The 130,117-nt window shown below is 39.8% G+C and overlaps 1 protein-coding gene across 1 annotated transcript; it reads right to left on the minus strand.

The window, feature by feature from the left end:
* Positions 1 to 947: 947 nt before the first annotated feature.
* Positions 948 to 101,538, minus strand: KLHL14 (kelch like family member 14). Its single transcript, XM_022586918.3, has 8 exons — positions 100,548 to 101,538; positions 73,510 to 73,631; positions 25,094 to 25,183; positions 16,718 to 16,796; positions 9,320 to 9,510; positions 9,080 to 9,238; positions 5,909 to 6,066; positions 948 to 3,410 (listed from the first exon to the last, which is right to left on the minus strand). The coding sequence occupies exons 1-8, from the start codon at positions 101,474 to 101,476 to the stop codon at positions 3,270 to 3,272; spliced, it is 1,869 nt and encodes a 622-aa protein (XP_022442626.1). The 5' UTR covers positions 101,477 to 101,538; the 3' UTR covers positions 948 to 3,269.
* Positions 101,539 to 130,117: the final 28,579 nt, after the last annotated feature.

Genomic DNA, 130,117 nt, shown 5'->3' on the forward strand with positions numbered 1-130,117 from the left:
TCCTACCTCATCTACGGGAACTCAGTCTGTTAAGATACCCAGCAGTGTGTATTAATTGGCTTTGGTATGCTTTACCAACCTTATTTTAGCTGGTTTGCTTGTTCATTTAAAAATATTTTAACCTAGAGAACCAGGTTTAATCAGAAGCCTGGCATTTACAGTGATGCCTTTTGGGATATGTTCAATAAATACTTGGTATTACAATGTTGATAATGATGAGTTTGTTAAGTGATGCAAGTGTCAAGCAGCTAGGAAAATAGAAATTTGGCCCTTACAGGGAAGAACAAACACAGGTCCTAATTTTAAGACCACAGACACAGCCTAAGTAATTAAAAAATCTGGTCCTATACTCACTCCTCCAAGTTTAGCAAGTTTTAGTTTAGTTATGAACTTAAAATAGGTGATTCCTTGGGATTAGGAAAAGGCCAAGTATATTTGCTTAACTGATCTTGATAACTGGTCAGCACTATAGCTTTTGGGGCTTCACAGTATATGAAAGAAGTTCTGCAACAACTAGCCATTGGTTCAGGATAAGAAGCTACTAGAGAGAAGGGCCTTTTCTGCCATGCTACACTAGCATGGAGAGCTGAAGATTCAGTGGGCAAAAGAAACTCCATTACTCTTGCTTCTGTAGAATACTACAGAGGGTCAAATGACCCTCTAATTATCAGTTTAATCATTAATAATGGAATATTTGGCTGGGAAGCATTAACTTCTTTCTAGCTTTCAGGCTCTTTACCTGGAAGCTTGCCCAAACCTGCAGCCACGTGCCTCAGTTACTCCTATTGTCTTCCATAGCCCAGTCCTTTCCTTGCCCTGCACAGCTTCTTTTCCAGATTTCTAAAAAGAAAGTAAAATGGAACACTATATATTTAGATAATTGACCTAATTAAATATGTGATTCATTTATCCTAAGTGTGCAAGTATTGTTTAATGCATATGGTGCTTCTAACAATTTCTATAAATACTTGGTTATCAGATCTTAAGTATGCCTCACTGCAACACTCTTACAGTGGAAAAACCAGATTCAATTCATGATTTTTAACTCACAACACTTTTCTCTGAAACATTCCATAATTTTTCACATTGTTCGTACTACATACATACTACATACTGCCAGGAAGCTAAATAAACTTGTAAAGTATATCTGCAGAATAAAAATATTTATGCATTTACCTATTACAAACCTTCAAACAAGTTAATGTGTAGATTTATACACATGCTTTATAAGTCAGAATAGGAGAGACAGTTGAATTAGTACATAAAGTTTTTATTTAAAGTTTTCCCCTTCCAAGCAAGCTTCATTTACACATTCTAATACTGTACAAAATTTACATTCTCTGTGACTTATTTATTCACTTTTCACTTTCTAATAGTTTGTGCCTTTCTGAAATACAGAAAGCTTTACTTATAGTTCTCATAAATGCTTTTATTTATTTTGGCTAGAAATAAAAATTAAATGAACAAGTCCAAGGAAAGCAAATACCCTTGTATAAATGGTGACTTTCAGAAGAAATGGGGACCGTTGACGATAAAAGGTTTTGAAGGAGACCTTGTATTCCTCATGACGTCAGATGGGATTTTCTCACAAAGTACTGTAACTTTTCTTTTTTTCTATATACTCATAAGTGATCAAGGAAAAAGAAATGAAAGTTGATTGCACTGGATATATATATATATTTATATGTATATTTTTACAACGGATCCTTTGGATCTGAACATACAAATAAATACAAAAACAACAAAGATTGCACTTTACTGTAGAAACGGCATTGGATTCTAGTACACCCATCCATCTGGACATGCTCCACGGTGAAAACTTATCACCAAGACATTTTTAATCTGTGGCTTCCCTGTGAGGTTGTTTTTGAAAGACACACTTGTTGAGGGATTCAACAACATCTCTGGGTGATTCACAAAATATTTTAGGCTTTGATTTATTCCTAACTATTGTTGTGCCAGCTCTGAAGAGCTTGAAAAGCAAATCCGTGTTCCTGCTAGTTTTTCTCTTTTGATGGGCCGCATGGACACTGTCTCATGCTCTCCTGACATTCTGCTCTTAAATTCCTCATGCTTCTCAAGACAGCTAGCTATTGTTCGCTTAACTGAGCCCAGGTGTCTCTGGTGATAACAAAGAAATGTGATGAGTTGCGGGAAAGAAGGAGGGTCCGTCATGGGCTTTTCTAGAGCCACATCTAGAGCTTTTTTTTAGAGCCGAAGGTGAGGAAGAGGGGGAGGTATTTTGTTAGGAGCTACGGTTTGCTCCTGAGGCTCTTCAAGTTGTGTGTTTTAGGGACAGAGAGAAAAGGGGACAGTTCTTAAGAGAAATCTGTCTTTTCATCCCTGAATTTCCGAAAGCAATCTCTCAGTTTTCATTAGGGGTTAAGTTTGGGCCAGATGTGCTATTTACAGAATATTCAATATTGCATGACTGTCTTTGTCAGTCCTATATTTTCGAAGCAAAGACCAGGTGTATTCATGACTTAATATGCTGCTCCACATGAGAAAGCGTGAGCCTCTATAAACTGAATGGTGACACACCGTATTTTGTCTTAATCTTTCAGATAAAACTGAGGACACAGAAATTATGACTCTGGCTAGCCTGGAACCTACAGGGCAGAAAGCAATTGCTACAAGAGCCAATATCTTTCTCTTCTACATTCCCACGAGGTGCTGTAAGGGGCAAAAGGTATATGAAATGAAGTTATATGGAAACAAAAATGTTCCTCTTTAATCTTTTATGATTTTCTATAACTGTGTTGCCTACGGAATCTGTGAAGTCGCCACAGGTTAGGAACACAGAATCAAGTGGCAATTTTTGTAATGCAGTGTGAGTATTTTGGTGGGTCAAATTTTGAATCATTCATGAACACAATATCCCCAAAACTTCAACATAGATCACATGCAGGTAGACTACAATGCACAATACTGATCTTAGGTCTCTCTGGGGGGCACTCTCCTGTATTTTATCTTTCTCCTTTTGAAAGTTGAGATCCATGTGAGGAGTTTTTATAAAGCTGGGACAAGTTAAAACCAGTCTGAAATGGAAGAGTCTATCACCACAGGAAGTTCGGTGTAATCCGAGTTACAGACAGAGTACCTGTTCAAGGACAGGTCTTTTTCTTTTGTAGCTTCTTGTAAATCATCAGAAACCAAGAATGGAGTTTCGGCAGTTGTACCATTAGGATGTATTGTTCCTATTATAATAGCGATGTCACCTGTCATTGCTTCCTAGAATGCGATACTGTTCATTCCAGGGTTTCCTGGTGTTATTTGTTGTAAGGTACACAGGCAGGCAGGATAACTGTTGCACAGGCTGGGCCTGCCAGTGGTTCTGCTACGTCTCCTTCAAGTTCTGTCCAGCTGCCTTTTTCTGGACAATAGCATATTGTAGATGACTTGTAGGCTCCCTGGAATGGCAGAGCAGAGAGCCTTTAGAGAATTGCCACAGCAAGCTTATTTATCACATTTACATTAAGAAGACAATATTTTTTCTCTGCTCTTGCTAAAAAAATTCCAAATGAAAGCAATGGATCTTAAACCATTGTACTCTAAGGAAAAATTTGGGATTGGCAAGATTTCAAAATCTGGGTTTTTATATGTGTATGTGACTAATAATAAAAGTCAAGCACCTACAACACCCTAGATGATTTATAAATCCCTTATGATAACTTACCTCAACTTGGAAATTATCCCTCTGGTTTAAGTTTAAAAAAAAATTTATCTTTTATATTCTGTGGTTTTTTTTTTTTTTTTTTTTTGCGGTACGTGGGCCTCTCACTGTTGTGGAGCACAGGCTCCGGACGCACAGGCTCAGTGGCCATGACTCACGGGCCCAGCCGATCCACGGCATGTGGGATCTTCCCGGACCGGGGCACGAACCCGTGTCCCCTGCATCAGCAGGCGGACTCTCAACCACTGCGCCACCAGGGAAGCCCTATCCTAAATATTCAAATAAAAGAAGTAAATTGGATTTTAGATTGTCACCTCACTTTTCCATTTTTATCTTACTACTATAGAGAATCAGAGATGGGGTTCAAAGCCAGTTTAAAATAAACTGGAAATGAAGACGTGCCAACTTCTTCACACATTGACTTATTTATTTTGAAAAGGCCACATGAGAAATAAAAAATGTCTTTAATCTTGTCTCCTTTGTCAACCTCTGAGGCTAGTGCTTGTATAATATTTCCCTTCCTAAACCAAAGCAGCTTTGTTTTTACCATAGGCAAGAAACAAACAAAAATCCCAACCAACATAATCGTTTTCTGAAAGTGTATTCCTGGTGTCTGGATCTAAACATACATACTCTTGCAGCTATCAATTTCCACTAGCGAAAGAGCACATGTACCAATATCTAGTGATATATGTCAATACACATTCACTTCCAAATAACTAATAGCTTTTTAAAGCTCCTCCAAACTTTATATAACAATCTTGTTGGATGCAAAAGAAATAAAACTAATTAATATTATTAAAATCCCAAATTAATCTTATAAAACCAACACACATAAATAGGAAAATATAGGAATGGTCATCATTTAAAAAGTGATTGTGTAGACCATTAGACCCTATGTGTCTTCTGATGTGATGTTTGAATTACACAGCCACCTCCTTACGTGTTCTCACTAAAATAAATAAATAGACAAATAAATAAATAGATAAATAAATAAATGGTACATAAATAACAAAAAAATTTAAAACAGAGAAAAGCTGAACTTAAGTCCTTATCTCTAGCTTCCAGTCTATAGGAAATAGGGAGACAGAGGACTATTTTTAAATGACAACATAGGAAATCATTAGGCCATTCGAGAGTATCAGATATTCTATAAGATAACTGACCTGGCTTTTTCAACAAGACAATGGCATGGGACAGGAAGAGGGGCAGGAGTAATCCTCCAGATTGTAAGAGATATAATAACCAAATACAAGCGAGACTTTTTTTTTTTTTTTTTTTTGCGGTACGCGGGCCTCTCATTGTTGTGGCCTCTCCCGTTGCGGAGCGCAGGCTCCGGACGCGCAGGCCCAGCGGCCATGGCTCACGGGCCCAGCCGCTCCACGGCACGTGGGATCTTCCCGGACCGGGGCACGAACCCGTGTCCCCTGCATCGGCAGGCGGACTCTCAACCACTGCACCACCAGGGAAGCCCCCAAGTGAGACTTCTTGGATCCTGATTTGAACATATCAATTTGAAAAATACATTTTTATTCAAGTCAATGGGATAAACTTGAAAATGGATTGCATGTAAAGGAATTATTGTTAATTTTACTGAGTGTGATAATGATAGTGTGTTTACATAAACAAGTGATTTTTTATTTTTAGAGGAATACTGAAGCATTTAGGGTGAATTAACATGTCTAGAATGTGCTTCAACCAAAATTTTTCAAAGGGAGGATAGATGAAGTCAGTACTGCAAAGCACTGATGGATGTCAAAGTTGGATGGTGCGTTAACAAGGGCCCATTGAGCCCTCAGTTTCTGTGTATGTTTAGAAATTTTCATCATAAAGCGAGGGGAAAGTGGAAAGCAATGGCAAGTTACATAATCCTAAATAGAATTTGTGGGTAACTGAACAATTAATTTCCATTTCTTATGCTTAGCTGGTCAGAAACTTTTCACTCTCCCAGTCAAACAGTTTTAATAGAACATTTGTAAAAACCACTTCGGTCTGACTTTTAGTTGGAGAGCATGGGGGTGGGAGGGAAGCAGAGAGCTACTGGATACAATTGACCAGATAGCAAGACAGCTCTACAGCGACTGCACTGAGTTTATTTTACAGCTTAAAGCAATTTACTGCGTGCATATAAACATGTTACTCTTAAAAGGTACTTGTGTGGGTGGTAACACATTTGGAGAGAAACAAAAAGGAAGCACAAATAAAAAGGAGGAGGAGGTGAATGTGGACACTTACCATACTCCAGCTGTAGCCTCCCACAAGGTAAATGCTGTCATCTAGCACTGCACAGCCAGGACCACTGCGACCCTCCAAAATGGGAGTCTGGAGAATATTCCACTGGTCACCTTTTGGGTCATAGCATTCCACGAGCATTACATCGAGGTGGGAGAAACCTAAGTGACAGAGCAAAATGGAATCACCAAAGAATAAACTCTCAGGGTCCCAATTTAAGGCTAGGGCTTCTTTTTGCAAAAGGACTAGGGCCAAGAAGTAGATAATTGTGTCTTTGAAGACACATGTTATAAGCTGACTGGTGAAATTGCGAGACATGTCAGAAAGACCTAAGAAACAAACAGACAAACGAACAACCCTCCCCCCCCCACCCCCCGACTCCACCTGGCCACCGACACTCCAACCCTGAATGCTTTGGATTACTTTAAAGCAAAAATGCCTGGCTAGATGTCATCGGTAAAAGCTGATTTACCTTGGAGTATCAATAAAGGTTTATTTAAACCTTATTTAAAAAGATTTAAAATGGTAATAGCTAAAGCAAGCATTTTATAGACTGCTTACAATAAGCTGGTTGTTTTCTAAGTGCTTTGTATAAAGGAGTTCATTTAACCCCCTTAAGCATCCTATAGATACCATTATATTCATTTTATAGAGGAGAAACTGAGGAACAGAGGGAGTTAATGACCTGAGTTAGTCATACAGCCATTAGATAGGCTGAGATTTGAATCCGGGTGAACAGGCTTCAAAGGTCACACTTTTACAGACTAAACTTTATTGCTTTTCTTAAGTGAATATTCAGTTCTCTCAAAATCTTTTACTTTTTTCTTTTCTTTACAGTCTGACTATATGTATAAACAGCTGTGATGATGTGAATGGTTTCCAGCATCTACTAAGGATCCAGGTTTAGAGTAGGGGGCTATCGTCCTCTGAAAGACTTTTCCCACTTTTGATAAAATTTCTCAGTGGCTGGAGCAGTAACTAGGTTGCAGAGAACAACTCATTTCCCCAGACTCCACTGAAGCCCTGCCTTTCATTTAGGGAGTGAAAAATCCTTAATGGGAGCCAGGGTCACCGAGCAGACCAAACCCTTAAGGATTTTTTTTTTTTTTTTAATGGTTAAACACATGCTATGGATGTTTGCTAGCTGACAATCACAACACATATGGTAAATTAGTCAACATACCGGTCTCTTCAAAGTAATTAAAGAGATAGACCAAAAATCAGAAAAATTTTCACTCTTGAAGTGGTGGACAGACTATTTCAGGCCACTAACTTTTTTTTTTTTAACATCTTTATTGGAGTATAATTGCTTTACAATGGTGTGCTAGCTTGTGCTTTACAACAAAATGAATCAGTTATATATATACATATGTTCCCATATCACTTCCCTCTTGCGTCTCCCTCCCTCCCACCCTCCCTATCCCACCCCTCCAGGCGGTCACAAAGCACCCAGCTGATCTCCCTGTGCTATGTGCAGGCCACTAACTTTTTACATAAAATAAATCACATAAGGGAGCAACAGAGCAATGTGCTTACTGCGACCCTGTGATGTAATCCTTTCCTTTACCATTAAGAGTTCGATGATAATTGTGGAAGCATTTATACGAAATGGGGATTTGGGCAAGTTTCCCTAGTGGCATCTATGAGGATATGTGTGCCTTCTCTGTACCGAGTACATACGTTGACTATAACCCTCACAATTACCAAGGAAAGGATAATTACCCCTTTTTTACAGACATGAGGTAAATGTCTAGAGTAAGATCACACAACTCTAAGTACATAACTGGGATTCAGACCCAGGCTTAGATGCAAAATCCATACTCTTTCCCCCTTTCACAATGTCTTCCTGAGCTAACCTAATTCTGATGTGCATGTGCTATTTTTCATTTAGGTTGTCACTACGTAAGTCTTTTCTGTCCAAGTATAACCTTAAATACTGAAAGTTCCTAAAATATTAGGCATTCTTGTGCAAAAGGAATTAGTAGAAGTCATATTTTAATGCAGAAAGCTACAAAGTTAATATAAAATACGTTGATGTAAAGGAATGAATGGAGTATGGATTGAAGTGAAAGAGCACCAGTGAAAGCAAAAAAGAATGAAATGGGAAGAGTCTGAAGCAGTAAAGATAAATTCCCTTCCACTGAGGAGACCTCTAAGGTGAGAAGCAGATCTAGACCAGAATATTGTCATTTCTGATTGAATATGAACTTGGAAATACTTATTTAAAAATTATACTTGTCCAGTATTTATTACATTTAGGGGTAAATATGTATTATGAAAAAGAGAAAAAATGTCTATATCTAACTCATGGTTTAAGATGGGTATATGATTGGAAAATAAATGCACAGAATCGCCTTATGTGCCATACCCAGATGGCCTGTTTCTCATTTTGTTCAATTTCAAAGATCATGGACAGTCAGAGCTGGAAGAGATTTTAGAGAACAACTTGACCACCTTCTTCATTTTCAGATGAGAAAACGGAAGCTCAAAGCAGTTCAATAACGTTCTCAGTATCACAGGTCTCTCCACTTTCCTGTCAAATTCAGTGTTACACACATGCACACAAACTACAAAAAAGTTGCAGTCACATACATACACGAGGAGGGAAACAAGCCAAAATATGGCTCTAAAAAGACTCTGCTTTAAATGTTACTGATTAAAAAAGCAAATGGAAAGAATTGAGAATCATAGATGGCTTGATATTCAACTCTTCAAAGAAATAATTCTAAATTTAGACATGAAATTCTACTGTTTTCTTTAAGAAAAATCACATACACGCTTCTTTGTGCTTCTCTGACTAAAGTTCTTTATGATTATTACAAAAACAATTTTCTGGAAAAAATCCATTACTATAATTTTGGTGATAAGGAATAATTTATTTTACTGAATTCATTGTTACAACAAATTGTTTGTGCTTTTCAGTTATTAATGCTCTAGTTTTTTTAATTTTCTGTAGACATCATTATTCATTTCTTTAATGTATGTGGTAACTTCAAAATAATCCTATCTGCAGGAGAGCCAAAATAAGTGCTTGCCCAAGGGTACTGCTAATTTGCAAAGAGTAGATTTTATTTGGTCAACCTTTTTACTTGGTTAACTATGATTATCTAACGAGAAACCCCCTTAGCAAGAAACATGAGATGCAAATGTTATTGTGATTAAAAAAAAAAAGACCTTTCAAATGATTTCCTCCAATTGCATACAAGCGATCATTCATTACAGCCAAAGTGTGGATGGCCCGTTTTGTGTTCATATCTTGTTTTCGAGCCCAGACATCCATGACGGGGTCATAGCAATATAGCCATGGGACATATTCTCCATTGTGTACACCCCCTGTGAATTAAGCATAGACAAACAAGTCAAGAAAATGCCTTGGAACTGAACTTTGTAACACAAAGTGGATGAATGACTTGCCTGAAATGTATATTTTCCCATTGTGCACTGCTCCCGCATGAGCTGCCAGAGGCTGTGGCAAAGGGGACACATAACGCCATTCATTTGTTTCTAGGTTATAGCACTCCACGCTGGACAAGTAGCCAGTTTCATTCCGTCCACCAATAACGTATAAATGTTTGTCCAACCGACATGCATAGAAACTGGCTCTTCTACAATGAAAAAAACCAAAAAACAAAACAACCCAATGTAAATCACAAAAGGAGCCCAGTCAGTCACGGGAAGTGAGGACAGCCTGCTTCAGAAAGGGGTGCAGACCTTTGGAAATTACACGTATAGCTCCCTTCTAAATCTGAGACCTTGTACAGCAACCATCTTCAGTGCCCATGCTGGTTAAGATTATGGATACTAAAGTCACAGTAGAGGAGACATTCACGAACTCTTTGTTTCAGCTCTTTTATGTTGCTTTTTATACACTGTTAAAGTGTTCACTAATGTTTGGGATATTTGGTACCTTGTAAGGATATCACAGCTCAGTAAGACAAAGTGAAAAATGAGGTAGATAATGCAACAATAATAAATTATCTTGACATTCACTTTCTTTATGGTCCTTCAAGGGTCATTGTTCCCAATTTATAAGAGAACTACATCATCAAAATTTTTCTTCAATTATCATTTTTTTCTTTTTTCCTCCTAGTACGACTGCAAATAGAGAAACTTTTTCAACTGAATATAGTGTTGAAATCTTGCTCTTATATAACCCATATTAGGAACTTCATCTGTGTAGCTTTTGGTGTTGATTCTCAGGAACCTATAAGGGTATTTTAAAGTCTCTTTTCAAGACAGACTATTTATTAAGTTATCCCACCTGCCATCAAAGGCAAAAGACATGCAAGCTGTGTTGAAAGGACTGGAGACAGGGAGGCCAGTTCTGAGGGAGAATATAATCTAGGAGTGAGAGATTGAGGACCTGAATTAGAATTTTAGTAGAAGACATGAAAAGAGGTGATGCAGGATATTTTAAAGGAGGATGTAAGGCTTAGTTACTAATAATATATGAGAGCTGAGGGAGAAAAGAGGTTGGAAGAGGACTCAAAGATTTGGAGTTAGGATGACTAGGATGAAATCTTAAGCAAGTCCTTGACCTTTTGCTTCTTTTTTTCTCATTCATGTTACTGGAATAATATACTTCATAAGGATAACATATGGTTCAATACTGAAAAAAGTACAATCGTAAAGTGCCAAGCCCCTCAGAGAACATAATTTATGTTTATTGAATTAATGGTCTTTATAAAAATTGATACCAAGACTCTTGGGCAATGTCAACAGCAAAATGAGGAGCCCTAGAGGTTTTAAATCAGGTAAACCTATATTGTTTGGAGATTTTCCAAGTTGTGTTTACTAAGTGTCAAAACCTCTGGGAAGCAGTATATAGCATCTTGATGAACAGTTTGTTCTCTGGAATCAGATTGTCTGGCTATATGACTTATTGGGTGTGTGGGCTTTGACATGTTACTTAACCCCCTCAGCCTCAGATTGCTCATCTGTAACATACAGATTATGATGGTACCTTCCTCATGGGGTTATTTGTGAACACACGCGTAAAGTGTTTGTCATAGTGTCCAACGTTTTGTTCATGCTCAGGAGCTATCGGTTGATATTATTTGGATAAAAAGGTTTTAAAAATCAGCTATCAAGATGTTTGCATATAAACTTTTCCGAATAGTATTTTAAGTGATGACTAAATTCTTTAGTGTTTTTATATAATTTATACCATAAATGTATGGCATATGTTATGGATGGTGATATATGCAGTTTTATTTTATTTTTTCCAGCTTTCCTGAGGCATAATTGACAAAACTGTAATACCCGTAAAGGGTACAATGTGATGATTTGATTTGTGCATACACTGTAAAATGATTTTCACAATCAAATTAATTAACACATCCACCAGCTCATGTAGTAACTTTTTTTCTTGTGAGAACACTTAAGATCTACTCTCTCAGCAAATTTAAAGTAAACAATACAGTATTATTAACTATAGTTACCATGCTGTACATTAGATCCTCAGAATTTACTTATAATTGGAAGTTTGTACCCTTTGACCAATCTCTCCCCATTTTCCCCACCCTTATCCCCTGGCAACCACCATTCTAATCTGTTCTTTAAGTCTGACTTTTAAAATAAGATTCCACATATGAGTGATATCATACAGTGTTTGTCTTTCTCAGTCTGGCATTTCACTTAGCATGATCGCCTTCAGTTTCATCCATGTTTGTCATGCAAACGGCAGGATTTCCTTCTTTTCTATGGCAGAATAATATTCCATTCTATATATTCACCACATTTTCTTTATCTATTTATCTGTCAGCAGACACTTAGGTTGTTTCCATATCTTGGCTCTTGTGAATAATGCTGCAGTGAACATGGGAGTGCAGATATCTCTTCACGTTACTGATTTTGGTTCCTTTGGATCCAGTATATGCGAAAGTGGGATTGCTAGATCGTAAGGTTCAGTTTTTCTGGATAGTCCTAGAATTGTTAGCATCATTGATAGTTTGAGAGTAATATTTTGGCTATGGTTTTTTTTTCCTATATTTTATTGATGGTTTTGAAAGAAATATGTGCTGTGCAAAACACAGAAAGATGATGAAAGGAAAAAGACAGAAGGATAAAAGTAGGAAGGAGAATAAAGAGCAAGTGAGATAGATTTCATTAAATAAGCGTTGTTGTTATCCTGGGCCCATGTCTTCTGAGGGATATATGAAGCTCTGAAATTGTAAAAAGAATTTTTTAATAAAATGTCATATATTATATATATGTATATGTATATATGTGCATTTTTTGGAATATGTTTGGAGAAAGATTTTGGGGGGAAGTTTTTAATCATATTATCAAGGGGATTAATAACCTAAAAAATTTGGGATTTCCTGGTGTAAAGAAGTAAAAACTCATCTAAATATAAAATTAGGTTTAATAACAATAGCAAAATTAAGTGCACACAGATGGACCACTGGTTCCTTCCATTTCTCTAACCAGATTTCAATTGCTCTCTTATTGAATATGATAGGTCAAGGTTATTTTACTAGCGCTTTTACCTTCTCAAGTTAAAAATATTTGATTGAAAAGACCGACTCATGTCTACAAAAATCTGTCCTAAAGTAACACAGATATTTCTTTGCATCATTGACACCAGGGTAGGTCAGTATCCCTCTTCCATATGATTCTATGACAGGTTTTGGAGCGTCTGAAATAATTAATTTACTAACTTTACTAATAGGCTATCTTTAGTGGGCCAATCCCATAGTTTGGACCATGTGGGTAACATACTATATTCTGAGCTCTTCTATGTATTGTGTACTATATTCTGGTTTAGAAGAGAAAAATGTTAGTCATGACAAGTATGAAAATCCTCTATTTAATGAAGTTTAGATAGTGGAGAATAAGAGAAAGATCTTCTTTTGGCAGTGTGAACTCCTTTTATCTTGTCTAAAGTTCAGTTTTCTCACTCTTTCTGTTCTGGTTCCTTCCTTCCTCTCTTAACCCGAGGGAGCCTGTCGGAACTCTCAATTTTTAGCCCAGGCGTTCTTAATCTGATGCTCCGTGTACTCCTAGCTTTATCCACACAGTGTCACTGTTAGGTTCTGAACGGGGGGAAAAAAAATCAGTAGGTTTCACTTCCTGACTAAAAGTGCATTTTTATGCAGAAATTTTAATAGCGAAGGTTCTGAGTCTCTGACTTATTCCCTTGCATGCCCAAAGTGAGAATTCACGAAATGCATTATAGAAACACTGGATAGTTAATGGTCTATCAGCAACTGTGAACATTTGCTGGAGGCTAAAATTTTACAGTACCAGGTCTCTCCTGGGAATGCTCCCTGCCCCACCTACCCACATGAAGAGCACACCTGATTAGGCTGTTTTATTTTGGGGGAAAAAGGAAGCTCAAGATTATTGAAGATTTTTAAATGGAATTACACTATTTGTATTACAAATTGTTCTTCTCTCCCTCCTCCACCCCTCCATCCCCTGTCCCAATGCCAGAGAGGATATTCAATGAATTGAGATAAGTTTAAAAAGACTACCATTGACCTCTACAAATATACTTTAAACCTGTGTATTGTACAGATCTTTAAAACTTCTTTCTGACCCTTAGGTCAGAAAACTGAGATTGTATCTCAGTTTCAACTTTTGACTTCTACCAGCACGTTAAAAACAACAGATTTTTTAAAACACAATATTGTCTCCCATTGTTTCTTGTAAGGCTGCTAGAAACATAGTATTTAAATTTGGAAACATCTTTGTTGTATTTGCTTCCAGCTTTTCACCTAGTCTGTGAAACTTAAACTTTGTTACTGGTGCTCTCCAAATGGCTTTTTCTCTCCCTCCCTCCCTTCTTTTTCTTTTCTGTTTCCAAGACTAGCCAGGGGGTAACATCTCCACAAGAATAATACCTAAAATGTCTACTTTTTTTGAAAACAACATTAAAGTCACCAAAGCATTTTTATTGATCCAAGTGTTCATTTTTGCCCTCTTCTTACTGAAGAATCAAATCCTAAATCTGAGACCAAAACAACTCATCAGCTTTACATTTATCTTTGTATTTTTGTCTAATCACTTCTGTCAGTAACCTCATAGGCAGCAGGCATACAATTCATGAGTTGACCTATGGTTGAGTGAGCCTAGAGGTCACATGCCCATTTCTCTGCTGAACTGGGAGGGCGTTCTGCACTTTTATTATATTCTTTTGGAAGCTCTGGTTAGGTAAGATAATCCTAGGAATTTGCCCAGCCAGCTCTGTGAGAGTGGGTGATCCCAGAGGTGGCTTTCAATGTGTTTCTATTATTCTCAATCAGTTTGGTAACTTCTCAGCAGTTAGGCAACAGCTAATGGAAGGAGGGAGGTGGGAAACTTCTGGTGAGTTTGACTCATGATCTATACAATGCAAAATTAACTCAATTAAATGTCTCAAGAAACCTCTTTTCTGATCTGAAGGATATTTCATGTATTTTAGTATTTTTTCCCTTCTTTGTTTAATCACCAATTAAACCATGCTGGTAGCTAACTGTACTTGCTATGTTGAATGGAAGCTCGGCGATGACAGAAAAATTTCATTTTCAGTTATGGATTGCTGCCTAGGTCAACCAACCCATAGGAGATATGGAGCTAGAAGATTGACTGGGCATTTGTGAGATCTGCCTTTTCCCATTCAGCTCTGGAAGGAGCTCTTTATTTGGTCTATCGAGTTGATTGTTCTAAATCTAAAAAAAAACTTCTTTTACTAGGGACCTGACATGATATACCATAATGACTTCGAAAGAAACGTTAAACAGTCCATCCTGTCAACGGTGGCTGCCAGGCGCCGACAGACCATGGCAGGTCTTTTTATCAGGTCAATGAGCTGCTAAAAATTGTCTAAGTAGGACCCTGCCATGATAGGCCATAATGCCTCAGAGGAAGTCATTATAGAATATCAAGTAAACAATACACATTTTTAAAAATTACTAATTAGGTTTTGCAGCAATACTTCTCATCCTTAGGGGCTCTACAGTGAGATAATTGACCGTGACGTGAGTTATGCCTCCCAAACCCAAGGCGTGAAGGTTAATTATCGTGGTGAACAGCCCCCAGCAAAGGCGACCATAGTGATGAGATGCTGACATTTCAAACATGTTATTGATGTGTATTTTTAAAATGTTTTTTTAACAAAATTTTTTGGAATGGTTTTGATTAAAGGGTAAAGTGATGCAGCTACAATAACAGCAACTAGAAAATAACCCCAAAAGGAGAGAAACAAGGTACTTTGGAGAAAGACATCAGGAGAGGCTTTTATATATACGTGTATACACAACAGGAGGATTGAGAAGTTTGTCAGGATATTAATTGACTCAGGATAATTTCTTGAGGTACCTTGCAACTAGACATTCCTAACAGTGTCTATGGTGCCTCATCATTTTCAAGTATAGCTTTTAGTCTCCTGAAAGAGAGTTTTAATATGCTTATATGGAATGGGAAGTTAGGTATTGTTTCTTTATAGCAGAGATTCGTACTCTCTTTCTGTAGTAATGTACCTTTTTGAGGAATGGTATGATTTGAAAATTTCTTTTTCACTTTGAATTTATGATTAAGGATTTAACTTGATCTCAGTGTAATCTGATTAAATGTTTAAAGAAGGAGATGTTAAGGTTAGGAAGGAAATAAGAAAGAAAATTATTTCTTAGTCCAACCGAGAAGAGGAAACAGGTTGCAGCTTATCCTTACTATTATATTGGAAAGTTTGCTCAAGAGGATGTTGAGATATTATTTGAAAAGAACCAAGTGTTCAAACTTTAGTATGTGAATTTACATGTGCATATTAAGACATGGTGTCCTGCCTAAGTAACAGTCAGGAGAACTGAATATGTATAAACATAGTTGCCTTATTGTCCTTTGATACTAGGAGAACTGGGTGAGATAAACACTGCATACATTAAAAATGAGAGGACACTTTGCAAAACTCTTTTATTTGTAAGCTAACAAATCAACTGTTTTTGAATGTATGATGGGGAGATATTTGAGGAGGTAAATGCAATGAATTTGAGATTGTGAGACCTAAAAACTTCAATATTGAAATTTCTGCATCAAAGTATACACATATCATTGTGAGAATGGTGTTTTATATTTCAATGATAAGATTTAAATATATTATAACTAAGAAGAGTGGAATAGCCAGTGAAATTGTGGCTCTGTTTGTCAAAAACAAAAAACAAGAAACAAAAACCAATTCAACGTGGAAAAGGAAGACAAGTCACGGAGAGCATTATGCTAAGTGAAATAAGTCAGACAGAGAAAGACAAATACTGTATGATATCACGTATATGTGGAATCCAAAAAATACAACAAACTATTGAATATAACAAAAAAGCAGCAGACTCACAGATATAGAGAACCAACTAGTGGTTACCAATTGGGAGAGGGAGGGGGGAGGGGCAAGACAGGGTTACGGGATTAAGAGGTACAAACTATTAGGTATAAAATAAGTTACAAGAATATATTGTACAACACAGGGAATATAGCCAATATTTTATAACTATACATGGAGTATAACCTTTAAAAATTGTGAATCATTATATTGTACACTTATATTGTATAGAAACTATACTTCAGTAAAAAAGTGAACTTTAACTAGTAACAAAAAAAGGAAGACAAGTCATATGAATTTTTTCTTCCTCCATTGGGACAAATAATTGACTTATTTGATTATTTTTTCCATTGAGTTAATAAGGCAGTTAGTCTAAGTTGGCCAGGCCAGGTTTTGTATTTGACTCCTGTGACTTTCACTGGCTCTGTTTAGCGTACCTTATCACGGAAAACCATTCAGCATCCTTGCTTCCAGTAAAGCAGCCACAAATGTTTCAGACCTAAGAAATAGACACTTACCTTTCTTGCATGGGCGGAAGTTGTATCCAGCTATTAAATCGGGGATCATATCTGCTGACAAAATTTGTACTGTGTTTTCCTGTAAAAATACATTTGAGACACTTAAAACTTAAATTCCTTTGTTGTTTTGCACATTTAAAAGTATTTTATAAGATGCCTCTGTTCTCAGGTTTAAGAAACAGATGAATTAAGTAGAGGGACTATCTAACACAGTATGAGGAGTGATAAGTCAGAAGAAAAATTTATGTGCCCCTTCAAACGTTTTTCCTTTTTTTCTTCTTTTCTCCTCCACTTTTTCTGTGGGGTGGGGATGAGTTGGAATAAAAATAAATCAACCATAATAATAAAAGCAAGTATGCTTATCAGACTACCAAAGTTAGGGTAAAATTTCTGTATTTTGGTGTTTATAGGTTTTAAAAACATGAAGTTATTGTCTATACATAATCAGTTCCAGAGACTAACTTGTGTGATATCTCTGGATAGAACCCTTTTCTAAATGATCCAAGAATTCTAGCAGTGGAAGAGTCCACTCTGTCTCCAGGGAAACAATAGCAATCACTACCATAAGAGTTTGCATTAGGAAATCAGTTGTAGGCTATGACTGTCATGCAAGTTCTGTTTGTGCATTTGGGGAAAGCACAGTTGCTGTGATGTATCACAAGTACATTTACTGAAATGGGAAACATGCGTCCTCAGAGCTGGTTAACCAGCTTATCTCCTCTGTTGAGCCTAAGAAACACAGTAATGCCTCCAAGGTATGAAAATGAATCTTGTTTTACATACAGATTGACACCAAAGCAAGAAATAGGAGCAAAAGTGTGTATTCCATTTTCTGTGTAGCAACTGAGATGACAGTCATCTAAAGCGCCTGAGGTCTTAACTCTAAAAGTCTGTTTTTCATTAATGTATGTGTAACTAACCATTGAAATATAGGTACCAAACTTCACCACGGGAATAAACAGATAGGATTGTGTGTGTGTGTGTGTGTGTGTGTACACGCACTCACACGGGCATGTACACACAACACAATTATTAATTGCAAGAATATATATTGAGCGCTCACTATGTGTCTTATGTGTTCTAGGTTCTGGGAATATGCTGGTAAATGAGAAAGACAAACTCCTCGTTCTTGTAAATAAATAAACACAGACTTGTAAATAAATACATATATAATAATGCTATATTTTCTTTACCGAATGCCAGAAAGAAAAATAAAGCAGGGATTGATAGAGGCGAAGCCAGTTTCAGTAGGGTGGTCACCGGCTCCCAGGTATCTTCTGCAAGCCACGCAAGTATCTGCAGAATTAGCGTCTCAGGCAGTGGGGAGGGTGAGTATAAAGTCCCTGGGCTGGCCATGCATTCAAAACCAGCAAGAATGCTGGGGTGACTTGGACAGAAGTCGAAGTATATCAAGGTCCAGACACGGTGTGTCTTGTGGACTGGTCAAATTTCGTCTTTTGTCATAAGAACATTAGGAAGTCACTGGAAAGTTTTGAGTAAATGAGAAACATGGCCTAATTTACCTCTTATCATGATCACTCTGGCTGTTGTGTAAAAAACTAGACCGTACAAGGGCTGCTCTGGAAGTGGGGGACCTGTCACGAGGCCATCGCAACAGTCAAGGCAAGGGCTGGCTTGAGTGGAGGTGGAGGCGAGATATGGTCGAGTTTGGGATCTATTCTGTGGGCACAGCCAATAAAATTTTCTGATAGATTGAGCATTGGTATAAGAAAAAGTGAGTAATTAAAGACGACTGCTAGGTTTTTAGTCAGCGGAACTGGATGGAAGGTCATGCAATTTGCCGAGGTGGGGAAGACCAGGCAGGGGTAGTTGGGGGGTTAGGGAGAGAAGCCATGAGTACTGTTTTGGATTTAACCTTGAGAGGACTATCGGATCTCAAAGCATAAGTGGCTGGTAGGCCACTGGCTAAATGAGGCTGCAGGTGCAAATTTTGGGGTCATTAGTCAAGAGATATTGTTTAAAATCAAAGAACAAGATGAAACTCTTTAGGGAAAGGGTATGGAAATGCAAGATAATGAATGCTGGAAATGAGCCCTGGGGGAGAAGAAGAAAAACTAGCAAAGAAAAGGAATTGTCAGAAGCAGGAGGAAAAGTATGGTGGTATTTTAGAAGCCAAGTCAAATAGTGTTTCAAAAAGAGGAGTGAGCAACGGAGAACTGACCATAGGATTTGGAAACATGGGGGTTGGTGGTGACCATGACAAGCATTGTTTCAGGGGACAGGAGGGCATGAAAGCCTGCGTGGGGACTCCTCAGGAGAGACTAAGATGTAAGAAAGCAGAGGCAAGAGGATAAGCAATGCTTCTTAGGACTTTTGACATAAAAAGAAGAAGATTATAGCAGGAAGATGCAGCCTCGAGAGAAAATTTTATTTAGTTCTTGGTTGTGTTTTTCAATTCAGAAGTACTCCAAAGTCCTTGAGTAGGCAAAAGGGAATGAGGAATAGGCTTTACGTTGGAGCAGAAACAGTAATAAGAGAGATATGTTTTATCTAAAATATACGGGTAGCAATGGATTTGGTAGTAGCAAGATGCAGATTTTATCTTTTGATTGCTTCTGTCCTCATTGGACTAAGAAGAAAGGCTATCAGCTGAGTGTGAGGAGGCAGGTTTTTGAGAAAGGTATTTGAGGAGAGAGAAGGTGTGAAATAATTAACTCAGAGGGTGGAAGAGTGCATTGACCAGGGAAACTTAGTGGAGTTGGCTAGTAGCCAGCATGGGTCATTAGTAGCCAGCATGGCCGTGTGGTTTTCTATGTCCACATTTAGTTGCTCAGGGGGAGGGAAGAGGTGGAAGAAAGTTGGGTTTAAACAGGACCAGGGCATTACCAGGCAAGTATCATAGGAGAGAAGGACACGAGGGCTGCAGGTGTATGCACTAATGTGATTATACGGATGGGCAACAGAATATAAGCTCAGTAAAGAGGGAAGTAAGGGCATGAGGGGATGATGGACAATGAAAAAGTGGTAGGGTAGAGTGAAGGAGGTGGCACTTCCAGGATAACAGTGGGTAGCTGCCACATAAAGGGGCAGCAGGTGGTAAAATCTGAAGACATCCTTTAAAATGGTGAGTTTTAAGGATGTGGGAGTGGCAATGAAGAAGAAGTAGAAAAGCTATCGGCCTCCAATAATGTGAAATATAAGGGCGGGGGTGGGGAACAGAACATAGTCCCCATTGAAGAGGGTGGCTGGGAAAACAGTCCTCTCAGAGAATAGCCAGGCTTTGATTAGAAAAGAAGCTGAAGGGACCATTTAGGGAAGAGTTTAAGGATTCTAGGGATCTTGTTGATGTGAGATCATGAGTTCCAAGGATTGCATGGGAGGGTTTGGATGGCCTGGTTGGGTGGTAAGTCAAGTTTTATTTGGGGATTACAGTAAGAGTTGGGGATTGCAGAAAGAGTTAAGAGTGCCAGGAGTGAGTATGACCCAAAAGACTTGGATCCCACAAAGGGAGGCTCCAACCCAAGGAAGGATTATGTCTAGAGTTGGTTTATAAGTAAGCTTTTGTAGAATTTGCAATCATCTCCCTGTAGAAAAAAGCCATTCTTGAGAGTCAGGTTTCAAGGTTAATTCCCAAATGTATCTGAAGATCAGTGTTGTTAAGAGGAATGTAGAATATACACGCCACGTATAAGAGTGTTTCTCTGTGAAGTTTGGTTTAGAATTTCCATTTGGAGGAAGACATATGCCTCCTTTCAGCAATGGGACAGATGCCTTCACATGCTGAGCACTGGTAGTGGAAATCAGCTATATGCTTTGCTTATTGGTGGTAATGTCAGTGGCCTTCACTAGAGAAAAGGCTAAGCAGGGACTGTTGTTGGGTTGGATGGAAGATGAAGAAAGGGTTTCCAGAGGCAGAGACAATGGTGTGAAAAAAGGGCAGGGTTGGAGGATGGGAAGATAAAAAGAAGAAAAATGTTCTAAAGTTGGCAAAGGATGTGCAGAGGGGATAATAAATCTCAGAAGGAATGAGTGTGGTGGAGTGAGGAAACTGAGATAAAATGGGGATATTCATTTCTTCCTTGTGGCTTTCATCGACACCAATTAGAGGCTTGAGAGGGGTAGCCACATGCAATAGAATTTTGGATTACTCTTCACTCCTTTAGTTTCTTCTCATCTTTTCCATTTTCTTCTAACCCTTCCTCCACTTCTTCCCTTTTTTTTTTTTTTTTTTTGCGCTATGCGGGCCTCTCACTGTTGCGGCCTCTCCCATTGCGGAGCGCAGGCTCCGGACGCACAGGCCCAGCGGCCATGGCTCACGGGCCCAGCCGCTCCGCGGCATGTGGGATCTTGCCGGACCGGGGGACGAACCCACGTCCCCTGCATCGGCAGGCGGACTCTCAACCACTGCGCCACCAGGGAAGCCCACTTCTTCCCTTTTTTGATGATGTCCTGTCACCAGACCCTGTTGTTGACTATCATTTGGGAGACAGGTAAAATGGGGCAGGGGCGGCAGTTTTCAGCCAATGGTGGAGGGGAAGGAAGCAAGAAGACAAGGAAATCCCCCGCAGGCAGTTTTTTTGGAAGTCAATCATCAGTAAGTGACAAATGTAAATTGGTTCTCTGTGAGTTGGAGCGCTGAAGGAATATATGCATGTATATTAGCATATTACAATGCAGTCTATCACTAATGACATGAAGGGAGTTAATAGGAGTTAATATCTATAGCTGAGTAGAAACAAAATGTATGTATCCTGCTTATATTTCCAGTAACTCATATGTTTTATGAGTTCAAATTTTGGTCCTGTAATCAAGATAATCAGTAAATAAAATTACATTTGTATTTTATGAGTACATATTTGTGTTTTATGAGCATGGGTTGAAATGTACATTTTTGTATTTCATTCAAAGGCATGCATCTCAGGCATCATTTTCATAAGAACTAAAGTTTAACTTAAGATTTCATCTTTGGAACTGATGTATACATAACATTTAAACTCATGGATTTTAAATTCTTCTTCCCTGTCAGTAGTGAAATTAAAGCATGTTGTATATTATTATAGGATTGCTCTTCTTTCTTTTTTTTTTTTGCGGTACGCGGGCCTCTCACCATTGTGGCCTCTCCCGTTGCGGAGCACAGGCTCTGGACGTGCAGCCTCAGTAGCCATGGCTCACGGGCCCAGCCGCTCCGCGGCATGTGGGATCTTCCCGGATTGGGGCACGAACCCATGTCCCCTGCATCGGCAGGCGGACTCTCAACCACTGCGCCACCACGGAAGCCCAGGATTGCTGTTCTTTATAAGCTTTGGTATTAACTGCTTCCTTTTTAGTTGTATGAGGTATTATAAAATGAAAATCCTATATTTTTGAGATGATGGTGTCCCTTCATGGTTTTCTAAATGGGGAATAATGAAGAGCTCTTTGGGAGCCAGTATGAGCCACTGTCCATGGTGATACAATACTGATTTAATTTCACAAGATCAAAGGCAAATGCACAATTGTTGTTTAGTATCTAATTAAATACATATGGTTATGTGAGGTGGGGAGTGTGATACACTGGTTAAAGGCTGAGGCTCTGGAGTCACACAGACCTACGTTGGAATCACTCATCTTCTTGCAAGCTGTGTGTCCTGGCAAGTTGTTTAAACTCTTAGGGCTTAGACTCCTCATAGTAAAACTAGAGCAATCATGCAACAGGCCTCATGGGATGGTTGTGAGGATTAAGTGAAATGATGCAGATGAGTGCTTAGCAAAGTTCCTGGGAAATAATGAGTACTCAGTAAATACTACGACTAATACCAAAACGGTCAGCTGTGGTTGACCAGATGGATGGAATATGAAAGTCCATGGGAACCATTTAAGGGATGGTGGTGGATGTGTGTTTTGGTACCTAGCTGAGATACTTTTACCAGATTGGTACACCTGTTCCCTAGCTGATGGTTGTTGGTTGTTCATGGTCACAGCTGCTCCCTCTCTAGAGAACTGCCCTCAGCTGAACAGGCCACTTCACTGCCCACCCTCACCCCCACCTGGGGGAAGGCCTCAGCCAATGACTGATTGGTTGACATGAGGTACAAAAGACTGGCCTGCTTGCCTCACAGTGTGACCGATTCTCCTGTGCTTAGGAGATGCTAATCAGTGGCTCATCAGCATTTACCCCGATCTGTACGAAATGACCTCAAAGGCGAAACAAGTCAGGGACGGAATGACTCAGATTTGCAGGTGGAACTCCCAAAGCTCTAAATAAGGGTCTTACAGAGAGAGAGAGTTGTGAGCTGCTAGGCCCATATGGAGGCCAAAAGTAAACAAAATATAGTAATTAAAGTTTCACTAAAGTTCAATTTTGAGCCTCCTGGCGGCTAAAGCAAAAGAGACACATTAAATCATACGATTGGCGTTAGAAGTAATTGTTCAAAGCACACCATGCCTCAGTACTTTGGTTTGACGAGGACTTGTCACGCAGGTCTTCACATAGAGCACGCCGAGTGGCGGCAGTGAAAGGTGCCCCCTCAGGAAATGCAATGCTGTGCTTTCTGTAGTCCTTTCTCACAGCATATTTGTTGAGGGCTTTAAACTGAATCACTGCTCCTCTCAGGAGTCGGGGGTGGGGGGGCAAATCAGTGAGGTCCAATGGCATGGCGTAGTTTTATAGGAATCTGAATTAGCTCAATGATAGAATCTCGATTCTCTAGACAAGAGGAAGGAATATGTCCCTTATACTCGCCCCTAATCCCCCCACCCGTCCTCTCGGTTGTGTGTCTGATAGAAGTTGAACAGTAAGCAGTGGCAGGCTATTTTGGGCAGGGGTGGGGGGCAGGGGTAAACCCAGGGAGCGGGTTTTCTGTGATGCTGATTAAGGTCTGTCTCACAGGAATGGGAGGTTCATAGTGATTTGTGAAAACTGAGTTGTCGCCCCAAGACTGGTCTTTTAGCAGAGGCTTATCCCACGTGGGAACGGAGGTGGGCTGAGAAAGCACCATCATTAGAAACAGGACTTTCCATGGGACTTTCCTGGCTGTGCAGTGGTTAAGACTCTGTGCTTCCACTGCAAGGGGTTCTATCCCTGGATGGGGAACTAAGATCCCATATGCCGCACAGTACGACCAAAAAAAAAAAAAAGGAAAGAAACAGGACTTTCCAGCCTCCTCTTGTCATGTGTTAGTTTTCATCTGGCCTTCAAGAAAACAAACAAACAAAACCCCAGAAACAAAGTTCTGCAGATTCTTTTCTAGATAAACCTGCTGGCTGTGTACTGTTTCCTCACAAACGCTCTATTCTGTTCAAATCACTTCCTCGGAAGAAGAGGTTAAACAGGAAATGGAGAGTTTACAGTGGGTTGTATATTGGCCAGCGTTTTTGTTTTGTTTTGTTTTAACATATCAAATCAGTCATTGCAAAGATAAGTTAGAGGAGAGATACTAAATATTTTAGTTCCTGATCCAAATCTGTTTCTCCCAAAGCCCCGGAACCATCTTTCCAAAACTGAAAGATATGAAGCAACAAAGCTGATCTGGAGAAAGAATGTCCCTTTCCCTTCAAAGACATGTTCTTGGAGGGTGGCCTTTAAGAGTTTCTGGAGTGAACAGATGTAACAATTTTCTATAATTTGCCTTTGTGAAGATGCTGAAAGAGAACATTCGCCGTAAAATATATGCAGTATACGTGATTTCAGCTGGCTGCTCTGGGGTTTTAAAGCAAAACTGTGTACCCGCAAGCTGTTTTATGGTTTCTCACTCATAATGATCTCTGTTACACAGAAGGCTACAAGGGCAACCCCTCCTTCACGTGCACGATTTCCAAAAATATCTTGATAATTTTGCGTGTTCTGCAAGGCGCAGTGTACTCCCTACATTAGACTTGGGAAGTGTATTCAGATGTTGACTTTCTCTTTGTGATACAGTTATGAAGTAATCGCATCAACAGGGAAGATGGTGGATAATCTGTGGACGAAGCCCTGGCAGAAGATGCAGCAGCCAGAACAGGTGTCAAGTAATGAACGCTGCAAAGGCACTTCAGCTCAGGTCATGTACAGCGTGACAGCAGATAACGCTTATTTATTGAAACTGCATATTATTATCCTGATAAAACGGGAGAAAAGTGGTGGAGAAGGTGGTGAGAATTCTTAATAGTTGCCGCTTGCTACCTCCCTTGAGGGAGTCTGGGCTTACACTGGTGGCACTCCTCAGGGGATGGATCAGGAGAGGGGCTGGGCATCACGGTGGAGCCAAATCCCCAGATAGTCCATGAGTGAATGCACTGCTGCGTGTGTCCTCTGCCAGCCCACTTCACCGACTACTTCGTTTGTCCCTGCTGCACAGAAATATGTTTTCCACGGTAATTACAAAGTGGACTGCCGCTGGCACCTCTCATCACACACAGACGTGTCGAGCACCTACTGTTAAGTGGTTCAATAGTTACCATTAGGGTTCCATTGGTCCTCTCCGCCCAACACAAACAGGAAGTTTTCCACCTCCACAACGCAGTGATGGGCACTGTTGTATGGCATAACTGGAATTGAGAAAAAAAAAAAAAAGACGTATAAAATTTTCCATCTTAGGACTTGATACCTTGGCTCACTAGTTATGTGCTTTCACCAAAATGTATAAAACGTGAGACTAAGTCAGAAGGAAGAAAAGCACATAGACAAGCAGAGTGGGGCACCCACCAATCCACAGTGGCTCAGCGGTGTGTTCCCAGCAATTGCCAACCCCACCCCTTTTGATTAATTTTACATAATGTTATTCTGCAAATTAGTCAAGAACAACCTGTCGGGCTGCTTTCAATTCTTACGTCCTCCTCACCTGCCTGATGATGGGGATCGTGCAGTCTACAACCATGACTGACACTCCCAAATGGTCAGGGCTGGGGCTTACTTCTTGGAAGAAATAACCCAGCATCCACTTGGAGCCATTAAGCTGCTCTGCCCAAACTTGGCTTGCTGGCAATCTTTCCATAAACAGACTCAGGGTGCTTGGTTGCTTTCTATTCCACAGCAACGAGCAAGCTGAATTTCCATACAGTGTTAAGTTTTTAAATTAAGGTCCTGCTGATTTAATGCCTTCTCCAAATGTATACGCTTAATTTCCTGTACAATGTCATTAGCAGCACAATCACACATTTTCTATCTATCTGCTTAAGAGCTCTTCTGGAACAAAGATAAAAACTGTCAGGAACATCATAAATACCCATTCCCCTCGTCCTGCCCTGCTCTGCCCCAAATGTGGTGGCTGTGAGGAGGGCGGAGTGATTCAGAAACCCACCAAAGGTTTCGCTGGATCTGTTCTCATTTACATTTTCTTTGGGGACACACACAACAAGAATAGGACACCCCCGTCACCCCGTGTGCAGTGCAGTGTCAGTCTCTGCTATTATTATATCATATGGTGAATGTAAACTTACACAGCGTTCGTTATCATATCACAGGCAGTGGTTTGGGCCCAGTGACACCAGTAGGAAAAATGATGTCCTTGTTCAGCTCATCATATGGGCACCTTAAATCTAGGTGAGGACAAATGGGGAGGTGATATGCATGTTCAGGCAGGGAACTTATTGCTTGACACGGATCAACAGAGCACTTAAGAAACCAGTGCAGTGGGAAATCAATATGAGTCAGGGCCAGCTTGTACTCTGTACTCTTTTGCCAATGGAGAGAGAGAGAGAGAGAGAGAGAGAGAGACAGAACGAGCCTATCTTATACCCAATTTACTTTGGATGATATATATCTCATTTCACTTTGTTTTTATTATCTTTTTTCTCAGAATGCGCTTATGCTGGCTAAGATATGTAAACAAAAATAAGGAGAAACAGGCATAGCTTTGAAACCTGTAACACAGCTTCTGAAAGAGCAAATCAGGTCGTTTAAGCTTCATATTAAAAGATTTTAGGAATTTTCATTATTTTATTATGTATTCACTTTTACTGTGAATATTCACTATTTTAGAACTTATAGCCACAAGGGAGAAGACATTGGTATGGAAACCCTGGATTTCTGGGATCATGTAGAAATTGGGTGTGCCATGGATTTGTGTGGACCATGAATGAGGTCAACTGATTTAGGGAGTCACCTCAGCAACGTCCTTCTGCCCCTCAACCCTTAGTTATCTCTTTGGAAAATGCTTTTAACCATATAGCTCCTGCAGGCATTACTTCTCAGAGTCCATTGGGGCAGAGTATATGTTGAGTTCACGCAGCAACTAAAATTGGGTGACTGGATATGTTTGGAACATCTTTTTCTCTTTTCTTAAATTAACTCATCATTGTTTGGATTATACCAAACACAAAACTACGCTACCCATATATTATGTATATTGTGCATTTTGTGAACAGCCTGGTGCTACTCTGGTTTATCACAATGCCATCTGGGCAGTAAACTTACAGCATTGTCACCTGTAAGCGTATACTCATATGAGACATGCGTGTAAGAACAGCGGCCACTGATACAACCAACTTACTTTATGACTACCAGTCTTCCAATATTTATTTAAAATTTTTGGTCAGTTCAATGCCCACATTTTATAAGTAATAAAAAATCGTATTATCTTCTTTTTAACCGGAAGTCCAGCTTTATAATAAAGCACAGACTCTGAGAATAGAACAACAGTTGTGTTTGTCCATTTACTTGCTCCCATTCAGGCAGAAATTAAGTGAAGGAAAGAATACATAATTTATTCTTAAGCCTCTTTCTCATTTGATTACCTCTATTGTTATGCTTTATGCAAACAAACGAAACTATTGCACTAAACTAACTACTGAAACCTTCAAAATACGAGAAGGTCTTTGAAATGCTAACATAAAGGCTGCTTGAAGATATTCTCATTTATCTACCCATTTTTACTCTTGTTTTAAAACCTTGTATGCTATATTTCTTGGCTCTTTCAGCATTTTCATTCCTGAATTGTTGTCTCTTCTGATTTATTATTTACTCAACTCTTCTGAATTGAGAGGCTACAAATACACACAGATAACTTTTGGGGATTATCCTGAATGTAAAACGCTCCAAATCTATTAGAAAAAAATCGATGTGAAATCAATGTTTGAGTTTTGCAAAAGACCTCATTTCTTTGACTTCTGATTAAACCTGAACGAAAGCAAAATAAAGAGGGCAGTGATCAAGAGAAAACATCTGCTTAAAATGGCACTGGGTACGGCAATTATTGATTATCTTTTAAATAACAAGGAAGACATGCCCTCTCCCTTCCAGATTTCTCTAGGGATGCTCGCCGGCCTCGCCCTCACAAGCAGGTACCGGAGGAGAAGTTTGTACTCCCTGTTCATATACAGCCCGGTGTGAGTTTTTAGCGTGTCAGTCAGTGAGTTAGAGGGAAAGGGTAAAGAGAAGCTAATCAGGATGAAATGAGATTAAAGGCTGTCTAATTTTACAGCAACTGTGATCCATCAGCCACTGTGAAAGTGACAGTGGAAATGAATGATGGAGACAGACAGGTGGGGCTGTACATTTCACTGATTTATCCTCAAATGCACTGGGCCTTATTTTATTGAGTGAACATGACCGCATTTATCATGACTGTCATCTAAACCCACTTCCCTCCATTTAAAAAGGTCACTTTACTCACAGGGAGGAGGAGAGAGGCACTTTCGAATCAGATTTAAAATCTAATAACACGTGTTCATAAGGCCCTTTGTGAAAATTCTCAACTTTATTAAACAAACTCGAAGTGCTAGAAGGAAAGGGGGAAAAAAGCCAGAAAACTGAAAAGGAAGAAACCTTTGATCATCCGAGGGAGCATGTTCATTTAGTCTCCGAGTTTGAAGCAATTTGTACCATTTTTGCCTTTCCCACTCCAAATACCTGCTATTCTATTCTAGTCTGGGAAATTCAATAAAACATTTACATTTAATATTTTTAATTAAGAAAGTAGGAAGCAGGCCATCCTTGGAGAGGATACTAAGTCACAGTATTTACTCTGCAGAATGACTGATCATCATACACTCAATAGATGTTAGCCATTTTACAAGTTGAATCTCTGCCACAATTCACTTACATACCCGTTAAATGTTTTCCCATAATGTTAAGGCCACAAAAATCTCAGTGACACAAATTCTTTTACCCCTCCCTGTACAGTGACATGAAATGTACTGGCATGTGGTACACAAAATTGGTCTTTGTGGATATGAAAATGAAGAGTCAAACTCTCAGAGTATTTTGTGTTACTTTTCACAATAGGAACCACCATTTACCAAACATTTACTATGTGCCAGGCACTGTGCAGGTGCTATATACATATGCGTATATGTAATTATATTTATATATAGTTACCTATATTATATCTCTGAAAATATAACAGCACTTATGATTCATTCTTACTTGCTCCTAATCAGGCAGAAATTACATGAAGGAAATAATATATGATATTATAATACATGATAAAATATATCTATATTTTATTTGCCTATATCTTTCATTTAATATAACTAACTATTAGGGAGGCATTGGTCATTCATTTTATTTCTGTAAGAAATACTGAGGCCTTGAGAGGTTAAGTCACTTGTTGAAGGTCAGACTCAGCTAATGAATGGCAGAGATAGAATCCAGACACAGGGATATCTGGATCCCAACCCATGCTCTCATCCATTTCACTCTACTGATTTTCAATAGGTATGTTCATCCAACCAGCAAGTAATTACCGAGTACCTGTGTGTTCAATGGTGGTGTTCCTGAAATTTCTGTATAATTTTTTGTTATTGAACCACATTTTAAATGTTTCTTATTTTCATATTTAAAAGAATCCGTAGTAACGCAAGTGGACATTCCTTTACATTTTTTTTCTATAAATCCACATATTCAAGTAGTGGATTTTCTTAAAGTAAGACACATTTACATGTATTTGATGGAGCCAGAAAAACACTGACCAAATCAGCTAGTTAAGGATGAGTAGAGTCTATTGGCAGAGGGTTTTTATTTATTTGTTGAACAGCGAGGGCATATTTCAACCTTGCAAGCAGATTCAAAGTATCTTGGGCACAGAGGCCCTTTTCCTGGCATATAAAATGTGCAGGGGTCTTGCTGCACTTACGAAGGCCTTGTTCTGCTTAAGATTCACACTCCTGTTTCTTCCCATATTTCATATCTGAGGAATATATATACCCCTTCCAACAGAAAGTATAGGTATCCTTTGCAACCACAGATTTGCATGAACATCCAAACGAGATCGCATAGGGCTATGACAAGTTTATAGGATTGTTAAATACATGGCTGTTGAACGTTTATCATTTCAAGTAACATTTATGAGGTCCTTGATTTCCTTTTGGCTTCAAATACATAAACTTACAAAACTGTCAAATATGACGTAATTTTTTGGAAAAAGTAATTAATGCCCATGTTTTGTAAAAATACAGTCTTATAAAAAATAATGATATACAGGAACAATAAGTTTTCCTCTTATGCCTCTCAGCCTTGCAGTTCCCTACTGCAGAAGCTACCCCTGTTATTGTGTTCTTGGATTTTTCTTCCAGAGAGATTATATATACGGGTCATTTTTTTAATACAATTGACACAGCATTCTATGGGCACACTGTTTAGTACCTTGCTTTTCTGCACTCAAGAATACATTCATTTATTCATTCCTCACCAATCAAAGTCCTGTTCAGCTGCTACTGTATGCCAGGCAAGGTCCTACCTGCTGGGGAGGTCATGACAGCATCAAGGAACGTTCTAGTCAGGGGAAGCATGTAATAAACATGGACACAAATAAATAGGCACTTTTGTTTCAAATGATAAGTGCAATGAAGAAAAGTAAAGCTGGGTCCAAGGAGGGGAAGGGACAGGGTGAGGAATTTTGAGAGTAGTCAGGAAGGGCTTTCTGAACAGATGACTTTTGAGCAGAGAATTGACAGAAGTGAGCAAGGGAGCCATGCAGGGGTAGTGGTAGGCATAGATGCAGGAATAGCAAGTGCCAAGGCCCTGGGGCACAGGTGTGGAGTGTAGCAAGAACAGCAAGAAGACCAAGAAAAGAAGGATCTGAGAGGAGGTCTCGGAGGGAGACCGAGGCCAGATCTGTGCGATGGTGCAGTCTTGGTCGGAGGACGACACTTGGATCGTCTACCGGCCCATTCTTTTCAACAGCCATACACTGTTTCATCCGATGGGTGTCCTATAATGTGTCCCAGCCCCTTCTGATGGCCATTTATTAATTCACTCAGCAAACATTTACTAAACACTCATTATGTGCAGACACTTTTCTGGTTGGTAATAAAGCAACGAATGAGGCTGACAGCGTCCCTGCTCTCCGAGACCTAAATGACAGGGAAAAGAAGAATGTAAACTAATACACAGTGGAATGCACAGGAACACAGCCAGGCGATGACAGACAATGTAAAAAGGAAAAAAAAACAGGACAGTGTGTTAGAGAGTGAGTGCCTGGCTAGCGCTCTAGCTGAGGTGGTCAGGGAGGCCTCTCTGGGGACTGGTGTTGAAGGTAAATTTTGAAGGTTGAGAAAGGGCCACTGCAAGAAAATAAGAGGAAGGGATCCATGCAGAGACCCTGAAGCACAAATGAGCTGGATGTGCCTGAGCAGCCCAGAGAAAGCCTCTGTGTCTAGAGCACCGAGGGTGAGGGCTAGAGAGGCATGAGAGAAGTCAGGAGGCAGGCAGAGGCTGGGTAGATGGGTCTTTAGAAGCCAGGAGAAGTGGTGTCGATTTTATTCTTAGCATGATGGAAAGGCATTGGAGGAGTTTCAGCAGCAGCAGGACATGATCTGATTTATGTTTTAAAAATATCACTCTGGCTCCTAGGGATGTTGTAGGAGTGAAAGGGGGAAAAGAGGAAGACCAAGCAGGGCGCCCCTCCTGTGGTCCAGATGAGGGATGATGGAGGCTGGATGAGGTAGGGGCGCTGGGGCTGGAGGGAAGGGGATGTGTTGAAGGTTGCTGCTATTACAAACAGTGCTCTGCCGAGTGTCCTCATGGGTCCACAACACGCATACACGTGCATTTATCTGTAGGATTAATTCCTCCAAGTGAAATTTCTGGGCCAAAGGATGGGTGCGTTTTACATTTTAATGGATGTCATCACATCGTACTCCTTTTTATATCTGTACCTTTGCCAACACGGTAGGTGAACAATTGGTGTCTAGTTAAAATTTAAATCTCCACTCATTTGTGATAGAGGTTGAGCATCTTTCCATATGTTTCAAATCCATTTGTATGGTATACATTTTTCTGTTGGTTTTTGACTTCTTGATATCATAAGTTGCCTATAGTTACGTGATTTCTGTTCTTAAAGTGTTCTTTTCTATAGAATTATCTAAACTGGCAAAATAAATGATATTTTGGAAGCATGGTATTGCTAGAATATATATTTGTGCAATATTTACTCATTAAAGCAAATTCAAATAGTAATTACATGCTGTTGAAAACAAATATAACCTGAAAGAAAGGTGCCTCAGTCTAATGACATTGAAAGAGTATTTCTTGCCATAGGATTGTAGAGAAATTTTTTTCTTACATTTTCTTCAATTTTATAGTAAGTATAATTGAGAAACATAAATGTTTAAAAATTTACTAGTTTAGGGCTTCCCTGGTGGCGCAGTGGTTGGGAGTCCGCCTGCCGATGCAGGGGACACGGGTTCGTGCCCCGGTCCGGGAAGATCCCACATGCCGCGGAGCAGCTAGGCCCGTGAGCCATGGCTGCTGAGCCTGCGCGTCCGGAGCCTGTGCTCCGCAACGGGAGGGGCCACAGCGGTGGAAGGCCCACGTACCGCAAAAAAAAAAAAAAAAAAAAAATTCACTAGTTTAATCCTACCATCCTGTCTTTCTGCAAAGATCTAGAAATCTGGCCACTGCTTCTCTGGAGGTAGAAACAGACACATAGTCAAACATCTTACATGAAGCACGTGCTTGATACATATTATCGAATAAATAATGCACAGAAAAGGCTCTGTTACTTTTTTTTCTGTTGTATATGGATGGTTACTATCCCTGTAAGCTGCAAATAAATGGAAATGTTTTGTGCATTTGGGAATGACTTGATCATTATGGACAGTGAGTCTGGAAAACCAAATCCAGTAAGAAATTCACATGGTCTGAATCCAGTGATGAGTTGGTGAAGGTTCTGAATTAACCCAAAGGTGGCCAACACTTTCTCCTCACTCCCAACTTATTCTGCACACACAGAGCTGGGTTCCCACAGTCCCACTGGAGACAAAGTTGTTGAAGTGAGTTCGAAATGTATAAATCTGAATAAAAGTGCCTATGTGTTAGGTTTTGGAGGCTATGCAAGAACAAGAGAGTTTGCTTCTCTTTCATAATACAAAATTGTATCTAAGGGAGAGTTTTCCTGACAATGAAAACTTGCTTTGTGACTCTCTCCTCTGTGCCACTATTGTAGTAAATGCATGCCTTTACCCTATACCTGCCAAGTCATGATACAGTGTATTAAAATCATCTGTCTTTTGTGTGTCCCGCCCTAAAGAATCTGTAAGCTCCTTGAGGCCAGACTGTGTCATTTCTATAGCTTTATGACCACCACAATGCCCAGTACATAGGATAGGAGAGCCTTAGGCATGGCTACATATTTTATGCCTAATACAGTAATTAGAAATATTAATGAATCAATAAATGTTAGTAGCATGAATGAGTGAATGCTAACTAAGAGAGACTGGCATTTACTTCTTTGGAAGGTGTAAAAAATGTATGGGTACCAGAAGATGTGAAGGAGGGAAGAAGTGAAAGAAAGGGAAGAAAGGGAGAAAGATATATGCCTTTGATCAGGATTCTATGGCATCTAGGATGGATATCACCCTATATGCAATACATGTGTTAAACAAAGGAGGTTTGTAAGTTCTTCAAAGACTGTGACATATTTCTTTAGGATCTATCATAGGCCTAATTGTGCCAAGGTCAAAGGTTTTCAATAAATCCTTGTTGATTTACAGTTTTAGCTCCAAGCACTTAAATGGAGGGAAATGATAACAAGCAGCGGAAGCTGAGGGGACTTAAAATAAGACTTCTATTAGCTGTTCAAGCAAAACTCACTTTTCAAATGATGACTCTATTATTACAATGCTGTGTGCCAACTATTTTATTTTGTTTAGTTCTTGATATTTTAGTTAGAATTTTAAAATCGTTTTATTTTCACTTTTGGAAAGTAAAACATCTTTGGGAATGAACACTGCAATTTCTTCCAAATGCTAGGTGTTTTTTTTGTTTTTTCCTGTTTTTTAAAGTGTGTTTTCAGAGACACATTGATGAAACATGCTAGTGCTTTGATGTTTGTCCTTTCCTAAGGGCCAGTACAGTGTCTTCCTGATCATGTCCTGGGGGAGTGAGAAATTGCACTTTTCATTGTTCTACACCTGAAAAGGCTCAGTAAAAAAAAATAGTCAACTCTGTAAATGAATTAAAGTAGTAGATCAACTCATATTATTTAAACGTGTGAAAATAAGATCCTTGACAAAGGTCAAAGGAGCCAGGACTATTTATACTGTGAATGATGTGGCAACAGGATAGCAAAAATGATTGTAAAACAGCTTAAATTCTCTTAGATGATGGCCCCATAATTACTGATGGCGGGAAGAAGGAAATGGATATGGTTCGTAGAATGAGGATGTGTAAAGAAGCATTTTCTGATGTAGATCACACATACTCAGTATTGGAAAGTGAACTCTAGTGGTTCACTTTAAAATCCAGGAGACAGCAAAAGAATCTACCAACCTCTTCATTCATTTTTTCATTCAAAAATTTGTATTGAGGAATTAGTTATTGTGCTAAACTCTGGGACACCATTCCTATATTTCAGAGCTCACAGTGCAGAGAGAATAAACAGAGAAAACGAATACACAGTGTTCTAGAAGAACAACAATGGAAGTACCAGGGAGGAAGCGACTGTAACTTCAGGGAGGAAGTGACTGTAACTTCAGGGAGGAAGCGACTGTAACTTCAGGGAGGAAGTGACTGTAACTTCAGGGAGGAAGCGACTGTAACTTCAGAGAAGAAGCAACTGTAACTTCAGGGAGGAAGCGACTGTAACTTCAGGGAGAAAGTGACACTTAAGATTAATCATAAAACCAAGACGGGATTTTCCAGGTTGTCACAGCAGCAAAAGTCATTATCAGTAAAAGGAACATGGATTCAACAAATACTTATTGAGCTCCTACTATGTGCCAGATCTTAGGCTAAGTTCTAGGGATATATTTTAATTGGATTATTTTTATAAAAATGATTATTAAAATTAGATCAATTTCCAAAATGTCCTTAATACTATGGTCACTATACTATATCAGCTATTATGTTGAGGCCAGAGAAAATGTGTTTGAGGAACATGAGAGCAAATAAAAAGGGTGGACTGTTACCTCCGCTGTTCTTTTGGGCAGCCTATTCCTCGACTCAAATTCCCTCTGGAGCACTCTCTCCTTAGACAACAAGCAGTCATGGCCTCTACCCTAATTGAATTTCTCCTGGTATGTGGAGCCACCTGATGGTTCTGGAAGCAGTTGGTAGGATTATCAGAACAGTGAACAATACCGTCGTTCCTTTCAGACCACCCCTCACGGCATTTGCGCTTGCAGTTTCAGTACGTCGTGCTATCGCACTTATTTGATTTCAAAGGACATTTCGTTGCAAAGATCCAGAAGGATTTCTTATATACTCCTCCATGGTCATTTCATGGTGTGTGCATGTGTGCCTTCCCATGAACCCATGTGTATGTGTTGGATCTGGGAAGCACGAGGGCAGGCGGGCTGGGCCATGAAGACTGTACTGAGTCAGTAGCTTATAACACACAGGGGAAATGAAAGTGCCATCATGATCTTAGGAGATGAGCCCCTGGTCTTGGCCATGACAAGGCCCCTAGAACCATCTCTTGAGAAACTTCTGAAACCTGTATTGCTGGAAAAAGTAGACAACTTTTTGGAGCTGTGCAGATGTAGGCAATATGATGAATAGTGAAGTTCCATTTTCTCTTTTTTGGGCACCATTTTTTACTGGTAAAGCTAGATAGTCATTGAATGTTAAGTGATATTTACTTATGAATATATTTATGAAGGTGCATGAGTATCTGGCACTTTTCTTGTCTTAGAATTTAGGTTGAGACCCTAAGGCTGAAGCTAATCTAAAGAGTTGTGTCGGGCCTTTTGGTGGGTAAGTGCTGCATGAACCAGCCTCTGGAAGACTGACCATCTAAGTTCTTGTTACTCAAAGTATGTTGCATGGACCTGAAGCATCAACCTCACCCGGGGGATAATTAGCAATGCAGAATCTCAAGGACCCCCCTGGACATCCTGAGTCAGACTGCATGTTACAGACCCCATGGGTACTCTAAAGTCTGAGCATCCCTGAGCTAGGACAGGCTGGTCCAGACCACCTGCACTGGAATCACCTGGGCCCCATCCCAGACTCCTGGGTCCTAGGCCTGACCTTCTGAATCTGAATTTCTAAGGTTAGGTCCAGGAACCTGAAATTTCAGTATGCTTCTGAGATTATTCTTAGGCACATCGACAGTCACACTAATCCCAAAACGACTTGGTCCAAACAGTCATGTTTAAATTGGGTCAGAAAAACTGAACTCCTTAAACTGTTTTGGTAAATTACTTCCTTCCGTTTCTATGGAAAGCAGCACTTTCGTAAGTCAATGTCTGGCAATAGTTGGTGCTCAATAAATGTAGCTTTGTTTAAAAAAAAAAAAAGGTCTGTGCCAGGCCACTGATGCCAGACTTTCTAAAAGTGGTTCCTAATCTGTGTCTCACTGGTCATGTGATTGTGCACATGCACGCACGCACGCACACGCACATTTTGTCTACATATACAATGATGTGGAAGACTATTAGTGGGTAGGGATTTTTTTTTTTTTTAAGAGAGTGGTTGTGGGAGACTGTGGAACAACTGGGCACTTTCCATCCACGGTGGAACAGAATTCTCCTCCTATCCTCCACCCCAAAAACAAAAGCAAAGGCTGGTGGAAGAATCCTGGGCCAGATGTCTCCGTGCTTCCTGGGGCTTGGCCAGCAAAAGGTGAAGTCTGAAGACAAGAGGCTGGTGGGAGCCGTCTGTGATGGGACTGTGAAGGGAGAGAGCGGGGGCAGACGTGGCCTGCATTTCTGGGTTTGGTGGAACAATATCACCCAGTACCACCCTGTGGGCTGAGCTGTGGGTCTGTTTGGTTACAACTGCCATGAAAGGACACCCCCCCCCCCACCCAAGAAGATTAATTGCTAGTTCAAGGTGACCTTAACAGAAGCTATGTGGTAGACAGTGGGAAGTCTTCAGAAAAAGGTTCACAGCAGAGCCCATAAAGACAGCTCATGAGAAAACAAAGTCAGCGTTACCGCATTTACCTCCTGAAAGCCAGGTTCTAAAAATACCAGGCAAATAAGAGCTTTTCTCCCTTTGCCTTCCCCTCCTCCAGCTCTATCTCTGGTTGAACCAGACTACTTGCATGGCTGATTTCCATCCAAGGGTGGGTCAGCCTTTCTCACCCTCATGTCAACGTCAGTGTGCAGGAAAGATTTAACACAGCAGGCCTGAAACCGCTATCCTTAGAAAGGCCTGGCCTTTCCTAGAAAGGTTGGACTTTGGCCGATGTTAGGGAACTTAGATTTCAAGAGTGCTCCCACAACCTTAACTAAGAGTGGCTGTCTGTGCCCAAGTTGTACAAAAAAATGGGATTTATGCTGAGCACCTGCTTTTCTTCTGGGAGTATGGAGTTTTGGTATGTGCTAGGCAGATGTCTACCTAACCAGCCCTCAATAAAATCTTTGGGTACTTAGCCTCTGATGAACTTCTCTGGTAGACAGCATTTCACAGGTGTTGTCACAGTCGGACACTGGAGGAAATAAAGGCATCCTGCGTGACGCCACTGGGAGAGGACCCTTGGAAGCTTGAGCCTGGTTTCCTCTGGACTTTGCTCCACGCACCCTTTCCCTTTGCTGATTTGCCTTATACTTCCCCCCTGTAATAACTCATAGCTGTGAGTATGACGACATGCTGGTCCTGCTGGTTCTCCTAGTAAATCACTGAACTTGGGGGTCAATAGGAGACAGAGAAACTTCAAGTGTATTTAGAGAACAAGGTTTCTATTGAACATCCCAAGACACCTGGGGCTGCTTTAAGAACTTCCTGAGGTGTAGCCACAGGGAGAGACGAGACATCCCATAGAGAGGTTTTGGAAAATCTGTGGTTGGAAAAAAAAGAAGTTGTTTTCGGTTGGGCCCATACGTGAAGTTCTTTCAGTAAACTGATTGTGGATATATGTACGCGTGACATGACTGCTTCTGGACTCTGGGTAAGCATGGGCTCCACATTTCCTCTGGTTGGAATCAATGCGCAAATCGCCTGCGAATCCGCTAATGCTCAACACTGTCTCATCATAGGTACTAGAGGCTTTATTGGATTATTTGACACCACGGCCCTTTTTATTTTCTTGGGAAATGTGCAGTCACTATATTACTTGAAACACTAATATAGACACATAGGAGACCATCTGTCAGGAGTATACAGTGGTCCAGGAGCTTTGTGGCAGAGAAATCCGGAGAAAGGAGCAGTCACCGGGCCTTGGCTCCGTGCGGTAGTGATGTACAATTTTCAGTCTCTCCCCAGCCATTACATCTTTCTGCTGTCTTCACAGGGTGCTTTGTCTTGTCTCTCTCTTTTTTTTTTTTTTTAAAAAAAACCAAAACACAGAAAATGCAAACTTCTTTATCCCACTGCTCCTTCCAGGTATCCTTAGAGCACCCCATCCCCTGGACCATAAATCTGGGCTCATAATCACAGTGCTGGGCACAGTGAGCGATTGGTCTTGAGATGGTCCCCTGACCCAGCCAGGCCCTTCAGCGGGGGTTGTGCCCTGGCGCTGACAAGAAGAAACCTTTCCTTTCTGACCACAGATCTGGAGCTGCTTGGGGCAATGGAGAAGCAGGTCTGAGCAAGGAGAAGTGAGGAGGAGTGAGGAGAAATGAGACCACAGTTTTTAAATTTTGTTTCTGCATCGTCCATAAGGCCAGTCCCTGCCCTCCTGGTTATGTGGCCCATGTATCCGTTTCCCCACTGGACTTTTATGAAAGCCCCCTAACAGTCTCCTTGCTTTCATTCTTGTCCCCTTTTGGCTTAATCTCCACAGAGCTCTCAGAATGATCCTTCAAAAACCAAATCAGATGAGGACATTCACTTCTTGTCAGTCCTTTCCTTACTTGCCATCTACCTTAAATAAACGTTAAAGTTTTCAGAATGGCCTGCGAGGACCATATGGCCTGGCTGCTGGCCACCTTTCCAGCTGCCTTTCCTACCACTGTCCCCTCCACAGTGGTGCTCCGGTCATATTCCTTCCTTGGGAATCTCCCCAACATCCCAAACACATTCCTGGTTGAGGGACTTTGCACCTGCTATCCTCTGCCTCATATGTTCTTCCTTTGTGTATTCCCATGGCTCACTCCTTCACTTTACTCAGTGTCTACTAGAAAGGGAGATCTTCTCTGACAATCCCACTTAAAAAGCATCCCTGTACAGCAAAGTAAATCAGTTATACGTATACATATATCCACTCTTTTTTAGATTTCCTTCCCATTTAGGTCACCACAGATCATGGAGTAGAGTTCGCTGTGCTATACAGTAGGTTCTCATTAGTTATCTATTTTATACATAGTAGTGTATATATGTCAATCCCAATCTCCCAATTCGTCCAACCGTCCCTTCCCCCCTTGGTAACCGTAAGTTTGTTCTTTACATCTGTGACTCTATTTCTGCTTTACCAGTAAGTTCATCTGTACCATTTTTTCTAGATTCCACATGTAAGCGAAATAGTTAAGCAAGTATACTCCAAATAAAAATTAATAAAAAAGAAAAATAAATAAATAACCCTCTAACTCAAAGACCAAGTTGGAGTGGATCTGAGATTTGTCTCCCACTCCCTTGCTTGGTGTCCTGCAAATAAATTCTGACTTTGCCACAAAAAAAATAAAAAGCCTGCCCTTTCATTCACCACTCCTTCACCCTGCTGTGTTATTCTTAACAGTTCTTAACTGTCCGACAGATCTTTTGTTTATAAAATATTTTCATACTAATATATTAGCTGCGTAGGTAGGCAATATACTAATATATTAGCTGCGTAGGTATGTAGGCAATATACTAATATATTAGCTGCGTAGGTAGGCAATATACTAATATATTAGCCATGTGGCTGCATGACTGTCTTGTTCACCACTGAACCCCTAGTGCCTAGAAGAATGTCTTGCACACAGAAGGCTCCCGATAAATATTTGTTAAGTTGATGACAAAATAGTTAAGTTAGATTGAATTGGATTTCTGTAACTTGCAACCAATACTTTTAAATTTCAGATGGAGAAAGTAAAGCAATTTAGTTAAGGTAGACTAACAATGTAATAAGCATGTGGCTTTAGTTCCTAGGTTCAATATTGGAGACTTACGTGCAATCTGCCTTTTAAAATGGAAGACGGTCGAGAGTCATACAGATCTAGGTTTGATATCATTTAACTGTGTGAGTTTAGAAGTCATGGTTTTCTTCATCAGTAAGATGTGGATAATAATATCTACCTCATAGGGCTATTGGAAGAATTCAATTAAATTGGATAACTTATGGAATGCACCAGGCTCATTACAGACAAACTATAATAGTTCTTTTATTGTTCCTTTTCCTTCATTCCTCCTTCAAATATTCTTACGTCGTTTTATTTTACAAAGAACAAAAACAATCTGCAAACAAGCAAAATTCCTTCACTTGCAATATTAACAAGTTGACAAAAGCATGAAATTGGTAAAGCATGGATTTGATATGGAATGGACTTTAAAACATAGTTTCGGCTTATTGGGGTAGAAATGTACGGTCCCCAAAAGATTCACATTTGGACTGTGGCTGGGATGAAGTGACACAGGTCCCCATATTATCAAGAGGTATGTTGATGATCCTTATGTGGTTTAAACTAACTTCCTAACAACACATGTTTTGTGAAGATAAGAGATTTCATTTAGTTTTTACTTAATATATATCAGACATCTACTGTGTGCTGTGTATAAAACAGGGAAGAATCCAGGGGCTCATGTCCAATGGAGGAAAAATTTATGTGCACATGAAAATATAATGCAAAGTAGACTGTAGTTAATGACATAAGTCCAAAGTACAGAGAAGGATGAGGCAAATGAAGAGTAATTTTTTTAGTTGTCTTGGAAAATAAGATCTAAAAGGAGATTTGTGATGGGTCCTTGAAGGAAGGATGGGAGATGGACTGATGGAGAGGGGCTCGGGGAATTCCAGTCAATGCCATCTGTGTGCACAGAGGCATGGTGGCTGTGGAACTGTTAGGGAGCTTTGTGGGGCTGGAGTGTAAAGTAAGATTTGAAAAGCAATGGGATGTAAAGTTGGGAAAGTAGTGCGAGACAAGGTCAGGGAGGTCCTTGAATACCAAACAGTAAATGACTCTCAGTAGAGAGGCTGTGACGGTTTCAGGAGGGCAGTAAAGCCTTAACCAAGTGAACAGGGGCTAGATCCTGTGCTTAGATGGTGCTAACATTCTTTCATCACCTGCGTATGTTTCTACTAAAATAAAGAAAAGCCATCATCTTAAAGATCATAAGCGCAACAAAAAAGAGAAAGGTCTAGAGGGAGAAAAAAGCAGAGTATAAGCACCTTTAAGTGTCGACCCAGAAAAGGTAAAACATAACCACATGTAAAGGCTAAGAGGTGAAGACAAGGAAAGAGGGAGACATCGAGAGCGGAAAAAAAGACCGTTAACTAAAACATGCCAATGGATATATGTATTATTTGTGGAGAAGAGCTAAGCAAGAACATTTTTATAATAACATAGGGGAAGAAGAGAGGGAGTAGTCTTAATAACTAAAAAATTAGATATTATTGTAAACAAGACTGTCCTTCAAACACAGCGTTCATGTCGATGTGGATTCTCCTTCCCTTCCAGTTGATAAAATGGGGAGTAGCGTTACGTCCACCCCACAGAGTGATAACTACTCTAAGCATTGTTACTCTATAATGTATGAACCACTGTTTAGCTCTTACTCTCCAATAAAATAGCCAATGAGCTGTTGTCTTCCCTCAGGAAAAGCATCTGAGCATCAAAGGCTAGTAGTGAGGCCTAGGTCCATTACCTTCCTCTTTTCCACTGTCCCTCATACCCCATAGCCCTCATGTCCTTACTTCTCTCCTGACTCAGCTTAGATTTCAATGTTCACCTTGTAATAATTTCCTGGCACACACTCTCAACTCTCTTGCTCTGTTCTCCGTTCTTCACACTTGTGTAGAAAAACCAAATCTTGGTTATATCCAGCCCCACACAACTGCACGTGGCTGGTGATATCTATACCATCATTTAAAATTCATGTTATTGTTGCCTGAAGTTCCTACTGTGTTCCCCTACACCATTTATTATCCCATCAAGGGTTAAGAAACTACTGTCTAAGGGCCAAATTGGGCCCGCCACATGTTTTTGTAAATAAAGTTTTATTGAAACACAGCCATGGCCGTCAGTTTACGTTTTATCTACTGCTGTTTCCTTGCTGCAATGGCAGATTTAAATAGTTGCGACAGAGACCTAAGGGCCTGCAAAGGATGAAATATTTACCACCTTGCCCTTTAAAGAAAAAGTTTTCTGACCTTTGCCCTAAATGACTACTCCAAACCTTGTTCTCTCTCCTCAGCTCTCTTAACATCTGCTCCCCGATTTACTTTTAGCTGATAACCTTGTTGTCTATTTCACTGAGAATATAGAACATTTAGAAAAGAACTCCCGCAGGCTCCCAGCATTGTACCAACCAAATTACCTGCATCAGGATTATCTATACTTGCCTTTCCTTTTGCTTCCTTTTGCTATTAAGTATGGATGGACCATCCACGCTTATTTCTAAAGTCAAGCCCTCCGTTTGTGTCCCACTCCCTCTTGACTATTCAACGATATTTTTCTGAGCAATTTTATCATGTCTTGTGTCTTTAATTTTTTCCTTCTTTATCAGGTCTCTCCTATCAGCAGAGAAACATGCTGATATGTTGCCACCTTAAAAAAAAGTTCTTGAATCAATATCCTTGTTTTCCTCCCTATCCCATTTCTCTGTTTTCCCTTACATAAATAATTCTCAGAAGAGTTGTCTTTACTCAAGGTTTCCAATTTTTCCCCTCCCATTTTCACTTAAGCTTTTTCAATTAGGTTTTTAGCTTCATCGCTGCATGGAAACAGCTGTTGTTAACGTCCATGTTGCTCAAACCAATGTCATTTCCCAGCCCTCATCTCATGAGATCTCTTCGCAGCATTTAGCACAGATCACTCTCTACCTGTGTCCTTCCGGGAGACCATTCTCTCTGGATCCTCCTCTACCTGACTGCTGTTCTCTAGTTTGACTCGTGGCTGGCTTCTTCTCATCAACTCAATCTGTAAACGTTGGCATGCCCCCAGAGCTTGGCCTTGAAATCTCTTATCACCTCCATCACTCACTGTCTCGGAGATCTTCCAGCCACATGACTTTAAAAACCTCAATACAGCTCCACTTGGGTACCAGATGGACTCTCCAACTCAACATGCCTCCAAACATTTCCACCTAAGTCAGTGTCAACTCTAACCTTCCACTTGCTCAGGACAAAAACTTTAGTAGAAGAATCCTTGACTCTTTTCTTTCTCTTATATTATGCTTGATAAAAATAAATTACTCATTTCTCATGAGATAAAAGATATCCTTTTAGACTTTTTCTTTGCCTACTCACAAATACATAAAAATGGTGTGCATATGATATATATGCTTTCCTAATCGCTTTTCACCTGTAAATGTATGGTATTTTCATTTTCAAAACAGTATAGATTTTCATTGGTCGTTTTTAATAGTGGTATGCTATATTTTTTGGTATGGATAAACTAAAACTTACTCAGCAACCCCTAACTGTCGAACACCTGAGTTTGGTTCTTATTAATTGTTCTTATAAACAATACTGATGTGAATATCTTTGAACATGTGAATGATTATTTCCTTAGAACAAATCTTAGAAGTAGCACTGCTGAAGTCAGAACCGTTCTGTTCCTTAAAAGTCTATCTTTTATGTAATTTACATATAACTGTATAAAAATAAATAAATGCATTTTCTGGATTCCTAGATGAGCACGATATGCTAATCTATATAGATGAAAATCACATAACAAATAAACTACTGATAATTTAGTAATGTTCTTTTACCAATTACATTTGAATTGCAGTTCTGAGTCCAGTGTATGTAAAAGACATTGTACATTTGATTTTTAGAAAATGTGCCTTGTGACTGTGGATTCAAGGTTCTTGTGGTAGTTGCATGGCTCCCCAGGAGTCCATAGACTGGCAACCACAGCTTTGGTTGATGATTTAGAGAAGCAATTCACTTAGCGTATGATCACAAATGGAACCTATTTCCTCTCCCATCCAAGTTGCTCACTTCTTGACATAACAGTTTTACAGTAGGAATATGAATTCTGGTACTAAACAGCCAAGTAAAAAGTTCTCATTAAAGCAGAGTGATTACAGATATGTAGTCAGAATAGAGTAGGATTTTAACTGTGGGCTATTTAAATTAACTTCCTTGATCGAATCTTTTTATGTGCTGTGAGGGCTTCCCTCTGGAATTCATGGCAACCCCTTCAGCGTTCCTCAGGCACTTGGAGAAATGTGGAAGTCAGTCTGCTGATTGTCATTGGCTGCACTCTGCTCAAAAGCCTTTTTTGCGCTGCTGCAATTTTGAACTAAGCCGCTAGATGGTGTACACTGTTCTTTGCTTGCCCCCCAGAAAAAACATCAAGAACTATGCTCAGATATGGCTCTAAGTAAGACCAACGAAACAAAGAGGAAAACTACAATGGTAAGACAAGATTTGGGGGATCTCTTTAAAACTCTGGTGTCCGTTTTTTTTTTTTCTGATGCAGACCATGCTGATTTAGAGAATAATACAAACGTTATTTCCTTTACTCCATTTCTCCTAAGTAATTCCAAATATCTGAGCTGGACAAAATCTCTCTCTCATTCTCTAGCTATTCATGGTAACCTACTTTTGAACTTCATACTTCAGTGCTGAAAGCAATCTAAATAGCTTATTTTCTCTTTTAGAGACTCATATGGACAAATACTTAGCAGAGACATCCTATGCTGATATTGTTAAAGACAGATTTTTTAAATAGGCCAGATTTTCCAATAACTTAAAAGATCTGCAGGTAAGTCCTTTAATACAGTAAGTTGCTTTCAGTTAAGAAGCAAACATTTTAGTGAAGAAGTTGAAAGAATAAAAAAGTCATCTTCCTTACCTTAAAGTAATCCCCCAGATTTTACAAATAACACATGCATTTAAACTATGGATGATCCTTTTTGGATTAAGTAGTTTCACCACATTTTCTACCCTTTCTTGTCATATTAAGCTAGGTCTTATGTGAATCACAGCCCCTCATCTCAAGTGGTAGTTAACTTTCTGAATCCTTAATAGTCAACGATGACTGTAGCAAATCAATATGATCATCCTTTGTGGGGAAATATCATTCAAACCAACTGGGGTCTTTGAGCTGACAAAAACTGTTCCAAGTTCATTTCCACTACACAATAATGAGATGCAAAAATGTCTGTATGCGCACCGTCAGTTGGAAAATCGAAAAAGTCAGTGAAATTACAAAAAGGCTTTAATGGTGCTTCTGAAAACAGACATAATTTTATGTTCTCATTTTTGAATTACATTTCACTTGACATTTAGAAGTAATTTTAATGGAAAATTTTTTATTAACTGAGAAACAAGAATTCTTGGACTCTAATGATAAATGATGACTCTATTTTAAAAATAGAGTCACTTCATGATTATTCAATGACCAGTGGTCTGGTTCCTATATTATTCTAATATTATTATTTCTTCTGTTACCTCCTTGCTGCCTGCTCTTTGGTTATTTAATTCTTCAGAGAGTAGGTAAAGCCAAAGGACAGTGGTAAATACAAATAAATCAATCATGTATCAGCTATGAAAAAACTTTGATTTTGTGTGTGTGTGCGTGTGTGTGGTAAGGAAAGGGGATGATAAGGTTAAAATTTTACAAATTGTGAGATTTGTAGTTTGCTTGAACTCTAACAATCAATTTTACCCCTTTACTGATACAATTAATATTTAGAAATTGGTTTTTTTACATTATGTTTTGTATCTAGTTTATATTTTTAGTATTTTTCAGATACTGCTTTTGTAGATATAAACCTTTTTCATTAGGACTCCTAAAAGCTTTAGGTTTAATTTCTTATTATTTACATATTCTTATTCACCCTGCTGTCCTCATCTGCTAGTCTAGGCTGGGCCTGTAAGAGTAAGGCCAACTCTGATTGAGACTGAAGTGCCCTCTCTCGCCAAACTGGCTTTCCTAATTAACGATGGTCAAGGTATGAGACCAATAGCTCCAAAACGTCTCATGCAACATGTTGTATATATGGGTCACGAATGCACCGAGTATTTTGGTTCTATTTGGCCCATTTTTAATACATGAAAAAGTGTTATCAGTTCCTGTCATTGTTGTATTATGGGCAGTCTTAAGGAAAGAATAATTGTTACAACTGCAGTTTGATGATAGATTTAAGTAAATACATTGAACTGGAAAGAAAATGTGTGGAGGTGAGAAGGACAAGAAGAAATTCCTCATGGTTGCCTGAAATTTAGGCTATAGAATTCACATTTCCTCATGGGAGCCAGATGATGAACTGTAGAATTAGTCTACAATTCAGACAAACACTTCAGGCAAAACAAAGGGCTACTACAAGACTCCCAGCTGTTCTTCCTTTATCTGCTCCTGAAAAGTTGGTATTCATTCTTTCCTTCATTCATGTACTCAACAAATATTTATTTATTGATCTCTATGCTATGCCAGGCGTTGGACATACATAATCCTATTTTCTTAGAGTCATTAGTTCTTTTTTTTTTTTTTTTTTTTTTGCGATACGCGGGCCTCTCCCCTTGCGGAGAACAGGCTCCGGACGCGCAGGCTCAGCAACCATGGCTCACGGGCCCAGCCGCTCCGCGGCATGTGGGATCTTCCCAGACCCGGGCACGAACCCGTGTCCCCTGCATCGGCAGGCGGACTCTCAACCACTGCGCCACCAGGGAAGCCTCATTAGCTCCTTTTTTTACTCCATCTCTTCTTCCTTTCAGATCTCAATTTGCTTACACGCTGACTTCAGAATTTGTATTGCCAGCCTTCTCTCCTCTGTCATATAGACCAATATTTTCCAGTCCTTCTTGGATAACTTCCCTTAAATCTCTCTCAGTCTTTAATTCTTCCTTCCTTCATTGATACTCACCAAATATTTATTGAAGAATTACAACGTACCAGGCACAAAGCTGAATATGATGGATAGGGACACCACAACTCAATGTTTAAGACTAAACTTATTCCATCCTTCTCTAAACTTGAATCTTCTTGGTTTCCTCTTTTGAGCAAAGGCATCAACTCAATTTAGCCCATCAAGCCAGACTGTCTCTTACCTCCTAGTGTCCAGCATTACCAAACGAAGTTTAACTCTACTTATGAAATGAGTTTTAATTTTGCCATTCTTTCATTGTTTTCATAGCCATTGCTGTAAATCAGGCCCTAATTACCCCTTGCCTGGGTTATGTAATAAATGGTTACCCTGTCTCCAACCTCTCCTTTTCTAATTTACCCTAAATTAACTTTTAAAACACAGATTTAATTATGTTATTACCCTGCTCAAAGAGATTTGGTGACTCCCCACTGACTATAGAATAAGATCTAAATGGTTTTCACCTGACCCTTTATACCTGCTCTCAACCCACTTTTCAGCAGTTCCCAACTCTTTGCAACTTCCTAAGTTTAAAATGCAATGTCACACTCTGCTTTTGTTTATGTTGTTCTCTCTCTGCCTGGAATAATAAGAACTCATCATATTTGTATGTCACTTTCCAGTTTATAAGGATTTTTCCCATGCACCTTCCATGAGGTAGGCAGGGATCATTTCCCAGAATTTAAAACCGAAAGAGCCCGGGCTCTGAACATATAAATAATTTACTGAGGGTCTTATGGTTAGTAGGAGAGCCCAGATACTAAACATCAATGGGCCCTAGCACCAAAAAGCAGACTAGATTGAGGTGTAGCATTTTTACTGAATAAAATGAATTTGAGGCATAGGTTTCCCTCTGTATATGGTGTCATATATTTTATCTAAGAGCAACTTTTACACATAGAGTCAATTCTTAAATTCCATATATCTTTGGACTTATTATACTTATCAGAGTTTAAAAAAAATAATTTCAACATTTTATAGTCACTATGGTAAGCGCCATCCTATTTTCAATCTTTGTGTATTTTTACAGTGATATAAAATATACTCACAGGGGCTTCCCCGGTGGCGCAGTGGTTGACAGTCCGCCTGCCGATGCAGGGGACATGGGTTCGTGTGCCCCGGTCCGGGGAGATCCCACATGCCGCGGAGCGGCTGGGCCCATGAGTCATGGCTGCTGGGCCTGCACGTCCGGAGCCTGTGCTCCGCAACGGGAGAGGCCACAACAGTGAGAGGCCCGTGTACCGCAAAAAAAAAAAAAAAAAAAATATATATATATATATATATATATATATATATATACTCACAATATTGGTACAGTCTAGCTTTCATGAACATTTTGTAAAAATAGCACCTGCAAGTTTCATCAAAATGTGCTACAATTTGGTGGAAACACACTATTTCAACAGATATTTAGCAGTACCTCTTTTAATAAACACTTCATAAGAAAGAATACATTTTCAAAGCTTGCCCACAATGTTTGAACTTGAACTATAAATAAGACATGTGTATAACCCATAAGTCCACTCTTCAAAGACCAGAATGAATTGGAATTTCTCTCATCATTAACAACTATAAGCACCTTGGGGCCTCACTGTATAACATGTTATGTATATCTCAAATAATTTGATCTAACTCTCATCCAAATTGATCACTGGAGGAATAAGATGCGAAGGTAAACTGGCTTTGATGTCTGTCAGTTTATTGATTTCCAGGGATGCTTAAGCTGCTGTTGTAGTTTAGGTACCACTCAGTCATTTCTTCAATGATTATTATATGTAGTTGACACAATGGCTATAAAGAAACATAAGGCACAGTAATTCTTGCTTTCAGCCTAGGAAGGTAGACATTTATTTTTTTTTGTTTCATATTTAGACCTTTTAATTTTGTCTCAAATATATTAATACAAATATTTCAAAAAGAGTCTAATGTATTTTACATCCCCCACTTTTATAGATATTGTTGACTTAACTTTTTTGCTTTTAGAAGGAACTTCATATTAAAATAAATATATTTGGAAGATTAGAAAACACGAAGTATATATATATATACCCTTTGTGTGTGTATATATATATATATATATATATATATATATATATGTATATATACCATGAGCTGTGTCTCATGACTGGGTTTTCTCTTTTTTTTTAATTTAATTTAATTTTATATTGGAGTATAGTTGATTTACAATGTTGTGTTAGTTTCAAGTGCACAGCAAAGTGATTCATTTATACATATACATATATATATTCTTTTTCAAATTCCTTTCCCATTTAGGTTATTACAGAATATTGAGTAGAGTTCCCTGTGCTATACAGTAGGTCCTTGTTGATTATCTATTCTATATATGGCAGTGTGTATATGTTAATCCCAAACTCCTAATTTATCTCCCCCTCCCCAAGAAGTTAGACATTTAAACAACTACAACACAAACAAACAATAAGCTCTCTAAGGTAGGTCTGGGCAGGGAACTGTGACAACACGGAGGAAAAATCAATTATTTATTAGAGGTGGGTCAGAAAGCACCTGCTCAGAAGGACATTTATGGCCAGGTTGGTGTACTGCTATGTGCTCCCTTAGCAACCTTTACCTACTTTTATTCTGACCTAGCACATTATATAGAACTGAGTCATGTATGTTTCCTGGGAAAACTGTGGCAACCTTAATAATATGGGCCATGTCCTATTTGTATCCCAAGTTCCAAGCACAAAGCTTGAAACAGAGCAAGAGCTGCACAATTTTATGTGCAATTAGAACTGAAGAGCATTCATGCAGAAGAAAGGGCATGAGCAATCGCCTAGGTGTCAGAAATGCTACATCTCAGGGATCTGCATGTAGTTTGGAAAAGCTGGAGGAAAGGTGTGGGACGGGACAATGGGCATAAAGTGAATCCAGGGAGGTGGGCTTTAGAAACCCTGCTGACGAGTCGGAGCTCATCTTTTGGGAAGCTACTTTTGGGAATTTGTGAAAGATTTTATGTTAGGGATCGACAAGGTGAATTGAGATGAAGAAATAGATTAAAGTGGATACAGAAGATAAAAATCACAACACTTGTTGACAAGATGAAGAAAGGACTGGAGGAGAGGGACAAGTCAGGGATGACACCTGGGTTTTCAGGTTGGGGAGATGAAGATGCCATTCACCGCAATAGAGACCAACAAAGACAATGGGTTCGAAGGCAAGATAACGATTTTAAGGCCAAGTGGAGATGTTCAGGAGGCAGTTGGAAATATAGCAGTTGCTTTCAAGAGAGAGCTCTGGGAAGAAAATACAGATTAGGGTTAGGGTTAGTGTTAAGATTAATGGCCCATCATGAACTGTTACAGATGCCATGCTGCAGGAAGGGTGTTCAGGATGAGAAGAGGGCTCAGGGTGATGTTCTGCCAAACACTAGTACTTACAGAGTAACTAAAAAAAGGAGCATCCAGGATTATTTAGAAAACACATTTTTCACAAAGTTACATTTTCGGAGTAAGAAGATGACTTAACCAGACAGACCCAATTTTCACCGAGGTGAAGGGCATATTACAAGTACTAGAAGTACAGAATGGATGCTCTCTGGACCAGAAGTCATTGCCAAATAAACACTCCCTGATTTCAACACCAGGCCCACCAAGCTTCCTCATGTACGAACAGCGTTAATAATTGTCATGACTCTCCTCTTCCTCAAGTTCTTCCTCTTCCCCTCCTTTGGAAGTGCATGTGTTTAAAGATCATCCCCTTCACGTTAGTCTTATTAACTGGAAATATGGGAGAATGGTGAGATGGCACAGTGGCAGGAGGAAAAGTACAGTTGTAGAGAACAAAGCATGCTCTCTAGAGAGAAGGCTCTTTACTCCCGTGTGGGCCAGGAGTGCGCTGCTGCTCTGAGGCTGGTGATTTCCAAGCCACTCTAAAAACTATACCCTCTGTTTCATGACTCTGGACACTTAGATGACATGAGGAGGCAGGGGACAACCAAAGTGGCAAAGTCACACTTAAAACCCTGCCGAGAGGAAAGCTGGGCATTTCTTAGTACAACTGACCCTTGAACAACGCAGCGCATTCATCCAAGTGTAATTTATAGTCGGCCCTTTGTATCCGCGATTCCTCTGCATCTGGGAATTCAACCAAACACTACAGTGTAGTACTGTAATATTTACTATTGAAAATTATCCGCATGTAAGTGGATCCACGCAGTTCAAATCCACGTTGTTCAAAGGTCAACTGTAGTCTGCAGAGTGACGCACCCCTTGGGCTTTTAGAGAGGCACAGGGATGTCCCAGTTGTCTGCCAGCCCTGAAGCCCTGGTACCATAAATCATAAGAAACTGTATAGGTAAGAGGTAAACCATATATTTAAGGGATAAAAGAGAGGAAAAAAATGGCTTTCAAACTAGATTTATATTGAAGTTAATAATACTCATTAAAAATGATGCGTTATTGACATCTACATTCCCTGAGCATTTGTTCAGGCTTGATGCCTTTAAAATTTACATTTTCACCTGTTTTCTATTCACTTCAGGAAAGGGAAGGGTTCCTCTCCCCCAACCCTGACACATTTCTTTTAAATGGATTTTTAATCAAACTCTTCTTTTTCACATGGCTGATCTTCCGCAGTCGCTGACCTGAAAATCTCTGTGTGATGAAAGTGTTAGAACGCTTAGTGCTCCAGTGGACACAAGTTTGGGGACACCTTCTCCAGAAGTCTCCTTCTGCTTTCAGATCTCAAGCACAGTGAACCCACTTGCCTGATTCACCCATTTTAAATCCACAAATACCCATCTGACCTTGAAAAACAGTGTGACTCTCCCACAGGACCCTCCCGACAATGGCTTTTCCTTCAGCATTTAGTGCCAATCGGAGGCCCCAGCTCAAATCTGTGCCATCCCTCAGATACGTAGGGCCTTTTTTTGATCAGAAACAAGGCTCAAGTCTAACGCAATATGACCAACAATGACAAAAAAGAGAGAGAAATGTAACCAAAAGGAACCTGGGACCATGGAGAGAAGCAGTAAGGTAGCAGGGCAGCGCTCTGTACACAAGGAACTCACAGAGCTCAACAGGGATCTACGCCATTGAAGACAGTGGTCTGAGTTCTCACCTCAAACACACTTGTGCTTTCTGCTAAAGGTGAGTCAAACCACAGATTTTCACTTCATCACATTAATGTGTGCAAAGCATAACACTGTACCATGGAGACTGTCTTCAACATGGCAAAGAGAGTCGCAAGAAAGAAGAAAAGTCATCCATCTTTGAAAAGTCAAACAAATATTCACGGTCATTCTTACTGTGGCGGATGGACTTAGGATAAACAGGCTTGACCTGTAACTGGTGTGCAGGCTTTGGTGGCACCATGTCACTATCTCCTTGCTACCTGCCTCCACTCCAATTTGTTTACTTGGTAGTGGGCCAGTTTGACCCAGAAGAAAATATAATACAGCTCAGGTTTTAAGGAACTCTGGTAAGCCACACTAAGTATTACAGTTCCAAAGAACTGAAAGTATCTGTATTTTGACATTGTCAATCGAAGGGTTTGGTGTCTAATAAAAGGTGGCTTATGAATAGCGAATGCTGGGGCTTCCCTGGTGGCGCAGTGGTTGAGAGTCCGCCTGCCGATGCAGGGGACATGGGTTTGTGCCCCGGTCCGGGAAGATCCCACATGCTGTGGAGCGCCTAGGCCCGTGAGCCATGGCCGCTGAGCCTGCGCGTCCGGAGCCTGTGCTCCGCAACGGGAGAGGCCACGGCAGTGAGAGGCCCGCATAACGCAAAAAAAAAAAAAAAAATAGTGAATGCTAAGCGTCTTCTGATTGCCCTGCAGATCCACTCTCCACCCCAATGAGCCTGCTTGGTTCTTCCAGGCGCTGATGCTACTGACCACATCTCAGGGCTCCCTTTTTTCTGGCTTCTGGCTGGATTTGGTTTCAGAAGACTGAGGGAAGGAGAAGAGAAAGGTTAGGGTATTTCTTTCCCTAGCTTCCTTCTTCTGGGTCAGTGTGGGCTGCCTTCCTTGTTTGAATAAAGTGTCTATTAGATGGTCATCTCAACACAGCCCTCTGTCTCTTGTTCTGGAAACTTTTCCCTCCCCTAGCCTTTCAGCCCTAAGAGCGGTGACAGTGCCCCACTGTGCTAGCAATGAGGGATGGGGAAGGAGGTAAACTACTCCTTGAGGTGTTCTTAACCATTGCCCACATCTCTCTAAGTAACTCACTCATAATTAAACATCTTCTGTTTCCTGTGTTATTCACCAAATATGCTTCAGCTTTAATATGGCACGTGTGAGTTCTCACTGCTGGGTTATTTGCAATCAAGGAATTAATTATTTTTCCATTCAAAACGGTTTGAGTGAATTAAAAGCTTCTGATATATACTTTTCTAAATAATCCAGTTGGAAAAAAAATACCATGTTAAAAAGAGTTCAAATAATGTCAGTTACAGGTCAAAGAACTCCTAATAAGGTTTCATGGAATATGGCTTAATAGAAAGAATACTAAACTAAATTAGGTCGGAACCCCCGGGTTTGAGTCACAGATTCATCAATTATTACATGACCTTGACAGGTCACTTAACTGCTCTGAACTTTAGTTTTCTCATATGTCAAACAGTGATAATAATGCCTGTCCTGTTTATCTCACATTGTTATTGTGGGGGACCCAGTGAATGGTAGACTTGAAAGTGCTTTCCAGTTGTGAGGACTAGATAGGGATATAACCCAGAGTGGTTATGAAGATATAATTTATCCAATAAATAAGCACATAAAGTTCCATGATCCTAGAAAGCCCTCAACCTATGTCCATTCTTATCCTTAAAATCAGTGACAAGATAAAAGCAGTGCAATGCTGAGTTTAAGAGGCAGGCCCTGAAGCCAACTGTTTGGGTTCATTAATTGGGCTCCACCACGAACAAGCTTGGACATGCTCCTTGACTTGGTTGCCTCAACGATAAAATGGGGATAATAATGATCGCAACCTTACATTGTTAACTGTGAGTATTAAATGAGATAACCCATGTAAAGCAGCAGTCCCCAACCTTTTTGGTACCAGGGACCAGTTTCGTGGAAGACAATTTTTCCACAGACTGGGGTGGGGTGTGGTTTCAGGATGATTCAAGCGCATTACATTTATTGTGCACTTTATTTCTATTATTATTACACTGTACTATATAACGAAAGAATTATACAACTCACCATAATGCTGACAAGAGGTGGAGCTCAGGCAGTAATGGGAGCGACGGGGAGCGGCTGTAAATACAGATAAAGCTTTGCTCGCTCACCTGCTGCTCACCTCCTGCTGTGCGGCCCGGTTCCTAACAGGCCACAGACCAGTGCTGGTCCGTGGCCCGGGAGTTGGGGACCCCAGGTGTAAAGCATGAAGCACAGTGTCTCACACATAGCAGTTCTCCATCTACATTAACCTCAGCCACGAGATGGAGAGAGAGCCAGGGTCAGAGAGGGTGCAGCATCCAGCTTTTGGAGTCAAAATTTCATGCCTTGGAATATTAACTCAGATATTTACGAACTGTAAGTTTGAACAAGTTATTTAGTCTTTCTAAGCTTTAGTTTTTTAAAATATTCATCAGGATAATTATATCTGCCTTAAAATGGAATCTTGTGAGCACCAAATAAGAGGTATGTAATGTGCTTAACACAAGTGCTCAATTAAAACGGTCATTATCATTTTTGTGTTGCTAAAATCAAAACTTCCCTTCCTTGTCTTTTTATCCCTTACTTCTTTTGCATGAAGAGTCCACAAAGAGGCTGGTTTACATAACAAGTATTTGCAAGTTCAAAGACAGGTAAGCAGAAATACCTAACTACACATATTTAAGGGCTGGACATACCTTTGAAAGGCTGACGTCTCAGTGCAAGCAGTGTATGACCTCCTGGAGGACCCCATAGCTAATGAGCCAAAGTTTAGCTACTTTTGGTACTTGCCTGTGGCCTTGGCAAGTGTGAGTTAATCTCCTGATTTAGCATTTGTCCGGTGTTTGTGGGGCATGTCCTGTGAAATAGGCAGGGGAATGGAGGTAATTAACAAAGTAAATATAATGTCTGCCCCCATGTTGCTGGCTGAGAAAGTGCTTCATTTATGTTCAGAACAGTCTGTCTCAAAGTTAAATATAAAGGTCACAAAATATTCCCTGAGGGTCAGTATGGCTTGTGATTTAAGGGCGTGATCTCTGGAGGGAAACTACCTGAGTTCGAATCTTGGCTTTGCTTTTTACTCCTGGTGTCAGACAAGTTATCTTACCTGTTTATGCCATGGTTCCTCCTCTATAAAATGGGAGTCATAGTAGAGCTTGCATCATTGGATTGATTGTTGTGAGGATTAAATGAGCTAATATATATAAATGGCTTAGTCAGGACAATAAATGTTAGTCATGCTTACCATGATAAATATTGTTTTATTACAAAGTGGTGTGATTTGTGAATAAAATAGACATGTCCTTAGATTAGAGGGCAAGTGTTGGCAAACTATGAATGCAGGTCATATCCAGCTCTCCACCTATTTTTATAAATAAAGCCTTATCAGGACACAGCTTCGCTTATTCATTTACTTATTGTCTATGGCTGCTTTCATGCTACGTTGGTAGTTGAGTAGTTGCGATGGAGATCTTATGGCTACAAAGCCCCAAATGTTTTCTATCTGGCTCTTTATGAAAAAATTTTGCTGATTCCTGGATAGAAAACTACTACTAACATATTTTTCTCAGAAGGAAAAGTTGGCATAGAAAACATTTATCCTGGGGAAATATGTTTATAGCGTTTGCACTCTGTCAAGTGACATATTATACACCACAAACAAGTGTAACTCAGAAGACCTCGGAAGGTACTGCTTTGTGCTCTCCCTGCCCCCATCAGTTCTGCTTAAGGAAGCAACGTGCATGAGGATGATGCTACTAACCTACTTTCAGCAGAATAAATGTCCTGTTACTTTCCAGTAATGTTAATGGATATGCGCCCTTCCAGCCTCTCTTTTCAATGGGCTTCCATTATCAATAGTCATATATGCTTATACAGAGCTGGCTGGGGTGCAGCCTGTGGTTTGGGGAAAAAAATTCCCTCTATACGAACCCAGGTGAACTGTAAAGGGAATTCAACTCTCACCCCTGGCTTTTCTCAGACCTGATAGAATCAGGCATTGGCTATCATATTTGTAAATGACTGAACTTTGTTTGGTAAAAGGAACAAAAGCTGCTTCTTAAAAAGACAAGTATTTTCTGCTTCTTTTTTTTTTAAAAAAACAAACAGAATATGTCTACAAATAATAAATGCTAGAGAGGATGTGGAGGAAAAGAAACCCCCTACACTGTTGGTGGGAATGTAAATCGGTGCAGCCACTATGGAGAACGGTATGGAGGTTCCTTAAAAAACTAAAAATAGAACTACCATATGATCCTGCAATCCCACTCCTAGGCATATATCCGGAGAAAACTCTAATTCAAAAAGACACATGCACCCCAATGTTCATAGCAGCACTATTTACAATAGCCAAGACACGGAAGCAACCTAAATGTCCATCGACAGATGAATGGATAAAGATGTGGTACATATATACAATGGAATATTACTCAGCCACAAAAAAGAATGAAATAATTTCATTTGCAGCAACATGGATGGACCTAGAGAGTATCATTCTAAGTGAAGTAAGTCAGACAGAGAAAGACAAATATCATATGATATCGCTTATATGTGGAATCTAAGAAAATGATACAAATGTACTTATTTACAAATCAGAAATAGACTCACAGACATAAAAAACAAACTTATGGTTACCAAAGGGGGCAATGGGGGAGGGAGGGGTAAATTAGGAGTTTGGGATTAAAATATACAGACTACTATATATAAAATTGATAACCAACAAGGACCTACTGTATAGCACAGGGAACTATACTCAATAACTTGTAATAACCTAAAATGGAAAAGAATCTAAAAAAGAATATATATAAATGTATATATATAACCGAATCACTTTGCTGTATACCTGAAACTAACACAACATTGCAAATCAACTATATTTCAATAAAAATTAAACAAACAAACAAAATTTCTGTTGGGGAACAGAAATTATTAACAAATGTTTCATGTTCAAAAGGATGTTGATCTCAGAAGAGGTAATGTGGTTAATTCTGTGAAAAAATCCAAAATAAAAACTTTTAGTTATAAAATAAAATAAAATAAAATAAATAAAACAGAATATGGAAAAGTTAAAAGTTTTCCAAAGGCCAAGAAAGTTTATTCCCTCCAATGAAACTGTTGGCTAGTGCCACACTTCTGGCTTCATCTTCTACCCACGTCCACTCAAGCTTTTCAGTTTCGGGGCTGAAACTAGCTGGAGTAAGACATGGAAGACGAATCCCCAATGCTGAGATTAGCAAATGAAATGGACGTTAGAGATACATATAAATTATGAGGAACATTGTGGATTATTTTCCGAATTAGATCAGGAAACCTATTTACATGTATATGTGACAAACACAACACAGGACATCCAACCTTGCAAATTTAATAATAAGACTGAAAACAAGTAACCATTACACTTCTCCTTAATTCATCTGCACATACATCTTTTGATTATCACTCAGGTGGGGAAAATGATTTGGGTTTTTGACAAGAATAAAGACAAAAAAGATGCCTTATCATTGTTTTAAAAAATGAAAGCTCTAACGTGGAATAAGTAATTTAATCCTAGGAAATGTTATGCGCACACAAAAGCAGCTACTGATATTTGGTAAAGTTAATGATTTTGGTAATGAAAAACTTCAAACAAATTTATGAATGAACAGGAAACGAAGATCTGAGATTTACCAACATACCCAGACTGAGGAATACCTCGGCATCATTAGTTCGAGATAAATCAGACAACCAACCCAAGACAGCGAGATGCACGGCTTTCCCCTCTTTAGGAAACTGAATTTTGCCACACAGCCCTTACAACTGTAATTTTTGCAAGTGAGAAGGTATACACAGAAAGCAACGGAAGGAACCGCAAGGCCCCAGGAAGTGAAAATCACCTCTTTCTAAAATAATTTTCACCTAGAAATAACCCTGGATGTACCGTATTCTTTCTTCAATCTTCAATTAACAACAAAGGGGTAGTGGAAGTTTCAACAAAGAAACATGCATATTTAGGATATTAATATATTCCATTGTGCAGAGAATATTCCATTTTATTCTGCATAAAATACTGAAGTCTAGTCTTGCTTCACCTTTAACTATTTCTACGATTTGCTTTCTGTCATTACTATAGTAATGAGAAACAGAAAACGGTGCAGGCTTTGGAGCTCTATTTGGGTACACCTTTTGGCTCTGCCATTTACCATCTGTGTGACCTTGAGCAAATGACTTAATGTTTCTGGGCCTCCATTTCTGCATCTGAAGTAGAAACAATCATAGCGCCTAATACCATAGAGTGTAAATGCGAGTGAAGTGCCTAGAATGTGTGCCTTGCACACAGCAAGTGTTTAATAGCTCTTTGCTTTGTTATATTTTTTCCTGATGTGTGTCATTTGCCAACTATAGTGAGTTGAACTGTGTCCCCCAAAAAGATATGCTTAAGTTCTAACCACCAGAAGCAACCTGTGAATGTAACTTATTTGGAAATAGGGTCTTTGCAGATATAAGCAAGTTAAGATGAGGTCATACTGGATTAGGGTGGACCCTAAAGCCAGTGACAGATGTCTTTATAAGAGAAAGGAGAGGAAGATTTAGACACAGAGACACAGAGGAGTGACACAGGGAAAAAGGCCAGGTGAAGACAGGGCAGAGATTGCAGTGATGAAGCTACAAACCAAAGAAGACCAAAGATTGCCAGGAGCCACCAGAAGCTAAGAAGAAGCAAGGAAGCATTATTCCCCTAGAGTCTTTGGAGGGATCATGGCCCTGCTGACACTTAGATTTTGGAATTCTAGCCTCCAGACCTGTGAGAGAATAAATTTTTATTGTTTTAAGCCATCCAGTTTTTGGTACTTTGTTATGGCATCCCCAGGAAATGAATATAGCAGGTAACCTCGATGAAAAAGTGGGACTTCCCTGGTGGAATTCAGAGGATGCAGGTTCGATCTCTGGTTGGGGAACTAAGATCCCACATGCCTTGGGGCAACTATGCCCGCACGCAACTACTGAGCCTCCGCGCTCTGGAGCCCACACGCCACAACATAGAGAGCCTGTGCACCACAACCAGAGAGCCTGTGTGCCGCAGTGAAAGATCCCGCATGCCGCAACTAAGACCTGACACAGCCAAACAAATAAAATAAATTAAAAAAAAAACCCATAACTTCTTAAGGAAAACCTTGAACAATTAAAAAACAAAAAACAAAAACAAAAAGTGGGGATTTCTAGGAAAGAATGAGGTGAAATCCCAGCACCTAGAATAGAGCTCACAGGTGGTTCACTGGGTGTTCTTTGAATTTAGTTATTTCATGGAGTCACCGATTTTTTTCACCTTGCTTAAAGGGGAATAGGTTTGGGCCAGCAGACAGCTCTCCTAAGTGACTGTGACCACATCACACAACTTTATCTAGAGCTGTGCTGTTGATACAGAAGCCACTTGTCACAAAGAGTTATCTAAATTTAAATTCATCAACATGAACTAAAATTAGAAATTCAGTTTCTCAGTTGTATGAGCCATATTTAAAGTGCTCTATAGCCACAGGGGGCTAGTGGCTACCATATTGTATTGTGAAGATATAGAACATTTCCATCATTGCATAAAGTTCCATTAGACAGCATTAGATGATATTTGTACTGTAATAGGATTTATTCAGCAGGCAAGTAAAACAAGCAGACAGTTCGTGTAGAAAAAAGCAAGTGCCATATTCTTATAATACGGGTAAGCAACTCCATTTTTTAAGGAAAAAAGAAAAAGTGAATATGGAATAATTGATACTTGGACAGCTGCTCACAGGAGGTCTCGCTTGTTGAATGGCCTATTGTTTTCTTCTTAAGGTCACCTACACCACTGCTTTTCTGTAATTTGGACAAAGGATATTATATTCAATTTTTGTAGACTGAAAATTAGTACCACAGAAAATTAGCCTATGTCCGATGCCAGGAAAATACGGCTTACTTTACCTGCATCTGGTTGAGATAAACCTCGTATAGAATCGGTTAATTTTTTGGTCCCTTAATACTGCGAAGGAGGTAAATGCTACAAAGTGACAAATGAGATCAAGAAATCTGTGAGCTACAATCTCTCTCCTCCTCTTCAGATCTAATCATATAGATGAATACATTGCTATAAAAAATAACAAAAATAAAACTAAAAACAGTGACTGAATCATTTCTTTTTAATCTCATGTACTCTGTGTTCAAGTAGCAAGAAATTTAATTCCAGTCCAACCAGTCTCCTGTGATTTTTTTCCCCTTTCATCTAAGATATTTTTAATGCTCAGAGGTGTTATAATAGAAAAGCATGTATTTTTGCCTGGTTTATACCCATCATCCTTACCATTACAACAAGACAAAAGCATTAAAGTAAAATTAATCATGTCAAAAGATTTTAGCAAAAACAAGTGAGACCATGCGTAAAGCATCGCTTTGTCTAGTGTGAAGTCACGCTCTGATTAAAAACATATAATGAAAGTGAAAGTGATACATCATTGCCTTAGCAGTAGGATTTTCTGAAAGTGCTTTGTGGTTCTCAACATAAAAATGTGGCAAGATTTTCGTCTTTGAAACTCACAATGATTATTGTTCTAGCTAAATAACTGGAATTCAATCTTAAAATTTTTCCTTTAAAGAAATTAAGACTTAATGACCAAATAAGGCACGTCAGTAGGATTAATAATTAGCACACACTGTAAGCAGTAGTTTGCCTTGACATCCAGACACAGAGATAAGAAAGTATCCGCTCAACACTCCCCTTTTACAAAACCATCTTTAGTGCTAGCTAAATACAGACAGGCTCTTCAGGTATCTTCTATGAAGCATAACTGTTTGCTTCATCAAAAGCAATGTCATTCATAAATACTAAGGTGTGGTCATAGTATGATCGTTTCCCAATAATGGAGTCATTTTTTATATGATACACAAAACCAAAAATTCTAACTGGCCAGATAGTCACAAAATATAGATTTAGTTCCTGGATGCCACCATAGAGTCATGTTGTGAGTCTGAAAAGGAAGTTTGCTTATTTGCACTCTGCCTTAATTACTCCTTTATTTTGATGGAGTTATTTGCATATAATAATCACTACCCTAGGTTTTCATTTTTTTGTTGCTGTAATTTTGAAAGTCATTTCAATTCCTTTTTTATCATCTCTCTCAATGATAAAAACCATTCTGTTCTATATGGGAATTATGTGTATCTATATGATTTATATCTATATTTGTTTTTGTATAAATATATTATAGATGCATACTAGTTGACATATAATGAACAGTAGAACTAGTAAAAATTACATCAACTAGGACATATTTAAACTATTTGAGAGGAGTCCAAATTAGAAAAATTTCCTCTCAAATGCATTATAATAATATTTGGAGTGTACTTTAAAACTTTTCCTTTAACGTTGAGGCATCTAATCTTCTGTGAATAAAGATCAGTCCCGACAATAATGTCACATTGATACAGGAAGAGATAGAAAGACGCACGGAGCAGCTATGACTTCTGACTGATAACTGCTCGTAGGAGGAGTGAGAATACTTTGCATGAAGAAGAGTGAACCAAATATTTGTTGAACGTAAGGGTGCACTGTTGTAATCATTAGGGCTATTGAACAAATATTTTTTTTTTTTTTTTTTTTTTTTTTTTTTTTGCGGTACGCGGGCCTCTCACCGCTGTGGCCCCTCCCGCTGCGGAGCACAGGCTCCGGACGCGCAGGCTCAGCAGCCATGGCTCACGGGCCCAGCCACTCCGCGGCATGTGGGATCTTCCCAGACCGGGGCACGAACCCGTGTCCCCTGCATGGGCAGGCGGACTCTCAACCACTGCGCCACCAGGGAAGCCCTGAACAAATATTTTGATTATCCTTCTGAGAGCTTGGGAGGGTTGCATTTCTCCACATACTTTGAAGTTAGGTGTGGCCATGTGATTTGTTTTTGCCAACAGAATATGTTAATTCAGGCCAGAAGCTTAAAGAGTCAGTATGAAATTTTTCTCTGCTCTGCCTTGGCAACCGGAGTAAGGTAAATCGTGGAATTTCCATCAATCTGAGTACCAGAGGAAGAGAAATGGAATACAGACCTAGGTAACTTACCATAGACATGTGACATGAAAAGAAATAAATCTTTACTTATATAAGCCACTAAGATTTGGGGATTGTTGTTATGACTGCCTAACCTAGCCTAGCCTCTAAAAGATATAGGCGTTGGTTCTAAGAGGGCCCAGTGGCTGATGACAAGGAAACTGATGCTGGAAGGTGGAAAGATGGAAGTGCACGTTATGGTATGGAAAACCACTAGGTAAAAACTGTTGTTTGCTTTTACTTGGATGGTTCATCAGTTATTTAATAAACTTCCACCTCCAAGGGAAGAGGTCTGAAAACAGAATGTTGATAGTGTGTATTGGTTGCTGTCGGCTGTGCTTGGCAAGATCTGCAAAGAAGAGGTGATCTCACAAAAAACATTGGCCTATTTATAAGTAGGAGTGAAAGAAATAGTCTCAAAATCTAGGAGCGTGCAGCATTGGAAGAAGCAATGTTTTTCAGTCTCATCTGGGAAAAGATGAAATTGAAAAGAATTTTGAGCAAAAAAGGTAAATTAAAACTCAGCTTCTGAGGGCTGGGATGAATTGGGAGATTGGGATTGACATATCCACACTATTAATGTTATGTATAAAATAGATGACTAATGAGAACTTACTGTATTGCACAGGGGACTCTAGTCAGTGCTCTGTGGTGACCTAAATGGGAAGGGAATCCGAAAAAGAGGGGATATATGTATACGTATAGCTGATTCACTTTGCTGTACAGTAGAAACTAACACAACATTGTAAAGCAACTATGCTCCAATAAAAAGTTAAAAAAACAACTCAGCTTCTGTCCATCAACAGAGGAATGGATAAAGAAGATGTGGTATGTATATACAATGGAATATTACTCAGCCATCAAAAAGAACAAAATAATGCCATTTTCAGCAACATGGATGGACCTAGAGATTGTCATACTGAGTGAAGTAAGTCAGACAGAGAAAGACAAATAACATATGATATTGCTTATCGTGGAATCTAAATAAGGGGTACAAATGAACTTACCTACAAAACAGAAACAGAGTTATAGATGTAGAAAACAAACTTACGGTTACCAGAGGGTAAGGGTGGGGAGGGACAAATTGGGAGATTGGGATTGACATATATACACTACTATCTATAAAATAGATAACTAATAAGCACCTACTATATAGCACAGGGAACTCTACTCAATACTCTGTAATGGCCTACATGGGAAAAGAATCTAAAAAAGAGTGGATATACGTATATGTATAACTGATTCACTTTGCTGTACACCTGAAACTAACACAACATTGTAAATCAACTATACTCCAATAAAAATAAAAAAAAAAACCCTCAGCTTACTGACAAAGAAAATTAAAAGTACGGCTTTTGGAGTTCAGAGTTTTTGGGCACAAGTCACCAGTTCTCCTTGCTTGGCCCTCCAATAAACCTTTCTCTGCTCCGAACTCCAAAAAAAAAAACAGAAAAAGTATTGCTTTCATAGTAATTTTACCACCTTAGAGTATCTTAGAAGAAAGTTTCAATGAAAGGAGAGACACTCAGCAAACTCTTGTGACTCAGGGAAAAGAGTAAAAAGGGAGCTTTCCCAGAAGAGCCAGGTAGATAGACAAATATAGAGAGTATTAGGGAGGGAGAGAAAAGAGAGAGAGAGAGAAATGGCTATAAGAAATGGCTATAAGAAAACAAAGGAAAAAGCAATATAAGAAGTATATCAGAAAAGTGCATATGGTCACTGGCCATGGAGTAGATGGAAATATAAATATAAGAAGGCAGCTAAGTGTTTTAGAGGATGAATTACCAAAAGATTCACCAGTCTGGACTACGAGAGGCTGTGACAATTTGAGACTTAAAATAACCATTGTCCCCTAAATGTCTTAGACATGAAATGTACTTAGAAAACTCTTCCACTCCTAGGAAGTGTACAATCCTCAGGTTCACTTCAGATCAGGAAGATAATGAAAAAAGAAGAATCTTCCGAACAGTGGAACGATGGCCATGGAGAACAAAGGCTGATGAGCAGAATTAGGGAGGACTCTCATCAGGGAACACAACTTTGGATAGGCACCCTTCCAAATGCCTGTTTGGTGGGGTTGCTAAATTGCTATGCTGTTTCTAAATTAAAGAGTTTGCCGTGTTCATACTGTCCCTAATCTATCACTGTGCATTTTGTGTTAGGGAGCCAGATAATTTGTCTCTTTATTTGGTTTCCAGATCAAGAGGAGTCTCCAATGAACCCTGTGACTGAGCAGAAATGACAAATGTCATTTTTAATTGCCAGTGCAAGATGCTTGCAGCTCATTTCTCCCCCTGCTGTGCCGATGGTAGAAATGCCTGTTAAGGTAGAGCCTCATATGCCTGGATCCCTGAATGACTCAGACATCCTCTGCCAACCTGTGCTGGCATTTAGCATGAGTTAGAACTAAGATTTTTGTTGGTTTAAGATTTTGGAGTTGTTTCTTACCACAGCATAATCTAGCCCATCCCAACTGATACACATAGCTTCATGCTAGAAATAGAAATTTCATCCTGAGTCAAAAGTGTGTCTTCTTCAGATGGCCAAGAGGCACATGAAAAGATGCTCAATATTGCTAATTATTAGAGAAATGCAAATAAAAACTACAATGAGGTACCACCTCACAGTGGTCAGGATGGCCATCATTAAATGTCTACAAATAATAAATCCTGAAGAGGGTGTGGAGAAAAGGGAACCCTCCTACACTGTTGGTAGGAATGTAGGTTGTTGCAGCCACTATGGAAAACAGTACAGAGGTTCCTAAAAAAGTAAAAATGGAGTTGCCATATGATCCAGCAATCCCACTCCTGGGCATATACCCAGAAAAAACTATAATTAAAAAATATACATGCACCCCTATGTTCATAGCAGCACTATTTACAATAGCCAAGACATGGAAACAACCTAAATGTCCATCAGCAGATGAATGAGTAAAGAAGATGTGGTATATATATACAATGGAATACTACTCCGCCATAAAAAGAATGAAATAATACTATTTGCAGCAACATAGATGGACCTAGAGATTATCATACTAAGTGAAGTAAGTCAGAAAGAGAAAGACAAATACCATATGACATCACTTACATGTGAAATCTAAAATACAACACAAATGAACATATTTATGAAACAGAAACAGACTCACAGACATAGAGAACAGACTTGTGGTTGCCAAAAAGGAGGTGGGTGAGTAGGGACGGATTGGGAGTGTGGGATTAGCAGGTGTGAACTATTATATATAGGATGGATAAACAACAAGGTCCTACTGTATAGCACAGGGAACTATATTCAATATTCTGTAATAAACCATAATGGAAAAGAATATGAAAAAGAATATATATATAACTGAGTCACTTTGCTGTACAGCAGAAATTAACACAGCAGTGTAAATCAACTATACTTCAATAAAATTTAAAAATATATATGTAATTAGGTTAAAAAATAAAATGTGTAAGTGTTACAAAAAGAAAAAAAAAGTGTGTCTCCTTCCTCAAACCTTTGATGATAGGAGCAGAAGACAAGATTCACTTCTTTTTGGTTATAAAACAATACAAAATGGAGTCAAATAGAATAAAAATGTATCAAGGGGCTTCCCTGGTGGCACAGTGGTTAAGAATCCACCAGCCAATGCAGGGGACACGGGTTTGAGCCCTGGTCCAGGAAGATCCCACATGCCGCGTACCAATTAAGCCCGTGCGCCACAACTACTGAGCCTGCGCTCTAGAGCCCGAGCCACAACTACTGAAGCCCGCATGCCTAGAGCCTGTGCTCTGCAACAAGAGAAGCTGCTGCAGAGAGAAGGCTGCGCACCGCAATGAAGAGTAGCTCCCGCTCGCCGCAACTAGAGAAAAGCCCACATGCAGCAATGAAGACCCAACATAGCCAAAAATAAAATAAATTAAATAAATAAAAATTTAAAAATGTATAAGGAAACACTATATTACAGATGCTGAGCCCAGAATTTTATTGTATTATTTTATTTAATTTTCACAATAAATCTAAGAGGTGAGTATAATTATATTCACAGTGCAGATGACAAGGATCAGAGACGAAGCAGCATGACCAAAGGCTCACGGTCAACAGTGTCTGGGGGTATATTTCCATTTAGACCTGTCTGTCCTGAGACATGTTGCTCTGTGTGTGTGTGTGTGTGTGTGTGTGTGTGTGTGTGTGTGTGTGTAGTTTCATTTTTGCCACTGCTTCCGAGGCAGATTTAAAATGTCAAGAAATCTTCATTGAATTATGGCTTGTCAGTAATCTTCCATGCAAATTTCATCACTTACACGTCTTAATTTGCAGTTTAGTTCATAAACCAATATTATATTCTTGACCTCTAGGAATAGGATATTTATTCAATTAACCTGTACTAGTTCTACTCTCTGAACGTGGAACTAATCCAAGTGCATTGGATCCATTTAGATTTTCATGGGTGCAATGGGTCGGCACAGATTAAATCCCATTCATCTGCTTGGAGTCTTGACTAACAGCACTTGTTGGTGAGACAGACTGGTGTGGTACGTGAGGCAGCACTGTTTGAGAGAAACACAGAGGCCAGTGTTCTATTCCTCGTCCTGCCACTAAATCATCGTGGGACTCTGGGTACGACACCTCTGCTCTTTCAGTCATTTAAAGTAAAAACCAAAATTGTGAATGTGCCATAGAAGTGCTTCCGTGGTCTGGTTTCTGCTAATGTCTTTAGCCATACGTCATATCTTTCTCCCTCTCACTCTTTGAGTTCAGCCATGCACCTTCTTCCTACAGGGTCTTAGGACTTACTTTTAACTAACCTGAAGCAATCGTCTCTCATATCTTTACCTGAGCTACCTCTGCCTCATCCTTCAGATCTCAGCTCAAGCGTCACTTCTTTGGTGATATCGTCCATGACTCCTACACTAGATCTGGTCTCTCCATTACATGACTTTATATATTTTATACCCTTCCTTCAGAGCACCATCACATTTTGCTATTCTATATTGCTATCTGGAATTATTTACTAATGCTGATTCCCCGACTAAACTCTAAGCTTGGTGAACACATGACGCTATTTGCTTTGACTCATCATTGTTTCTTCTGTATCTAGGACAATGCCTGCTACATAGAAGGTATCACTTATATTTGTTAAATGAATGAAATTAATGTGTAAAATGAGAGGGTTGGGTAAGAAGATCATTTAATCTTTCAGTGCTCACATTCAACGGTTTCCTGGACTTCGCCTGCAATTTGCCTAGGATTGACACAGAGCAAATCCAAGCAACCCGTATCACTCATACCTCCTTCATGCCAGATTCAGTAGCAAATACCACAGCTGGTGTGTAAAGAAGGCCTCAGAATTATTGGTACCCATGCTGTTCTCTGGAGAAAAAGCATTTGCCATATTCAAGGGAGGTATATATAAACAAGAAATAAAGTTAACTGGTTTTTCTAGTCACCCAACTTACTTGAAATACAGTATATGGAGTGACCACCACACATTTTTTAAAAAAATCTATGAAAAATCCACTAATGCACCGGTGCATGAATACACAGAAGCAAATAATTCAAAATATATAGCAATGTGCAGCCATGGATACCAAATTAGAATTGAGCTCATTGAAGGTAAAATTAGATGCTAACATATTTTAAAAGTCCAAACACAATTCTCTCTCCTTCTTCTTTGTCCAATGTCCTGGAAACAATTACTCCATGAATTGAAATTCAAAGTTCCAAGCTAAGAGAGAAGAACTGCCATGCCATTTTTTAAAACCTTTAGATCACTGTGTTTTCACTAAAAATAAAAATGAGAGGGGTATGTCTACTCTCAATTCTTAATTCTTGAACCTATCTTAGGAATTCCTTGAAACGGTCCCATACAATAGGGCTCTTGGTTAACTCTCCAGCCCCACCAGCCCCACCACATACCTCCCCAACCTCAGGCTCTCCTATAGATACACAAATTCATTTCAGTTTCTAGAAGGCACCAAGTCTCTCTTGCCTTTTGGCACTCCCAGTACTGGACCCTTTTATTAAAATACTTTATCACCCACCTCTTTGCATCAATAATTCCTACCTGTTTTTTCCAGCTTTACAGAAGGTCACTTTTAGGAAAGCCTCCCTAACCTCCCACGTTTAGATGAAGGGCCCTTCTTGTGCTCCCATAGCAGCCCAGCTTCCCCTGTCTATCACTCAGCACACTCTTACTGTCATGGCTTCCTCTGGTTCTTGGAAGGAGAGATGATCACATTCTACTTTACCACCCAACACAGAGTGGGTATGCAATAACTGCTTGCTACATAAAGGAATAAGGTCTGTAGTTAAGTCTAAATTCTTCCCAGGCATTTTGAGTCATTCTGGAAGCACATAGTTGTTTTCTGAGGTTCTCCTGCAACGAGAGGGGTACTATCTACAGACCCTACCTATCTGTCTAGAAATTAAATTAAATTAAACAATTTGTGGGCTTTGGTTCTTGGTAATAAAGATCATATGAATAGAGGAAACCTACAGGTAGAAAACCCTCAATTAAGCTTACTTTTTATTTCTTTCAAAACAAATTATAAGAAATGATTGTTTTCGACTAACTTGCCTTTCCTCTCAATATAACCTCAAGGAACGGAAATGAACTGAAATCAAGAAACAGAGGACCAAGAAAAAAGTCTGATCAAAACTGTCAATGTCGGGCTTCCCTGGTGGCGCAGTGGTTGAGAGTCCGCCTGCCAATGCAGGGGACACGGGTTCGTGCCCCGGTCCGGGAAGATCCCACATGCCACGGAGCGGCTGGGCCCGTGAGCCATGGCCGCTGAGCCTGCGCGTCCGGAGCCTGTGCTCCGCAACGGGAGAGGCTACAACAGTGAAAGGCCCGCGTACCGCAAAAACAAACAAACAAACAAACAAAACCTGTCAATGTGCAGGTTTATTATTCCCTGAATAACCAGCAATTAAACCATTCTCCATTGCTCAATTATCGGATAAACCTCAAATCTATATTTATCTTTTGGAACTGAAGTTCAATGTCTTAGATAAGATGTGTTTTCTCAGTAGTCTTTCTTCAACATTTATGGAAAGTATATATTTTTTTTAAAAATGAAGAGTCCACCAGCCTCTGATCTTTGTTACTCTCCTAAAAGAAATAGATGATGCCCAGCCCCGGGACCGTTCCTGTGTGGTGGATGGGATCAAGTTCACGGTCCTCCATGAACCAGAGAAGAAAACCCAGGAAACCTCTGCACAATGGTTTCTTTTATTTTCTACGAATGAAAAAATCCAAGTCCCCAAATCCTTGCACTACCAAGCAAAGAACAGAATTGTAAATTGAAAGGAAGAGGAAAAAAGGCATTTCCCCCTCCCTCTAATAAATGGAACTGCAAGTGGCCAAAAGAAGGAGCACACCTTTCTAACCTAGCTCTTCTAGTTTTTATTCTAACCTTATTAAAGGGAACTCCTCAGCAGCACATGGAGAGATAAATCTATATTTTGAAATCCTTTTTCCTGGTATTGCTCACAGAAAACAATAAGAAGCATCTAATAAGTAGAATCTCTTATCTGAAACGTAGGAAAAAGGAAGTCAATTTCCGGGAAACACGTGGTCAGTGGGGAACCCAAATAGAATAGACAGCCCCTCTGTACTGTCTCCTGGGAAGGAAGGTAAGCTGCTTCCACACGAGGACTTCATAAAAACTTTGATGTGTCAGTCATATGCTATGAAAGTACATAGTAGCCATGGGAACTGTTTTGTTTGATCTTTAAACGAAGGATTTAGGACCTGCAAAGTGCAAGAGGCATGCTTTCTGCATTGGCCATTTTAGTATTCATGTCTCCTGTACTGCTTCCTAATAGGTTAAGAATGAAATGGAAGACTGCGTGCAGGAGTGAGAAAGGCAAGAAAAGCAGTACTGTAAAATAAAAATGAACAAAAGTGCATTTCAACTTCCCTTTCATTATTAACAGTCAAGAGAACAACGCCAATACTTAACATTTCACATTTACAAAAGGACCTACCGTCATTTTTACAGGGTATTTCTCAGTACTTTGCTCATAGAGGCTGGGGAATATGTTACTATTCTTAATATTAATTCTATATTGTTAAATAAGTGATTTTTTTCCAAAGAGGAGGATAAAAATGAAGGTTGTGTTAGTATGTTACTAAGTCTTTTCAGTGAGAATAATCATCCCCTTTGCTGTCTGGGTAGACCAAGCCACTGGTGAGTTGACTGTTGAATTCTGTTTTCTTTATGTTAGGTAGAACCATTTTTTCACTTCCACTCACCTCCACTCCATTCAATTTCTTGTTATTTGTGGACCCCTTATATAGTGTTTCTAAAACATAAATAACATAACAGAATAAGAGCTAAAGAAAATTATGACTGACTTTCCTTTTAATTCTTCTTGGTTTTATTACATGCGTAAGTGGTGTGGCACCCATAAGTGGGCAGCTGTGCTCCTGCCTGTGGATGGCACTCTTCTAAAAGCAGCACGTCTGTGAGACAGGCTGGAAAATATTTGCTCAAGCCAAGTGGTAAAGGATTCTAAGATTCAGAGGCTCTAGCTAATCTCAGGTTTTCGGTTTTTGCTGGTTACCTTATTTGTTAGATTTTATGGAGAGAGTCATTCAGTAAATGAACAGACGCCACACCAGGAACTGTCTGCTAGCATTAATTGTCATCTTCAACTCCCTGCCAATTAGCTTGGCAGTTCTTTGGGGTCAAAAAAAAAAAAAAAAAAAAAAAAAGACCGTGGGAAGCTCTGTAATCCCTAATGTTTCATTGGATTTGGAGAGAATATGGATACTTTCTTATTCCAATAAGAAACATTTCTTCATTTATTATTAGGTGGGCCAAAGAGTGTGGAAATTGATCAGTTACCTGACTTATTCAGTTTAGCCAAATAAGATGCCTTAATTAAAAAATACAACCCAGCAGCAGAAATCATCCAAATAAACTGTCTATATTTCTCCAATAAACCTAAAAAATATGCTTTCACTTGGGACCATGTAGTCACAGCCCAGCAAGTAATAAACTCTATTTTTTAAAGTACAAGCCAAGTGAAATGAAGAGTACAAGTAGACATTTATTTCAAAGCTGTGAGCTGCCTGAGTACAGAAAAACGATTCAAGATCTTTGAAAATGTTCCCATTATTTGAACTTTTCTATACATTAATGTCTTTATTTCCTTCCATTTCAAATCTGATGAATGGAGTCAACAGAAACCCATCTATCTTTACTTCTTAGTCTGCCTATGACTACATTCAACATATAAAAACTAGAGAAACTGGTCTCCCTACTGAAGCAGTGGGTCTTTGTGTTGTGTCTGTTAAAATGTAATTTGTCTCCCCTCTTCCTGGAGAGCTTGAGTTGACTGAGGCCTCCAAGGTATAAAGGTACATACAGTTCTTACGCTAATATTGGTAACAGTGTTACAAAAATAGCAATAGTATCTGCAATTTACTGAGTTCCTGCTATGTGCTAGATGATTTACAAACACAATTTTATTTTAAAAATACTCAAAGGATGCTGTAGAATGAAGAAACCGTGACTCAGGACATGCATGTGACTTGCTCAAGGTCACAGATGTGGGTTTCAACCCAGGTCTGACTGACTCAACTTCGTGCTTTCTTACTACATCTTGCTAAGTAAAGAGTTAAATCAGGCAATATGAAAAATTGAAGTAGGGTGACCCTATGTTCCAGTCTATACCCGTTGCCCCAGCATAATTAACAGATCCCCATTTCATGCTCTAAAGTCTCCTAGGTTGAACAATAGATTGGATGATCACCCTGTCTCTGAACAAGGCTTGAAATGAGCCTAAGACTTTTCTTATGTATTGTTCATAATGCTTTAATTAATCTTTTTGCCTTTAACGTAGGGCTTCAAACCACTAGAAAATTGGACCTTGCCTGATGTATCTGGGAGAAGAGATGGATTTGTGAGTGAATACCATTTATCGCTTGGGTGTAATACCATTTATCGCTTGGGTGTAATATCTCCCTGCCCCTGTTTCTCTGTCATCTCTCATCAAGAATCTCTTGTTCTTCCTCTTTCCTCTCTCCTCCTCCCCGTATCCATGTCTACTTCTGTGTAGGCTTTCTCTATTGATCAAGTGTCAGAAAATTGATTCTTTGGTTTTACTTTAGCTTGAGTTTCTGACGAATCTTGAAAATACAGCTTGCTCAACTCATTCAGATGTTTAAGCCACTATGAACGGTATTTTTGTCAAAAAGAGAATGAAAATCATTTGAAGGCATCTCTAACTTATTTTTCTTCCTTCCTAATCTGGCTTCTACTCTCCATCACTTTGTTACTACAACCAGTGTACAGGTGTCCAGGGAGCTTTCTCATTGCAGTTCCTGGACGACGCTACTGCAGGTTTCGCTGGGGTAAGCCAGCTCCAAAATGTATTATTTCAAGCACCACCTCACATGTCTTTGCTCCTTTCCTGCATTTATGGGCAAACTGTTGTCCTGTTTCTGTTATTTTAAAGGGCTTTCAGTAAGAGAAGAGGAAATGACTTTTTAAAAAATCTGCTAAAATATATAACTGCTTAAAAGACACATGCAATAAGAAAATCTAACTTTCACTTTTGTCGGTTTTAAATGTATGGCTTTGATTTATGGATCAAAATTGCTCACTTATTATTTTATCTATACAGCTCTGGGCAATTTTGACAGTTAAAATTTAGTTTTATTGACCAGTGCAGCCACGGTGCCCACAAGGGGACCGGTGCACACAGTCCCCTGCACTCAAGAAATGATGATTTTTGATTCCATGACTGAGTCAGATTGGGAATCATAACCGATGTAACAATAAGTTCCAAATCTCAGTGCCCAAGGCAAGAGGTTTGCTCTAAAACACAATCACCCTTTAAGGAGGGGAGGAGAAGAATCTTGGGTGGAAGTTTCAAGCACAATTTAAGGCAGCAGGGAGAGGTCCTGGGTATATCTGTCCATCTGAACTGTGGAGCAGTGGAAGGGGATGGTTCTCTAAAGACCGGGGACCACAGATTAAAGGTTAATGAGGAAAGATGCCTAAAAAGCAAAATGAACATTAGTTACAGAGACAATGAACATTAGTTACAGAGACAATGAACTAAACAATCATTCTGACATGAGAAAATTTACTAGTGCTATTAACCAAGCTTTCCCTTTTCCAAGAGCAAAACCATAATGGAAGAATTTCTTTTGGAAGATCTCGGTCTTCCCTCCCCCTCTGTGGGAACACACACAGAAACACCAACTCAAGTGCACTGATTTTAGGCCACTTTTAATTTAGGCCTCTTCCACTACCAAATCGGCCACTCCGCAATGTTAATTTAGTCTTTGACTTTAAGTCCCCTGTGATACATAAACACACCTCCAAAGGGTAACAAATCAATAAAATGTCTAATTTGATTAACCATGTTTTCAAATTCATCAAGATAGCTCTAACCTGAAATAAATAGGTGGGTAAGTAAATAAAGAAAGGCACTCACTTGTGAGGATTTTCCACGTCTTCTTTTCATCATCATAGTACTGAACCAAATTGCTGGGGAGCCGGTCCGGCCCAGGAGGCAATCCACCAACCAACAACAGCATTTTCTTGTTAGAGCGAATTCTTCACCCAAAACAAAAGAGGAGATGAATAACCACATTATTGTAGAGCCTCTTTAGTGGCAACAAAATCATAACCATCAAAAGAATGTTCCCTGCTTGCAGATTTCTATTTCATTTTTTTCTGTTTCTTCTCCCATTCATGTCTCAACAGTTTTTTTGAACCAAGCAGAAAAATGATCAGAAGCATGGCATATCCCCATACTCAAGGAATAATAAGCTCCTTTTATGCAATTTGTTAGAGGTTCATTCTAGAGCGACCTTTTTCTTATATTATCCCTTTAAATCATCACTCTTTACACCTGAGTACACAGGAAATGCTCTGGAGTTGTACTGAGGTTAAGCATTAAGGTTGCACGTCAAAAATCGTATTAGTCAAAATCATTATCAAAAACCATTCTCCACTCAAAGAACCTTGAAAAAATTAAGGTTATGCAGAGACTTTGTGAGCCAACTCTTTCATCACCCAGCGAACTTCAAATACCAGTTTGGTACAATTAGCACAGGGCTTACTGGGGTGGGTTCACCAGCACGAACAGGACTTTCTGTTGAATTTAGCTGAGGCTTCCACCTTCATTCTCTTCCCAGCCCCTCCTCTCCCTCCCCCCATCCCAGGGCACCAGGGGCGACACAGCAGCACCAATAGGTAAAAATGAGACTGTGAGGTTGTTTTGAGCCTCCCCAGAGTGGAGCCCTGCCAACGCTTGCCACTGATCCAGCGGCATGAACTTGCTCAGCTGTGCAAAGTCACTCTAATTCCCTCCCTCTGTTTTTCTACCTTCTCCCCCCAGGGGGCAACCGCTGAAAGGAGTGACTACCCACCCATCAAGAGCTAGCAATTCGCTGCTATTACGCGTGACTGTGATTCCCAGTCTGCCCGGCAGTTCCTGAGAACAGGCCTGCAATGTCTCATATGCAGTGAAAGCTGTAAGATGCACCCTGGCCGGCACACTCGACCTGATGGATGTATGACCCTCGGGAACAGTAATGGATTGAGCTCACTTGCGATTGGACGGAGGAGGGGAGACCCAGCCCCCCACAGGTGTCCTGCTGATTTAACGGTTGCTTTACATATAATTGAAACTTTCGTTCACCTGAAAGGCTGAAGGTGGTGGTGGAAGAAACGAAACAAGCATGATTGAAGGAAAAAGTCAGTAAATGTAAAAGGGTTCCTCTTAGATATGCTCACCACCCACAGCGTGGCTCAGAATCTGTTATTACATATTCAGCCTGGTCGTTCTGATTCAAGGATGCTTGGCAAAGTACGCCCTAGTGGAGAAGCACTGTTTGTTGGTTAAGAACCTAACATTCGGAGAGTTAACTGAATACAGTTAATGACATTTCCATGGGAAGGAAGGGAACAAGAGAATTCCTTTAATGAAACTCTGGTGCCATAGAATGCCTCATATATGCCTCAGCAGAAAAAAATACCTTCTGGAAAACCTCCTATCAGGGACTCATGCATAGGGGGAGCTGTACTTGTAGAAGAATGTTCAATGTGATATCAGCTTGCAATATTAATTTTGCCACAAACAAAAAAACTCGACTTCTTTGAAGCTGAAGTACTTTGGAACTGTACCCATATGCCTTATAGATCAGTAGTTGGGAAACAAAAACAATACAATAGCAAAGAGCTCCATATTTTGAGGATGTCAACGATTGGGGTGGTTTGTTCACAGGGGTTAAGAAAATTCAGTGCAGTAAGTACCTCTCTTTTATTCGCAAACAATACATAATTCATGTGCCATATAATCTCCTAAATGCCTGGTTACAGGACTAATATAAGACAATTTTTTCCTGTAGGTTTAGCTCAAATAATCAACCACTCTGTGAGTATAAGTTAAGATGAAAGCCTCTATATTTTTAGATGGCTGTCAGTTTCCACGTGTAGACAGACCTGTTCAACGGGAAGTCACGATTCTGTGGCTGTCGTGATTTGACACATGTATGTGCTCTAGATTGAAGGTGGGGAAAGATGGACCGTATCTACTGGTTAGACATAGAGGCAAGGACTCATTGGAATGGTGGTATGACCAAAGCAATGTAATTAAATCTTTGTTTTAATAATTAAATAAATGTACTGCTTTTAAAATGTGTTTCATGAGTGACAAAGGGAGATAAACTCATGGCTCAAATATGTTTGTAAAGGCGTTTCATTCATTGATAAGGCTAGTTTCCCTGGACCAATCCCATTGGTGATTTTCACCACCTCCTTAGATGGACCATCTCTGCAGATGGGGAGCAGATTGAGAGTATTTGTGCCCAAAAAGCCAGTCATTGCCATCTGTCCCCTAAGAACTGGACTGAGATTACCGATAAATAAACCACTGATCAAATGGCAAATGGTAACAACTTCCACCCTGCCAGCAAAGACACTGTTTAAAGGCTAGCTGGCATAGCAGCTCTGAGAGACTTCACATCAACTAGGACAAGTCTCTAAACCACCCAGCCCTCCTGAAGAATTACATGGAAGTAAAGGAAACCCCAGCTCCCCTCATTGGCTGTGTGTTTTCTGTAAAGGTGCAGTTCTCCTAGTAGTTCATTACATTTGGCCTTCTTAGTGAATGAAGACACATTCTAAAGCTTTTGCACTATTATATTTATATCATCACTCATTCAATTTATGGCTTTCTTCCTTGCAGTATTTTGTTTCTAGAGTTTAGTGTTACTCAATGTTCCAACCCGGTATTGATATTATTTAATTCTAAACAAAGCTTAAAACTCTACCTTGTGAAGGTGAAGCACATAGAAAGCAAAAACAGGATAAAGCACGTGAGAAGTAGCATATAGTACAGAAGAAAGAACACATAAAATAACAAAACACATGTAAGTGGTTTTCTCACCATTTTCTCCACTGACTCTCAAAACAGCCCTACGTCATAGGTATAGTTCCATTTTATAGGAAAGTGAGAAAGTTCTTAGAGTCGAATAAAGCGGCAGAAACAGTGTTCAGACCTAGCCCTTCTAACTCTACCAGGTCCATGATCTTTTTAAAATTCAAATTTATTTAAAAATTTTTTATTTTACCGTAAATTCTGGTTAAGACCCAGGTGACCTGGATTCTGGGGCTGATTTTGCTATTCAGCAGAGTGACTTTGTATAATTTACTTGGCTTCTTGGAGCCTATGTTTTCTCATCTTTAAATAGAGGAGTAATATCTGATCTGCATCTTCAAAGGATTGTCGTGAGAATGATGTAAAACAATGAGGTGAAAAGTTCTATGTAAACTCTAAGGTAAATTATTATTAATTTATCTTTAGTATTGACAATACGATGTGGGCTTTATTTCATTATGCCAATCCTGATTAGTTAAAAAAGAAAAGTAGTATTTTTCACAGAGATACTTGCTGAGTTCATATATTTAAATACAAGTTAATTAAGAGGGTTTCACTACCTAGCTGTTATCTTATAATTGTATGTTCTTAGAAAATTATCATTTTAATTATATTGGCTATCTTGAGCCTTGTTATAAGAAAGTATACATCAGACATCACATAAAACTGTGAACATTTCTGGATCCAAATAAGGAGACCTAATGGAGATTACTCTACATTTCTTATTTCTTAAGAATAAAACAAATGAGAAACACCAGCACATATTTTACTTTGATATAAATGCAGTGTCAACTATTCAATTACTCCTAGAAACTAATACACGTGAATAATTCCTGTGGAAAAGCTTCCATTCTCTTTACAGTGTGCAATTATAATCGTGACAATGACAATAATGACAGCTAATAATGAATGCATATTGGATATTGAAACCTCTGATTATCATGCCATTTATTTGATGTGTGTGAACTTCAATTTGAAAACGCCATGAAAAAAGATACCTTGTGAACTAGAAAAGTAAAATTAGAAGAATCTGAATTAACTTGCTGAAGGGGGTTTCAATTATTCTCTTCTAAACAATTCCAGTGGAGCCTTACAGGTTTAATTTTAGATTAGGCAAAATCTACAATATTGCAATAATTAGAGTTCCTTCATAGGCAACATAGTATACTTTTTAGAAGCTCTTTACACAGGAAGCCAATTTAGCCAAAATTAATCTGTTCTCTTTAAGTCTGTTAATATTTAAAAAATACTCCTTTTTACTCCTCATCTTAGCACCACTTAGACCAAAGTAATATATTTAAGAGTTAAGTAATTAGAGAAACTTAAAGAGCTGAGTATGTCGTGATTAATAATATTATTTAGATGCCTTTGGGTCCCTAGATTCTTGCAAAGAAAAATATAAGGTTAAAAAGGCGATGGAATTTGAAGGTCTCCTTTGTTCCAGCTCAGTAATTGCCCAACATTTACCATGTGTCACATTTGTGCATGTGTGTGCGTGTGTATGCGTGTGCGCTCGCGCGCGTAGGTACTTTGGTTCCAGGGATGAATGATTGAAGGATAACCTAAAACCTCCTGGTGTAAACAAATTTTTCATCATACTGGTGTTATAAGTATGGTAAAGTCTCATTTATTTATATTTCAGTGATTTGGAGCTTCAATAATTGGGAAACAGGCCAGATAAAGTTTTCCTTCCCCAGGATACATATAAAAATTTTTTATTAACTAGATTGCAAGAAGCATTTTAACCAATTTAAGAAATCAGCCGGTCTGCTGGCACTTTAGAGCCACCCGTGTACATTTAGGCTAAGTTCATTTTGCAGATAACAAATCATTATTTATTTATTAAAGAAAATGTTCTGCAATATTCTTAAGAATCATTAAGTCAGAGAGTTAGAAGAGAACTTTGAGGTCATCTCGTTCAGGGATTTCCAAGTCTGGCAAGTCATCAAAGTCATCTGAGGGGATTAAAAAATTAAGATTCTTGAGATAGATTCTTAGGTCCTAATTCCTGGAGATTATGATTCAGTGGGATGAAGCCTGAAAAATCGATAATGTTTCACAGTTTTCTGGTTGATCCTGACACACAGCCAGACTTGAGGCCACTGATTTGGTCCAGTTCTCTACATAATGTAGAAATCCTTTCAATAGTTTTTTTTAATAAGCATTCTTATTAATTTGGAAATTTATAATGAAATGGACCTTAGTTTTTCAAACGCACTCTGTTGTGGAAAGTTGTTGGCCAGTTGTGTTAGATTGATTTTTTTCTCCTTATGCTGAGCTGAGAATCTGCCAAAGTCTTTCAGAGAAAAAGAGCAAAGGTGCTGTCATGGCAGCACCTCCGATAACGGCAGATGGTTGCTATATGTCTTCTCTTTAGCATGTTGAAAATGTCCATTTCTTTCTGAAAAACTTTCCATTTTCCTTATTAAAAATGTACTCAATGTACCTTATTAGAACTGTACACAATATAACAAATATGATATTGATATGTGATGTGATGTATCTTTTTAAGGCTTTTTAAAAATCACAATGGTCTTTCAGCTGTCACAATGCAGTGCTGGTTCCAGCTGACTACAAATACAGATTGTTTTTAAAAAAACCAACCCAGGTTGTCAAGTCAGGCTTTTCCCTATCCTATCTTTCTTCTAGTTAAGTATTTTAAATATCAATGCATTACCCTTTTTAAATGCTTTTATACCCTCTACTGATTGAGACACTTTGTTTCAATTAATTTATCATTTAGCAATTATTAATTGAGTTTCTACTATGTTCCAGTTTCTACTATGTTCTAAGCACTAAAGGTCATGGTGCGAACAAGAGGAATAAATTCCCTGTTCTTCGTGGCAGGTACTTCCATTCTAGTGGGGACATCTATTGGAAATATCACGATTCTCCAAGCAGGACAGCCTGGTTGTTAAGAGTGTAGGTCTCACAATTGGGGTGAGACTTTTGGCTTCCGCTGTTCTGAGATGAGTGACCCTGGGCTAGCTTCTTTGTCCTCTTGAATCTCGTGTGTAAAACTGGGATAAGAATAGACCTAAGGCATAGGTTTGTTTAATCTTCAGGATTAAAAACAATATATGCAAAGCATTTACAGTGGTGCTAATTAACTGCTGTCTATCACCATCCTCCGCTCATCGCCATCCTCCTCAGTATAGCTATTCCTTTGTGTAATCTGCAGGTTTGATAAGCGAGTAGCCCATGTCCACATCCAAATTGTATTACTTAGAAGTAATAGCATCACATTTCCATGGTTTAGATATTTTAGTCATCCCAACTCATTCTCTCTGAAATGATACATAAATACTGGGATTTTTACTCTGTAATTCCCCATATATGGTCTTCAGAGGTGTATTGCCATTTCTTTTTTTTAAACAAAAATGTAATGGAAAAACTAAGCAGTTTTGAAGGGGCAATGTAAATAGGGGTAGATAATAATTATTCCATCTTTTAAAGACCAAGTTAATTTTAATTTAAGAATCAGCCAGACCTGGACTGAAGTTCTCTTTTTACCACTTCATACGTTTATATACTTGGGCTGGTATTCAACCTCTTGAAGCCTCAGTTGCCTCATCTGTAAAGTGGGAATGTTGTGAGGGTTAAATGAAGTCATTTAAGCATAATTTGGAAAAGAAATGGCTGCAACTCGTAAACAAAATCACCTCCTAGATCTAGTCTCTTCAACCAATGAAGGGCACTTCGTGCTGCTGTTGCCTTTAAAGATGAATGTCTCTGCACAGCGAGGGGAGACAAAAACTGATGCTCCTGGGAATTCCCTGGTGGTGCAGTGGTTAAGAATCCATCTACCAATGCAGGGGACACGCGTTCAAGCCCTGGCCCGGGAAGATCCCACAAGTCGCGGAGCAACTAAACCCGTGCGCCACAACTACTGAGCCTTCGCTCTAGAACCCTCAAGCCACAAATACTGAAGCCTGCACTCTAGAGCCCGTGCTCCCCAACAAGAGAAGCCACCACAATGAGAAGCCCGCACACCACAGCGAAGAGTAGCCCCCGCTCGCCGCAACTAGAGAAAGCCCAAGCCCAGCAAAGAAGACCAAACGCAGCCAAAAATAGATAAATAAAAAATAAATAAATGTATAAAAACAAACAACAACAAAAAAAGCTGATGCTCCCAACATGATCCAGTAGGGAGAGGCTGGAGAAGACTGGAAGAAGTTATGCCTCTTTCCCACGACTTTCCAACTTCAGTGAACTTTGCTAACCCTATGATGGCTTAGCATTTTATACAAGTGGTGAGTGAATGGGCAATTTCACATCTGGTGGTACAGCAGTGGTGTTTGGTAGTGATCCGGAGGCAGGGAAATTCGGGAAGATGTAAAGCCCTGGGGATTCACAGAGACAAAGACAGGTTTTGGATTTCCACAGGCCTTTGGATTGAAGGGGTTTGCAACAATTTTACCAGATCTTTACCAGAAATGAAAAGCCACCAGCTGACATCTGAGTTGCATATGGAAAATATGCATGTAGTTCCCATAGTAATCAATCGATAAATGACAATGATTATTATTATGCATAATTATTAAGCTTACAAAGCACTCACTTGAAAATCCATCTTTGGAATTTTGGCAGTTTCTTTTATTGTTTAGAAGCCTTTTCAGGTACCATAGGTGCACTGTTTATAAACAGTCAGAATATTTACTGCACAAGCAAGTTTAACAAAAATATAAAACCACTGGGCTTCCTACAATGGCATTGGTCTAGATCTCATTCATAAATTCAACCCACTCATTCTTGGCTGCCATCTCTCTCTGTTAAGGAAGTCCCCAAACCTTATGATATCCAACTCTCCAAACTGTATGGTAATCTTGACTCTTCTCTCATTTTCCTGCTATAGTCAATGTTGTACCAAATCCTATGGATTCTAGAGCTGTAACATGTACACACTGCTATATTTAAAATAGATAATCAACAAGGACCTACTGTATAGCACAGGGAACTCTGCTCAGTATTCTGTAACAACCTAATTAGGAAAAGAATTTGAAGAAGAATAGATACATGTATATGTATAACTGAATCACTCTGTTGTACACCTGAACCTAACACAACATTGTTAATCAACTATACTCCAAAATAAAAAATATATATCTCTTCATTTCAACCGAACTGCCAGTAGCCTGATTCAGCTGGGTTGACTTTCTCTTGAGCTGTTGTAATAGTGATGTCCTTGCTTTGTGAGCTTCTGCTCCCATCTAATTTACCCTACATGCTTTGTCAAATGAATTTCAGCAAAGCCTGACATTAATGATCGATTACTTCGGTCCTCTTTTTATAAACTATCAAAGAATTCCCCATTACTTATCCTCGATAAAATGCACATATCCTCTACATTATAGCCTCCCTTTTCTCTCTTTGTCTCTCTCTCTCTCCCTCAAACACTCTCTCTCTCTTTCTCTGTCATAGGTAATTGCCTTGCTTGAGATTCTTTTCACGGATAAAACAGTTTCTGAGTTAAGATCTGAAAAACTTGAAAGAGCAATTTCAGATGGAAACTGCTTAGACCATGGGGGAAAAGTAAACAGAGAAAGATCCCAAATCAGTAGCCAGGAGGAGACTTTCCAGATCAGCTAGCCTTCCTTAAACTTCCAGCTAGAAGGGTACCCAAAAGTCGCCAGACGAGAGCTGCTACCCCTTTCTTAAATTTTTCCAGAGAAGTAAACTCCCTGGAGAACTTGTTCCAGCTGATTTGCTGCTGTATTTAGGTTTTTTTTTTTTTTTATCATAGCTGTTCTTGGTAATTACACAGTAGCTTTCATCAGAAGAGCCTTTAAATAGACCTGGTAATGCCTCTCTGAGGTAGGTAAACATAAAGTATCATTATCCCCATTTAACAGATGAAAGAATAGAGGAAAAAGGGTTTGGGCACCTTTTCCAGTGCCTCAGGATGGGTTTTATTTCTTCCATTTCACAGAGGAAATGTCTCTAGGGCTTTCGTACACAACCCTTCTGTGATTCTCAGGAATGGCTGAAAATGTCTTTGCTTCCATCTTCTGACACTTTATCTCCCGCCAGGAGTTTGGCTGCGTGGTAACTGGGGAATGGTCAGTCATATACAGTATTTAGTTTTCCTAAAATGGGAGTAACTTTACGATTCGTTTGATCATAAAGACAACACAGGCTCACTGAGAAAAATTCTTAGTTAAACACAAAAAGGACTTAGTACTACATAGGTACTCAGTAAATGCTTGTTGTAGGAATGAAGAAATGATGAATAAAAGAACGAACTGGTGAAAAGAGTCAAAGTCATTTGCAATCCCACTAATCCAGATATATGTCATTACAGATTCTCATCATCCTTTTTTTTTCCTCATCTGTTTTAAGGTCTAGTCAGTGGGTGTGGTGATGGGGGTGTCAAAAGGCAAAAGGGAAAGAGGAAAAGCCACGTTTCTGAACCAAAATGTGGAAGTGTCAGAGGGTGACATATTGGAGAACAGACAGTCTTGTTGATTAACCCCCAAATCTAACCGCTACCTAGGATCAGTGTTGTCCCCCAGAATGGGAGCTACCCACGATAGAGGGAAGTTTACCCAATTTCAGTTATTAGCACAATACAGGGCTTTAATGATCTTTGCCATATCCGTATATTATTTACTTTATATTTTATTTAAAACTGATCACTTTAAAATGCTTAATCCCTAGTGTGTTCTAGTCTTTCCCAATGGTGGCTGCTCTTTAGAACCACCTGGGAGAGCTTTTATAAAATATTTAGGGTCGGGGTGCCTCTCAGAGATTCTGATTTCATGATCTACTGTGGGACCCAGCATCGGTGTCTTTTAAAAATCTTTTTAAGCTTTCTGTGTGGTTCTAATATACAACCGGTATTGAGAATCATTGTTCCAGCAATTATATTTATGAATCATGGACTTCATGGGTTAACTGTGTTTTACCTCTAACACATGTTAAAATATAGTAATACCTAACGATTAAAATAAATTTAAAAATGGTTTCTTGTGTACCATCTGAAATGGTCTCACATTCTACCAGTGGCAGGTAAACCATAGTTGAGGACACACTAGAGTAACTGGAAGAAACCAGGACTTTAAAATCTTGAACCCTAGTCACATTCTGAAAACCTGTGACTCTGAAAACCTAGTCACATTCCAACTTGGCCCCTTCTTACAGGTTTGACCATGAGAAGCTCAACATGTTGAATGACTGGAGCTTTGCATGTTACAATTGTAGTGAACCATCTTCCCACTCCTTCACTTCTCATCCCAGCCCCCGTAGCACACTAGGACATTCTTCCACAATTCTTCACTGACACATACTGAACTCAGAATGTCACCGGGTCCTCCAGCATGCAGGTGGGGTAGTTTACTGATGTTTTTGCCACATTTCTCTGAACACCAAAGCTGTAGACTGGTTCATGATGGCAGAGGCAGATATGACAAAAGTGTCTTAAGGTCCTCATCTGAATCCATGAAATGTAAGCCTCCCCAAGGCTTAGTTCATAAGCCAGAATGGGTCTATCTTTATACTGTACATAGCATTTCACACTTCACTCCTTGTCCTTTGCTTCATGCAGAAAAATGGCTTCCAGCCACCTTTATACTCACTGCATTTCCACCCGTCCCCAACCTCCTAGATGAAAGCATCCTTTGGTAACTAGAAGTAGTTGCATATCTTCTTTGCTTGATTACCTATATGATCTCTAATTCTAATACCTAGTACATAGTGACTTTCTGAGGAGCATGAATTGCAATGGGAATAGCATCTCATTAATCCTCCCTATTCCTGGGAGGAAGTTGTGTGGCAAGTATGACCTCTTCGACTAATCCTCCTGCCTCCAAGTGGGACTCGGGGTCTCCCTACTCACTAAAACAGATGCCACCCAACACGCTGGCAGGGACACCAATGTTTGTGTCATATGAAAAAACTCAAGAGAGAAGTGGTTCTGTGCAGCCTGTCACCAAGGAGCTATTCAAGCTCTGTGTAGCCTAGTGATGAAAAGCGATAAAGCATCACTCTCATGCCAGTGATGGAGTCCTAAGTAATGCCTGCGTTTAAACCCCTAATAAAGGCCAATTATTAGACTACGCTGCCTCTTGAGAACCAGTCTCATTACTGAGACTTCTCTCTCTCTCCCTCCCATCTGGCCGCCTTTCTGAAGAGAAAAGAGTGACTTCCTGACCTGGGGAAATGTTGGTACCTGCTGCACAAGACAAAGTGCAGAAAGACACAAGATCACATGATGACGCTGAAAATCCAAGTTCAGGATGTTACATACCTCCCACTGAAATTACTTGTATCTGACAGTTCCAGACCTAACAGTAAAAATGAATCTTTAACAAAATCACGTTCCCCAAATAGAAGTTTAGCCATTCAGGATGAGGGGACAATGGCCTGACTGACACCTCATGGGTCTAGAGACTGATTTTATCCATTCCTCTAACTCCAGGGAAAGATTTCTCATGGGGAAAGTAGGAAGCTCGTACTGAGTAACAGGAGCCAGCCTCCCGCCAGGCAGGCTGTTGCCAGTTGGAGCATCACTGCAGGAGTGGTCATGCAGAGAGACAGGGAGAAAAGTTAGTTGGTAACTGAATGTATTACCCCATGCTTCTCTTGGAATATTCACGGCAATAAATAGGTATCCATTTTCAAAAAAAGGGAGTTGTAACTGATACCCTCTACATGGGCCCAGAATTTATTTTTAGGGGAAGAATAATGTTATGAAATCATCCTGGGATTAAGATAAATGAAAGTTATCCTTATCTTGGGGTAGAGAAGCTGTGAGGGACTGAGGCAGGCCTGGGGTGTGAGATGTGGAGACGATGAGGTGTGGCTTGTGGGATCCAGCTTAGGGACACCCCACTGTGGTGGGTGAAATAGGAATTTCTTATCTTCCTCTTCTTTTCCTCTCCCTCCCTGTGGGGAGCCTGTTCTTTGCTGCTTCACCAACCCTGGAGGGGCTCAGTGATAAAGGAAACCCTGGCTCGAGGGATCTGCAGGATCTGGGAGGCTCTCCAACGTACCCCCAGGAAGGCGAATTTGCAGAAGCCTCTGAGACTCACCGATCAGCCAATCCCTGACACTGTCCTTTACAATCATCAGATCTCTGACAGGCAGAAACAAATTATTCTGGGAAAATTCACCACATTCTCTGAAGCTGAATTGTGGACTCTCTACTGTGTGGCTTGAATTATCCTGAAAATTCTCTAGCACAGTAGGTACCCAAATTTCATCATCCAGAAACAAATCCCCTAGAGTCCGGTAATTCCAATAACTTTCCCTAAGACTCATTTCCCTTTTTCTCATGTCAGTGAATCTGATTTCTTTTAATTTTGCAACAAATTTTCCTTAAACTTATCTTCCAGTAAATCGCAATCAGTATTTTCTTCCATCGTCCATAGATACGTAGCAAATTGGAAAACAGAAGCATCTGTTTAGTCTTGTGATTTTCACAGTGTGGTCCCAAAATCACCCAGGAAGTTGCTAAATATGCAGGTTCCTGGGTCCATGTTCCAGATCAATCTATTTAGAATCTCTGGGTAGGACTAGGGAAGATATGTTTCAATAAAAAAGCTCTATGGTTGATTCTTCAAAGAACTACTGATCTATGGGCTTCCCTGCTGGCGCAGTGGTTGAGAGTCCACCTGCCGATGCAGGGGACACGGGTTCGTGCCCCGGGTCTGGGATGGTCCCACACGCTGCGGAGCGGCTGGGCCCGTGAGCCATGGCCGCTGAGCCTGCGCGTCCGGAGCCTGTGCTCTGCAATGGTAGAGGCCACAACAGTGAGAGGCCCGCGTACCACAAAAAAAAAAACAAAAAACAAAAAACTACTGATCTAGGCAAGATTTTAGGGGGCTGAGGAAAACAGATCTGTACTTTTTTTTTCTCTTTTAGGTTCGTATTATTGGAGGATCTATCAACACATTGCTGACTTGGATAATTGCTCATCTGCCTAGATAATTTTGCCTGTATAGACCTAGTTGAAAAGCAACATTTCAGTTAGTGCCTCGAACCTGTTTTATAATTCCTTGTGTTCTATTCTTGGCCCTTGTTTTGGACTGAATGGTGTTGCCTCCAAATTCTTATGTTGAAGCCCTAACTCCCAATGTGACTGTGTTTGGAGATAGGGCTGGCTTTTAGGAGGTAGTTAAGGTGAAATGAGGTCATAAGGGTGGGGCCCACATCTAATAGAGCTGGTGTCCTTATAAGAAGAGGAAGAGACACCAGAGTTTCCCTTCTTCTTCTCCCCACCCCACCCCCCAGCTCTGCATACAGAGGACAGGCCATGCGAGCACACAGTGAGAAGGCAGCTGTCTGAAAGCCAGGAAGAGAGCCCTCACCAGAAACCAGCCCTGCTGGATCTTGATCTTTGACTTCCAGCCTCTAGAACTGTGAGAAAACAAATTTCAGTTGTTTAAGTTACCTAGTCCATATTTATTCTGTTATGGCAGCTGGAGCGGACTAATACAGTCCTTAACAGAACTAACCAGCCAACAGAAACACAGGGCAGAATGATGCCAATGGCTCTCACACTCGTTTTTGGGAATTGACACTTGAGAAGGAGGCTTCAATGGTCAAAACCTGCACGACTGCTTTAAGAAAGGATCGTCTTAATTTCACCACACAACAGCTGTATTTTATACCAGCCAACCTCACCGTATGGAGAATTTGGAATATGGGAGGCAGACTCCTTATCTCCTCCTCTGCTTGGTGCTCGCCTACTTACATATGCAGTAAATGTTAATGGTTAACAATGTTCCAATGAAGGGAGGGCGACCAGGAGGGATAAGAACAGATATGGATAAAGGAGAGAAGTGATTCCCATAAGCTTTTGTGGCAGACTCTAATTAGTGTCTGTAAAGCTACAGACATACATTTCTTTGTGCTTTCAGACATTTCAAACGTTTCTCATGCTCTGAGATTCTACAGTTTCCTTGCCATAAAAAATGGGAAGCACTCTCCACAAAAATCTTTCTGAGGTGAGATTATTCTTTCTAGGTCAAAAAGACTATCGTGTTCTGGAACCTGGGCTCTCAGTTTGACTAGGCTGATGCAAGACTTGAGGGGCTTCTTCCTGTACAGGGGGTGCCCCTTCCTTGGAATGGATTTTTGCTTCCCGCTGGTTTTGTTTGCTGCTTCCTAACTCTGGAGCAATCACAGATCTTGAGTTTGAGTGCAACAAAGTGGTGTTTAACTATTTCAGTTTTGCTTTGTCTGCTTTCTCTTTCCAAATTTTGAATATAAGAATGTCTGAGGGCTTCCCTGGTGGCGCAGTGGTTGAGAGTCCGCCTGCCGATGCAGGGGACATGGGTTCGTGCCCCGGTCCGGGAAGATCCCACATGCCACGGAGCGGCTGGGCCCATGAGCCATGGCCGCTGAGCCTGCGCGTCCGGAACCTGTGCTCCGCAATGGGAGAGGCCACAACAGTGAGAGGCTCGCGTACCGCAAAAAGTAAATAAATAAATAAAAATAATGTCTGAGTGACAGATGAAGTTTATTGGGCTTCTCAGGGTTCTGAACTGAATACCTTGAATTAGGTATCTTCTCTATAATTCTGCCAAGGGAAGAAGGTGCCTGCCTTCTAAACACACATAGTGACTAATTTAGGCAATTATCTGCTTACCTGGGATCTGTTGGTAGTGCTATTAAAACCTATGAAGTTATCACATGCTTTTAATAACACTTGGTCCCTTTGAATAGCTAGATAAGAAATCCACATTAAAATTTCTACTGCTTTGCACTCAGATCTATGATGGTGGCCTCAAGTCTTCTTTGTCGTGTAATAGACATGTAAGTCTTTTAACAGAAAGGAAGAATTTGATTGTTCAAAGAGATTCATAATCAAAATAGAAATTGTTCCATCTGGAAGCATAAACATTAAGCTTAGGAAATGATTTGCTGAACATTCTGCCACATCCATACACTCAAAGCAAGAGTTAGTGAAGTAACCTATGGGAATTCCTTGGCGGTCCAGTGGTTAGGGCTCCACGCTTCCACTGCTGTGGGCCTGGGTTCAATCCCTGGTCAGGGAACTAAGATCCCACATGCTGCATGGTGCAGCCAAAAATAAAATAAATTAAAAACTTAAAAAAAAAAGAGTCAGTGAAGTAACCTAACCTACTAAGAGTAGTAAAAGTAATTTCTTGTCAAGAGCAGTCGATATTTTTTGTCCCTAAGGAAAATGGCAAGGACGCTGTAGCAAAGGAAGATGAAACCGGACAAGTTATTCTCATGATGAATTTAGCTTTTCCATGTCAAAAACTGCCTTGGTGATACGTATAGGGAAGCCCTCAGTTGAATGTCAGCCATGACTGAAAATCCTGGGCTGTGCTGTTTCCTGCTCACCCCCACAAGGAACACTTTTGCATCCCCTTTCGAATAAGAGCATCTGTTTTTCAGGTTTTATTTAAAAGTTTCTTCTTCTTCTTCAGTGGTTCTTATGAGTCATCACTGTCTTGGCAGTCAAAGAATTTTACCTCATTTCCCTAAAATAATTGCTGTATAAACATAGTTTGAATAAAACTTTCTGATGTGCCTTTAAGACAATGTAAATAAATAACTTGAGTAATAAATATTTCTTCTTTGAATAAAAGATTTGCTACACCAAGTGCAACTACCACTTGAGGAATATAATGCCTAAATCAACATAAAGCCAAAATAATCAAATGAAGAAGAAAACAAACATCAACCACAGATAGTTTCCTCTGCCACACTAAAAACCAAGAATTTTAATAAGACTTATGTGCCTTATGAAAGTATCTAGAGAATTTTCCACTGTACATGTGCATGCATTTGATTTTCATTTTTGTCAAATGGAACACCCAATTCCTGCAGAAGGTGCCCCCAGCTGTGATCTAGGAACCATAAGAAGCCCTCCTAAAAATGCCAAAAAGACTCTTACGACTCAATAAGAAAAAGAAAATAACCAAACTAAAAAATGGCCAAAGGATTTGAAAAAAACTTTTCTCCAAAAAATATACAAGTGGTTAATAAACACACGAAAAGATGCTCGGCATGATTAGCCATTAGGGAAATGCAAATCACAGTGAGATAGCACTTTGCATCCATTAGGATGGCTACAGTCAAAAAGGCAGGTATTAAGTGTGGGCGCGGATGTGGAGAAATTGGAGCCTTTATACACTGCTAGTGAGAATGCAGTGCAGATGCTTTGGAAAACATTCTGACGGTTCCTCAAAAAGTTAAACATTTGTTCAGTGTTAACTGATACCATAAGACTCAGCAAATTCCACTCCTAGGTATGTATCTAAGAGAAATGAAAACATATGTTCACACAAAAACTTGTACATAAATGCTCATAGCAGCATTATTCATAATAGCAAAAAGTGGAAACAAACCAAATGGACATCCACTAATGGATAAAGTGTGGTTTATCCATACAATGGAATATTATTTAGCCATAAAAAGAAATGCAGTCCTGTTACATGCTACAACATAGATGAACTTTGAAAACTTATGCTACATGAAAGGAGCCAGCTCCAAAGACCATATATTGCATGATGCCATATTCCATATGAAATGTCCAGAATAAGAAAATCTATGGATTTATGTAGACAGAAAGTAGATTAGTGGTTGCCTACACCTGCAAGGGGCAGGGGCAGATGGGGGCTGATTGCTAATAGGTATGGGGTCTTTTTGGAGGGGGTGGTAAAAATGTTCTAAAATTAATTGTGGTGATGGTGGCAAACACTGTGAATATACTAAAGCTCCTTGGATTGTACACTTGAAATGGGTGAATTGTGTTGGATGTAAATTACACCTCAAAAAAGCTGTTCAACCTGAATCCACAAAGGCTTTTCCAACTTTTCCAATTGCTGACATGGATAGAACAAGGGAATGGACCAGACTCAGGACTGGCCTCAGCTCTGTAGTTTACTCAAAGGTGGATAAAACGGACACTGTCAGCTAAACCTTATCACTATCAGAGCAGCACGTGGGACCCAGACTGTGAGAATCCAGCTCTAGAATGAACATCCTGTATGGAATTAGGAGTCCTAACAAGTGAACAGAAACGCAAATTGGATATAAACAGAACTATTCCTATAAGAATAAAAGCTATCAATGATTAAGTATTTACCGTCTGGTACTGTGTTAAGTATAGTACATACATTCTTCCAACATTCAGAATTGCCCTGATGAGGTGGGTATCATTATCTACATTTCAGAGGTAAGCGATCTGAAAAAAGATTAAGTAAACTCCCCAAAGAGAGCCAGCTTTTAAGTGGTCAAGGTGGGATTTGACCTGCATCTGTCTGAATTTTAGGTCTTAATTACTATGCAATAGAACTGTTTAAGGTATTTGCACTATAACATAACACTTTTATCTGTACCTCCTATTATGTCATAGTCTCTTTCTCTCCATACCTATATCTCCTAGCTTTACCCTGTAGTCTGTACCTACAGATGTTATTCTGGAGTGAACCCTTGTGAAAACCTTAAGACAGGGAGTTTACAGGAATTGCCACTGGCAGTAGTGGTACAGTTGTCATAGTAACCAATCCACCAAATTGGTCCCTGCTAGGAGGCTCACACTTCTGCCTCTATAACACAGCAGTATTGGCTGGGATCCCTCACAGTATCCATGGCCCCCTGATAATGCATATGGGGTAGGAAGTGCTGAGGTCCTGGTGTGCATCCTAAAGCATTAAAGTTCTTCCTTCGAAGTTTCCCTCTCTGACTCACAGATTTTCCATTCCCTCTTCTAATCCTTTCCATTTGCCCAGGATGTTCCGGTGTGCTTGGTTCTGAGGGGTGCTAAAAATCAGGGCCAGACAGAGTCTGCTGCTTTGTTCTAAGCAGGATTTACAAAATACGACTATTTTCTTTTTTGGCGAAAAACTGACCCTCCCAACCCAGTAACTCCTCACTCAGTGCCACACTGAATCTTTGACTGTCCCGGCCCCACCCACACGCAAAATAGACCTTTAGCTGATAAAAACACCTCTCAGAAGCCACCGTACAGAAAATTTCAAGCTGGCAGACCGCAGTACGCAGTGTCTGGGGCTACGCACGCAGACACGCAAACACATCCGTCCCTCCGCATCTTTCAACGATGCCTCTACATTTTCAAGGACTCTTTTCTTTTCTAACCTAGGTCTTTCTCTCTTCGTCCTCCTCTCCATTTCACTGGCCTCGTCTGTCTTCAGAGGCACCTGAAGGCACATAAGGCAGGGAAGTGAAACCGACTGTAATTCTTCAGTTCACTTCTCTGCAGCCTCCAGTGAGCCAGTCTCCATACGGTGGCCCAGCTGAGCTCGGAGGAAGCTCCGGTCCCTGCGCAGGTGTAACTTACCAACCCGCTCGCAGGCGCTGTGGGAGCAGAGAGCCAGACGCGGACGCCAGAGGCTTTAAGAGCGGCAGCAAACCAAGCCCTACATCGAATGTATGAGATTAAAAAGAGGAGGGACTCTCCTCTGTGAAAGGAAGAAATGGAGACTCTTATACCTAAAAAGGCCATCATTTTCAGGAATGAAATATAAATTGCTGAGAGCAATGAAAAATTCTGATTCTCTCACTTCCTTCTGATGACCTTGTGTTCACCTTCGGGTCCCTCCAACTTCACTCTTAGGTCCTTAGAAGTCTGACTATTTCTGTGCTATCAGTGAAATCACAAATATGTTCAAGAGTTTTCTAGATGGGCAAAAACGTATTCAGGTAACTTTGCTTAGTGTATCTTTTAAAATTAAAAAGAAATCAATTACAACTAGCACTTTCTGTTTGGAGTTTTTTCACGTTCTGAGCTGATCCTTACCAAAACCCCAGGAAGGTGAACTATAATTCTTAACCCATTTTACTGATTTGGGACTCAGCTAAAGTAGAGCTAAGATACACACTTAGGTTTACAAATTCAAAGGCGGCAGTGTTTCCAATATAGTATTGATCATTTACTCATTTCAAGTATACAAGCATGCTGATTTTTCCATATGGAATTCATCCATGCAGTGGATAATCCTTGGCAGAGCCCACAACTTCTTCTATGATTTGGACAACCCTCCCTGCACAATCTCTAGCCACACACACCTCCTTTCAGCCCCTGGAAGGTACCAAACTCTTTGCCGCCTAGTGTTCATGTACGTACTCCTCTCTCAGCTTATGCCTTCCCCACCTGCAGACCCTGCCTTCCCCCAGACCCACTACTCTGGATATCTCATCTCTCAAAGTTCATCTTAAACCTCTTCTGTAGAGAAAGAACTCTTCGGCCACTCTGACAAGGTTACGGCACTGTGTTATACCGTTTCCCAGCAAATGGCACTTTTCCAATCTATAGCATGTATTACCAGTGTGATTAATCTGTGTACTTATTTCTTTTTCCTTATACGGTAAACCACGTGAAGTCACGAATGTGTCTGTCTTCTTCACTCTGTATCTCAGAGCATAGCACAGAGTTTGGTGTGTTATACATGTTCAGCATAAGTTTGGGTGATATTCCGTGGCAGAACTTCTTGTTAGTGGTAAATTCGACACATCATCCCAAATTCCCACCGTGGGCGTGGCACGGCCATGGGCATGGGTTTAGAAAATCTGCCCAAGGTCATGAAGGTCCCCTCGTTTCTCAGGTCTGCTGCCAGCTCTAATTATACTGAGAATCAAGATTTACAAAGAATACAGTTACATTTTCATCTCTTCCTGTTGGCATAACAGATTGCCCCTTTAAACCCTGATGCTTCTGAAGCTACTGCATTATCTAGCACAAGAACAAAGAGTTATTTATAAAACATCTTAACTCAGATTACAAATATATAATTATTGAACTGAATCAAATTATAGGAGTGAAGGGTCCATGACTGACCATTTTCTGCTTGTTGAAAAATTTTTTCTTTTGAGGAAAAGAGGGTTTTTTTCCTTTTAGTGGAACTTTGTCTATAACTCTGCAAATTATACGTTCACTATGTAGTGACTTAAATGCTTCTTAATTTGTGTTTATTAGTCCAGCGAATATTGAGCGTCTACTCTCCAAACTCTAGAATTTTCTTGCCCGTCCTCCTTTACTACTAGTTCTCTTTTTCTTTCTTTTTCAGATGGTTTATATCTTAATAATTTCTTTGATTTCCCATATTTCCTTGCATTTTTGTTACTGCTGTTTTTTCTTTTTACTTCCCGTTGATTTATTTTCTCTCTATCACAAATATTTGCTATTTTCATTTCCCAACTACAATAAGCTTTCTCTAGTGCCTTTCTGCCTTACTTCTAATGCTGCAAATAGTTCGAACCTGATTGTCATTAATACTTGCTAGTAAATAAGCCCTTTTGATATTTACAGTAAAATAGACATACTCACTATATGTTACAACCGGGAGTCCTTCCCCTGGTTAACTTACTGTCCTGCCCATATCATAACAGTGCTTATTTGTTTGGTGTTTTTCAGAGAAATCATTAGTAATTCATGCATCAAGGATTAACTTGGATGTTGATGGAGATGACATAGCACTGAATATATTTTCTGAAATTCCAAATGAATGACAGAAGGCATAAACACTACAGTGTAGCGAATGTTAAAATGATTTTCTTGAAACAAAAGATAAGCAGAATAAATTTTCAATTAGACTAATCTTATTTTCTGTTATTAAAACATACGAGTATTTTTATAATTCTGGCTTCTACCTGTTGTATTTATCACCTGTAAGTATCACCAATGTGAAGAGCTTTCTCTTGTCTTCACAGAAACAAAGCTGATAGCTTCTCTAGGACTCCAGTGCACAGAAATCTGGGGGCTGGGGGCAATCTCTTGGTTCCAATACAAGCTCCAAGGCTTTGTTTTGGTTTGTTTTATTTTCACAATTATTTTTCAAAGTTAAGCTGAAAAGTTTTTATTTTTATTGATTTATTTAAAATACATTGGCTCATCTTATTTTTAGTAAGTCAGTATCATAGTGATAATCTCAGCAATCTCATTATTTAGCCCCTTAACCTCAGAACTAATAACTGAGTATGGTAGACCAGTAGGAAAAAATCTGGGCTTTCTACTATCTTCTTCTCACTCTCCTTCATTGGTTGGGTGGTTTGAAGATGTGTTAGAGGGTTGGAACTTTTAATCACTACTGTGCTGTGGTAAAGCAAAGATATGGGAGGTGTAGATTGGAGTCTGCTTTTCATAGAGGCCATATTTACAATATGCACTCATAATAAGAGACTATTCTTCAGATGATGACAATTGACTCCCAACTCAACATTATTCAGATAATTGGACAACTTATTTTCTCTGAGCCTCAACTGTCTAATGTGTTAAAAGATTGAAAGGACTAGAAAGAATGTAAGTAATATGTCAAGCTCACTCACGGTAGGTGCTCAATTAGTGACAGGTACCATTATTACTGGCAAACAGCAGTTGTGTGCGTGTATGTGTGTGTGTATGCAATCATCTTTAAAATTACCTCCATTTTCATCTTTCATTGGCTTTGTCAGTTCACATGAAACTGAAACAAATCCTAAGTGTCCACCACAATTATATTTAAGACCAATACGCATTCATACTGAACTCACACTTTGGGGTCAAGTCCAGGCACTTGATCCAGTCGGGGAGATAGACACATAAGCCAAACCTACAGCAGCACGCACGCTCCTCCAGAGGTTACCCACTTTGGAGCAGGCAGGGAGGTTCTATAGACATACTCAATCCAGCTGATGCACTCAGAAGTCAGGAATCCTGCCAAGAATGCCCTTTGATCACAGCAGCTGGAGATACAGGTTGGCATTTAGAAGAATAATTGGTCACATGTTCATTCATATGCCTAGATTCATTTATTCGATATGTACATGTCAGTCTCAGAAAGCAGTGTGTTAAATGTACCTGGCTCCTCTACTTTCCTCCTGGAAATCATTAAAATACCATATCAATGATATTAAAGCCTATTTTGAATAATGACCAATCTATGTTAGTTGGTTCTATATCCAGTATGTTGGAAAAAAATGAGCAACGCATTCACTCTTTTAATTAATCACCATTTACCTTCCTGGGGTTGCTATTCAAATTCTTAAGTCTTACTACAGAAAGCTGAAATTTTAACTTAGCATGATAGAATTATTTAGATTTGAATTCCTTCCAAACAGAAGCAAGAACACCAGAGGGATTCTTTCCACTAGAATAAGGGCAAAGTTTTGTGTCCATTTTGTTCACTGATGTATCCCAAGTGCCTAAAATGGGTTTTGGCAAACTATGACTCACAGAACAAATCCAGCTTGCCTCCTGTTTTTATACAGCACCCCCCCAACGCAAAATGGTTTTTAGATTTTCAAATGGTGGAAAAGAATCAAAAGAAGAATCATATTTCATAACATGTGAAAATTACATGAAATTTCAATGCTCACAAATGAAGTTTTATTGTAACGTAGCCATGCTCATTCATTTACATATTGTCCGTGGCTGTGTTTGTGCTACCAAGGAAGAGTGAAGTAGCTGCAACAGAGTTAGTGTGACCCTGAAGCCAAGTATAATTACTATTTGACCTTTTACGGAAACAAAAAAGCTGACCTTTGGTCCAGAATAATACATGTCCTTAACTTCTTTTAAAGTCAGATACATTAAAAGTTAACCCTCACAAATGTCTTTCCAAAAAGGAAGTCTTAAACCTACATATAACTCTAGGGTCAATCACCAGATTATATGATAGAATAGAGAGGCTCATAGTAAGAAGCAGAACACCATGGATGAGAACAAGGACTCAAGAGTCACAACTGCTTGGGGTCAGACTTGGGCTCTACCACTTACCAGCTGTGCAGCCATGGGCAAAATGCTTAACTTCTCTGTACATCAGTTTTTCTATGCATAAAATGAAACAAATGATGGTACCCATCCCTTAGGGTTATTATGAGCATTAAATAACTTAATATTTGTAAAAGGCTTAGAATATCACCTGGTATGAAGTAACTGTTGTAAGTAAGGTAACATTTTTCACTGTATTTTTAAGATAAGAAAGTTGAGATACTTAGAAATTAGCTAAGGTAATGAGTGAGCCTCAATGTGTTCATAAGTATGGGGAAAAAAAACAAAGATGGGTTAAAATTTGAACATGTCCACTATTGTCAGTAAGTCCTCTGAGCCAATGCAATGCACTAATATCTACTCTAATTGCTTTTTGATTGTAGGATATAACTATTTGGCTTCCATATCTGTGATACAATTTTGTAATCAATGGTCCTGTTTTAGATAATAAACAAATTGTATTCTGAATGGTTGAGTGACTTCTGATACAAAATCTAACTACCTAACGAGTTCCTATCTGAGGGTATCAAATTGACATAAAGGGAAATCACAATTTAGAGGATGCATGGACACAAGATTAGTTTGCTTTGTTAAGGTTGTTATTCAGGTCTTAGGAAGGGAATCAATAGAAAATATTGTCCTACATTTAAAGAAACATTTTCTAAGCACCAAAACCAGGAATCAAAACTGTGCCTTAAGGAATTCTAATGGCTTTTTAATCATTGCAAGTCATTTTAGCAAATAGATAATTAGTATTTCTGATGTTTAAACAGATTTTTATATTAATTTATATGAAATCTTTAAATAGACTGTTTTGCAGAAAGTGAAATCTTTATAAGGTAGCCTTTTATCATCTATAAAATATAATCTCTTCAAAATTACACTTCAATACAGGCCTGTATACAGGACTGTAATAGCTGGTGATTAAATATTTTAAAAATATAATTATTTTTATGAATGCTTTTCTATTACAGGTGTTCTCCTGGAGGAGGTTCAATGGACTTTTGTTATGTGCAATAGTAACACAGGTTGAAGAACTTTTGGTAAAATGTAACACTGAGGCTTTCTTATTTTATAATTTTAGTTCCTTCAACTTTCACTAAACATTTATTTAACTGTTACATTGTGGGAGGTGCAATGAAAATGTAAAAGAGAAGTTAATTAAGCCAGTCCAATTTGATTTATTTGGGACAATTACTAAATTATGCATAAAGATTTAAAAAATACAAATAAAAAAACTTTTTGGGTTACTTAAGCTAAACTTACACTACAAGTCTTTTGATATTTACTTTTTAATGCACTAAATGTTGCATGTCATGTCACTCTATTAAATTTTTTTGCTTTAGAAGCCTTTAATAATGACTTTCCCAGAAACTTTTTCAAAACTTATTTCTTAAGTGTCCCATTTCTTGCAATAAAGCAATATGAAAATAAGAAATAAGACTTCAAAATATTTTAATTTTTGTCCATCCAGGTCCTGTGGTCTTAAATTAGTTATGTATATACTTTAATATAAGATAATAAGTCTATTATTTTTAATATCCTTAATGCTTAGTTTGCTAAAATAAAATATGAATCTGAGTATAAATGTCATAATCAGAAAAACTAAGCAACTAGGATAAAAAAATTAATTTGCATATTTATAAAGCCTCTATGTTTGGTTTGCTTTATTTTTCTAGACTTAATAAAAATTCAAAATTACTCGATAATTTAAAAAAATATTTAAAATATTGTTATTATATTAATAGCCCTACATTCTTTAGATAACATGTATTCTTAAACAAGTAAATTCCTTCTGAAGTTATTCTATATGCTTGTATTTTGAACTTATTCCAACAGACTGGCCAATTTAAATTTTCCCACTCCTTCTCTGAATTTGAGGAACTCTTTCATATTTAGACTACAGGTGGATAAAAAGTAATAAATACAATGCCCTTCCATTCAATTGTCTTCAATAAAAGTGATGCAATTTCAAAAACAATTGTTTAACACACTTATCCCTCTGTTAGACTACATGTAAGACTGAGAGAACATTTTTATATTGCTCTGATGCTATAACAAATGGGCTGATATCATACTATTGGTTGCAACTTACAACATTTTTGTCTACATTTAAGTTAAGATCTTGGTGGTTATTCTTGCATTCTTTCTGTGAATTAAAATTAGAATAATGTAATTAGTCCCTGAAATTAAAATGCTTCAGTTACTAATAATGGAACAAAGTCTAAATTATATTACTTTGAGATCAACAATAGGTTCACATGAACTATTTTCCGTATCTTCCGCTTTTAAAGGAAAATACAGTTTTCTTCCTATGGCAGAAGTATCAGATTCTTGCAGCATCCATGACACTTGTAAGCATTCAGTGGTCAGACGCCACTACATATCCTTCAAATGATATGGCCCAGTGAAGCTGGACGGTGTCGTCACGGAGCCAGGCAGCCTAGTATCTCAGCCATCCACCAGGACAGAGCCAGCAGGCCCCAGCTGGCATGCTAAATCCAGACTAAGGTGGGAAATGGATTTTGCATTTTGAAAGTCAACTCTTCCAACACTGAAACCTAGGACATATTTATCAGGTAAAAGTGCAATGAGGACTTCAAGCTTATTTATTGGATCAAATTTATAATGCTTATTTCCCCAAATTACTCTTAGAACAAGTTAAATCTTAATTTTATTATCCTTCTGGGTTTCTGAATTTATACTAGATTGTACATTTAAAAAATATGAATAAATGTATGTTCAGGACTATAACTTAACAGTATGATACATGCTAAGTTAAGTATATTTGTAAGTCACAAAAGTTAAAATAACAGAATATTGATCACCAATGTTCCTTGGTGTGGTAACATTTGCCTGTCACATTAAGCTTACCATCTTGATTTTTAGGCAAATTGGAACTCTTACAAAACAAAAATACATTCCATGTTATTGTCGCTTGGACTCCTGTGTTCACTATTCAATCACATGAGTTTGGATCCTCGTTTGTGTTATTGTCTTAACTGTCATGTTCTGACACTACAATTCATTTCTTGAAAATAGTAGAAAAATCAACTTACAAGATTTCTAAGTTCAAGATTTCCCATGCCTCCCGTGGGCCTCACCTGAATACAAGTGCTCCCTAAACAACTGTAGAGAATATCTTCCAGTTTCCTAAAAGTTTAGTTACCTAGGTCTGGTAGAAACATCATGATGGAAAAAATAAACATTTAATTCCATAAGGCTGCAGAAAGTGGACCCCATGTTTAAGACATCGTTCTGAGTGGGAAAAGGCCACGGTGGATTCTTAAACCATGTACTTTCTAACAGAGCACTTAGGTGGATTAGACTGGGATAGCCTGGCATCTGGAATCATGATGTTTTATCATGAGAAACTGAGAAGATACTGCTTCTCTTTTCTAAAAAGAGAAAGCAACCCTCTGCTAGGGCTCATTAAAAAAGGCGTTTAAAATTGGAGCCAATAAAACATGATTGCCAATTCCAACAGTCTTTTTCTTTTTAATCTCAGCAGCATTTTTCAAAGGCATTGTTTCTCTCTCAACTTTGACAGGAAATCCCACGTTCAATACACACAGGGGACACATTCTAAATAGCAACAACAACAACAATAACAACTCTCCAACTTCTTTGTGACTTCGGAGCAGGCACAGACCTAACTGCAGCTAGATGACCTTCCCCTACTCTCAGTTTTCAACTGTGCTTCCCTCTGACGTGGGAACTACTAGGCAGGATTCACTCTGACATCCCGAATCCTCTTGCTTTGCTGTAAGGAAAGGTTTTGCTTTTTCATAAGATAGAAAAGTTTGCCTGGGTATGGGATGCCAGAATTTCTAACAGCGACCCTAAAAGACAAAGCCTTTCAGAGCTCTAAGCAAACCCCAATCGCTGAAAAACAGAAAATAACTTGAGTGTCAGAATGAATGAAAGCTTTCCTCCTCGAGCATCGCCTGGCACTTCTGCTTGCCCAAGGCAGGAAAGAGGGGGACTGGGGTGGGGACTTCTCATCACAGAACCCTTTTTCGTAAGTAAGCATATTTTGAGATGTAGAGGGAAGCCTGGATAAAAAGGGCTCCAAAGCTGTACTTCGAACTGCCTGGCCTTTGACCCCACCTGCCTGTCAGTTTCAGCCCGCAAGTCCCACATCTCCGGCTCTGGGGATATTGAGAACGTGGGCTTTCTAGAGCTCGGGGATGCTGTGAGGCCAGTTTCCTGTTGACCTTTCAGGGACTCTGAAATCAACTTTCCCCACGCAGTCAGAATTGTTTGTTTTCGTTTGTTTTCAGCCTGCCTGAGCCTCCCGCCCAGCCCACCCCTATCCTCCTCCTGCCTGCCCCCTCCCCTCCCTCCGGCCTCTCGCCTCCCCCCCACCCCACCCCACCCCCCCCGCTTTGTTGTCTCATACCTGCTGGCCAGGCTCTGCCTGCAGTGCTGCCTGAAGGGCATCAGGTGGTAGTTCATGGCGTCCAGCAGCAGCTTCTGGCAGACCGGGTCGGTGCGCATGAAATCCACTGACTGGACCCGCTCCACCAGCTCGGGGGCCGGGATGAGAGCGAAGCGGAGGCGCTTCATGAGGTCGGGCGCGTACTGCATGCGGGTCTCGCGGTCGTGCTCCAGCCACAGCACGGACATCTGGAAGAGCGCCAGCTCCGACTCCACGGGGGGCGGCAGCGAGTCCAGCAGGGCGCGCATCTCCTCGAAGTTGAGCAGCAGCACATCCTCCACCAGGTACTTGTTGGCCAGCTTCTTGGTCTCCTCCAGGCCGTGCAGTGCGGCGATCTTGCACACTTGCTTGTAGTTCTGCACCGAGATCTGGTCGTTGAGGAACTGCACGCAGAGCTTGGTGACCTGGGGGATGTGCAAGATCTTGCTGACCGACAGCACCTCCTCCACCGTGTCCAGGGAGAGGGTCACGTTGGCCGTGTAGAGGTACTCGAGCACCAGGCGCAGCCCGATGGACGAGCAGCCCTGCAGCACCAGGTTGTTGATGGCCCGAGGACTGGTCAGCAGCTTGTCGTCGGGGGAGGAGGAAGGAGTCCCCGGCTCCTCCTGCGGCGGCGGCGGCTGTTGCTGCGGCGGCTGCTGGTCCTTGGGGGGCCCCAGACCGTCCTGGCCGCCGACCCCTCCCCCGAGAGGGGGGTGACTGGAGAAAAGCGATCGGAAGTACTGCGAGCAGGAGGCCAGCACGGCCTTGTGGCAGTGGAACTGCTGGCCCTGGGCCGTCAGGGTCACGTCGCAAAACAGCTGCTTCCTCCACAGCAGATTGAGGCCGTGCAGCAGGTTGTCGCTGTGGCTGGGGTCGAAGGTGGAGGTCCGGTCCCCGGATCTGGACATGGCGAGCTGACTCGGCGCACCTGGCTTTAAACCCTCCTCCGACCTGGCAGACAGGGGTGGGGGATGGGAGGGAGGGGAGAAGGGTAGTGGAGGGGGTGGGGTGTGGTCGGCGTGGGGACGGGTGTGGAGGGGAGGGGAGGGGAGGGCGAAGAACCACAATCAGTGCTCAGCTTGGCCTCCGGACCCCGACCCTCGGAGGAGGTCTGAAGGCGCTGGATCCGTGAGCGCCACCAGAAGGGCCCTGTCTGGGGTCCGGGCGCCCGTTCTGCTCCCTACTACGCCTCCCGCCGCCGCCCACACACTTCGTCCCCCACTTTCCTAAAACCACCCGGGCTCGGCTCTTGGCAGCGACAGCGGTGGCAGCAGCGACGGCAAAGTGGCGGGTGAGGCCGAGACACCCCGTGGGCTCGTGTCCATGCCCGGTCGGGGCGGGGAGAGGCCGGGGAGTGGGGAGCAGGGGGGTGGCCCGAGAGCGCAGAGGCGACCGTCGGCGGAGCTTCCAGGTCAACTCGCGCCCGCAGCTTTGCTTTTCGCACTTGGTCCAGTTTTGGGGGGTGGGAACGGGGACACGACAGGCGTGCGGGCGGGCAATACTTAGCCCTCCAGAAGCTGGGGACCCCTTCGATTAGCCGTGCTGCCCCGAGAAACTCCTAGACTAATAGTCTGAGGGAGCAGATAAAGCCCTTTCTTCTCCCGGGAAAGTGCAGCGGAGCACGGTGAGGACCAGCTCAGTGGACTAGGCAGAGGCGGGAGCTGTCCTTATCAATTCTAGCTCATTTCCCTCACCCCGGCCCTGCCTGCTTCCCTGCTTCGCAAACTGTTGGCTTCCCAGTCACCACTCAGTTTTGCTAATTTTCCAGAGACGCCTTTAAACCTGGCAGGAGAATCCCTCCAGCCCCAGACCCCCTCTCCCCCGCCTTCCCCCACCTCCTGCATTTCAAAGCGCGGAAGTTCGGGCGTGTATCTCCCCTTCCCCCGCGGGGCGGCACCGAGGAAGATGAGGAGGAAGGCAGTGGAGCTACTGGGGTGGATTTAGAGCAAGAGCCGGGAGGCCCGGTGGGATTCGTGTGGACGGTTCTCCCTCCCAGGCACTGGGCGCAGTGGCTTTAACTCCTGTAACTATGAGAAGTTCAAGTTAACCGGCAGGTATTGGGGGAGGGGCTGGGGGCTATCCGATGGGGGGGGCGCGCAGTTCGGCGCGGGATCTCTGGATCCAGCGTTGCCGCCGAAGCCGCAGCTTCCTTCAAAGCCCCTCAGCACAGCCCCCCCCCCCCGAGCCCCCCAACTCGGGCACCCCGACTCCCCCGGCCCTGGAACTACTTGTGCAAAAAGTCTGAGCCGCCCGCATCCAGGCGGAGAAGGGCAGGATGGGGGGGGTGGCGCGGCGAGATCGATGCGCCAGGTCCTTAACGTGTAATTGCACCTTCTAGGGCTGAGCAGAAAGGGACCCTTTGCCCACACCCGGCCCGCGCGCCCGCCAGCCCGGGAGAACCGCTGCCGCCGCCGCCGCCCGGCTCAGAGGGATCCCGCCGGACCTGCGCCTTCCACTGCGGCTCACTCTGCCCTGCCTGGCGCCAGTCCTGGATCGCCGGCTTCCTATTTCCACCGGACTGGGCTCCTCTCGACTCACTTTATCATCCCGTTCCAGGTGGACCCTAATCTCCCGCGAGCTCCCTCCCCCGGCAGCATCCGCACCCCCCCCCCGCCCCCAAAGCTCTGGCTCTCCTGAAACATCTCCCAGAGTCTCTCCCTTTAAGTGGACTCGGTCATACCTCCCTCTCGCTACCCCCGCTTCGTTGTCTTCCCCCCCACCCCATCTTTTCCTATTCCCCTTCCTTCTTGCTCTCCTCCTTTGCCTTCCCCCCTCATCTGCTTATTTCTTGCAATAGGAGTTTTATTCCTTATGAGCGTTTGCCACACAATCAACCCCCACCCCTCTGAAAGACTCCCTTCCCGTCCCTCCCCACGCGGCCAACAACCCAAAAGACACAACAAAATACACACACAAGGCAGACACAAGGCCAGAAACTTACCTGCTTTCAACCAGCTGCAAAGTCAAGGCTCACTTAAGCTCCCCCCCAAAAATCAATTGTCCTTCCTTTTTAAAGGTTTGCTCTCTCCTTGGGAGGGGGAAAACACCTTCTGGTTCCCAACTCCGGGCAGTCACTCTTTACAATTTATTTTGTCGTACATCATTTGATCACCATGAATTAGCAACAGCAAGAAAATGTAGGAGAGGGAGAAAAGAGAGAAAGAGAGAGGGAGAGAGAGAGGGAGAGAGGGGAGAGAGAGAGAGAGAGGGAGCAGAGCTTTCTGCAAGAGAAGAAGAAGAAAAAATGTACGTGTGACAAATTATGCTACCAAGAAACAACACATCATTATCCTTGGGCCTGGGGCTCAGTGAGTCGTAACGAGAGTAATAGGAAATCCACGGTTGGGGAGAGAAACGGTCGTGCTTGGCCAGTAGAGAGAGACCATACAGGGGGATGGATGCTGGAGAGACTCGCAAAATTATGGCTCAAGGCTATTGTAAAAATTGTCGAGCGTAAATGACTGCGATTTCAAACATCTTTGGAAGAAAGAAGGGGAAAAAGCGAGCCCCCCCTCCCTCCCTCTCCCTCTCTCTCCCTCTCTCTTCTCTCTCTCTATAAAGAACCGTCAAGTTTTAGTGCGCATTGCTAATTAGTCAATTTCTCTCTGCCTTCACAGGCTGGCGACTTCGCTGCTGAGCTGAAACTGCTAATTTCTGTGACCAGCTTTTTTCTTAGCTGTGATCTGGATGAATGAGTAGCTGTCTCACAGAGATGACAAAAATAAACTCTAATCCTCCCCAAAATTTCCACTACGTCTTTCTCATGCATAGATTTATGATCTTCAAGCGCTCTGTGCAATATGCAAACTTTTTGTGTCTGTGTATGTGCTGTTGTTTCCAGATTTCACTACATTGGTATGCTGCTTTTCCCTTTCACCTCCCCCTCACCCCTCACACTGTGAAATGCAGAAACAATCTGATCTCAAAGTATGCCAAGATGTCACTTTATAGTGTCTTGGTATTTGGGGTTTGAGTCTGACTTGGAAGTCAGGAGCCCTTGCCTAAGAGGTGAGTGGCTAAGTGTACAACGGGGGTGGGGGTGGGGGAAGTAGACAGAATAGAGGAGACAGCCCTTTGCTTTACATTTGTTTCCCTGCACCATTCAAGCTTTATGATCTTGTTGGAAAACATATTTTCTCTGGTTATACAACCATCTCTGAACTTCTCTGTCAGCTCTTCAACAGTAAGGATTCAGAACTCACAATTTTTTTTTTTACTGGAAGATTAAGCTTATTGTCAGATGTGCCTTTCAATTAGGAGTCTTTGATTTGCAGGAGCTAGAATCAAGTGCTAGGAAAGCCAGCTGCAATTTCACAAATATAACCTTTAAACTTTGGAGCTTATCTGATATATAAGGTTGGCCACAGAGAGCTCACATTTTTGACCCTATTTAGCATGCAAAAAGAACCCCAGCATGACTGGAATTTTTGCTGTACCAGAGATTCATGTGCATTTTGGTAGAGGACATGTTCTCTAGACTTACCTCATGATGTATTGCACCCTTACATTTATTGCCCTGCATTTTGGTTGTCAATGGGGGCTGGAGGTGTCCGAGAAAGAAGGGGAAAAAAAAGCAGAAAAAAGAAGGTATGCCCTTGAATAAAATGAACATGGAAGAAAGCTGGACTTGAGTTAGATTGAGTTTTGTTTGCTATTAAATGTATGAACATGATTCATTCTAATTGATATGTACTCTGATTAGTAAACTTATTAAAATACACATCAGCTCATTGAAAGCCTGCCTTTTTACCTTCCCCTTTGATTGGTGAGAGATGGAAAGACACCTGCTTAAGGGAGGGGGAAACCTGAAAATTCTTTGGTTCAGAAATCAGGAATTCCCCATTTAAAATGATCAACATTAACATGCATATGGGATATTTACTCTTGAATAGATGAGGAAGGATCATACCGAAGCGTTTATCCTTCACAAAGGCCTTTCTCTATCAAGGTCCTAGATTATCTGAGGGTAAGACTACTTTATTCAGATCTTGCTGAGATGCTGCATTCTCATATTCATATTTATAATAAAAAGCCCCAGTACATGATAAAATAATAGAAAAGGACTTTTTGATTAGAGCAGGGGAAGGAGAGAGAACAGATCTTCCAAATCTTCTGGCCCTTCTATGTTTTTGTTTTTGTTTTTTTTTTTAATTTCTCTTATTTAGGTCTTGAACAGGAAGACTGTGTGACTGTAATATAACACCTTTTGGGGTTTCTGTTTCATTAGCAAGTAAAGCTATCAAGTGTGTGAAGTGTCACCAAACTCTCTGCCACGCAAAGTATAATTTTATGGTACGCTTTTGCTGTTGATCTTTTATGAGCTTCCAACGAAGTATTTGGAACTAAACCCAAAGGCGAATAAGAGTATTGATCGCTTAAATTATTGCCATCTTTCCATTTTATCATAAAGGAATTAGGGATTAAGGTTGTTTTGTAGACCTCGCAGTATCTTATTTTTGAATTTATATATATATGTATATATATTTACTGATAGGATATATTGATATATAATTATGATTACTAGGACCTTTGCTGTTTTCAAACAATATAAAAGCCACATTTCAAAAATTTTAACTACCTACAATTGTAATGCTTACTTAACAACCTGGACGGAAGGGAAGGGGGACTGGTTGGGGGTTGCAATTCTAAAACAGCTGTTAAAATGAAGAGGTTAGGCTGTTTTCTTCTCGATTTTAAAGTTACACTATTTGAGAATGTTTAACATTCAGAGAAAAATTACACTTATGGCTATTTTGTAAGCAATTAAAAAAAGAATACTGATAATAAAAAAATCCGTTCTTAATCTGTGCGTAAACCAGTGTTTATATCGTATAAATTACATACCTCCAATATCTTGCCCTGGCTTTGACTGAAATTATCGCAGAACTCACAAATGATATGACACTATTTACAATAAATCCCGTTATGAAAGATTCAATTTTGCAGCAATCGGATGCTAGCTACTAAGCGTTTGTAAGTATTTGAATTTTATCTTACTTCACTGTTCAACGTACAGAAATTGCATCTGTGTGTTTGATCTGTCCTGCTGAGTACTACCAGCAGCTTGCATCTCTGCCACTATTGTTTTTAAAATGGCAGGAAGGACGTGACTAGTCGAGAGTACTCAGCGGGATGGATTTCACATGACATAAGAGGAGCCAGAATTGTCTTATAAAAAAAAATTAATTATGATCATGTAGTCATCTAATTCAAACAGTCTTCATACTTTGACAGAATTATCAGATTTATTCATCAGTGAATCTGCATTTAAACTACGTACAGTGGAAAGATGCGGAAACTGCTGGCATTGAGCAGTCTAACGAGAGCTGCCACCAGCTCTGAGCAGGCTGGTCAGCCTTCAGGGTGACAGGGACCCAGGTGAATGTGTGGTTCAGGTTGCTCAGGACCATCTCACCGGACTGGGTGAACTTAACTTTATCTTCAGAGCAGTTCAAGAAGCATTTTGCTGCCTAACAGGAAGGGACAGCCACATTGAAACTTTATTTCTCTGGTTCTTGACTTTTCTCTTAAGATTTATGAGTTCTCCTCCAATTATATCAATATCAAAGCCTGGCCTCCCCGTGTGTCTTTCGGTTAGTAAATACTACTTACCATGGCCTGACCTTTCAGATTGCCACCATTGTAAAATGGGTGGTCGGAGAGAGGTATTGTTCCATTTTACAATGAAATGGAGGAAGGAGGGACCTGTTGGCTCCCCAAAGCCAGGGAGTGGCAAAACCCAGACAAAACTTGCAGGTTTCTAGTGTTTTATTTTAAATCTTGGGTAGATGTGGCCTGAGATAGCACAAACCATCAGCATCAAGAAGCTTACTGAAGAACAAAAAATCTGAAATAACAATAAAAGTCAAGAAATAGTGCTGTTGAGTAGCACTTAGTCAAAAGCCAATGCTTTGCTATTGCCCCGGAGTCAAATCCAACTCCTTGGCCAGCATCCTGGGTTCCCAGGATCTAGTTCTAATGCTTCTGGGAAGTCTGTTGTTAGCTGTTTTCTGAACACAGCCCGCTTTCACAGCACAGTGCCAACGCTTAGGTTGTGTTCTTCTCAGAGGCCTTGGTTCTCTACATATAGAAACCGCACGTAGTTCTCAAGTTTGAACTCAGATTTCTTTCCAAGGTGAAACTTCCTGGCAACTTCAAGCAGACTAATAATAGCTAATACTTATTGAGCTTATTACTTGTGTGGTAGACACTAGTCTAAATCATTTAGGTGTTTTATTTTCTTGATCCTCTTGCTAATCCTATGAGAATTTGGTAGATTGTAAGAATGGCCCCAGTCTCATATATATGTGTTAGCATACGGCATTTGTCTTTCTCTTTCTGACTTACTTCACTCCATCCTTCCCCATATAAACACCCCATTATAATGTGGCTCGGTTGCCCTTCGCATCAAGAGTGGAGTCTATTTCCCCACCCTTTGAATGTGAGCTGGTTTTGTGACTTGCTTTGACCAATAGAATCTGGCAGAAATGACTTTGTGCCGGCTCCAAGCCTGAGCCTCAGGAGGCCTTGTATAATTCAACCCTCCCTCTCTGAACCCTGCCAGCTGCCATGTGCAAAAGCCCAGGTTAGCCTGTGGCGGATGAGATACCACATGGACCAAGCCATTGCCCAGCTGACCTGATAACTGAACTCAGCTGTGTGACTGAATTTAGCCGAGGCGGAAGAACTAACACACCCCGAATTACTGACCCACAGAACACTGAGCTAAATAAGTGGCGGCCGTTTCAAACTATTCGTTTTGGGGGTGATATGTTCCATAGTAAAATTAGCTGATAAAGAAAAGTTCTATTACTATCATTTTACCAATGAACAAAATGAGGTGGAGAGAAATCAAGTAAATTTTTCAGGGTCACACAGCATTTCAAAGGTACAGCTGAGATTCACACCCCACAATCTGACTCCAGAGATGAGCCAGTCTGCTACACTGGCCACAGAAGAAAGGCCTGCCTCCCGTGACCTACATTCATTCATTCATCAAGCATATGTCAAGTATTTATTATATACCAGACAATGTGGTAAACACTGAAGATACAATGATGAATAAAACTGCATTCTTGCCCTCGAGGGGCTAACATTCTAATGGAGGAGACAGGCAGGTAAATTACACACAGCAAGTGAGTAATTACATTGTGATAATTGCTCTAATAAGGGTATGTGTAATGAACTACTGGAGCAGAAAGAAGCAGGTTCCTAACTTTCTTATAGCACTTATTATCTGTAATATTCTTTTCACATTTATTATTTACTTCTTTGTATTATTAGTTGCTTATTTAGGAAAATATGTTTTATGATCTCAGCTAGATTATAAGTTTCTAGGGTAGAAAGAGCCTAGTGCCTGGTAAAATTTCCCATGGAGCCTGACTCTGTATCTTGCCCATAGTAGTTATTCAATAAATATGTTGATGGACTATGAAAGGTAAATTTTCAAATTTATCAGGGTAACTGCAGAAAGAACAAGGAGGTACGTTATAATCAGAGACTGTGTTTGGCATTTGACTAAAGTGGTATTATTCAATTCTTTGATTACATTGACCTATTATCTAAAAATTAATAAAAGTCTTTATAATCTTGTGAAGTAAACAATTTACTGTTCAGAGCACATAGATAAGAGTTCGATGGGACCTCAGTGAGTGCTCCCCTCAGATCTCACCTATGGCAACCATCACTCAGCAAAGTGCTCTAAATCCTTGAAGAGAGCCGCTACTTGTATGGACATATTAAACTACTAAGCGTACATAGCACAGAACCATATTTCTTAGCCTGGGCTCTGGAAGCAGATCACCTGCATTTGAATCCTAGCTCTGCCTCTTTCCATCTGTGTGACCTTGGGCAAATAATCTCTCTCTGCCCAGTTTCCCTATCTTGAGGATCAGGACAGTTGCAGCACCGCCCTCCTGGGGTTTCATGATGCTTAAATTTTTGTACGTATTTGTAAAAGTGCTCAGAACGGTTCCAGACACATAGTGTCAAGTGAATGTTTGTTAAATAAGAAATAAACATATGAAGCTAAAGATTTTATTCTTTTTCAGCTTTCTTTTCTGCACACTATGTCTAGTGCTCAGCAAATATTGGATGGAGGAAGGAGTAATGACATCTACTTTTCTCAAGGGTGCAATGATTCACGATGCTGTTCAAGAAGCAACTGGTCACTTTAACGAAAGAACCTCTATTTTTGACTTTTCATTTTAGATATTTTATGTTACAGTTTGTTTACCTATAGTTTTAAAAGTCATCTTTTTTTATCTTTGGGGACATTTGGCATTTCACATACATGTCTTGAGTAACTGAGATTCTAAAAAAGTAAGGATATTTATTATTAATCATAGTTTAATGATAGATGGCAGAATATATTCCTGATTCTGAAAAGCAGCTCTTTGGCGATAGTTCTTCATGCCGATGACTGAGATGAGAGAGGATGTTGTTGCACTTCAGCTTCTGTCTTTTTTTTAATTTTAATTGGAGTATCGTTGATTTACAATGTTGTGTTACTTTCTGCTGTACAGCAAAGTGAATGTCATGCATATACATATTTCCACTCTTTCTTAGATTCTTTTCCCATATAGATCATTACAGAGTATTGAGTAGAGTTTCCTGTGCTATACAGGAGGTCCTTATTATAGCTTCTGTTTTTGATGTTACCTGTGACTCTGGACAAATCACTGTTCTTCTCCAGGTCTCAATTTCCCCATATATGGAGAGACACAGCATTTGGAGAGAGGTAGCATTTCCTTCATTTAACTACTGTATAGGTTTGCGCTGAGGGGAAGTGGCTAGAGTGAATGGTCCCCAAGAACAATTGGGAACGTTCTTAGTGACCTGTGGAATGAGATGAAGATTTAGATAATAGAAGAAGAAAAATCTTCTTCGCTCCCTGAAAAGCACCCAGAGACTTGGGGCCAGAGGTATTTACCCAGTCATCTTTCTGGAAGTAGTCAAATGCAAACAACAAATCCAAAATTGAAAGTATTTTGAGTGTATCAACAGAAATTATATTAGATACATTCACAGATAAATGCTTTTTTTAAAAATTCAAACAGAAAGTCACAAAAATTATAATCATCCTCGTCAGTTCACTCAGTCCCATGTAATTAATTTTTTTCACCTTGATCTTTTGTTAGCACTTTTATGAATTCATCAGTTTTCCATTAGAGTTCTGAAAATGCTTATTCATTCAGTTCAGCAGTGTAGTCAGTTACCAGAAACCTGTACTTGTCAGAGTCTTTTCCATGAATTCCTTGAAGACAAAACCCTTTTATAATAAATGCTTTTATATGCATCAAAATTTTCAAACAGTTGGAGTTTATGGGAAAGTACTTGTTTTACTGTAGAAATGCCCTATTCCAAATGTTCATTAAAGAAAGGCATGGAACTCTTTCCTTATAAGTAAGACAATGCACCTTTATCATAAAGAGTTATCATCCAGATTTGCAAATTATCCTAATCACCTTCTCCACCCTCAAATATTTCTTTTATTTGTGGCAATATTTTTTTTTCTCTTACTGATTCTTAAAAACGAAGGTAAGTATTGCTGTGTTGCAATATTCACCAGCCCGTTGAAATTTTTTTTTTATAGTTAATAGAGAAAAATGACCTAAGTTTTTTAGTCAAATACTTATATGCCTAATCATTAATTATCATTGTATCATTACAAGGACATACTATCTTGACTGAGGTCCAGTTTTCCTTAGAGATGACCTGTTTATACCTTGAAATATCTGTTTATTTCTGCTCTCAGCTTCTTTGATTAGTGCAAATTTTCCCAATTTTTCAATTTTTAGAATAATATTTCTCTGTTGCTCTGTCTTATCCCTTTCTCCATATCCTCTTTACTCCTCTATGCCTTCTCAATATACCCAATCCTATTTTGAATCACATTACGTTTTATAATACAATATTTCATAGTATTTCAGTAAAGTTTCAAATTGTTCAAATTCTATGTATTAATAGTTTTATTGTTGAAGAACTGTCTGACAGTTTGGATAAATTTTGGGAGTCGGCTGGCTTAGGTGACAAATAAAGAATTCTGCTGGGTATTTCATTTTATTTTACTTTTTAAAGACAACTGACTACCTAATGGACATGTTTTCTCAAAATCTGATGGTAGCAGGCAGCCACTGCTAATACAACCCGATAAATCTGAATTGGAATCTTTTCATTTTGTCTTTACATCTTATTGAGCTCACCAATAGGACTGATTTAAATTCTCTGTGGGGACTTAAATCCCATCTGCAAGAATATTTTGTCCAGTTTTATCTCGTTTTATGTGAATGAAGTCCAAAGTTTACTCAAATTTCCTTAGTTTTTACCTAATGTCCTTTTTCTGTTCCAGGATCCCATCTAGGATAAACACATTACATTAAGTTGTCATATTTCCTTAGGCTCCTTTTGGCTATATAGTTTCTCACACTTGTTTTTGATGACCTTGAAAATTTTTAGGGATACGGATCAGATAATTTGTAGAATGTTTCTCAATTGGGAGTTGTCTGATGTTCTTCTCATGATAATACTGGGGTTGTAGGTTTGGGGAAGGAGGACCACAGAGGTAAAGCCCCATTTTAATCACAGAATATCTAGTTGATATTAAACCTGATCACCTGGCTGAGGTGGTATTTGCAGTAAAGGTACTCTTTATTTTTTACTCCTCTTTCTATAAAGAGGATGTAAGTTTTATTCACAGCCCACACTTAAGGGGTGGAGAGTTTAGCTCCAGCTCCTTGAGGGTAGAGCACCTACACAAAAGATTTGAGATTTGTCTGCAAGGGAGATTTGTCCATTCTCCTGTATCTATTTATTTTTCTTTATTTAGTCATTTATTTATATCAGTATGGGCTCATGGATATTTATTTTGTACTTTGGGTTATAATCCAATACTACTATATTTATTTTGCTGCCGGAACTGTTCAGCTTTGGCCATAGGCAAGTCTTTCTGTTGGCTTCTATTCCTTGACATACTCCCATCGTTACCTTCCTCCCTCACGCCTCCCTCCCTTCCTTCTTTCCTTCCTTCCTTCCTGGCATGGCAAAATACTGCATGCTCATCTTGTTTATTTCATCCCCCAGTCCTAGAATCAACAGTTTCTCCCAGGGACCCTGTTTGCCTTTTTGGAGACTGGTGTTAGGAACAAAGATCTGGACATTAGATTGATAGTTGATACTGGGGTGTTTCTTTTAGACATTCTCAGCTGACAGAGCAAGCTGTATGTACACATCTATACATGTTTCTGTATGTAACCATCTGTATCTGTATTAAGCTCAACATGGGTTCATACTGATGTCCCTAACTCTAATCCACTAACAGCCAACTTAATTTTAACTAAAATGGTTTATGTGGGAAAAACATGAGGAGAAGGAAGAACAGGCAAAACAGTGTCCCTGCTTTGGGGTGGATGAGACCAGAGAGGACACTGAACTCCCAAAGGATGTAAACAAGGGCTCCAATGGAGGAAGAAATTATTAATACATCCTTTAGTAACAATTTTCAGATTTACTATTAATAGGGTTATACTTCAAGCATTTTTAGGGTAACATGCAGCAAAGGAATACTTTGCAACAGAAGTCCAATATCTTTTCAGTTGGACTTTTCAAAGTCCAATATCTTTTCAATAGGAGAGACGTCAGGATCCTGTAGCCTGAGAGGGAGACTTCAAACACAGCTCTATTGGGAGGAGGCTATAAGACAAAGCATCCCAGCCTAGTTTGATCTTGCTTCTCTAGGCCATTGATCCTGATGACCACTGGAAGTTCCTATAAGAGGGGTGGTGAGGGGTGGTTGTAGCTACAGTTCACCTAATAGTTCAATGTCCCGTAGGAATAGTAGGAAAGAACATGGGACTTGGAATAGAAAGAAATGGATTTGTGGGTCACCTCCACCATTTGTTAGTAATATAAATATCCCAATATCTCTAAACCTTGGTTTTCTCATTTGTAAAATAAGATAATAATAATTTCTATAATATTTACTTTTTAGGGGCAGTGTAATGATCAAGAAAGCTAACATATGTGAAAGTAATTTGTGAACTGAAAAAACAATGCAGAAAGTATTCTTATTTATATTCTTCGCAGGAGGAGATCACACATATGTAGGTAGTTGCAGGTGATATAGCATGGTGGTCAAGAAAGTGAATTCTGGAAAGAGACTGCTTAGGTTAAAATCCCAATGACACAGTTTACTAATTGTGTAAAGTTGGTCCAGAAACAATTTCACTGAGATTCAGTTTTCTCCTAGATAAATGAGGTTCATTTATCCCATAAACCCATTGTGAGAATTTGGTGGGAGAATGTCTCGTACATGGAAAACAATATCAGTTTGGTGAACCCCAAATAATTAATTCACAAGAGAACTGAGAAATAAAGCCATCCTCATGTTAACTTTCCGTGGATTTTAGTTTAATCATCTATGGAGTGGGGAGGGGGTTTGTACAGTTGTTAACTTCCTTTTCAGCTCTAAACCTCAAATTCTGAATCTCTGTTTCCTTGAAATGCTGATTGAGGCATGGGAAATGCACTCCCAGTTCATAATGCAGAACCTGGGTAAATTTCTTGAAGTAAGCTAGAGGGATTGGCCCCTCAATTTAGCTATGATGCATTCCCCCCACTTCAGTGATCAGAGAAGGCTACAGTAGGAAAGGCCCTCACTTACACAGGCCCCTTCCAAATCTCTGGGAGGGGCCTTGGCAATGTGTAAAATCTGCAAAAACAAGACATTTAAATTGCAATCAGTTGATTGCTATTTGCACTTTGACTTTCCCTCCTGTCAGATGGTATGGGAGGGACCTTGAACATTTTTGAGAGATGGTGAAAGGGAAGGTGATCCAGGAATTTAGTGCAGATTGAGGTAGTAGGATGTATTTATGTGTTCACCATTACAGATGTTCCTCCACTTACAGTGGGGCTATGTCCCAATAAATCCATCATCAATTGAAAATACCATAAGTTGAAAATGCATTTAATACGCTTAACCTACCAAATATCACAGCTTAGCCTGGCCTCATGCTCAGGACACTTACACCAGTTAACAGTTGGGCAAAATCATCTAACACAAAGCCTACGTTATAATAAAGTGTTGAATATCTCATGTAAGGTATTCACTGCTGTGCTGAAAGTGAAAAACAGAGTGGGTGTCTGGGTACAGCATGGTTGTATGTGTATTGGTTGTTCACCCTCGTGGTCACGTGGCCGACTGGGAGCTGCAGCTCACTGTCTCTGCCCAGCATCACAAGAGTGTATCTTACCAAATGTCACTAGTCTGGGAAAAGATGGAAATTCAAAATTTGAAGTAATATTTCTACTGAATGCATGTTGCTTTGTATCACTGTAAGTTAGAAAAATTGTAAGTCATCGAAAAATTGTTAAGTCGAACCAACATAAGTCAGGGATTGTGTGCACTTCCAAGTGGTTGCTAGCCCCCCGCAGTGAAAGAAGGACCAACAGAAATATTCTGACTTCCCACTGTGCTGACTCACACAAAATAGAGACAAGAAGGTGTAGGAATGGAAGTTATATTATCATATGAGTGTGTACCATTGAAACAGTTCCTGAAGAACGTGGAGGTATTTAAGATGGTTCTCTGCACAAGAAAATTTGAAATCTTACAGCTCATATATGAAAGAACTTACGGAGCTTCTCTCAAATATGCATATCACCCACACATACAAGTTGGGAAGCTGAAAGAAATGTTCTAAGCTACAACAATAAAAAACCCAAATTTTGATCAATCATGTTAAAAGAAAGACTAGAAAGACTAACTGATATATTTTTTTTTCTCTAGAAAATAGTGTTATAAAAACTTTGCCATCATGCTAATTGAAAACTATGAAGCCAAAATTTCAGGGAAAAGAGTATTAGGGAGGTGTGTATTTGTCAGTTATTTAGTTAAAATTATGTGATTTTCATGGGTTATTTATGTTTGTGGTATTGCTAGCTTTTTAATACTTGTAATTTTATGCACCAGAGAATGTGTATCTGCTCCTGTATGTACCCCACATTTGCTTCTTTGAGGATCCTGCCAAGTCTCTTAGAAGAGGCGGTGGGAGTAGATGGATTTCTCTGATGTACAAAGATGCAAGAGTGAATTTAGATTTCTTTTTAGATCCTTTGTATTTCAGGAATCTTCTCCATGAAACGAAGAGTTGAGCCTCTCAGAGCTTCCTTCTGTTTGTACGGCTCTTTCCCTACTGGCTTAGAAGAAGCTGGTGGCTCCCAAGGGCTCAACTTGCTACCTGGAGCCACTCAGGCAATTTGTTTGTTCCAGTTGTGCTGATGGATTCCACTATGCATTCATCATTCATTCATTCATCAGCAAAATATTTACTGTTATGTGTAAGGTGACCTCTGCACTCATATGTTTTTTCCTTAGAACAAATGCTTTGAGGTTTGTGCAACGGAAGAACTGGCACTGTATGAAAATTTGACTATTTGATTATTTAAGCACATTGTCACTTATCGATATGGGTCTGAAATCTGCGGAAATTTAGAAACTCTTCTGGTATCTTACCTCCTAACCTGGCTTTTCTTGAAATCATACAGATTCCTGATAGCAATTTAGCAATCTCTACCCCAAATATCTCTATTCCAATGGCAGAATCTGAGGGTTTATTTGTGCTAAATGAATCTCCTAATAAAAATGCAATTTATTAAAGTGATTTAAAAACTGCCAAATTATTTTGGAAAATAACGTATTGTTGATCAAAGCATCTGAATCACAATTTAAGTGGTCAAGTTCTCTATTCCAGGGTAGACATGGTGATTTTGTATGTATGTATGCATGCATGCACATATATGCATTCATGTGTACATGTGAATTTCATATTTACATACATACACATCTAAATACATAGATATACATATATAGTATATCTAATTACTGTATATGTGAACTTTGTAAAACTTAAGAATTACTGTACCCATCCTTAGAGGGAATAATCTATTAAAATATGGTTTAGGACCAACTTAATAGCTTTAGTAGAGAAAGAAATATTACCTGTGTCCTATGACCTACGTGGATTTTACTGTTTAGGAATACATACACTTGTTTGCTCAGTGGCTTTGTATATTTCCCAAGAGTAGGGTGCCAGGTGGTAGGTGCCAACACTAAGCAAAAAATTTGCTGTCACCTATAAGTATTTCAAAGGGGACAACATCAGTCCCCAGTATCCAAATTCTTGTCCAGCTCTGCCCCTAAGCAGGGAGTGAATGGAAGGCATATGCTTTAGGTGAGGGACTGTCAGAGCCCATCTCTGGCATCCACGCAGCAAATAGTGGCAAATGAGTCTGAGCTGTGGATCAGCTGGAGGGTAATTGATCATTCTACCCTCTAACCACAGCAGGTGACATCAACCTGTTATCACAATAGCGTAGTCGGAAATGAACAGGAGGTTGTGCCTGTCTCCCAGAATCCCCTTCACGTCGGGGGTGCTCTCCTGTTCACTCTCCCATATACCCTACTGAGAAGCTCTACCATGAGGGCCCAAGGGTAACAAATAATTTCTGAAGTTATAGCTTACTGTAAGCTTTCATGCACTTACTCTTCTGAAGAAAATGAATTTACTACATAGAATCGCACTCCTCTTAAAATATCCCCGGCTCTCCACAACCTACAGATATATAACAAGCTAAAAAGTACTGATGGACACTGATCTATTAAATCATTTCCCCGAAATACCTACAGTGTTTTCATATGAAACAGAAAAAAAAATCACTAAAGCTATGGTTTGCCAGACAATTACTTTGTCAAATCTCAAGAAATTGCATAATAAATTGTATACATGCATCAAACATGAACAGCAGAGTATAACAAGCTATGTCTTTCCAGTCCACTTGCTCTTTCATCCAAACAGCAGCTTTTGTTTTCAAGAACAGTTCTATATCCCTTTTGAAGGCTTTCATAAAATATGGCTATACATTTATCTATCAAACTAAGTAGAAATAATTGAAACACTTAATATGCACAGTAATAGGGAAACACATGAATAACTTCATTATTAATGTCTATCGATTATTTATGTTTTCAAATAGGCAAATGTAGCTGCTAGTATTTTGATCATTTAAATCTCTGTGTATTTTGGTTTTACCTGTTTATTGGCAAATTTGCAATCTACATTATGGGCATTTTTATTGCTTTACACACTTACTTGATGTGTACATAACTGAGGTCAGTTTACCAACTGACTAGTGTTTACTCAATTTGATTACTATGTTACATTTCTGAGCTTATTTTTCCAAAGGGAAAATTAACTGTACAAGGAAGCCCAGTAAATCTTTACTTAAAAATTCCAAACTTTAGATTGATTTCAGCAGTGAGTTTGTATTGATCTCAAAAGCTTTGCGTTCCTAACTAAAAACTAATCTTTATTTCACCTTTTAGTGACTGCAGTCATAAATATGCTCACTCCTACCAATGTAGAGTGGATTAATGGTTATTGGAGATTGGGGCTTCCAACTGAGTCTGGGAAACCTTAACCTTTGGAGGAAAACATGAAGGCACTTACCCCTTGTCAGCTATAATCCGTGGGTCCATTTTTGACATTTACCTGAGTGTTAAAGAAGAAGCAGAGCAAGGACCGGGGAATAAAGCTCTAGAGATTCTGCTTGGCTATTAAATCACTCACTGTTAGATTGACTGCTGTGCCTGATCCAGCTGCTTCCGGCCATCAGAGTCTCCAAAAGGCATGGCCCTTCCACTCCACTTTGGAGCCCAGGTAAGCTCCTCCTGGGGAAGGCTTTTACTGCCTGCCTTTGAGGAGGGGCTTATTGCGTTGCTAAAACCCGCCTGTTATTATTCTTCCAACTTTGCTGTACCGATGGAGCAAACATTTTGGGAAGTGTGTCCAACCCATTTGCAAGATCTAATTATAGAGAATAAAAGAGTTAAAAGGGAACAGAACAGAATTTGTTATCAAGGGGTGATCAATAACATTCCAGGCAGTGGCGGACAGATGGCTGACAAATGGTAAGGAAGCTGTAAAGCTGGGTTTCTCAAAGCATGGTCCTTGGTAGCTCTTGAATCACAATAACCGAATTAGAGTGTGAACTTAGAATCTCCTGGGCGCCAGCATCCCAGACTTCAACAAGCCCTCCAACAACATGTTCCCCAAGTGTGAGACCCACAGTTGTAAAGTGGGTGTGTTTTACCCCTTTATCACTTTCTGTGGTGGAAAGTAAAAATTTTGATTTTCTTGGACCCGATGGCAGACATTACTATTAGGTAACCCAATAGCCATACTTTTCTTTCTATTTAATAATGAAGCCTTAATTTTCACCTAAGCTCCTTTTTTATCATTTCCCAGCGTTTCCCAATTATCATTTCCCAGCGTTCCTCACAGCTAGGCGCAAGAGGGGCTTTTGCGTAGCGCTTATAAAATGTCTTCTTTAAAAATGGGGGCATGCCCTTTTTCTTCCTTTTCTCCAATCTGTCACCTAAAATGTGCCTATATTAGCTGGAGCCTCAGCAGCACATCCTGGACCCTGATGACAAGGCTGATGGGATTGGTGGGTCAGAGAGCTTGCCAGGGTCTGGGTCCCTGATGGTTTCATGAAACCACCACACTGGTCCTCGACTGCATATGACTGGATCTTTTTTACATGACAGAATAAAACCTGCGTGTTTAATCCCTTACTGGGAAAGGGGAGCCACTGTAATTCATAGCTGAACGAGATTACTGACTGGTACAGACACCATTTAAGACTATGGGTTAATTTCAGGCAGAATCCTCCCATTGCAGATGGCCCCAACTTTCCCCCTGAAGCGTTATTTTTGGCTGTGAGGGTGAAGCTGTGTCTGAACAGAGCAGTGTTATGTTTTTGAGCTCTGGAGTCAGAGGGGTACTCCTGGTCCTGCTTCGAATTTCAGAAAGGTATGTGTGTTCCTGCCTCTTGTCCACAGAAAGGTGATAGTTTTGCAGTGGCTAGGTGGCCACAGGGGCTCTAAGGAGGGTGGCAGCCCCAAGGACAGGCATGTGTGCAAGAATCTAGATTGCCTGTTAAAGCAATTGATTACTTAGTGGTGCCCTCCATGCTCCATGAAGCTAACCTTTATCAGACTTAAGGCTAGGACTATTACATATGGATGAAATGCAGTGTCTTAAAGACATTCAAAGCTTACTTAAAGTGTCCCTTTTACCTTGAGAAGCAGAGATTGTATTTCTTTCCTCCCGTTAATGTTTTTATTTTTTGTTTCCAAATCTGATGCTATCAAGTCATTATCTTTGAGTAATTATAGCATTTCCAACACTTACTGTCAAGACTCTTTAAGATAACGTGCAAATACAACAGGCAACGTAAGATTGTCTTTCCTTCACTGTTGCTGGCTCAGTTATTGAAATCATTTATTAGAGGGTTTTTCCCGTTTCCCATTTCTCTCTCATTCTGCTATAAATGCAGTTACAACTTTTAACATGCTTACCTTTATAGATACATTGATTAATGGGATAGCTATAGATCCACTTGCAGGATAATTTGTTATTAAATTTCACATCCAACATCCAGTGTGACCCTGGTTATGTTAGAACAGGAATTCTCAAAGTATGGTCCCTGGGCCAGCAGCACCAACATCACCTGAGAACTTGTTAGAAATGCAAATTCTTGGACTCCATCCCAGACCCACTGAATCAGAAATCCTGGAGGTGGGGCTCAGCAATTGATGTTTTTACAAGCCTTCTAGGCAATTCTGAGGCTCATTCAAGTTTGAGAACGAGTGTGTCAGAGTAAGTAAGTCATATCTTCAAATCCACACACCAATAATGCTTAAAAGTTAATATTCCTTAATGTTTCCTTACAAGTGAAATCTTAGAGGGATGCCTACATGTTGGTGGTAAAATAATATTATTTAATGAATGAACATCTAAATGAATAATATTTAAGTGTGATTTGCCAATGAATTAGGGGGAAAAATCTATGGAGTATTAGGCCAAACCCATTTGAATGGAGAAGAAACTTAATGAAAAAATGTTCCCATTTTCTAATTATATATTAGACGCTAAGACATTTGACAAAGGTTAATACTCACTGACTTACAGACGCACTCGAGACTGACTTATTGTCTTCATTTTAATAGAAACACAAACTCAAGATAGCCATGGGTCATACTCATGAGGCCAATCTTCTTTCTGTGTTATTATTAACTACTATTAGATGGGAGAGTATAATTTTTCAAGAACATAAATATAATATTTAGGAATTTGTTTAAGTGATCCTTAAATCCATTTCTAAACTATAATCAAAGTTAGGATATTATGCTCCATTAGTTTACTGAATATGGCTTAAATAGTATTTTTTTAAAAAATTACATTAAAAATTATCCTTAGAAAATGGGAGAAAATAAAACAAAGAACCTCTTTAAAACAACCTAGCACCTAGATAAGTGCTAAGTTACTTAGCACTTATTGGCATTAGCCAAATGCCTTTACTAATATTCCAGGATTGTCATTCTAACCAGATATTTCAGGGTTTGATAATAGTCTTTCTTAGCTCTGAGACTTTTAAAAAGTAGCATCAATCCTAAGACTCTTAATCTTTTCATAAGCTTTCCAAAAAGAGCAAATCCCAAGCCACAGTGTTTTGAAGCAAACTTCTGATAAAGAATTTGGAGCATTTTCAATAAGAATAACTTAAAATTAAATTTCCAGGAGTGTGCTTTAGTGGAAAAGATTCAAGCTTTGGAGTTAGAAAACTGGGCTTGAGATCCACCTCTGTAACTTACTAGCTATAAGGCCAAGTTATGTATCGCACTGAGCCTCAGTTTCCTCATCTGTAAGTTGGGAGTGATATTAATACCTGCCTCATAGAGTTTTTGTTAATATCAAACAGAACGATGTGTGTTGATTTTCCAGCCTAGAGACTGGCGAATAGAAAATCCTTGATATAGACTATCTCTCATTATTATGAAAGAAAATGCAAATGTACATGAAATAATTTGTAAAACATAAAAGAATGCATAAACGTTGGTTGATATATTAGTTTTTGCCAGAAACAAAGTAAAACAATTATAGTTAGAGGATCACTCCAAGCACACATTTGGGAAATTCAAACCAGTTTGACTACATGACTTTCTTCAGCTGGTGCACTGAAGATTCACACCAAATCTGAGGAAATACCAAGGTCCTCCACTAACTGATAGGAGAGAAAGCATTCGTTACACAGTTCCCTAGTAATTCAAAAGAAAGCTGTTCTTGAATTCTGGTATGCTAAAAGACAAGTAACTAAACAGGCACATCCAGATAGCCTACAAGTCTTTCAGCAACATGACTGTGGCATTGAGTTTTTTAAGAGAAAAATAAAGATGACAAAGAAAGTGAGTGACAGTGTCCAAATATGATCTTGCCTTAGGTTTTTAGATAATTTCCACATCACCATTCTCTACTTCCCCCAAAGGAACAATAATAAAATAAGGGTAAACTGATATCACCCTGGAAGACAACTGCCCTGATATCCTTCAACTCAATGAACCCTAGTCTTTCCTAAACACTTCCGAAGTGTAGTGTGCTGGGATTTTAAAGATGAAGAAAATACAGTATCTGCTCTGGAATTGTTCAGTAATCCAACTCTGCAGGACTTAAGAGAAGGATGGGTAATCGTTGAACTGTGTAATTATTGAAAATAATCAGGCAAGTGAAAATAGCAGACAAATCACCAGCTGAAACACACTCACCTAGAGGAACTTTCATGACAAACTTATACAGTTATGCACACCTCATAAATAATACCACAAGTAAACCAGTCAGAGAAGGCTTAAAGGCAAGGATGCAGAGCTTCTAACAGCTCCGAGGGCCTCAAGTTTTTTGTAGTTATAAACACAAGAGATTATTTGTATACAGCAGCAGTTCTTAAAATGTGATCCATAGACCCTTGGGGGCGCTGGAAATACTTTCAGAGAGTTCATGAGGTCTAAACTATTTTTATAATAATACAAAGATGTTATCTTCATGTTTTTCTGTGTTAACATTTGTACTGATGGTGGAAAAGCAACGTGGGTAAAACTGCTGGTGTCTTGAATCAAGGCAGTAACATCAAACTAAACTAGTAATTATATTCTTAAATGTTATGTACTTCCAGTTTTAAAATATTGTCAGTTTCACTTAAGAACATATTTGATAAAGCAATAAAAATATTAATTTTATTGCATCTTCACCTTTAATACATATTGTTTAAATAATATGTGTGACAAAATGGGAAGTTCTCCTGTATAGCAAAGTATAATGGTTGCCTTAAGGAAAAGTTCTTGGGCAACTGTTTGAGTTTCAAGCTAAACTAGCCATTTTTTTCATGGAATGTGTCTTGACTTGAAAGAATGATTGACAAGTATTTTCAGACTTGGATATATAGCAGAAATTCTCTAGACAATAAACTTCGAGAAAAGCAACCGACAGTATTTATTGCCAAGGATGAAATTTGAGCTTTCCAATGAAAAATAAAATCTTGGAAAACCTGTATTCACCACCGTGAACTTGATTTAAACACTTATCTAATGCAATTGGTTGTACTATTAATGGATAATATTTTTAAAAATATTGTATAATGATATATGTCAACATTTAGAAACTTCGTATAATTCAGTGAGGCAATATTTTCCCAATACTAATGTTTGATGATAAAAATCATACATGGGTAAAGGATTCATGAAAAATTCGAGGCAGACCAATGGATTTTAATGTACCAGAATACAAAAGTTAATTATTATGACTTCATACACTGCAACTGATTCTAGGGAAATATCACTTGCTGAGTTTTGATGTAATATCAAAAAAGAATATCTAAAATTAGATGAAACGGCTACAAAAATGCCCTCTCTTTTCGAACTACATGTCTGTCTGGGTCTGGATTTTCATATGTTCCTATCAGAGCAACATATTACAACAAACTGAATGCAGAAGCAGGCATAAGAATCTGGTTGTCATCTATTAAGCCAGACATTAACATGATTTGCAAACATATACAAAAATGCCACAATTCTCACTAACTTTCATTTGTTTTGGATAATACAGTTACTTTTCCTAAATTGTGATTTATTCTAACATGTAACAGGCTTATCGTTTTAAATGAATTAACAAATATATTTTTGAAGTGTCTGTTTTTTCATTTCTAGTTATCAATAGGTGTAAACCATGTAACTAAAAATCTCTTTGGAGTACTCAATATTTTTTAAAGAGTGTACAAGTTTCCTGAAGCAAACTGTGTGAGAATCACTAATGTGGAGTATAAGAAAATGACTCTTGTTAAACATTTTGATTTCTCACTCACATTCTCTGAGGATGATCCCACAATCATGGCCAAATGTCACATTTGAGCACGAAAGAAAAAGGTTAACATTGCTGTGTTGAATGTCATTGGGGATCCCCGTGGATGATGGTGGGGATCATTAATGGGCTTCCTGAAGATCCACAAGAAGTGACTCTCCCTATAAGCAAGTCCCTCTGGTAGAATTCTCAGGGCATTTCTTCTCTGAAGGCCAAAATACTTCTAGCACTGGAGCATAAGTTACTTTGATTTTGTGATACCCCAGGATGTAAAAAAAATGATCTCAGTAGATGATTATTTAAAAATAAAACTTTGCATCAAATAATTTTACTTTGCTTTAGTTTTTCAAAAGTTTATAAAGAGTGAGCTTATGATTTTTTTTATAGATGTGTGTGTATGTGTGTATACATGTGTGTGTGTGTGTGTGTGTGTGTGTAAATATGGTGTCTAAAATTTACTAGCTGAGGGGTATGGACCTTTAAAACATTAAAAGGCATTCCAGGGCTTCCCTGGTGGCACAGTGGTTGAGAGTCCGCCTGCCGATGCAGGGTACATGGGTTCGTGCCCCGGTCCGGGAAGATCCCACATGCCGCAGAGCGGCTGGGCCCGTGAGCTGTGGTCGCTGAGCCTGCGCATCCGGAGCCTGTGCTCTGCAATGGGAGAGGCCACAGCAGTGAGAGGCCCGCGTACCACACACACACAAAAAAAGGCATTCCATAGCTGTAGGGACAATGCTTATGATAAGAACCAATATAATCATAACTATAGCGCACGTGTTACACTTTTCCTTCAATTCTAGCCACTTTATTCTTTTGTTTTTCTTCTTCCTTCCCAGCGAGGTTCTAGCTCAGTATCCTTATTGTAATTGACTCCCCCACGCTCTGTCCCTTTTTATTAAGCACCAAAATGTCAGCTAGGTAGCCGAAAGATGTTACTGAACTCTGCACGGCGCATCGCACACACTCATATTTAAATGTATCCATGAGCAAGGGAAGCCTTGTGCTGAGCCAGGAGTAGGTCACAAGGAGTCAGAAAGCCTTTCTTTTTGTCACTCCCTGCAGATGCCCGCATTTCCTCTTAGAACAAAATCCCTTCAGTTTCAGGTTGAAAACATGGGGGAAAATGCAAATACCTTCAATGTGGTAAAAGAGCGTTTGTATCCTACTGTGAATGAAGAACTCCAGGATCTGTTCAGCAGGGATCCGGAAGGAGAGGCTGGCAGAGGTCCCTCCCATGGGGAAGGGAGTTGAAGGATGAGAGGGCCAGAAACACCAACATTAGTTTCCCCAGGAGTCCATGTAGGATGGTGGCAGGCGTGCTGCCAGCTAGACCTGGGTTTGAATCCCTGTTCTCCCACTCACTTACCAGCTGGGTGACTTGAGGAGATCTACTTAATCTCATGTAGCATCAACATCCTCATGTAGTAAATGAGGACAATTTTACCTCCCTCGCAGGGTTGAGTGAAGATTCGGTGAGAGCAAGCGTGTGACATGCCTGGAACACAGTAGGTTTCCAATAAATGCCAATTTTCTTTCCTTATTTTATTGGTTTTCATGCATGTTTTGAGATTTGTTACCTTTTAAACGGACAAATGGACCCATTTTTCAGGGACTGACCGGACATTTTCTAAACTCTTCCCCACGCCCCTAATGAGTTTACCTGTTTTAAGATGTTTCACAGTATCTAACAGAGACCACTATCAAAAGCTTTCTTTTAAAAAAAAGGCAAAGCATAGAGTGTTCATTCTCTTCTCCCGTCTTCACGGTCAGTTGTGTCTTCCAGAAATTCCAAGAAGTTAGTGAGGCCTGACCTTCCTCTTTTTCTTCTTCCCTTTTTGTAAAGCATGCCAGCAACCTTTAATCATGCTGCGATTTCTAAATGCCACCCAGGTTTGCTTCTGAAGCAGTTTCAAACAAAGATTTAACCCACAGACACACAAATAGCTGATGTACTTTCCGGAGACTCAGAAGCATTTTGTTTTGCAAAAATTAATGTTTGTTAGTTTTCTCTTTTTATTTCCATATTTATTTCTAGAGAGACGCATTTCCTTTTGTTATAGATTTTCATAAAAATTCAGTCCTAATTATAGGGAGTTTTTGGTACTGACTTTGGTTGGGGTGATTAACACACAAAGCATTTTAGAACATTTTTTTCTTCTAAAAGAAAAAGAGTAGAGGGACTTCCCTGGTGGTGCAGTGGTTAAGAATCTGCCTGCCAATTCAGGGGACACGGGTTCGAGCCCTGGTCTGGGGAGATCCCACATGTTGCGGAGCAGCTAAGCCCGTGTGCCACAGCTACTGAGCCCGCGTGCCACAACTACTGAAGCCTATGCTCCTAGAGCCTGTGTTCTGCAACAAGAGAAGCCACTGCAATGAGAAGCCCGTGCACCACAACAAAGAATAGCCCCCATTTGCGGCAACTAGAGAAAGCCCATAGGCAGCAATGAAGACCCAACGCAGCCAAAAATAAATAAATTTATTATTTAAAAAAAAAAAGTAGATATGTAAAGTGCACAGAGTTGACCTATTAGCTGCTTCCTAGGTCACCCAGTTTTCACCTGATTAAAACTAATTTGCTGGAAAAGTTCACTGTTTGAAATGAGAAGATTTGGAAAGGAAGATTGGTAAAGAGAAAATAAGCTGAAATATTGCTCTAAATACTATTGGAGATCATGCTGTTGACCCACCTTCCTAAATGTTTAAAATTAGCCATCCAGTCACTCTGATGGAAGATGAGGGCAGTTAAGAGAGTTAGAGCCAGACATTTGTCTGCATTTGCACGTGGACACAGCCAAGACGAAAACATCCAACAACCAACCGCCAAAAAGTCTAGAGCACGGGCTTTCATCAGAAATGTGGAGATCTTAGAAAAGCAAAGTTCCCATCAGATTGTTTCTTTGCAGTGACATTTCTCTGCCCTACCTGCTTTGATGTGGTGATGATGATACCAGAAGTGATGGTGAAGAAAGACAACAGCACAGTTCCCAGGGGCGGTCTTAGGATGAGTAATATGGTAAATTGAGCTGCAAAATAAATGCCATAATCCCAGAGACATATAGGAAGTAAAAAATGGCTAAAGCACCACTTAAAAGAGTTCTCTATTTTTGAATGGTATTTGTTCCTTGGTTGACAAAAAATCTGGATCCTTTTATCTGATAAAATATTTACAACAAGAAGCTCTTTACTGTTGAGACCCAGGGGTGTCTTGTCCATTTTGCCTTACATACCCCTCCTTTCCTGAGTGATGGTCAGATGAAAATGTTGGAGTGAACTGAAACGATGTATGATGCACGATAAAACAAAAACATTCGATGTGGCATTCGATGATGAAGACATAATCAGCTGGACTTGGTGCCTGATGTGGTCAATTTCTTTTGCATTTTCTCCTACCTTAGATTTCTGTTTTAGAGATTTACTTCCATTCCTTTCAGATCCCCAGTGCATGCAGTGGAAATCCTCCTTAAGCATTCCTCTCTCTTTCTCTTTTTTCCCTCCCAATATATTGCATGCTTCCTTTACCCTGTGAGAAATAGGTCTGGCTGTTTTGAGGTGGCTTTCCCAAAGCAGAGTGGGCATATCTTGTTATTTGTTGAACTTCTTACAAGGTTTCCTCTTCATCACGCCCAACATGCTGTTTGCAAAACATACCGCAAGTAACCATCCATCACTTTACCTCGTCGTATCATTGTACCTTATTTCTTCTCCTCTAGGTGAGTGAAAATGATGATCTGACTGAGACCATAATCATTGCTGACCAGTACTTGCCCTCCTGCAGGGGTCCATGCAAGCACATGGGCTTTTTGTAAGATGCCTCTGAGCAGATATCAGATGGAGCTCCCTCCCCCATCACCTTCTCGCTGCTGAAAAACTTAATAACTTGGTATTGTTCAGCGAGTCACTCAAGCGAGCAGAGTGGAATTCTACCTGTTCCTCAAGGTAAAGTATCTGCTAGGCTGCTGCAAAGACTGTAAGGCACTCAGAGCTCTTTCTACGTGTTAAACGCTCATGGTTAGGTGAATGCAAACCTTGAGTGAAAGCTTGGTAACTTCCTGTGTTTGTCTGAAATCATGCACAAATGAAGCCAGTGTGCAAAGCAGAGCTCAACAAATACATTCCTCTTTTTCGGTGGCCATTTTCTAACTCTATTTTTTTTTTCCACCAGGAGAGAAATGCCCTGGAAACAGATTAGACACACAAGGAGCTGAAAATTTTAAACTTTCACAAATGCTACTACACAGTTTCATAAATGATCACTAAAAGTTTTTTTCAAACATTGGTTGTAATTTCTACTAGGTGTCACAACCCAGTGAACCATTAAAAGTGAACCGGCTCACTGAACCGAACTGAACAGATGGAATTCCACCCTTGCTCTGCTTGAAAGGCTCCACAAGCAATACAAAGTCTTCTTTTAAGTCCCCTCCTCTGTAGTTGCTTACCTCACCAATGCAAACACGTGGGGAGCTCTCAGGATGGAACATGGCCCCTCAGCTCTTTGTTCGGTTATGTGGTATTTTTGTTCAAGCAGAAGGGAAGGCAGTCCATTTTGAAACCTTCAGGGACACCCCCATCATTTTCAAAGTCCCAATGTTATTTTCCATTTGTTTCCAAGTGTATGTTCTCTTTTAATGCTGCCCTGAGTTGTCATTCACTTTAACCTGTCCAGATATAGATATACCTTGAAAGACTGTATGTGTGTGTGTGTGTGTGTGTGAGAGAATAGGTCTGAACAACATGGACTAGTGTGTTACTCTCTTCGCCTGACTTTATTATTTAATTTTCACTTCTTTTCAGGAACTGCAGATGAATGCCAGACCACAAGACAGATTTCAGTCTTTTCTTGGCTTCTAAAATCCTGACAGCACAGGGAAGGGAAACTGATATAGATGGTTATAGACATGCATTGCTAATCAAAGTGCCAAAGATCCTCTTAGGGGGCCAAGAGATCAAAAGGCTGTTTGCAGTCAATTCATTAAGCATTAGTCAGTCAATTAGTTAATTCAATGTATATGTATGAGGGCTAACTAGTGTCAGGCATTATACTGCACGTTGTGTGGGATCTAAAACGGAACGAAGTTCAAGTCTCTGTTTTACTCTGTTCACCTTCCTATTCTGACTCATAACTGGTGCCATGGTCTGTTGACACGTGATCAGCATGTCAATCTCTTCAGTATTGGGATTTTGTAGATACGTTCATTTTCAAGGCTTATGTTTTGTAAAGCTTTATACTGATTTTGCTTCTTTGAAAATCAGACCATTTCTTCAAAGCATGCTCTAATAGTGTTTGGGAGACAATGGACCAGAGGTAAAGCCAGAGGGGCCAGGATTGGGAGTTTGGGTAGGCACAAAAGGTACTGGCAGGTGGATTGTTGATTAATTCCAGAGAGGTCAGCTGAGGGAGAGATTTGCAAGTAAGAGGACCAGAAACCAGGGAGACAGGCGTTAGGGATCAGATACTGAGGTTAGGATTCCGGAACACACAAGGTCAGGGGGTGAAAAAGAAGTTTTTGGCAACATGGGGTCATGAGTCCAGGTCAAAACCCCTCAACAACAAGAGATTAGGAGCCATTCAAAAGGTCTGAATAATAGGCATAGGATATAAACAGAAAGCATGAGTTTGATGTTGAATGGTCCTGTGGCTCTCAGCCCTTCACATGGCTCTGAACTAAGACTAGAGCTGGTTAGAGGGACAGGCATGTCTGAGTCTGCAAGAAGACAGTTTCTGGATTAGATGAAGGATAGGGCAGAGAATTAAGTATTTTGCGAGAGTATTAAAATACAGTGTGGAAAGCTGTTGGCGAATCTGGATTTCTGAGTTTATATATTCCTATACTAAAGCTCGCAAAGCCATGGTTTCTTTAAGTGTAAAATAAGAATGACACCTATTTCAGGGTGCAAACTATTCAACGCTGAAAAATAATAGAGGCAAAATTATTATTTGTTGACATTATTTTTATTATCACAATCCTCATTAATACCGACCTGGATTTTTTATCCAGGAATTTTATCCTTTTCCCTTTCAGAATGCAATATTATATTCTACAAAGTTAATAGCTTGACTATTCTCATTGATTTTTTTCTTCCCAGTGACTCAATCTCCTTTCAGGAAGTCTTTGCTTATTTTGTTTATTAGGCCTGATAAGCAGCAATAATACTTATGAGGAACTATATTGAAATATCCTATATAAAATACATATTTAATAATATATTAAAAAACCCCGTATAAAATCTTTCTAAGCTCACACTCAGAGTTGCCCATCTAGTAACATTGATTGAAGGTCCAGGAGTTGGACTGTAAGTCTA

The sequence above is a fragment of the Delphinapterus leucas genome, chromosome 14 (assembly GCF_059928025.1).
Source record: "Delphinapterus leucas isolate spDelLeu-1000000601 "Yukka" chromosome 14, BTC_Dleu_Yukka2, whole genome shotgun sequence".
NCBI classification, from domain to species: Eukaryota; Metazoa; Chordata; class Mammalia; order Artiodactyla; family Monodontidae; genus Delphinapterus; species Delphinapterus leucas.

Bases quoted from the DNA above. Each gene is read 5' to 3' on its own strand.
- KLHL14 (XM_022586918.3), bottom strand. From the start codon at position 101,476: ATGTCCAGATCCGGGGACCGGACCTCCACCTTCGACCCCAGCCACAGC. The intron at 73,632-100,547 runs GTATGAGACAAC...TTTTGGGTGAAG, and splicing joins AGGCAGAGCCTGGCCAGCAG to AATTCGCTCTAACAAGAAAA. The intron at 3,411-5,908 runs GTAAGTGTCCAC...CTGCCATTCCAG, and splicing joins GAGGCTACAGCTGGAGTATG to GGAGCCTACAAGTCATCTAC.